At 31.4% G+C, this 144,179-nt stretch overlaps 2 pseudogenes; one reads left to right on the forward strand and one right to left on the reverse strand.

Moving 5' to 3' along the window:
• Nucleotides 1-16,116: 16,116 nt before the first annotated feature.
• On the reverse strand, nucleotides 16,117-88,792 carry LOC137241598 (MMS19 nucleotide excision repair protein-like; annotated as a pseudogene).
• A 41,704-nt stretch (nucleotides 88,793-130,496) lies between these two features.
• LOC137241599 (T-complex protein 1 subunit eta-like) lies at nucleotides 130,497-131,942 on the forward strand (annotated as a pseudogene).
• Nucleotides 131,943-144,179: the final 12,237 nt, after the last annotated feature.

The raw sequence follows: 144,179 nt of genomic DNA on the forward strand, positions 1-144,179 counted from the left end.
CAGAACTTTTTAAAAGCTACTCAGAACACCAATTTTTTTTTTTTTTGATTTGAACAGTTTTTTTTAAATTTGACTTTTGGAAATAATTGAATATTTGGCGTAAATTTACAGAACTTTTTTCTCCTTTTCAGAAACTCCAGAACTTTTTAAAAGCTACTCAGAACACCAATTTCTTTGATTGTGAACATTTTTTTAAAAATTTGACTTTCGAAAAAATGTGAATATTGGGCGTAAATTAGCAGAACTTTGTTTCTCCTTTTCAGGAACTCCAAAACTTTTTAAAAGGTACTCAGAACACCGATTTTTTTTTGATTTTGAACATTTTTTTAAATTTGACTTTTGCAAAAATGTGAATATTGGGCGTAAATTTGCAGAACTTTTTTTCTCCTTTTCAGGAACTCCAGAACTTTTTAAAAGCTCCTCAGAACACCATTTTTTTTTTTTGAAATTTTTTTTAAAAATTTGTCTTTTGGAAAAATTTGAATATTGGGCGCAAATTTGCAGAATTTTTTTTTCCTTTTCAGGAACTCCAGAAATTTTTAAAAGCTACTCATAACACAAATTTTTTTTTTATTTTGAACATTTTTTAAAAAATTTTACTTTGGGAAAAATGTGAATATTGGGCGTAAATTTGCAGAACTCTTTTCTTCTTTTCAGGAACTCCAAAACTTTTTAAAAGCTATTTAGAACACCGATTTTTTTTTTGATTTTAAAATTTTTTTTTTAATTTTAACTTTTGCAAAGATGTGAATACATATTGGGCGTAAATTTGCGAACTTTTTTTTCGTTGTCAGGAACTCCAGAACTTTTTAAAAGCTCCTCAGAACACCTTTTTTTTTTTGATTTTGAACATTTTTGAAACAATTTGACTTTAGGAAAATTTTGAATATTGGGCTTAAATTTGCAGAGCTTTTTTCCCCCTTTTCAGGAACTCCAGAACTTTTTAAAAGCTCCTCAGAACACCAATATTTTTTTGATTTTGAACATTTTTGAAAAAGTTTTACTTTTGGAAAATTTTGAATATTGGGCTTAAATTTGCAGAGCTTTTTTCCCCCTTTTCAGGAACGCCAGAACTTTTTAAAAGCTACACCATTTTTTTTTGAATTTGAACAGTTTTTTAAAAATTTGACTTTTGGGAAAATGTGATTGTTGGGCGTAAACTTGCAGAACTTTTTTCTCCTTTTCAGGAACTCCAGAACTTTTTAAAAGGTAGTCAGAACACCATTTTTTTTTTTTGTGAAAATTTTTTTAAAAATTTGTCTTTTGGAAAAATTTGAATATTGGGCGCAAATTTGCAGAATTTTTTTTTCCTTTTCAGGAACTCCAGAAATTTTTAAAAGCTACTCAGAACATCAATTTTTTTTTTTTTTATTTTGAACATTTTTTAAAATATTTGACTTTTGGGAAAATGTGAATATTGGGCGTAAATTTGCAGAACTTTTTTTCTCCTTTTCAGGTACTCCAGAACTTTTTAAAAGCTACACAGGACACCAATTTTTTTGATTTTGTACATTTTTAAAAAAATTTGCCTTTTGGAAAAATGTCAATATTGGATGTAAATTTGCAGAACTTATTTCTCCTTTTATTTTATTTTTTCTCCTTTTCAGCAACTCCAGAACTTTTTAAAAGCTACTCAGAACACCAATTTTTTTTTTTTTGATTTGAACAGTTTTTTTTAAATTTGACTTTTGGAAATAATTGAATATTTGGCGTAAATTTACAGAACTTTTTTCTCCTTTTCAGAAACTCCAGAACTTTTTAAAAGCTACTCAGAACACCAATTTCTTTGATTGTGAACATTTTTTTAAAAATTTGACTTTCGAAAAAATGTGAATATTGGGCGTAAATTAGCAAAACTTTGTTTCTCCTTTTCAGGGACTCCAAAACTTTTTAAAAGGTACTCAGAACACCGATTTTTTTTTTTGATTTTGAACATTTTTTTAAATTTGACTTTTGCAAAAATGTGAATATTGGGCGTAAATTTGCAGAACTTTTTTCTCCTTTTCAGGAACTCCAGAACTTTATAAAAGTACTCAGAACACCAATTTCTTTTGATTTTGAACATTTTTTTTAAATTTGACTTTTGGAAAAATGTGAATATTGGGCGTAAATTTGCAGAACTTTTTTCCTCCTTTTCAGGAGCTCCAGAACTTTTTAAAAGCCACTCAGAACACCAATCTCTTTTTGATTTTGAAAATTTTTTTAAAAATTTGACTTTTGGAAAAATGTGAATATTGGGCGCAAATTTGCACAACTTTTTTCTCCTTTTCAGGAACTCCAGAACTTTTTAAAAGCTACTCAGAACACCAATCTTTTTGATTTTGATAATTTAAAAAAAAAAAGTGACTTTTGGTAAAATGTGAATGTTGGGCGTAAATTTGCAGAACTTTTTTCTCCTTTTCAAGAACTCCGGAATTTTTTAAAAGCTACTCAGAACACCAATCTTTTTTATTTTGAACATTTTTAAAAAAATTTGACTTTTGGAAAAAATGTGAATATTGGGCGTAAATTTGCAGAACTTTTTTCTCCTTTTCTGGAACTCCAGAACTTTTTAAAAGCTACTCAGAACACTGATTTTTTTTTTGCTGTTTTAAAAAATTTGACTTTGGGGAAAATGTGAATATTGGGCGTAAATTTGCAGAACTTTTTTCTTCTTTTCAGGAACTCCAGAACTTTTTAAAAGCTACTAAGAACACCAATTTTTTTTTTGATTTTGAACATTTTTTTTTAAATTTGACTTTTGGAAAAATGTGAATATTGGGCGTAAATTTGCAGAACTTTTTTTCCTTTTAAGGAACTCCAGATCATTTTAAAAGCTACTCAGAACACGATTTTTTTTTGATTTTGAAAATTTTTTAAAAAATTTTACTTTTGAAAAGATGTGAATATTGGGCGTAAATTTGCAGAACTTTTTCTCCTTTTCAGAAACTCCAGAATTTTTTAAACGCTACTCAGAACACAAATTTCTTTTTGATTTTGAACATTATTTTAAAATTTTGACTTTTGGAAAAATGTAAATATTGGGCGTAAATTTGCAGAACTTTTGTTCTCCTTTTCAGGAACTCCAGAACTTTTTAAAAGCTCCTCAGAACACAATTTTTTTTTTTTTTTTAATTTTTTTTAAAATTTGTCTTTTGAAAAAATGTGAATATTAGCGCAAATTTGCAGAAAATTTTTTTTTCTTTTCAGGAACGCCAGAAATTTTTAAAAGCTACTCAGAACACCAACTTTTTTTTGATTTTGAACATTTTTTAAAAAATTTTACTTTGGGAAAAATGTGAATATTGGGCGTAAATTTGCAGAACTTTTTTTCTCCTTTTCAGGAACTCCAGAACATTTTAAAGGCTACTCAGAACACCAATTTTTTTTTTGATTTTGAACATTATTTTAAAATTTTGACTTTTGGAAAAATGTAAATATTGGGCGTAAATTTGCAGAACTTTGTTTCCCCTTTTCAGGAACTCCAAAACTTTTTAAAAGCTATTTAGAACACCGATTTTTTTTTTGATTTTAAAAATTTTTTTTTAATTTTAACTTTTGCAAAGATGTGAATACATATTGGGCGTAAATTTGCGAACTTTTTTCTCGTTGTCAGGAACTCCAGAACTTTTTAAAAGCTCCTCTGAACACCATTTTTTTTTTTTGATTTTGAACATTTTTGAAAAAATTTGACTTTAGGAAAATTTTGAATATTGGGCTTAAATTTGCAGAGCTTTTTTTCTCCTTTTCAGGTACTCCAGAACTTTTTAAAAGCTACACAGGACACCAATTTTTTTGATTTTGTACATTTTTAAAAAAATTTGCCTTTTGGAAAAATGTCAATATTGGATGTAAATTTGCAGAACTTATTTCTCCTTTTATTTTATTTTTTCTCCTTTTCAGCAACTCCAGAACTTTTTAAAAGCTACTCAGAACACCATTTTTTTTTTTTTTTTTTTTGATTTGAACAGTTTTTTTTAAATTTGACTTTTGGAAATAATTGAATATTTGGCGTAAATTTACAGAACTTTTTTCTCCTTTTCAGAAACTCCAGAACTTTTTAAAAGCTACTCAGAACACCAATTTCTTTGATTGTGAACATTTTTTTAAAAATTTGACTTTCGAAAAAATGTGAATATTGGGCATAATTAGCAGAACTTTGTTTCTCCTTTTCAGGAACTCCAAAACTTTTTAAAAGGTACTCAGAACACCGATTTTTTTTGATTTTGAACATTTTTTTTAAATTTGACTTTTGCAAAAATGTGAATATTGGGCGTAAATTTGCAGAACTTTTTTCTCCTTTTCAGGAACTCCAGAACTTTATAAAAGTACTCAGAACACCAATTTCTTTTGATTTTGAACATTTTTTTAAATTTGACTTTTGGAAAAATGTGAATATTGGGCGTAAATTTGCAGAACTTTTTTCCTCCTTTTCAGGAGCTCCAGAACTTTTTAAAAGCCACTCAGAACACCAATCTCTTTTTGATTTTGAAAATTTTTTAAAAAATTTGACTTTTGGAAAAATGTGAATATTGGGCGCAAATTTGCACAACTTTTTTCTCCTTTTCAGGAACTCCAGAACTTTTTAAAAGCTACTCAGAACACCAATCTTTTTGATTTTGATAATTTAAAAAAAAAAAGTGACTTTTGGTAAAATGTGAATGTTGGGCGTAAATTTGCAGAACTTTTTTCTCCTTTTCAGGAACTCCTGAATTTTTTAAAAGCTACTCAGAACACCAATCTTTTTTATTTTGAACATTTTTTAAAAAATTTGACTTTTGGAAAAAATGTGAATATTGGGCGTAAATTTGCAGAACTTTTTTCTCCTTTTCTGGAACTCCAGAACTTTTTAAAAGCTACTCAGAAAACTGATTTTTTTTTTTGCTGTTTTAAAAAATTTGACTTTGGGGAAAATGTGAATATTGGGCGTAAATTTGCAGAACTTTTTTCTTCTTTTCAGGAACTCCAGAACTTTTTAAAAGCTACTAAGAACACCAATTTTTTTTTTGATTTTGAACATTTTTTTTTAAATTTGACTTTTGGAAAAATGTGAATATTGGGCGTAAATTTGCAGAACTTTTTTTCCTTTTAAGGAACTCCAGATCATTTTAAAAGCTACTCAGAACACGATTTTTTTTGATTTTGAAAATTTTTTAAAAAATTTTACTTTTGAAAAGATGTGAATATTGGGCGTAAATTTGCAGAACTTTTTCTCCTTTTCAGAAACTCCAGAATTTTTTAAACGCTACTCAGAACACAAATTTCTTTTTGATTTTGAACATTATTTTAAAATTTTGACTTTTGGAAAAATGTAAATATTGGGCGTAAATTTGCAGAACTTTTTTCTCCTTTTCAGGAACTCCAGAACTTTTTAAAAGCTCCTCAGAACACCATTTTTTTTTTTTTGTGAACATTTTTTTAAAAATTTGTCTTTTGGAAAAATTTGAATATTGGGCGCAAATTTGCAGAATTTTTTTTTTTCCTTTTCAGGAACTCCAGAAATTTTTAAAAGCTACTCATAACACCAATTTTTTTTTTATTTTAAACATTTTTTAAAAAATTTTACTTTGGGAAAAATGTGAATATTGGGCGTAAATTTGCAGAACTTTTTTCTTCTTTTCAGGAACTCCAAAACTTTTTAAAAGCTATTTAGAACACCGATTTTTTTTTTTGATTTTAAAAATTTTTTTTTAATTTTAACTTTTGCAAAGATGTGAATACATATTGGGCGTAAATTTGCGAACTTTTTTCTCGTTGTCAGGAACTCCAGAACTTTTTAAAAGCTCCTCAGAACACCTTTTTTTTTTGATTTTGAACATTTTTGAAAAAATTTGACTTTAGGAAAATTTTGAATATTGGGCTTAAATTTGCAGAGCTTTTTTCCCCCTTTTCAGGAACTCCAGAACTTTTTAAAAGCTCCTCAGAACACCAATATTTTTTTGATTTTGAACATTTTTGAAAAAGTTTTACTTTTGGAAAATTTTGAATATTGGGCTTAAATTTGCAGAGCTTTTTTCCCCCTTTTCAGGAACGCCAGAACTTTTTAAAAGCTACACCAATTTTTTTTGATTTTGAACAGTTTTTTAAAAATTTGACTTTTGGGAAAATGTGATTGTTGGGCGTAAACTTGCAGAACTTTTTTCTCCTTTTCAGGAACTCCAGAACTTTTTAAAAGGTAGTCAGAACACCGATTTTTTTTGATTTTGAACATTTTGTAAAAAATTTGACTTTTGGAAAAATGTGAATATTGGGCGTAAATTTGCAGAACTTTTTTTCTCCTTTTCAGGAACTCCAGAACTTTTTAAACGATACTGAGAACACCAAAATTTTTGATTTTGATAATTTAAAAAAAAATTTGACTTTTGGAAAAGTTTGAATTTTATCTCCTTTTCAGGAACTCCATAACTTTTTAAAAGCTACTCAGAACACCATTTTTTTTATTTTGAACATTTTTTTTAAATTTGACTTTTGGAAAAATGTGAATATTCGGACACCAATTTTTTTTTTTTTTTTTTTTGATTTCGAACATTTTTTGAAAAATTTGACTTTTGGGAAAATGTGAATATTGGGCGTAAATTTGCAGAACTTTTTTCTCCTTTTCAGGAACTCCAGAACTTTTTAAAAGATACTGAGAACACCAAAATTTTTGATTTTGATAATTTTAAAAAAAATTTTACTTGGAAAAGTTTGAATTTTATCTCCTTTTCAGGAACTCCAGAACTTTTTAAAAGCTACTCAGAACACCAATTTTTTGATTTTGAACATTTTTTAAAAAATTTGACTTTTGGAAAAACGTGAATATTGGGCGTAAATTTTCAGAAATTTTTTCTCTTTCTCAGGAACTCCAGAACATTTTAAAAGCTACTCAGAACACCAATTTTTTTTTTTTGATTTTGAACATTTTTTAAAAAATTTGACTTTTGGGAAAATGTGAATATTGGGCGTAAATTTGCAGAACTTTTTTTCTCCTTTTCAGGTACTCCAGAACTTTTTAAAAGCTACACAGGACACCAATTTTTTTGATTTTGTACATTTTTAAAAAAATTTGCCTTTTGGAAAAATGTCAATATTGGATGTAAATTTGCAGAACTTATTTCTCCTTTTATTTTATTTTTTCTCCTTTTCAGCAACTCCAGAACTTTTTAAAAGCTACTCAGAACACCAATTTTTTTTTTTTTTTTTATTTGAACAGTTTTTTTTAAATTTGACTTTTGGAAATAATTGAATATTTGGCGTAAATTTACAGAACTTTTTTCTCCTTTTCAGAAACTCCAGAACTTTTTAAAAGCTACTCAGAACACCAATTTCTGTGATTGTGAACATTTTTTTAAAAATTTGACTTTCGAAAAAATGTGAATATTGGGCGTAAATTAGCAGAACTTTGTTTCTCCTTTTCAGTAACTCCAAAACTTTTTAAAAGGTACTCAGTACACCGATTTTTTTTTGATTTTGAACATTTTTTTTAAATTTGACTTTTGCAAAAATGTGAATATTGGGCGTAAATTTGCAGAACTTTTTTCTCCTTTTCTGGAACTCCAGAACTTTTTAAAAGCTACTCAGAACACTGATTTTTTTTTGCTGTTTTAAAAAATTTGACTTTTGGGGAAAATGTGAATATTGGGCATAAATTTGCAGAACTTTTTTCTTCTTTTCAGTAACTCCAAAACTTTTTAAAAGGTACTCAGAACACCGATTTTTTTTTGATTTTGAACATTTTTTTTAAATTTGACTTTTGCAAAAATGTGAATATTGGGCGTAAATTTGCAGAACTTTTTTCTCCTTTTCAGGAACTCCAGAACTTTATAAAAGTACTCAGAACACCAATTTCTTTTGATTTTGAACATTTTTTTTAAATTTGACTTTTGGAAAAATGTGAATATTGGGCGTAAATTTGCAGAACTTTTTTCCTCCTTTTCAGGAGCTCCAGAACTTTTTAAAAGCCACTCAGAACACCAATCTCTTTTTGATTTTGAAAATTTTTTTAAAAATTTGACTTTTGGAAAAATGTGAATATTGGGCGCAAATTTGCACAACTTTTTTCTCCTTTTCAGGAACTCCAGAACTTTTTAAAAGCTACTCAGAACACCAATCTTTTTGATTTTGATAATTTAAAAAAAAAAAGTGACTTTTGGTAAAATGTGAATGTTGGGCGTAAATTTGCAGAACTTTTTTCTCCTTTTCAGGAACTCCTGAATTTTTTAAAAGCTACTCAGAACACCAATCTTTTTTATTTTGAACATTTTTTAAAAAATTTGACTTTTGGAAAAAATGTGAATATTGGGCGTAAATTTGCAGAACTTTTTTCGCCTTTTCTGGAACTCCAGAACTTTTTAAAAGCTACTCAGAACACTGATTTTTTTTTTTTTGCTGTTTTAAAAAATTTGACTTTGGGGAAAATGTGAATATTGGGCGTAAATTTGCAGAACTTTTTTCTTCTTTTCAGGAACTCCAGAACTTTTTAAAAGCTACTAAGAACACCAATTTTTTTTTTGATTTTGAACATTTTTTTTTAAATTTGACTTTTGGAAAAATGTGAATATTGGGCGTAAATTTGCAGAACTTTTTTTCCTTTTAAGGAACTCCAGATCATTTTAAAAGCTACTCAGAACACGATTTTTTTTGATTTTGAAAATTTTTTAAAAAATTTTACTTTTGAAAAGATGTGAATATTGGGCGTAAATTTGCAGAACTTTTTCTCCTTTTCAGAAACTCCAGAATTTTTTAAACGCTACTCAGAACACCATTTTTTTTTTTTGTGAAAATTTTTTTAAAAATTTGTCTTTTGGAAAAATTTGAATATTGGGCGCAAAATTGCAGAATTTTTTTTTTCCTTTTCAGGAACTCCAGAAATTTTTAAAAGCTACTCATAACACCAATTTTTTTTTTTTATTTTGAACATTTTTTAAAAAATTTTACTTTGGGAAAAATGTGAATATTGGGCGTAAATTTGCAGAACTTTTTTCTTCTTTTCAGGAACTCCAAAACTTTTTAAAAGCTATTTAGAACACCGATTTTTTTTTTGATTTTAAAAATTTTTTTTAATTTTAACTTTTGCAAAGATGTGAATACATAATGGGCGTAAATTTGCGAACTTTTTTCTCGTTGTCAGGAACTCCAGAACTTTTTAAAAGCTCCTCAGAACACCTTTTTTTTTTGATTTTGAACATTTTTGAAAAAATTTGACTTTAGGAAAATTTTGAATATTGGGCTTAAATTTGCAGAGCTTTTTTCCCCCTTTTCAGGAACTCCAGAACTTTTTAAAAGCTCCTCAGAACACCAATATTTTTTTGATTTTGAACATTTTTGAAAAAGTTTTACTTTTGGAAAATTTTGAATATTGGGCTTAAATTTGCAGAGCTTTTTTCCCCCTTTTCAGGAACGCCAGAACTTTTTAAAAGCTACACCAATTTTTTTTAAACATTTTTTTTTAATTTGACTTTTGCAAAAATGTGAATATTGGGCGTAAATTTGCAGAACTTTTTTCTCCTTTTCAGGAACTCCAGAACTTTATAAAAGTACTCAGAACACCAATTTCTTTTGATTTTGAACATTTTTTTTAAATTTGACTTTTGGAAAAATGTGAATATTGGGCGTAAATTTGCAGAACTTTTTTCCTCCTTTTCAGGAGCTCCAGAACTTTTTAAAAGCCACTCAGAACACCAATCTCTTTTTGATTTTGAAAATTTTTTTAAAAATTTGACTTTTGGAAAAATGTGAATATTGGGCGCAAATTTGCACAACTATTTTCTCCTTTTCAGGAACTCCAGAACTTTTTAAAAGCTACTCAGAACACCAATCTTTTTGATTTTGATAATTTAAAAAAAAAAATGACTTTTGGTAAAATGTGAATGTTGGGCGTAAATTTGCAGAACTTTTTTCTCCTTTTCAGGAACTCCTGAATTTTTTAAAAGCTACTCAGAACACCAATCTTTTTTATTTTGAACATTTTTTAAAAAATTTGACTTTTGGAAAAAATGTGAATATTGGGCGTAAATTTGCAGAACTTTTTTCTCCTTTTCTGGAACTCCAGAACTTTTTAAAAGCTACTCAGAACACTGATTTTTTTTTGCTGTTTTAAAAAATTTGACTTTGGGGAAAATGTGAATATTGGGCATAAATTTGCAGAACTTTTTTCTTCTTTTCAGGAACTCCAGAACTTTTTAAAAGCTACTAAGAACACCAATTTTTTTTTGATTTTGAACATTTTTTTTTAAATTTGACTTTTGGAAAAATGTGAATATTGGGCGTAAATTTGCAGAACTTTTTTTCCTTTTAAGGAACTCCAGATCATTTTAAAAGCTACTCAGAACACGATTTTTTTTTGATTTTGAAAATTTTTTAAAAAATTTTACTTTTGAAAAGATGTGAATATTGGGCGTAAATTTGCAGAACTTTTTCTCCTTTTCAGAAACTCCAGAATTTTTTAAACGCTACTCATAACACAAATTTCTTTTTGATTTTGAACATTATTTTAAAATTTTGACTTTTGGAAAAATGTAAATATTGGGCGTAAATTTGCAGAACTTTTTTTCTCCTTTTCAGGAACTCCAGAACTTTTTAAAAGCTCCTCAGAACACAATTTTTTTTTTTTTTTTTTTTTTTTAAATTTGTCTTTTGGAAAAATGTGAATATTAGCGCAAATTTGCAGAAATTTTTTTTTTCTTTTCAGGAACGCCAGAAATTTTTAAAAGCTACTCAGAACACCAACTTTTTTTTTGATTTTGAACATTTTTTAAAAAATTTTACTTTGGGAAAAATGTGAATATTGTGCGTAAATTTGCAGAACTTTTTTTCTCCTTTTCAGGAACTCCAGAACATTTTAAAGGCTACTCAGAACACCAATTTTTTTTTGATTTTGAACATTATTTTAAAATTTTGACTTTTGGAAAAATGTAAATATTGGGCGTAAATTTGCAGAACTTTGTTTCCCCTTTTCAGGAACTCCAAAACTTTTTAAAAGCTATTTAGAACACCGATTTTTTTTTTGATTTTAAAAATTTTTTTTTAATTTTAACTTTTGCAAAGATGTGAATACATATTGGGCGTAAATTTGCGAACTTTTTTCTCGTTGTCAGGAACTCCAGAACTTTTTAAAAGCTCCTCAGAACACCAATATTTTTTTGATTTTGAACATTTTTGAAAAAGTTTTACTTTTGGAAAATTTTGAATATTGGGCTTAAATTTGCAGAGATTTTTTCCCCCTTTTCAGGAACGCCAGAACTTTTTAAAAGCTACACCAATTTTTTTTGATTTTGAACAGTTTTTTTAAAAATTTGACTTTTGGGAAAATGTGATTGTTGGGCGTAAACTTGCAGAACTTTTTTCTCCTTTTCAGGAACTCCAAAACTTTTTAAAAGGTAGTCAGAACACCGATTTTTTTTGATTTTGAACATTTTGTAAAAAATTTGACTTTTGGAAAAATGTGAATATTGGGCGTAAATTTGCAGAGCTTTTTTTCTCCTTTTCAGGAAACTCCAGAACTTTTTAAAAGATACTGAGAACACCAAAATTTTTGATTTTGATAATTTAAAAAAAAATTTGACTTTTGGAAAAGTTTGAATTTTATCTCCTTTTCAGGAACTCCATAACTTTTTAAAAGCTACTCAGAACACCATTTTTTTTATTTTTTTTGAACATTTTTTTTTGTAATTTGACTTTTGGAAAAATGTGAATATTCGGACACCAATTTTTTTTTTTTTTTTTTGATTTCGAACATTTTTTGAAAAATTTGACTTTTGGGAAAATGTGAATATTGGGCGTACATTTGCAGAACTTTTTTCTCCTTTTCAGGAACTCCAGAACTTTTTAAAAGATACTGAGAACACCAAAATTTTTGATTTTGATAATTTTAAAAAAAATTTGACTTTTGGAAAAGTTTGAATTTTATCTCCTTTTCAGGAACTCCAGAACTTTTTAAAAGCTACTCAGAACACCAATTTTTTGATTTTGAACATTTTTTAAAAAATTTGACTTTTGGAAAAACGTGAATATTGGGCGTAAATTTTCAGAAATTTTTTCTCTTTCTCAGGAACTCCAGAACATTTTAAAAGCTACTCAGAACACCAAGTTTTTTTTTTTTTTTTGATTTTGAACATTTTTTAAAAAATTTGACTTTTGGGAAAATGTGAATATTGGGCGTAAATTTTCAGACCTTTTTTTCTCCTTTTCAGGTACTCCAGAACTTTTTAAAAGGTACTCAGAACACCGATTTTTTTTGATTTTGAAAATTTTTTTTAAATTTGACTTTTGCAAAAATGTGAATATTGGGCGTAAATTTGCAGAACTTTTTTCTCCTTTTCAGGAACTCCAGAACTTTATAAAAGTACTCAGAACACCAATTTCTTTTGATTTTGAACATTTTTTTAAATTTGACTTTTGGAAAAATATGAATATTGGGCGTAAATTTGCAGAACTTATTTCCTCCTTTTCAGGAGCTCCAGAACTTTTTAAAAGCCACTCAGAACACCAATCTCTTTTTGATTTTGAAATTTTTTTAAAAAATTTGACTTTTGGAAAAATGTGAATATTGGGCGCAAATTTGCACAACTTTTTTCTCCTTTTCAGGAACTCCAGAACTTTTTAAAAGCTACTCAGAACACCAATCTTTTTTATTTTGAACATTTTTTAAAAAATTTGACTTTTGGAAAAAATGTGAATATTGGGCGTAAATTTGCAGAACTTTTTTTCTCCTTTTCAGGACCTCCAGAACTTTTTAAAAGCTCCTCAGAACACAATTTTTTTTTTTTTTTAATTTTTTTTTAAATTTGTCTTTTGGAAAAATGTGAATATTAGCGCAAATTTGCAGAAATTTTTTTTTTTCTTTTCAGGAACGCCAGAAATTTTTAAAAGCTACTCAGAACACCAACTTTTTTTTTGATTTTGAACATTTTTTAAAAAATTTTACTTTGGGAAAAATGTGAATATTGGGCGTAAATTTGCAGAACTTTGTTTCCCCTTTTCAGGAACTCCAAAACTTTTTAAAAGCTATTTAGAACACCGATTTTTTTTTTTGATTTTGAAAATTTTTTTTTAATTTTAACTTTTGCAAAGATGTGAATACATATTGGGCGTAAATTTGCGAACTTTCTTCTCGTTTTCAGGAACTCCAGAACTTTTTAAAAGCTCCTCAGAACACCTTTTTTTTTTATTTTGAACATTTTTGAAAAAATTTGACTTTAGGAAAATTTCGAATATTGGGCTTAAATTTGCAGAGCTTTTTTCCCCCTTTTCAGGAACTCCAGAACTTTTTAAAAGCTCCTCAGAACACCAATTTTTTTTTGATTTTGAACATTTTTGAAAAAATTTTACTTTTGGAAAATTTTGAATATTGGGCTTAAATTTGCAGAGCTTTTTTCCCCTTTTCAGGAACTCCAGAACTTTTTAAAAGCTACACCAATTTTTTTTTATTTTGAACAGTTTTTTAAAAATTTGACTTTTGGGAAAATGTGATTGTTGGGCGTAAACTTGCAGAACTTTTTTCTCCTTTTCAGGAACTCCAGAACTTTTTAAAAGGTAGTCAGAACACCGATTTTTTTTGATTTTGAACATTTTGTAAAAAATTTGGCTTTTGGAAAAATGTGAATATTGGGCGTAAATTTGCAGAACTTTTTTTCTCCTTTTCAGGAACTCCAGAACTTTTTAGAAGATACTGAGAACACCAAATTTTTTGATTTTGATAATTTAAAAAAAATTTGACTTTTGGAAAAGTTTTAATTTTATCTCCTTTTCAGGATCTCCATAACTTTTTAAAAGCTACTCAGAACACCATTTTTTTTATTTTGAACATTTTTTAAAAAATTTGTCTTTTGGGAAAATGTGAATATTGGGCGTAAATTTGCAGAACTTTTTTCTCCTTTTCAGGAACTCCAGAACTTTTTAAAAGCTACACAGGACACCAATTTTTTTGATTTTGTACATTTTTAAAAAAATTTGCCTTTTGGAAAAATGTCAATATTGGATGTAAATTTGCAGAACTTATTTCTCCTTTTATTTTATTTTTTCTCCTTTTCAGGAACTCCAGAACTTTTTAAAAGCTACGCAGAACACCAATTTTTTGATTTTGAACATTTTTTAAAAAATTTGACTTTTGGAAAAACGTGAATATTGGGCGTAAATTTTCAGAAATTTTTTCTCTTTCTCAGGAACTCCAGAACATTTTAAAAGCTACTCAAAACACCAATTTTTTTTTTGATTTTGAACATTTTTTAAAAAATTTGTCTTTTGGGAAAATGTGAATATTGGGCGTAAATTTGCAGAACTTTTTTTCTCCTTTTCAGGAACTCCAGAACTTTTTAAAAGCTACACAGGACACCAATTTTTTTGATTTTGTACATTTTTAAAAAAATTTGCCTTTTGGAAAAATGTCAATATTGGATGTAAATTTGCAGAACTTATTTCTCCTTTTATTTTATTTTTTCTCCTTTTCAGGAACTCCAGAACTTTTTAAAAGCTACTCAGAACACCAATTCTTTGATTTTGAACATTTTTTAAAAAATTTGACTTTTGGAAAAACGTGAATATTGGGCGTAAATTTTCAGAAATTTTTTCTCTTTCTCAGGAACTCCAGAACATTTTAAAAGCTACTCAAAACACTAATTTTTTTTTTTGATTTTGAACAATTTTTAAAAAATTTGTCTTTTGGGAAAATGTGAATATTGGGCGTAAATTTGCAGAACTTTTTTCTCCTTTTCAGGAACTCCAGAACTTTTTAAAAGCTACACAGGACACCAATTTTTTTGATTTTGTACATTTTTAAAAAAATTTGCCTTTTGGAAAAATGTCAATATTGGATGTAAATTTGCAGAACTTATTTCTCCTTTTATTTTATTTTTTCTCCTTTTCAGCAACTCCAGAACTTTTTAAAAGCTACTCATAACACCAATTTTTTGATTTTGAACATTTTTTAAAAAATTTGACTTTTGGAAAAACGTGAATATTGGGCGTAAATTTTCAGAAATTTTTTCTCTTTCTCAGGAACTCCAGAACATTTTAAAAGCTACTCAAAACACCAATTTTTTTTTTTTGATTTTGAACATTTTTTAAAAAATTTGTCTTTTGGGAAAATGTGAATATTGGGCGTAAATTTGCAGAACTTTTTTTCTCCTTTTCAGGAACTCCAGAACTTTTTAAAAGCTACACAGGACACCAATTTTTTTGATTTTGTACATTTTTAAAAAAATTTGCCTTTTGGAAAAATGTCAATATTGGATGTAAATTTGCAGAACTTATTTCTCCTTTTATTTTATTTTTTCTCCTTTTCAGGAACTCCAGAACTTTTTAAAAGCTACTCAGAACACCAATTTTTTGATTTTGAACATTTTTTAAAAAATTTGACTTTTGGAAAAACGTGAATATTGGGCGTAAATTTTCAGAAATTTTTTCTCTTTCTCAGGAACTCCAGAACATTTTAAAAGCTACTCAAAACACCAATTTTTTTTTTGATTTTGAACATTTTTTAAAAATTTGTCTTTTGGGAAAATGTGAATATTGGGCGTAAATTTGCAGAACTTTTTTTCTCCTTTTCAGGAACTCCAGAACTTTTTAAAAGCTACACAGGACACCAATTTTTTTGATTTTGTACATTTTTAAAAAAATTTGCCTTTTGGAAAAATGTCAATATTGGATGTAAATTTGCAGAACTTATTTCTCCTTTTATTTTATTTTTTCTCCTTTTCAGCAACTCCAGAACTTTTTAAAAGCTACTCAGAACACCAATTTTTTTTTTTTTTGATTTGAACAGTTTTTTTAAAATTTGACTTTTGGAAATAATTGAATATTTGGCGTAAATTTACAGAACTTTTTTCTCCTTTTCAGAAACTCCAGAACTTTTGAAAAGCTACTCAGAACACCAATTTCTTTGATTGTGAACATTTTTTTAAAAATTTGACTTTCGAAAAAATGTGAATATTGGGCGTAAATTAGCAGAACTTTGTTTCTCCTTTTCAGGAACTCCAAACTTTTTAAAAGGTACTCAGAACACCGATTTTTTTTGATTTTGAACATTTTTTTTAAATTTGACTTTTGCAAAAATGTGAATATTGGGCGTAAATTTGCAGAACTTTTTTCTCCTTTTCAGGAACTCCAGAATATTATAAAAGTACTCAGAACACCAATTTCTTTTGATTTTGAACATTTTTTTTAAATTTGACTTTTGGAAAAATGTGAATATTGGGCGTAAATTTGCAGAACTTTTTTCCTCCTTTTCAGGAGCTCCAGAACTTTTTAAAAGCCACTCAGAACACCAATCTCTTTTTGATTTTGAAAATTTTTTAAAAAATTTGACTTTTGGAAAAATGTGAATATTAGGCGCAAATTTGCACAACTTTTTTCTCCTTTTCAGGAACTCCAGAACTTTTTAAAAGCTACTCAGAACACCAATCTTTTTGATTTTGATAATTAAAAAAAAAAAAGTGACTTTTGGTAAAATGTGAATGTTGGGCGTAAATTTGCAGAACTTTTTTCTCCTTTTCAGGAACTCCTGAATTTTTTAAAAGCTACTCAGAACACCAATCTTTTTTATTTTGAACATTTTTTAAAATATTTGACTTTTGGAAAAAATGTGAATATTGGGCGTAAATTTGCAGAACTTTTTTCTCCTTTTCTGGAACTCCAGAACTTTTTAAAAGCTACTCAGAACACTGATTTTTTTTTTTGCTGTTTTAAAAAATTTGATTTTGGGGAAAATGTGAATATTGGGCGTAAATTTGTAGAACTTTTTTCTTCTTTTCAGGAACTCCAGAACTTTTTAAAAGCTACTAAGAACACCAATTTTTTTTTTGATTTTGAACATTTTTTTTTAAATTTGACTTTTGGAAAAATGTGAATATTGGGCGTAAATTTGCAGAACTTTTTTTCCTTTTAAGGAACTCCAGATCATTTTAAAAGCTACTCAGAACACGATTTGTTTTTTGATTTTGAACATTTTTTAAAAAATTTTACTTTTGAAAAGATGTGAATATAGGGCGTAAATTTGCAGAACTTTTTCTCCTTTTCAGAAACTCCAGAATTTTTTAACCGCTACTCAGAACACAAATTTCTTTTTGATTTTGAACATTATTTTAAAATTTTGACTTTTGGAAAAATGTAAATATTGGGCGTAAATTTGCAGAACTTTTTTTCTCCTTTTCAGGAACTCCAGAACTTTTTAAAAGCTCCTCAGAACACCATTTTTTTTTTTTTTGTGAAAATTTTTTAAAAATTTGTCTTTTGGAAAAATGTGAATATTAGCGCAAATTTGCAGAAAATTTTTTTTTCTTTTCAGGAACTCCAGAAATTTTTAAAAGCTACTCAGAACACCAATTTTTTTTTTGATTTTGAACATTTTTTAAAAAATTTTACTTTGGGAAAAATGTGAATATTGGGCGTAAATTTGCAGAACTTTTTTTCTCCTTTTCAGGAACTTCAGAACTTTTTAAAAGCTATTTAGAACACCGATTTTTTTTTTTGATTTTGAAAATTTTTTTTTAATTTAATTTTTGCAAAGATGTGAATACATATTGGGCGTAAATTTGCGAACTTTTTTCAGGTTTTCAGGAACTCCAGAACTTTTTAAAAGCTCCTCAGAACACCATTTTTTTTTTTTTGATTTTGAACATTTTGTAAAAAATTTGACTTTTGGAAAAATGTGAATATTGGGCGTAAATTTGCAGAACTTTTTTTCTCCTTTTCAGGAACTCCAGAACTTTTTAAAAGATACTGAGAACACCAAAATTTTTGATTTTGATAATTTCAAAAAAATTTGACTTTGGAAAAGTCTGAATTTTATCTCCTTTTCAGGAACTCCATAACTTTTTAAAAGCTACTCAGAACACCATTTTTTTTATTTTGAACATTTTTTTTAATTTGACTTTTGGAAAAATGTGAATATTCGGACACCAATTTTTTTTTTTTTTTTGATTTCGACCATTTTTGAAAAATTTGACTTTTGGGAAAATGTGAATATTGGGCGTAAATATGCAGAACTTTTTTTCCCTTTTCAGGAACTCCAGAACTTTTTAAAAGATACTGAGAACACCAAAATTTTTGATTTTGATAATTTTAAAAAAAATTTGACTTTTGGAAAAGTTTGAATTTTATCTCCTTTTCAGGAACTCCATAACTTTTTAAAAGCTACTCAGAACACCAATTTTTTGATTTTGAACATTTTTTAAAAAATTTGACTTTTGGAAAAACCTGAATATTGGGCGTAAATTTCAGAAATTTTTTCTCTTTTTCAGGAACTCCAGAACATTTAAAAGCTACTCAGAACACCAATTTTTTTTTTGATTTTGAACATTTTTAAAAAATTTGACTTTTGGGAAAATGTGAATATTGGTCGTAAATTTGTAGAAATTTTTTTCTCCTTTTCAGGAACTCCAGAACTTTTTAAAAGCTACTTAGAACACCAATTTTTGATTTTGAACATTTTTTAAAAATTTGACTTTTGGAAAAACCTGAATATTGGGCGTAAATTTTCAGAAATTTTTTCTCTTTTTCAGGAACTCCAGAACATTTAAAAGCTACTCAGAACACCAATTTTTTTTTTTGATTTTGAACATTTTTTAAAAAATTTGACTTTTGGGAAAATGTGAATATTGGGCGTAAATTTGCAGAACTTTTTTTCTCCTTTTCAGGAACTCCAGAACTTTTTAAAAGCTACACAGGACACCAATTTTTTTGATTTTGTACATTTTTAAAAAAATTTGCCTTTTGGAAAAATGTCAATATTGGATGTAAATTTGCAGAACTTATTTCTCCTTTTATTTTATTTTTTCTCCTTTTCAGCAACTCCAGAACTTTTAAAAGCTACTCAGAACACCAATTTTTTTTTTTGATTTGAACAGTATTTTTAAAATTTGACTTTTGGAAATAATTGAATATTTGGCGTAAATTTACAGAACTTTTTTCTCCTTTTCAGAAACTCCAGAACTTTTTAAAAGCTACTCAGAACACCAATTTCTTGATTGTGAACATTTTTTTAAAAATTTGACTTTCGAAAAATGTGAATATTGGGCGTAAATTAGCAGAACCTTTGTTTCTCCTTTTCAGGAACTCCAAAACTTTTTAAAAGGTACTCAGAACACCGATTTTTTTGATTTGAACATTTTTTTTAAATGTGACTTTGCAAAAATGTGAATATTTGGCGTAAATTTGCAGAACTTTTTTCTCCTTTTCAGGAACTCCAGAACTTTATAAAAGTACTCAGAACACCAATTTCTTTTGATTTTGAACAGTTTTTTTAAATTTGACTTTTGGAAAAATGTGAATATTGGGCGTAAATTTGCAGAACTTTTTTCCTCCTTTTCAGGAGCTCCAGAACTTTTTAAAAGCCACTCAGAACACCAATCTCTTTTTGATTTTGAAAATTTTTTAAAAAATTTGACTTTTGGAAAAATGTGAATATTGGGCACAAATTTGCACAACTTTTTTCTCCTTTTCAGGAACTCCAGAACTTTTTAGAAGCTACTCAGAACACGAATCTTTTTGATTTTGATAATTTAAAAAAAAAAAGTGACTTTTGGTAAAATGTGAATGTTGGGCGTAAATTTGCAGAACTTTTTTCTCCTTTTCAGGAACTCCTGAATTTTTTAAAAGCTACTCAGAACACCAATCCTTTTTATTTTGAACATTTTTTAAAAAAATTGACTTTTGGAAAAAATGTGAATATTGGGCGTAAATTTGCAGAACTTTTTTCTCCTTTTCTGGAACTCCAGAACTTTTTAAAAGCTACTCAGAACACTGATTTTTTTTTTTTGCTGTTTTAAAAAGTTTTACTTTGGGGAAAATGTGAATATTGGGCGTAAATTTGCTGAACTTCTTTCTTCTTTTCAGGAACTCCAGAACTTTTGAAAAGCTACTAAGAACACCAATTTTTTTTTTGATTTTGAACATTTTTTTTTAAATTTGACTTTTGGAAAAATGTGAATATTGGGCGTAAATTTGCAGAACTTTTTTCTTTTTAAGGAACTCCAGACCATTTTAAAAGCTACTCAGAACACGATTTTTTTTTTGATTTTGAACATTTTTTAAAAAATTTTACTTTTGAAAAGATGTGAATATTGGGCGTAAATTTGCAGAACTTTTTCTCCTTTTCAAAAACTCCAGAATTTTTTAAACGCTACTCAGAACACAAATTTTTTTTTGATTTCGAACATTATTTTAAAATTTTGACTTTTGGAAAAATGTAAATATTGGGCTTAAATTTGCAGAATTTTTTTTTTCTTTTCAGAAACTCCAGAAATTTTTAAAAGCTACTCAGAACACCAATTTTTTTTTTGATTTTGAACATTTTTTAAAAAATTTTACTTTGGGAAAAATTTGAATATTGGGCGTAAATTTGCAGAACTTTTTTTCTCCTTTTCAGGAACTCCAGAACATTTTAAAAGCTACTCAGAACACCAATTTTTTTTTGATTTTGAACATTATTTTAAAATTTTGACTTTTGGAAAAATGTAAATATTGGGCGTAAATTTGCAGAACTTTGTTTCCCCTTTTCAGGAACTCCAAAACTTTTTAAAAGCTATTTAGAACACCGATTTTTTTTTTTTTTGGATTTTGAAAATTTTTTTTTTAATTTTAACTTTTGCAAAGATGTGAATACATATTGGGCGTAAATTTGCGAACTTTTTTCTCATTTTCAGGAACTCCAGAACTTTTTAAAAGCTCCTCAGAACACCATTTTTTTTTTTTTTGATTTTGAACATTTTTGAAAAAATTTGACTTTAGGAAAATTTTGAATATTGGGCTTAAATTTGCAGAGCTTTTTCCCCCTTTTCAGGAACTCCAGAACTTTTTAAAAGCTCCTCAGAACACCAATTTTTTTTTTTGATTTTGAACATTTTTGAAAAAATTTTACTTTTGGAAAATTTTGAATATTGGGCTTAAATTTGCAGAGCTTTTTTCCCCTTTTCAGGAACTCCTGAATTTTTTAAAAGCTACTCAGAACACCAATCCTTTTTATTTTGAACATTTTGTAAAAAATTTGACTTTTGGAAAAATGTGAATATTGGGCGTAAATTTGCAGAACTTTTTTTCTCCTTTTCAGGAACTCCAGAACTTTTTAAAAGATACTGAGAACACCAAAATTTTTGATTTTGATAATTTAAAAAAAAATTTGACTTTTGGAAAAGTTTGAATTTTATCTCCTTTTCAGGAAATTCATAACTTTTTAAAAGCTACTCAGAACACCATTTTTTTTATTTTGAACATTTTTTTTTTTTAATTTGACTTTTGGAAAAATGTGAATATTGGGCGTAAATTAGCAGAACTTTGTTTCTCCTTTTCAGGAACTCCAAAACTTTTTAAAAGATACTGAGAACACCAAAATTTTTGATTTTGATAATTTAAAAAAAAATTTGACTTTTGGAAAAGTTTGAATTTTATCTCCTTTTCAGGAAATTCATAACTTTTTAAAAGCTACTCAGAACACCATTTTTTTTTTATTTTGAACAGTTTTTTTAAAATTTGACTTTTGGGAAAATGTGATTATTGGGCGTAAACTTGCAGAACTTTTTTTCTCCTTTTCAGGAACTCCTGAATTTTTTAAAAGCTACTCAGAACACCAATCCTTTTTATTTTGAACATTTTGTAAAAAATTTGACTTTTGGAAAAATGTGAATATTGGGCGTAAATTTGCAGAACTTTTTTTCTCCTTTTCAGGAACTCCAGAACTTTTTAAAAGATACTGAGAACACCAAAATTTTTGATTTTGATAATTTAAAAAAAAATTTGACTTTTGGAAAAGTTTGAATTTTATCTCCTTTTCAGGAAATTCATAACTTTTTAAAAGCTACTCAGAACACCATTTTTTTTTATTTTGAACTTTTTTTTTTTTTTAATTTGACTTTTGGAAAAATGTGAATATTTGGACACCAATTTTTTTTTTTTTTTGATTTCGAACATTTTTTGAAAAATTTGACTTTTGGGAAAATGCGAGTATTGGGCGTAAATTTGCAGAACTTTTTTTCTCCTTTTCAGGAACTCCAGAACTTTTTAAAAGATACTGAGAACACCAAAATTTTTGATTTTGATAATTTTAAAAAAATTAGACTTTTGGAAAAGTTTGAATTTTATCTCCTTTTCAGGAACTCCATAACTTTTTAAAAGCTACTCAGAACACCAATTTTTTTTTTGATTTTGAACATTTTATAAAAAATTTGACTTTTGGTAAAATGTGAATATTGGGCGTAAATTTTCAGAAATTTTTTCTCTTTCTCAGGAACTCCAGAACATTTTAAAAGCTACTCAGAACACCACCTTTTTTTTTTGATTTTGAACATTTTATAAAAAATTTGACTTTTGGGAAAATGTGAATATTGGGCGTAAATTTGCAGAACTTTTTTCCTCCTTTTCAGGAGCTCCAGAACTTTTTAAAGCCACTCAGAACACCAATCTCTTTTTGATTTTGAAAATTTTTTAAAAAATTTGACTTGTGAAAAAATGTTAATATTGGGCGCAAATTTGCACAACTTTTTCTCCTTTTCAGGAACTCCAGAACTTTTTAAAAGCTACTCAGAACACCAATCTTTTTGATTTTGATAATTTTTTTAAAAAAATTGACTTTTGGTAAAATGTGAATGTTGGGCGTAAATTTGCAGAACTTTTTTCTCCTTTTCAGGAACTCCAGAATTTTTTAAAAGCTACTCAGAACACCAAATTTTTTTATTTTGAACATTTTTTTAAAAAATTTGACTTTTGGAAAAAATGTGAATATTGGGCGTAAATTTGCAGAACTTTTTTCTCCTTTTCTGGAACTCCAGAACTTTTTAAAAGCTACTCAGAACACTAATTTTTTTTTTTTTTGCTTTTTTAAAAAATTTTACTTTGGGGAAAATGTGAATATTGGGCGTAAATTTGCAGAACTTTTTTCTTCTTTTCAGGAACTCCAGAACTTTTTAAAAGCTACTAAGAACACCAATTTTTTTTTTTTTGATTTTGAACATTTTTTTTTAAATTTGACTTTTGGAAAAATGTGAATATTGGGCGTAAATTTGCAGAACTTTTTTTCCTTTTAAGGAACTCCAGATCATTTTAAAAGCTACTCAGAACACGATTTTTTTTTTGATTTTGAACATTTTTTAAAAAATTTTACTTTTGAAAAGATGTGAATATTGGGCGTAAATTTGCAGAACTTTTTTCTCCTTTTCAAGAACTCCAGAACTTTTTAAAAGCTACTCAGAACACCAATCTTTTTGATTTTGATAATTTTTTTAAAAAAATTGACTTTTGGTAAAATGTGAATGTTGGGCGTAAATTTGCAGAACTTTTTTCTCCTTTTCAGGAACTCCAGAATTTTCTAAAAGCTACTCAGAACACCAATCTTTTTTATTTTGAACATTTTTTAAAAAATTTGACTTTTGGAAAAAATGTGAATATTGGGCGTAAATTTGCAGAACTTTTTTCTCCTTTTCTGGAACTCCAGAACTTTTTAAAAGCTACTCAGAACACTAATTTTTTTTTTTTTGCTCTTTTAAAAAATTTGACTTTTGGAAAAAATGTGAATATTGGGCGTAAATTTGCAGAACTTTTTTCTTCTTTTCAGGAACTCCAGAACTTTTTAAAAGCTACTAAGAACACCGATTTTTTTTTTTTTTTTGATTTTGAACATTTTTTTTTAAATTTGACTTTTGGAAAAATATGAATATTGGGCGTAAATTTGCAGAACTTTTTTTCCTTTTAAGGAACTCCAGATCAATTTAAAAGCTACTCAGAACACGATTTTTTTTTTGATTTTGAACATTTTTTAAAAAATTTTACTTTGGAAAAGATGTGAATATTGGGCGTAAATTTGCAGAACTTTTTTCTTCTTTTCAGGAACTCCAGAAATTTTTTAAAGCTACTCAGAACACCAATTTTTTTTTTGATTTTGAACATTTTTTAAAAAATTTTACTTTGGGAAAAATGTGAATATTGGGCGTAAATTTGCAGAACTTTTTTCTCCTTTTCAGGAATTCCAGAATATTTTAAAAGCTACTCAGAACACCAATTTTTTTTTGATTTTGAACATTATTTTAAAATTTTGACTTTTGGAAAAATGTAAATATTGGGCGTAAATTTGCAGAACTTTGTTTCCCCTTTTCAGGAACTCCAAAACTTTTTAAAAGCTATTTAGAACACCGACTTTTTTTTTTTTGATTTTGAACATTTTTTTTTAAATTTTAACTTTTGCAAAGATGTGAATACATATTGGGCGTAAATTTGCAAACTTTTTTCTCGTTTTCAGGAACTCCAGAACTTTTTAAAAGCTCCTCAGAACACCATTTTTTTTTTTATTTTGAACATTTTTGAAAAAATTTGACTTTAGGAAAATTTTGAATATTGGGCTTAAATTTGCAGAGCTTTTTTCCCCCTTTTCAGGAACTCCAGGACTTTTTAAAAGCTCCTCAGAACACCAATTTTTTTTTGATTTTGAACATTTTTGAAAAAATTTTACTTTTGGAAAATTTTGAATATTGAGCTTAAATTTGCAGAGCTTTTTTCCTCCTTTTCAGGAACTCCAGAACTTTTTAAAAGCTACTAAGAACACCGATTTTTTTTTTTTTTTGATTTTGAACATTTTTTTTTAAATTTGACTTTTGGAAAAATATGAATATTTGGCGTAAATTTGCAGAACTTTTTTTCCTTTTAAGGAACTCCAGATCAATTTAAAAGCTACTCAGAACACGATTTTTTTTTTGATTTTGAACATTTTTTAAAAAATTTTACTTTGGAAAAGATGTGAATATTGGGCGTAAATTTGCAGAACTTTTTTCTTCTTTTCAGGAACTCCAGAACTTTTTAAAAGCTACTAAGAACACCGATTTTTTTTTTTTTTGATTTTGAACATTTTTTTTAAATTTGACTTTTGGAAAAATATGAATATTGGGCGTAAATTTGCAGAACTTTTTTTCCTTTTAAGGAACTCCAGATCAATTTAAAAGCTACTCAGAACACGATTTTTTTTTTGATTTTGAACATTTTTTAAAAAATTTTACTTTGGAAAAGATGTGATTATTGGGCGTAAATTTGCAGAACTTTTTTCTTCTTTTCAGGAACTCCAGAAATTTTTTAAAGCTACTCAGAACACCAATTTTTTTTTTGATTTTGAACATTTTTTAAAAAATTTGACTTTGGGAAAAATGTGAATATTGGGCGTAAATTTGCAGAACTTTTTTCTCCTTTTCAGGAATTCCAGAATATTTTTAAAGCTACTCAGAACACCAATTTTTTTTTTGATTTTGAACATTTTTTAAAAAATTTTACTTTGGGAAAAATGTGAATATTGGGCGTAAATTTGCAGAACTTTTTTCTCCTTTTCAGGAATTCCAGAATATTTTAAAAGCTACTCAGAACACCAATTTTTTTTTGATTTTGAACATTATTTTAAAATTTTAACTTTTGGAAAAATATGAATATTGGGCGTAAATTTGCAGAACTTTTTTTCCTTTTAAGGAACTCCAGATCAATTTAAAAGCTACTCAGAACACGATTTTTTTTTTGATTTTGAACATTTTTTAAAAAATTTTACTTTGGAAAAGATGTGAATATTGGGCGTAAATTTGCAGAACTTTTTTCTTCTTTTCAGGAACTCCAGAAATTTTTTAAAGCTACTCAGAACACCAATTTTTTTTTTGATTTTGAACATTTTTTAAAAAATTTTACTTTGGGAAAAATGTGAATATTGGGCGTAAATTTGCAGAACTTTTTTCTCCTTTTCAGGAATTCCAGAATATTTTAAAAGCTACTCAGAACACCAATTTTTTTTTTGATTTTGAACAGTTTTTTAAAAATTTGACTTTTGGGAAAATGTGATTATTGGGCGTAAACTTGCAGAACTTTTTTTCTCCTTTTCAGGAAGTCCAGAACTTTTTAAAAGGTAGTCAGAACACCGTTTTTTTTTTTAGTTTGAACATTTTGTAAAAAATTTGACTTTTGGAAAAATGTGAATATTGGAGGTAAATTTGCAGAACTTTTTTCTCCTTTTCAGGAACTCCAGAACTTTTTAAAAGATACTGAGAACACCAAAATTTTTGATTTTGATAATTTTAAAAAAAATTTGACTTTTGGAAAAGTTTGAATTTTATCTCCTTTTCAGGAACTCCATAACTTTTTAAAAGCTACTCAGAACACCATTTTTTTTTATGTTGAACATTTTTTTTTTTTTAATTTGACTTTTGGAAAAATGTGGATATTGGGACACCAATTTTTTTTTATTTCGAACATTTTTTGAAAAATTTGACTTTTGGGAAAATGTGAATATTGGGCGTAAATTTGCAGAACTTTTTTTCTCCTTTTCAGGAACTCCAGAACTTTTTAAAAGATACTGAGAACACCAAAATTTTTGATTTTGATAATTTAAAAAAAAATTTTACTTTTGGAAAAGTTTGAATTTTATCTCCTTTTCAGGAACTCCATAACTTTTTAAAAGCTATTCAGAACACCAATTTTTTTTTGATTTTGAAAATTTTTTAAAAAATTTGACTTTTGGTAAAAGGTGAATATTGGTCGTAAATTTGTAGAAATTTTTTTCTCCTTTTTAAAGGCTACTCAGAACACCAATTTTTTGATTTTGAACATTTTTTAAAAAATTTGACTTTTGGAAAAATGTGAATATTGGGCGTAAATTTTCAGAAATTTTACTCTTTCTCAGGAACTCCAGAACATTTTAAAAGCTACTCAGAACACCAATTTTTGTTTGATTTTGTACATTTTTAAAAAAATTTGCCTTTTGGAAAAATGTCAATATTGGGCGTAAATTTTCAGAACTTTTTTTCCTTTTCAGGAACTCCAGAACTTTTTAAAAGCTACTCAGAACACCATTCTTTTGGGAAAATGTGCAGAACTTTTTTTTCCTTTTCAGGAACTCCAGAAATTTTTAAAAGCTACTCAGAACAACATTTTTTTTTGCATTTGAACATTTTTTAAAAAAATTTACTTTGGGAAAAATGTGAATATTGGTCGTAAATTTGTAGAAATTTTTTTCTCCTTTTCAGGAACTCCAGAACTTTTTAAAAGCTACTCAGAACACCAATTTTTTGATTTTGAACATTTTTTAAAAAATTTGACTTTTGGAAAAATGTGAATATTGGGCGTAAATTTTCAGAAATTTTTTCTCTTTCTCAGGAACTCCAGAACATTTTAAAAGCTACTGAGAACACCAATTTTTTTTTTTTTGATTTTGAACATTTTTTAAAAAAATTGACTTTTGGGAAAATGTGAATATTGGGCGTAAATTTGCAGAACTTTTTTTCTCCTTTTCAGGAATTCCAGAATATTTTTAAAGCTACTCAGAACACCAATTTTTTTTTTGATTTTGAACATTTTTTAAAAAATTTTACTTTGGGAAAAATGTGAATATTGGGCGTAAATTTGCAGAACTTTTTTCTCCTTTTCAGGAATTCCAGAATATTTTTAAAGCTACTCAGAACACCAATTTTTTTTTATTTCGAACATTTTTTGAAAAATTTGACTTTTGGGAAAATGTGAATATTGGGCGTAAATTTGCAGAACTTTTTTCTCCTTTTCAGGAATTCCAGAATATTTTTAAAGCTACTCAGAACACCAATTTTTTTTTTGATTTTGAACATTTTTTAAAAAATTTTACTTTGGGAAAAATGTGAATATTGGGCGTAAATTTGCAGAACTTTTTTCTCCTTTTCAGGAATTCCAGAATATTTTAAAAGCTACTCAGAACACCAATTTTTTTTTGATTTTGAACATTATTTTAAAATTTTAACTTTTGGAAAAATATGAATATTGGGCGTAAATTTGCAGAACTTTTTTTCCTTTTAAGGAACTCCAGATCAATTTAAAAGCTACTCAGAACACGATTTTTTTTTTGATTTTGAACATTTTTTAAAAAATTTTACTTTGGAAAAGATGTGAATATTGGGCGTAAATTTGCAGAACTTTTTTCTTCTTTTCAGGAACTCCAGAAATTTTTTAAAGCTACTCAGAACACCAATTTTTTTTTTGATTTTGAACATTTTTTAAAAAATTTTACTTTGGGAAAAATGTGAATATTGGGCGTAAATTTGCAGAACTTTTTTCTCCTTTTCAGGAATTCCAGAATATTTTAAAAGCTACTCAGAACACCAATTTTTTTTTTGATTTTGAACAGTTTTTTAAAAATTTGACTTTTGGGAAAATGTGATTATTGGGCGTAAACTTGCAGAACTTTTTTTCTCCTTTTCAGGAAGTCCAGAACTTTTTAAAAGGTAGTCAGAACACCGTTTTTTTTTTTAGTTTGAACATTTTGTAAAAAATTTGACTTTTGGAAAAATGTGAATATTGGAGGTAAATTTGCAGAACTTTTTTCTCCTTTTCAGGAACTCCAGAACTTTTTAAAAGATACTGAGAACACCAAAATTTTTGATTTTGATAATTTTAAAAAAAATTTGACTTTTGGAAAAGTTTGAATTTTATCTCCTTTTCAGGAACTCCATAACTTTTTAAAAGCTACTCAGAACACCATTTTTTTTTATGTTGAACATTTTTTTTTTTTTAATTTGACTTTTGGAAAAATGTGGATATTGGGACACCAATTTTTTTTTATTTCGAACATTTTTTGAAAAATTTGACTTTTGGGAAAATGTGAATATTGGGCGTAAATTTGCAGAACTTTTTTTCTCCTTTTCAGGAACTCCAGAACTTTTTAAAAGATACTGAGAACACCAAAATTTTTGATTTTGATAATTTAAAAAAAAATTTTACTTTTGGAAAAGTTTGAATTTTATCTCCTTTTCAGGAACTCCATAACTTTTTAAAAGCTATTCAGAACACCAATTTTTTTTTGATTTTGAAAATTTTTTAAAAAATTTGACTTTTGGTAAAAGGTGAATATTGGTCGTAAATTTGTAGAAATTTTTTTCTCCTTTTTAAAGGCTACTCAGAACACCAATTTTTTGATTTTGAACATTTTTTAAAAAATTTGACTTTTGGAAAAATGTGAATATTGGGCGTAAATTTTCAGAAATTTTACTCTTTCTCAGGAACTCCAGAACATTTTAAAAGCTACTCAGAACACCAATTTTTGTTTGATTTTGTACATTTTTAAAAAAATTTGCCTTTTGGAAAAATGTCAATATTGGGCGTAAATTTTCAGAACTTTTTTTCCTTTTCAGGAACTCCAGAACTTTTTAAAAGCTACTCAGAACACCATTCTTTTGGGAAAATGTGCAGAACTTTTTTTTCCTTTTCAGGAACTCCAGAAATTTTTAAAAGCTACTCAGAACAACATTTTTTTTTGCATTTGAACATTTTTTAAAAAAATTTACTTTGGGAAAAATGTGAATATTGGTCGTAAATTTGTAGAAATTTTTTTCTCCTTTTCAGGAACTCCAGAACTTTTTAAAAGCTACTCAGAACACCAATTTTTTGATTTTGAACATTTTTTAAAAAATTTGACTTTTGGAAAAATGTGAATATTGGGCGTAAATTTTCAGAAATTTTTTCTCTTTCTCAGGAACTCCAGAACATTTTAAAAGCTACTGAGAACACCAATTTTTTTTTTTTTGATTTTGAACATTTTTTAAAAAAATTGACTTTTGGGAAAATGTGAATATTGGGCGTAAATTTGCAGAACTTTTTTTCTCCTTTTCAGGAACTCCAGAACTTTTTAAAAGCTACACAGGACACCAATTTTTTTGATTTTGTACATTTTTAAAAAAATTTGCCTTTTGGAAAAATGTCAATATTGGATGTAAATTTGCAGAACTTATTTCTCCTTTTATTTTTTTTTCTCTTTTCAGCAACTCCAGAACTTTTTAAAAGCTACTCAGGACACCAATTTTTTTTTTATTTGAACAGTTTTTTTAAAATTTGACTTTTGGAAATAATTGAATATTTGGCGTAAATTTACAGAACTTTTTTCTCCTTTTCAGAAACTCCAGAACTTTTTAAAAGCTACTCAGAACACCAATTTCTTTGATTGTGAACATTTTTTTAAAAATTTGACTTTCGGAAAAATGTGAATATTGGGCGTAAATTAGCAGAACTTTGTTTCTCCTTTTCAGGAACTCCAAAACTTTTTAAAGTTACTCAGAACACCGATTTTTTTTGATTTTGAACATTTTTTTTAAATTTGACTTTTGCAAAAATGTGAATATTGGGCGTAAATTTGCAGAACTTTTTTCTCCTTTTCTAGAACTCCAGAACTTTATAAAAGTACTCAGAACACCAATATCTTTTGATTTTGAACATTTTTTTTTTTAAATTTGACTCTTGGAAAAATGTGAATATTGGGCGTAAATTTGCAGAACTTTTTTCCTCCTTTTCAGGAGCTCCAGAACTTTTTAAAGGCCACTCGAGAACACCAATCTCTTTTTGATTTTGAAAATTTTTTAAAAAATTTGACTTTTGGAAAAATGTGAATATTGGGCGCAAATTTGCACAACTTTTTTCTCCTTTTCAGGAACTCCAGAACTTTTTAAAAGCTACTCAGAACACCAATCTTTTTGATTTTGATAATTTAAAAAAAAAAAAGTGACTTTTGGTAAAATGTGAATGTTGGGCGTAAGTTTGCAGAACTTTTTTCTCCTTTTCAGGAACTCCAGAATTTTTTAAAAGCTACTCAGAACACCAATCTTTTTTATTTTAAACATTTTTTAAAAAATTTGACTTTTGGAAAAAATGTGAATATTGGGCGTAAATTTGCAGAACTTTTTTCTCCTTTTCTGGAACTCCAGAACTTTTTAAAAGCTACTCAGAGCACTGATTTTTATTTTTTTCTTTTTTAAAAAATTTGACTTTGGGGAAAATGTGAATATTGGGCGTAAATTTGCAGAACTTTTTTCTTCTTTACAGGAACTCCAGAACTTTTTAAAAGCTACTAAGAACACCAATTTTTTTTTTTTTGATTTTGAACATTTTTTTTTTAAATTTGACTTTTGGAAAAATGTGAATATTGGGCGTAAATTTGCAGAACTTTTTTCCTCCTTTTCAGGAGCTCCAGAACTTTTTAAAAGCCACTCAGAACACCATTTTTTTTTTTTGATTTTGAACATTTTTGAAAAAATTTTACTTTTGGAAAATTTTGAATATTGGGCTTAAATTTGCAGAGCTTTTTTCCCCTTTTCAGGAACTCCAGAACTTTTTAAAAGCTCCTCAGAACACCAATTTTTTTTTTGATTTTGAACATTTTTTAAAAAATTTTACTTTTGGAAAATTTTGAATATTGGGCTTAAATTTTCAGAGCTTTTTTCCCCTTTTCAGGAACTCCAGAACTTTTTAAAAGCTACACCAATTTTTTTTTTTATTTTGAACAGTTTTTTAAAAATTTGACTTTTGGGAAAATGTGATTGTTGGGCGTAAACTTGCAGAACGTTTTTCTCCTTTTCAGGAACTCCAGAACTTTTTAAAAGGTAGTCAGAACACCGATTTTTTTTGATTTTGAACATTTTGTAAAAAATTTGGCTTTTGGAAAAATGTGCATATTGGGCGTAAATTTGCAGAACTTTTTTTCTCCTTTTCAGGAACTCCAGAACTTTTTAGAAGATACTGAGAACACCAAATTTTTTGATTTTGATAATTTAAAAAAAAATTTGACTTTTGGAAACGTTTGAATTTTATCTCCTTTTCAGGAACTCCAGAACTTTTTAAAAGCTACTCAGAACACCAATTTTTTGATTTTGAACATTTTTTAAAAAATTTGACTTTTGGAAAAACGTGAATATTGGGCGTAAATTTTCAGAAATTTTTTCTCTTTCTCAGGAACTCCAGAACATTTTAAAAGCTACTCAGAACACCAATTTTTTTTTTTGATTTTGAACATTTTTTAAAAAATTTGACTTTTGGGAAAATGTGAATATTGGGCGTAAATTTGCAGAACTTTTTTTCTCCTTTTCAGGAACTCCAGAACTTTTCAAAAGCTACACAGGACACCAATTTTTTTGATTTTGTACATTTTTAAAAAAATTTGCCTTTTGGAAAAATGTCAATATTGGATGTAAATTTGCAGAACTTATTTCTCCTTTTATTTTATTTTTTCTCCTTTTCAGCAACTCCAGAACTTTTTAAAAGCTACTCAGAACACCAATTTTTTTTTTTTTTTGATTTGAACAGTTTTTTTTAAATTTGAATTTTGAAAATAATTGAATATTTGGCGTAAATTTACAGAACTTTTTTCTCCTTTTCAGAAACTCCAGAACTTTTGAAAAGCTACTCAGAACACCAATTTCTTTGATTGTGAACATTTTTTTAAAAATTTGACTTTCGAAAAAATGTGAATATTGGGCGTAAATTAGCAGAACTTTGTTTCTCCTTTTCAGGAACTCCAAAACTTTTTAAAAGGTACTCAGAACACCGATTTTTTTTGATTTTGAACATTTTTTTTAAATTTGACTTTTGCAAAAATGTGAATATTGGGCGTAAATTTGCAGAACTTTTTTCTCCTTTTCAGGAACTCCAGAATTTTATAAAAGTACTCAGAACACCAATTTCTTTTGATTTTGAAAATTTTTTTTAAATTTGACTTTTGGAAAAATGTGAATATTGGGCGTAAATTTGCAGAACTTTTTTCCTCCTTTTCAGGAGCTCCAGAACTTTTTAAACGCTACACAGGACACCAATTTTTTTGATTTTGTACATTTTTAAAAAAATTTGCCTTTTGGAAAAATGTCAATATTGGATATAAATTTGCAGAACTTATTTCTCCTTTTATTTTATTTTTTCTCCTTTTCAGCAACTCCAGAACTTTTTAAAAGCTACTCAGAACACCAATTTTTTTTTGATTTAAACAGTTTTTTTAAAATTTGACTTTTGGAAATAATTCAATATTTGGCGTAAATTTACAGAACTTTTTTCTCCTTTTCAGAAACTCCAGAACTTTTTAAAAGCTTCTCAGAACACCAATTTCTTTGATTGTGAACATTTTTTTAAAAATTTGACTTTCGAAAAAATGTGAATATTGGGCGTAAATTAGCAGAACTTTGTTTCTCCTTTTCAGGAACTCCAAAACTTTTTAAAAGGTACTCAGAACACCGATTTTTTTGATTTTGAACATTTTTTTTAAATGTGACTTTTGCAAAAATATGAATATTGGGCGTAAATTTGCAGAACTTTTTTCTCCTTTTCAGGAACTCCAGAACTTTATAAAAGTACTCAGAACACCAATTTCTTTTGATTTTGAACAGTTTTTTTAAATTTGGCTTTTGGAAAAATGTGAATATTGGGCGTAAATTTGCAGAACTTTTTTCCTCCTTTTCAGGAGCTCCAGAACTTTTTAAAAGCCACTCAGAACACCAATCTCTTTTTGATTTTGAAAATTTTTTAAAAAATTTGACTTTTGGAAAAATGTGAATATTGGGCGCAAATTTGCACAACTTTTTTCTCCTTTTCAGGAACTCCAGAACTTTTTAGAAGCTACTCAGAACACGAATCTTTTTGATTTTGATAATTTAAAAAAAAAAGTGACTTTTGGTAAAATGTGAATGTTGGGCGTAAATTTGCAGAACTTTTTTCTCCTTTTCAGGAACTCCTGAATTTTTTAAAAGCTACTCAGAACACCAATCCTTTTTATTTTGAACATTTTTTTAAAAATTTGACTTTTGGAAAAAATGTGAATATTGGGCGTAAATTTGCAGAACTTTTTTCTCCTTTTCTGGAACTCCAGAACTTTTTAAAAGCTACTCAGAACACTGATTTTTTTTTGCTGTTTTAAAAAATTTTACTTTGGGGAAAATGTGAATATTGGGCGTAAATTTGCAGAACTTCTTTCTTCTTTTCAGGAACTCCAGAACTTTTTAAAAGCTACTAAGAACACCAATTTTTTTTTTGATTTTGAACATTTTTTTTTAAATTTGACTTTTGGAAAAATGTGAATATTGGGCGTAAATTTGCAGAAATTTTTTCCTTTTAAGGAACTCCAGATCATTTTAAAAGCTACTCAGAACACGATTTTTTTTGATTTTGAACATTTTTTAAAAAATTTTACTTTTGAAAAGATGTGAATATTGGGCGTAAATTTGCAGAACTTTTTCTCCTTTTCAGAAACTCCAGAATTTTTTAAACGCTACTCAGAACACAAATTTCTTTTTGATTTTGAACATTATTTTAAAATTTTGACTTTGGGAAAAATGTAAATATTGGGCTTAAATTTGCAGAACTTTTTTTCTCCTTTTCAGGAACTCCAGAACTTTTTAAAAGCTCCTCAGAACACCATTTTTTTTTTTTTGTGAAAATTTTTTTAAAAATTTGTCTTTTGGAAAAATGTGAATATTAGCGCAAATTTGCAGAAATTTTTTTTTCTTTTCAGAAACTCCAGAAATTTTTAAAAGCTATTCAGAACACCAATTTTTTTTTTTTGATTTTGAACATTTTTTAAAAAATTTTACTTTGGGAAAAATGTGAATATTGGGCGTAAATTTGCAGAACTTTTTTTCTCCTTTTCAGGAACTCCAGAACATTTTAAAAGCTACTCAGAACACAAATTTCTTTTTGATTTTGAACATTATTTTAAAATTTTGACTTTTGGAAAAATGTAAATATTGGGCTTAAATTTGCAGAACTTTTTTTCTCCTTTTCAGGAACTCCAAAACTTTTTAAAAGCTATTTGGAACACCGATTTTTTTTTTTTTTATTTTGAAAATTTTTTTTTTAATTTTAACTTTTGCAAAGATGTGAATACATATTGGGCGTAAATTTGCGAACTTTTTTCTCGTTTTCAGGAACTCCAGAACTTTTTAAAAGCTCCTCAGAACACCATTTTTTTTTTTTTTTGATTTTGAACATTTTTGAAAAAATTTGACTTTAGGAAAATTTTGAATATTGGGCTTAAATTTGCAGAGCTTTTTCCCCCTTTTCAGGAACTCCAGAACTTTTTAAAAGCTCCTCAGAACACCAATTTTTTTTTTTGATTTTGAACATTTTTGAAAAAATTTTACTTTTGGAAAATTTTGAATATTGGGCTTAAATTTGCAGAGCTTTTTTCCCCTTTTCAGGAACTCCAGAACTTTTTAAAAGCTACACAATTTTTTTTTATTTTCAACAGTTTTTTAAAAATTTGACTTTTGGGAAAATGTGATTATTGGGCGTAAACTTGCAGAACTTTTTTTCTCCTTTTCAGGAAGTCCAGAACTTTTTAAAAGGTAGTCAAAACACCGATGTTTTTTTGATTTTGAACATTTTGTAAAAAATTTGACTTTTGGAAAAATGTGAATATTGGGCGTAAATTTGCAGAACTTTTTTTCTCCTTTTCAGGAACTCCAGAACTGTTTAAAAGATACTGAGAACACCAAAATTTTTCATTTTGATAATTTAAAAAAAAATTTGACTTTTGGAAAAGTTTGAATTTTATCTCCTTTTCAGGAAATTCATAACTTTTTAAAAGCTACTCAGAGCACCATTTTTTTTTTATTTTGAACATTTTTTTTTAATTTGGCTTTTGGAAAAATGTGAATATTGGGACACCAATTTTTTTTTTTTTTTGATTTCGAACATTTTTTGAAAAATTTGACTTTTGGGAATATGTGAGTATTGGGCGTAAATTTGCAGAACTTTTTTTCTCCTTTTCAGGAACTCCAGAACTTTTTAAAAGATACTGAGAACACCAAAATTTTTGATTTTGATAATTTTAAAAAATATTAGACTTTTGGAAAAGTTTGAATTTTATCTCCTTTTCAGGAACTCCATAACTTTTTAAAAGCTACTCAGAACACCATTTTTTTTTTGATTTTGAAAATTTTTTAAAAAATTTGACTTTTGGTAAAATGTGAATATTGGGCGTAAATTTTCAGAAATTTTTTCTCTTTCTCAGGAACTCCAGAACATTTTAAAAGCTACTCAGAACACTAATTTTTTTTTTTTGATTTTGAACATTTTATAAAAAATTTGACTTTTGGGAAAATGTGAATATTGGGCGTAAATTTGCAGAACTTTTTTCCTCCTTTTCAGGAGCTCCAGAACTTTTTAAAGCCACTCAGAACACCAATCTCTTTTTGATTTTGAAAATTTTTTAAAAAATTTGACTTTTGAAAAAATGTTAATATTGGGCGCAAATTTGCACAACTTTTTTCTCCTTTTCAGGAACTCCAGAACTTTTTAAAAGCTACTCAGAACACCAATCTTTTTGATTTTGATAATTTTTTTAAAAAATTGACTTTTGGTAAAATGTGAATGTTGGGCGTAAATTTGCAGAACTTTTTTCTCCTTTTCAGGAACTCCAGAATTTTTTAAAAGCTACTCAGAGCACCAATCTTTTTATTTTGAACATTTTTTAAAAAATTTGACTTTTGGAAAAAATGTGAATATTGGGCGTAAATTTGCAGAACTTTGTTTCCCCTTTTCATGAACTCCAAAACTTTTTAAAAGCTATTTAGAACACCGATTTTTTTTTTTTTTGGATTTTGAAAATTTTTTTTTTTAATTTTAACTTTTGCAAAGATGTGAATACATATTGGGCGTAAATTTGCGAACTTTTTTCTCATTTTCAGGAACTCCAGAACTTTTTAAAAGCTCCTCAGAACACCATTTTTTTTTTTTTTTGATTTTGAACATTTTTGAAAATATTTGACTTTCGGAAAATTTTGAATATTGGGCTTAAATTTGCAGAGCTTTTTCCCCCTTTTCAGGAACTCCAGAACTTTTTAAAAGCTCCTCAGAACACCAATTTTTTTTTTTGATTTTGAACATTTTTGAAAAAATTTTACTTTTGGAAAATTTTGAATATTGGGCTTAAATTTGCAGAGCTTTTTTCCCCTTTTCAGGAACTCCTGAATTTTTTAAAAGCTACTCAGAACACCAATCCTTTTTATTTTGAACATTTTGTAAAAAATTTGACTTTTGGAAAAATGTGAATATTGGGCGTAAATTTGCAGAACTTTTTTTCTCCTTTTCAGGAACTCCAGAACTTTTTAAAAGATACTGAGAACACCAAAATTTTTGATTTTGATAATTTAAAAAAAAATTTGACTTTTGGAAAAGTTTGAATTTTATCTCCTTTTCAGGAAATTCATAACTTTTTAAAAGCTACTCAGAACACCATTTTTTTTATTTTGAACATTTTTTTTTTTTAATTTGACTTTTGGAAAAATGTGAATATTGGGCGTAAATTAGCAGAACTTTGTTTCTCCTTTTCAGGAACTCCAAAACTTTTTAAAAGATACTGAGAACACCAAAATTTTTGATTTTGATAATTTAAAAAAAAATTTGACTTTTGGAAAAGTTTGAATTTTATCTCCTTTTCAGGAAATTCATAACTTTTTAAAAGCTACTCAGAACACCATTTTTTTTTATTTTGAACAGTTTTTTTAAAATTTGACTTTTGGGAAAATGTGATTATTGGGCGTAAACTTGCAGAACTTTTTTTCTCCTTTTCAGGAACTCCTGAATTTTTTAAAAGCTACTCAGAACACCAATCCTTTTTATTTTGAACATTTTGTAAAAAATTTGACTTTTGGAAAAATGTGAATATTGGGCGTAAATTTGCAGAACTTTTTTTCTCCTTTTCAGGAACTCCAGAACTTTTAAAAGATACTGAGAACACCAAAATTTTTGATTTTGATAATTTAAAAAAAAATTTGACTTTTGGAAAAGTTTGAATTTTATCTCCTTTTCAGGAAATTCATAACTTTTTAAAAGCTACTCAGAACACCATTTTTTTTTATTTTGAACTTTTTTTTTTTTTTAATTTGACTTTTGGAAAAATGTGAATATTTGGACACCAATTTTTTTTTTTTTTTTGATTTCGAACATTTTTTGAAAAATTTGACTTTTGGGAAAATGCGAGTATTGGGCGTAAATTTGCAGAACTTTTTTTCTCCTTTTCAGGAACTCCAGAACTTTTTAAAAGATACTGAGAACACCAAAATTTTTGATTTTGATAATTTTAAAAAAAATTAGACTTTTGGAAAAGTTTGAATTTTATCTCCTTTTCAGGAACTCCATAACTTTTTAAAAGCTACTCAGAACACCAATTTTTTTTTTGATTTTGAACATTTTATAAAAAATTTGACTTTTGGTACAATGTGAATATTGGGCGTAAATTTTCAGAAATTTTTTCTCTTTCTCAGGAACTCCAGAACATTTTAAAAGCTACTCAGAACACCACCTTTTTTTTTTGATTTTGAACATTTTATAAAAAATTTGACTTTTGGGAAAATGTGAATATTGGGCGTAAATTTGCAGAACTTTTTTCCTCCTTTTCAGGAGCTCCAGAACTTTTTAAAGCCACTCAGAACACCAATCTCTTTTTGATTTTGAAAATTTTTTAAAAAATTTGACTTGTGAAAAAATGTTAATATTGGGCGCAAATTTGCACAACTTTTTCTCCTTTTCAGGAACTCCAGAACTTTTTAAAAGCTACTCAGAACACCAATCTTTTTGATTTTGATAATTTTTTTAAAAAAATTGACTTTTGGTAAAATGTGAATGTTGGGCGTAAATTTGCAGAACTTTTTTCTCCTTTTCAGGAACTCCAGAATTTTTTAAAAGCTACTCAGAACACCAAATTTTTTTATTTTGAAAATTTTTTTAAAAAATTTGACTTTTGGAAAAAATATGAATATTGGGCGTAAATTTGCAGAACTTTTTTCTCCTTTTCTGGAACTCCAGAACTTTTTAAAAGCTACTCAGAACACTAATTTTTTTTTTTTTTGCTTTTTTAAAAAATTTTACTTTGGGGAAAATGTGAATATTGGGCGTAAATTTGCAGAACTTTTTTCTTCTTTTCAGGAACTCCAGAACTTTTTAAAAGCTACTAAGAACACCAATTTTTTTTTTTTTGATTTTGAACATTTTTTTTTTAAATTTGACTTTTGGAAAAATGTGAATATTGGGCGTAAATTTGCAGAACTTTTTTTCCTTTTAAGGAACTCCAGATCATTTTAAAAGCTACTCAGAACACGATTTTTTTTTTGATTTTGAACATTTTTTAAAAAATTTTACTTTTGAAAAGATGTGAATATTGGGCGTAAATTTGCAGAACTTTTTTCTCCTTTTCAAGAACTCCAGAACTTTTTAAAAGCTACTCAGAACACCAATCTTTTTGATTTTGATAATTTTTTTAAAAAAATTGACTTTTGGTAAAATGTGAATGTTGGGCGTAAATTTGCAGAACTTTTTTCTCCTTTTCAGGAACTCCAGAATTTTTTAAAAGCTACTCAGAACACCAATCTTTTTTATTTTGAACATTTTTTAAAAAATTTGACTTTTGGAAAAAATGTGAATATTGGGCGTAAATTTGCAGAACTTTTTTCTCCTTTTCTGGAACTCCAGAACTTTTTAAAAGCTACTCAGAACACTAATTTTTTTTTTTTTTGCTCTTTTAAAAAATTTGACTTTTGGAAAAAATGTGAATATTGGGCGTAAATTTGCAGAACTTTTTTTCTTCTTTTCAGGAACTCCAGAACTTTTTAAAAGCTACTAAGAACACCGATTTTTTTTTTTTTTTGATTTTGAACATTTTTTTTTAAATTTGACTTTTGGAAAAATATGAATATTGGGCGTAAATTTGCAGAACTTTTTTTCCTTTTAAGGAACTCCAGATCAATTTAAAAGCTACTCAGAACACGATTTTTTTTTTTTGATTTTGAACATTTTTTAAAAAATTTTACTTTGGAAAAGATGTGAATATTGGGCGTAAATTTGCAGAACTTTTTTCTTCTTTTCAGGAACTCCAGAAATTTTTTAAAGCTACTCAGAACACCAATTTTTTTTTTTGATTTTGAACATTTTTTAAAAAATTTTACTTTGGGAAAAATGTGAATATTGGGCGTAAATTTGCAGAACTTTTTTCTCCTTTTCAGGAATTCCAGAATATTTTAAAAGCTACTCAGAACACCAATTTTTTTTTGATTTTGAACATTATTTTAAAATTTTGACTTTTGGAAAAATGTAAATATTGGGCGTAAATTTGCAGAACTTTGTTTCCCCTTTTCAGGAACTCCAAAACTTTTTAAAAGCTATTTAGAACACCGACTTTTTTTTTTTTGATTTTGAAAATTTTTTTTTAAATTTTAACTTTTGCAAAGATGTGAATACATATTGGGCGTAAATTTGCAAACTTTTTTCTCGTTTTCAGGAACTCCAGAACTTTTTAAAAGCTCCTCAGAACACCATTTTTTTTTTTTATTTTGAACATTTTTGAAAAAATTTGACTTTAGGAAAATTTTGAATATTGGGCTTAAATTTGCAGAGCTTTTTTCCCCCTTTTCAGGAACTCCAGGACTTTTTAAAAGCTCCTCAGAACACCAATTTTTTTTTGATTTTGAACATTTTTGAAAAAATTTTACTTTTGGAAAATTTTGAATATTGAGCTTAAATTTGCAGAGCTTTTTTCCTCCTTTTCAGGAACTCCAGAACTTTTTAAAAGCTACTAAGAACACCGATTTTTTTTTTTTTTTGATTTTGAACATTTTTTTTTAAATTTGACTTTTGGAAAAATATGAATATTGGGCGTAAATTTGCAGAACTTTTTTTCCTTTTAAGGAACTCCAGATCAATTTAAAAGCTACTCAGAACACGATTTTTTTTTTGATTTTGAACATTTTTTAAAAAATTTTACTTTGGAAAAGATGTGAATATTGGGCGTAAATTTGCAGAACTTTTTTCTTCTTTTCAGGAACTCCAGAACTTTTTAAAAGCTACTAAGAACACCGATTTTTTTTTTTTTTTGATTTTGAACATTTTTTTTTAATTTGACTTTTGGAAAAATATGAATATTGGGCGTAAATTTGCAGAACTTTTTTTCCTTTTAAGGAACTCCAGATCAATTTAAAAGCTACTCAGAACACGATTTTTTTTTTGATTTTGAACATTTTTTAAAAAATTTTACTTTGGAAAAGATGTGATTATTGGGCGTAAATTTGCAGAACTTTTTTCTTCTTTTCAGGAACTCCAGAAATTTTTTAAAGCTACTCAGAACACCAATTTTTTTTTTGATTTTGAACATTTTTTAAAAAATTTGACTTTGGGAAAAATGTGAATATTGGGCGTAAATTTGCAGAACTTTTTTCTCCTTTTCAGGAATTCCAGAATATTTTTAAAGCTACTCAGAACACCAATTTTTTTTTTGATGTTGAACATTTTTTAAAAAATTTTACTTTGGGAAATATGTGAATATTGGGCGTAAATTTGCAGAACTTTTTTCTCCTTTTCAGGAATTCCAGAATATTTTAAAAGCTACTCAGAACACCAATTTTTTTTTGATTTTGAACATTATTTTAAAATTTTGACTTTTGGAAAAATATGAATATTGGGCGTAAATTTGCAGAACTTTTTTTCCTTTTAAGGAACTCCAGATCAATTTAAAAGCTACTCAGAACACGATTTTTTTTTTGATTTTGAACATTTTTTAAAAAATTTTACTTTGGAAAAGATGTGAATATTGGGCGTAAATTTGCAGAACTTTTTTCTTCTTTTCAGGAACTCCAGAAATTTTTTAAAGCTACTCAGAACACCAATTTTTTTTTTGATTTTGAACATTTTTTAAAAAATTTTACTTTGGGAAAAATGTGAATATTGGGCGTAAATTTGCAGAACTTTTTTCTCCTTTTCAGGAATTCCAGAATATTTTAAAAGCTACTCAGAACACCAATTTTTTTTTTGATTTTGAACAGTTTTTTAAAAATTTGACTTTTGGGAAAATGTGATTATTGGGCGTAAACTTGCAGAACTTTTTTTCTCCTTTTCAGGAAGTCCAGAACTTTTTAAAAGGTAGTCAGAACACCGTTTTTTTTTTGAGTTTGAACATTTTGTAAAAAATTTGACTTTTGGAAAAATGTGAATATTGGAGGAAAATTTGCAGAACTTTTTTCTCCTTTTCAGGAACTCCAGAACTTTTTAAAAGATACTGAGAACACCAAAATTTTTGATTTTGATAATTTTAAAAAAAATTTGACTTTTGGAAAAGTTTGAATTTTATCTCCTTTTCAGGAACTCCATAACTTTTTAAAAGCTACTCAGAACACCATTTTTTTTATGTTGAACATTTTTTTTTTTTAATTTGACTTTTGGAAAAATGTGAATATTGGGACACCAATTTTTTTTTATTTCGAACATTTTTTGAAAAATTTGACTTTTGGGAAAATGTGAATATTGGGCGTAAATTTGCAGAACTTTTTTTCTCCTTTTCAGGAACTCCAGAACTTTTTAAAAGATACTGAGAACACCAAAATTTTTGATTTTGATAATTTAAAAAAAAATTTTACTTTTGGAAAAGTTTGAATTTTATCTCCTTTTCAGGAACTCCATAACTTTTTAAAAGCTACTCAGAACACCAATTTTTTTTTGATTTTGAAAATTTTTTAAAAAATTTGACTTTTGGTAAAAGGTGAATATTGGTCGTAAATTTGTAGAAATTTTTTTCTCCTTTTTAAAGGCTACTCAGAACACCAATTTTTTGATTTTGAACATTTTTTAAAAAATTTGACTTTTGGAAAAATGTGAATATTGGGCGTAAATTTTCAGAAATTTTACTCTTTCTCAGGAACTCCAGAACATTTTAAAAGCTACTCAGAACACCAATTTTTTTTTGATTTTGTACATTTTTAAAAAAATTTGCCTTTTGGAAAAATGTCAATATTGGGCGTAAATTTTCAGAACTTTTTTTCCTTTTCAGGAACTCCAGAACTTTTTAAAAGCTACTCAGAACACCATTCTTTTGGGAAAATGTGCAGAACTTTTTTTTCCTTTTCAGGAACTCCAGAAATTTTTAAAAGCTACTCAGAACAACATTTTTTTTTGCATTTGAACATTTTTTAAAAAAATTTACTTTGGGAAAAATGTGAATATTGGTCGTAAATTTGTAGAAATTTTTTTCTCCTTTTCAGGAACTCCAGAACTTTTTAAAAGCTACTCAGAAGACCAATTTTTTGATTTTGAACATTTTTTAAAAAATTTGACTTTTGGAAAAATGTGAATATTGGGCGTAAATTTTCAGAAATTTTTTCTCTTTCTCAGGAACTCCAGAACATTTTAAAAGCTACTGAGAACACCAATTTTTTTTTTTTGATTTTGAACATTTTTTAAAAAAATTGACTTTTGGGAAAATGTGAATATTGGGCGTAAATTTGCAGAACTTTTTTTCTCCTTTTCAGGAACTCCAGAACTTTTTAAAAGCTACACAGGACACCAATTTTTTTGATTTTGTACATTTTGAAAAAAATTTGCCTTTTGGAAAAATGTCAATATTGGATGTAAATTTGCAGAACTTATTTCTCCTTTTATTTTTTTTTTCTCCTTTTCAGCAACTCCAGAACTTTTTAAAAGCTACTCAGGACACCAATTTTTTTTTTATTTGAACAGTTTTTTTAAAATTTGACTTTTGGAAATAATTGAATATTTGGCGTAAATTTACAGAACTTTTTTCTCCTTTTCAGAAACTCCAGAACTTTTTAAAAGCTACTCAGAACACCAATTTCTTTGATTGTGAACATTTTTTTAAAAATTTGACTTTCGGAAAAATGTGAATATTGGGCGTAAATTAGCAGAACTTTGTTTCTCCTTTTCAGGAACTCCAAAACTTTTTAAAGTTACTCAGAACACCGATTTTTTTTGATTTTGAACATTTTTTTTAAATTTGACTTTTGCAAAAATGTGAATATTGGGCGTAAATTTGCAGAACTTTTTTCTCCTTTTCTAGAACTCCAGAACTTTATAAAAGTACTCAGAACACCAATATCTTTTGATTTTGAACATTTTTTTTTTTAAATTTGACTCTTGGAAAAATGTGAATATTGGGCGTAAATTTGCAGAACTTTTTTCCTCCTTTTCAGGAGCTCCAGAACTTTTTAAAGGCCACTCGAGAACACCAATCTCTTTTTGATTTTGAAAATTTTTTAAAAAATTTGACTTTTGGAAAAATGTGAATATTGGGCGCAAATTTGCACAACTTTTTTCTCCTTTTCAGGAACTCCAGAACTTTTTAAAAGCTACTCAGAACACCAATCTTTTTGATTTTGATAATTTAAAAAAAAAAAAGTGACTTTTGGTAAAATGTGAATGTTGGGCGTAAGTTTGCAGAACTTTTTTCTCCTTTTCAGGAACTCCAGAATTTTTTAAAAGCTACTCAGAACACCAATCTTTTTTATTTTAAACATTTTTTAAAAAATTTGACTTTTGGAAAAAATGTGAATATTGGGCGTAAATTTGCAGAACTTTTTTCTCCTTTTCTGGAACTCCAGAACTTTTTAAAAGCTACTCAGAGCACTGATTTTAATTTTTTTCTTTTTTAAAAAATTTGACTTTGGGGAAAATGTGAATATTGGGCGTAAATTTGCAGAACTTTTTTCTTCTTTACAGGAACTCCAGAACTTTTTAAAAGCTACTAAGAACACCACTTTTTTTTTTTTGATTTTGAACATTTTTTTTTTAAATTTGACTTTTGGAAAAATGTGAATATTGGGCGTAAATTTGCAGAACTTTTTTCCTCCTTTTCAGGAGCTCCAGAACTTTTTAAAAGCCACTCAGAACACCAATTTTTTTTTTGATTTTGAACATTTTTGAAAAAATTTTACTTTTGGAAAATTTTGAATATTGGGCTTAAATTTGCAGAGCTTTTTTCCCCTTTTCAGGAACTCCAGAACTTTTTAAAAGCTCCTCAGAACACCAATTTTTTTTTTGATTTTGAACATTTTTTAAAAAATTTTACTTTTGGAAAATTTTGAATATTGGGCTTAAATTTTCAGAGCTTTTTTCCCCTTTTCAGGAACTCCAGAACTTTTTAAAAGCTACACCAATTTTTTTTTTTATTTTGAACAGTTTTTTAAAAATTTGACTTTTGGGAAAATGTGATTGTTGGGCGTAAACTTGCAGAACGTTTTTCTCCTTTTCAGGAACTCCAGAACTTTTTAAAAGGTAGTCAGAACACCGATTTTTTTTGATTTTGAACATTTTGTAAAAAATTTGGCTTTTGGAAAAATGTGCATATTGGGCGTAAATTTGCAGAACTTTTTTTCTCCTTTTCAGGAACTCCAGAACTTTTTAGAAGATACTGAGAACACCAAATTTTTTGATTTTGATAATTTAAAAAAAAATTTGACTTTTGGAAACGTTTGAATTTTATCTCCTTTTCAGGAACTCCATAACTTTTTAAAAGCTACTCAGAACACCATTTTTTTTTATTTTGAACATTTTTTTTAATTTGACTTTTGGAAAAATGTGAATATTCGGACACCAATTTTTTTTTTTTTTGATTTCGAACATTTTTTGAAAAATTTGACTTTTGGGAAAATGTGAATATTGGGCGTAAATTTGCAGAACTTTTTTTCTCCTTTTCAGGAACTCCAGAACTTTTTAAAAGATACTGAGAACACCAAAATTTTTGATTTTGATAATTTAAAAAAAAAATTAACTTTTGGAAAAGTTTGAATTTTATCTCCTTTTCAGGAACTCCATAACTTTTTAAAAGCTACTCAGAAAACCAATTTTTTTTATTTTTAAAATTTTTTAAAAAATTTGACTTTTGGTAAAAGGTGAATATTGGTCGTAAATTTGTAGAAATTTTTTTCTCCTTTTCAGGAACTCCAGAACTTTTTAAAAGCTACTCAGAACACCAATTTTTTGATTTTGAACATTTTTTAAAAAATTTGACTTTTGGAAAAACGTGAATATTGGGCGTAAATTTTCAGAAATTTTTTCTCTTTCTCAGGAACTCCAGAACATTTTAAAAGCTACTCAGAACACCAATTTTTTTTTTTGATTTTGAACATTTTTTAAAAAATTTGACTTTTGGGAAAATGTGAATATTGGGCGTAAATTTGCAGAACTTTTTTTCTCCTTTTCAGGAACTCCAGAACTTTTCAAAAGCTACACAGGACACCAATTTTTTTGATTTTGTACATTTTTAAAAAAATTTGCCTTTTGGAAAAATGTCAATATTGGATGTAAATTTGCAGAACTTATTTCTCCTTTTATTTTATTTTTTCTCCTTTTCAGCAACTCCAGAACTTTTTAAAAGCTACTCAGAACACCAATTTTTTTTTTTTTTGATTTGAACAGTTTTTTTAAAATTTGAATTTTGAAAATAATTGAATATTTGGCGTAAATTTACAGAACTTTTTTCTCCTTTTCAGAAACTCCAGAACTTTTGAAAAGCTACTCAGAACACCAATTTCTTTGATTGTGAACATTTTTTTAAAAATTTGACTTTCGAAAAAATGTGAATATTGGGCGTAAATTAGCAGAACTTTGTTTCTCCTTTTCAGGAACTCCAAAACTTTTTAAAAGGTACTCAGAACACCGATTTTTTTTGATTTTGAACATTTTTTTTAAATTTGACTTTTGCAAAAATGTGAATATTGGGCGTAAATTTGCAGAACTTTTTTCTCCTTTTCAGGAACTCCAGAATTTTATAAAAGTACTCAGAACACCAATTTCTTTTGATTTTGAAAATTTTTTTTAAATTTGACTTTTGGAAAAATGTGAATATTGGGCGTAAATTTGCAGAACTTTTTTCCTCCTTTTCAGGAGCTCCAGAACTTTTTAAAAGTCACTCAGAACACCAATCTCTCTTTGATTTTGAAATTTTTTTAAAAAATTTGACTTTTGGAAAAATGTGAATATTAGGCGCAAATTTGCACAACTTTTTTCTCCTTTTCAGGAACTCCAGAACTTTTTAAAAGCTACTCAGAACACCAATCTTTTTGATTTTGATAATTTAAAAAAAAAAAGTGACTTTTGGTAAAATGTGAATGTTGGGCGTAAATTTGCAGAACTTTTTTCTCCTTTTCAGGAACTCCTGAATTTTTTAAAAGCTACTCAGAACACCAATCTTTTTTATTTTAAACATTTTTTAAAATATTTGACTTTTGGAAAAAATGTGAATATTGGGCGTAAATTTGCAGAACTTTTTTCTCCTTTTCTGGAACTCCAGAACTTTTTAAAAGCTACTCAGAACACTGATTTTTTTTTTTGCTGTTTTAAAAAATTTGACTTTGGGGAAAATGTGAATATTGGGCGTAAATTTGCAGAACTTTTTTCTTCTTTTCAGGAACTCCAGAACTTTTTAAAAGCTACTAAGAACACCAATTTTTTTTTTGATTTTGAACATTTTTTTTTAAATTTGACTTTTGGAAAAATGTGAATATTGGGCGTAAATTTGCAGAACTTTTTTTCCTTTTAAGGAACTCCAGATCATTTTAAAAGCTACTCAGAACACGATTGTTTTTTTGATTTTGAACATTTTTTAAAAAATTTTACTTTTGAAAAGATGTGAATATTGGGCGTAAATTTGCAGAACTTTTTCTCCTTTTCAGAAACTCCAGAATTTTTTAAACGCTACTCAGAACACAAATTTCTTTTTGATTTTGAACATTATTTTAAAATTTTGACTTTTGGAAAAATGTAAATATTGGGCGTAAATTTGCAGAACTTTTTTTCTCCTTTTCAGGAACTACAGAACTTTTTAAAAGCTCCTCAGAACACCATTTTTTTTTTTGTGAAAATTTTTTTAAAATTTTGTCTTTTGGAAAAATGTGAATATTAGCGCAAATTTGCAGAAATTTTTTTTTTCTTTTCAGGAACTCCAGAAATTTTTAAAAGCTACTCAGAACACCAATTTTTTTTTTTGATTTTAAACATTTTTTAAAAAATTTTACTTTGGGAAAAATGTGAATATTGGGCGTAAATTTGCAGAACTTTTTTTCTCCTTTTCAGGAACTCCAGAACATTTTAAAAGCTACTCAGAACACCAATTTTTTTTTGATTTTGAACATTATTTTAAAATTTTGACTTTTGGAAAAATGTAAATATTGGGCGTAAATTTGCAGAACTTTGTTTCCCCTTTTCAGGAACTCCAAAACTTTTTAAAAGCTATTTAGAACACCGATTTTTTTTTTTGATTTTGAAATTTTTTTTTTTTAATTTTAATTTTTGCAAAGATGTGAATACATATTGGGCGTAAATTTGCGAACTTTTTTCTCGTTTTCAGGAACTCCAGAACTTTTTAAAAGCTCCTCAGAACACCTTTTTTTTTTTTGATTTTGAACATTTTTGAAAAAATTTGACTTTAGGAAAATTTTGAATATTGGGCTTAAATTTGCAGAGCTTTTTTCCCCCTTTTCAGGAACTCCAGAACTTTTTAAAAGCTCCTCAGAACACCATTTTTTTTTTTTTGATTTTGAACATTTTTGAAAAAATTTTACTTTTGGAAAATTTTGAATATTGGGCTTAAATTTGCAGAGCTTTTTTCCCCTTTTCAGGAACTCCAGAACTTTTTAAAAGCTACACCAATTTTTTTTTTATTTTGAACAGTTTTTTAAAAATTTGACTTTTGGGAAAATGTGATTGTTGGGCGTAAACTTGCAGAACTTTTTTCTCCTTTTCAGGAACTCCAGAACTTTTTAAAAGGTAGTCAGAACACCGATTTTTTTTGATTTTGAACTTTTTGTAAAAAATTTGACTTTTGGAAAAATGTGAATATTCGGACACCAATTTTTTTTTTTTTTTTTTTTTGATTTCGAACATTTTTTGAAAAATTTGACTTTTGGGAAAATGTGAATATTGGGCGTAAATTTGCAGAACTTTTTTTCACCTTTTCAGGAACTCCAGAACTTTTTAAAAGATACTGAGAACACCAAAATTTTTGATTTTGATAATTTAAAAAAAAATTTGACTTTTGGAAAAGTTTGAATTTTATCTCCTTTTCAGGAACTCCATAACTTTTTAAAAGCTACTCAGAAAACCAATTTTTTTTTTATTTTTAAAATTTTTAAAAAAATTTTACTTTTGGTAAAAGGTGAATATTGGTCGTAAATTTGTAGAAATGTTTTTCTCCTTTTCAGGAACTCCAGAACTTTTTAAAAGCTACTCAGAACACCAATTTTTTGATTTTGAACATTTTTTAAAAAATTTGACTTGGAAAAACGTGAATATTGGGCGTAAATTTTCAGAAATTTTTTCTCTTTCTCAGGAACTCCAGAACATTTTAAAAGCTACTCAGAACACCAATTTTTTTTTGATTTTGAACATTTTTTAAAAAATTTGACTTTTGGGAAAATGTGAATATTGGGCGTAAATTTGCAGAACTTTTTTTCTCCTTTTCAGGAACTCCAGAACTTTTTAAACGCTACACAGGACACCAATTTTTTTGATTTTGTACATTTTTAAAAAAATTTGCCTTTTGGAAAAATGTCAATATTGGATATAAATTTGCAGAACTTATTTCTCCTTTTATTTTATTTTTTCTCCTTTTCAGCAACTCCAGAACTTTTTAAAAGCTACTCAGAACACCAATTTTTTTTTTATTTAAACAGTTTTTTTAAAATTTGACTTTTGGAAATAATTCAATATTTGGCGTAAATTTACAGAACTTTTTTCTCCTTTTCAGAAACTCCAGAACTTTTTAAAAGCTTCTCAGAACACCAATTTCTTTGATTGTGAACATTTTTTTAAAAATTTGACTTTCGAAAAAATGTGAATATTGGGCGTAAATTAGCAGAACTTTGTTTCTCCTTTTCAGGAACTCCAAAACTTTTTAAAAGGTACTCAGAACACCGATTTTTTTGATTTTGAACATTTTTTTTAAATGTGACTTTTGCAAAAATATGAATATTGGGCGTAAATTTGCAGAACTTTTTTCTCCTTTTCAGGAACTCCAGAACTTTATAAAAGTACTCAGAACACCAATTTCTTTTGATTTTGAACAGTTTTTTTAAATTTGGCTTTTGGAAAAATGTGAATATTGGGCGTAAATTTGCAGAACTTTTTTCCTCCTTTTCAGGAGCTCCAGAACTTTTTAAAAGCCACTCAGAACACCAATCTCTTTTTGATTTTGAAAATTTTTTAAAAAATTTGACTTTTGGAAAAATGTGAATATTGGGCGCAAATTTGCACAACTTTTTTCTCCTTTTCAGGAACTCCAGAACTTTTTAGAAGCTACTCAGAACACGAATCTTTTTGATTTTGATAATTTAAAAAAAAAAAGTGACTTTTGGTAAAATGTGAATGTTGGGCGTAAATTTGCAGAACTTTTTTCTCCTTTTCAGGAACTCCTGAATTTTTTAAAAGCTACTCAGAACACCAATCCTTTTTATTTTGAACATTTTTTTAAAAATTTGACTTTTGGAAAAAATGTGAATATTGGGCGTAAATTTGCAGAACTTTTTTCTCCTTTTCTGGAACTCCAGAACTTTTTAAAAGCTACTCAGAACACTGATTTTTTTTTTGCTGTTTTAAAAAATTTTACTTTGGGGAAAATGTGAATATTGGGCGTAAATTTGCAGAACTTCTTTCTTCTTTTCAGGAACTCCAGAACTTTTTAAAAGCTACTAAGAACACCAATTTTTTTTTTGATTTTGAACATTTTTTTTTAAATTTGACTTTTGGAAAAATGTGAATATTGGGCGTAAATTTGCAGAAATTTTTTCCTTTTAAGGAACTCCAGATCATTTTAAAAGCTACTCAGAACACGATTTTTTTTGATTTTGAACATTTTTTAAAAAATTTTACTTTTGAAAAGATGTGAATATTGGGCGTAAATTTGCAGAACTTTTTCTCCTTTTCAGAAACTCCAGAATTTTTTAAACGCTACTCAGAACACAAATTTCTTTTTGATTTTGAACATTATTTTAAAATTTTGACTTTTGGAAAAATGTAAATATTGGGCTTAAATTTGCAGAACTTTTTTTCTCCTTTTCAGGAACTCCAGAACTTTTTAAAAGCTCCTCAGAACACCATTTTTTTTTTTTTTGTGAAAATTTTTTTAAAAATTTGTCTTTTGGAAAAATGTGAATATTAGCGCAAATTTGCAGAAATTTTTTTTTCTTTTCAGAAACTCCAGAAATTTTTAAAAGCTACTCAGAACACCAATTTTTTTTTTTGATTTTGAACATTTTTTAAAAAATTTTACTTTGGGAAAAATGTGAATATTGGGCGTAAATTTGCGAACTTTTTTCTCGTTTTCAGGAACTCCAGAACTTTTTAAAAGCTCCTCAGAACACCATTTTTTTTTTTTTTTTGATTTTGAACATTTTTGAAAAAATTTGACTTTAGGAAAATTTTGAATATTGGGCTTAAATTTGCAGAGCTTTTTCCCCCTTTTCAGGAACTCCAGAACTTTTTAAAAGCTCCTCAGAACACCAATTTTTTTTTTGATTTTGAACATTTTTGAAAAAATTTTACTTTTGGAAAATTTTGAATATTGGGCTTAAATTTGCAGAGCTTTTTTCCCCTTTTCAGGAACTCCAGAACATTTTAAAAGCTACACAATTTTTTTTTATTTTCAACAGTTTTTTAAAAATTTGACTTTTGGGAAAATGTGATTATTGGGCGTAAACTTGCAGAACTTTTTTTCTCCTTTTCAGGAAGTCCAGAACTTTTTAAAAGGTAGTCAAAACACCGATGTTTTTTTGATTTTGAACATTTTGTAAAAAATTTGACTTTTGGAAAAATGTGAATATTGGGCGTAAATTTGCAGAACTTTTTTTCTCCTTTTCAGGAACTCCAGAACTGTTTAAAAGATACTGAGAACACCAAAATTTTTCATTTTGATAATTTAAAAAAAAATTTGACTTTTGGAAAAGTTTGAATTTTATCTCCTTTTCAGGAAATTCATAACTTTTTAAAAGCTACTCAGAGCACCATTTTTTTTTATTTTGAACATTTTTTTTTAATTTGGCTTTTGGAAAAATGTGAATATTGGGACACCAATTTTTTTTTTTTTTTGATTTCGAACATTTTTTGAAAAATTTGACTTTTGGGAATATGTGAGTATTGGGCGTAAATTTGCAGAACTTTTTTTCTCCTTTTCAGGAACTCCAGAACTTTTTAAAAGATACTGAGAACACCAAAATTTTTGATTTTGATAATTTTAAAAAATATTAGACTTTTGGAAAAGTTTGAATTTTATCTCCTTTTCAGGAACTCCATAACTTTTTAAAAGCTACTCAGAACACCATTTTTTTTTTGATTTTGAAAATTTTTTAAAAAATTTGACTTTTGGTAAAATGTGAATATTGGGCGTAAATTTTCAGAAATTTTTTCTCTTTCTCAGGAACTCCAGAACATTTTAAAAGCTACTCAGAACACCAATTTTTTTTTTGATTTTGAACATTTTATAAAAAATTTGACTTTTGGGAAAATGTGAATATTGGGCGTAAATTTGCAGAACTTTTTTCCTCCTTTTCAGGAGCTCCAGAACTTTTTAAAGCCACTCAGAACACCAATCTCTTTTTGATTTTGAAAATTTTTTAAAAAATTTGACTTTTGAAAAAATGTTAATATTGGGCGCAAATTTGCACAACTTTTTTCTCCTTTTCAGGAACTCCAGAACTTTTTAAAAGCTACTCAGAACACCAATCTTTTTGATTTTGATAATTTTTTTAAAAAATTGACTTTTGGTAAAATGTGAATGTTGGGCGTAAATTTGCAGAACTTTTTTCTCCTTTTCAGGAACTCCAGAATTTTTTAAAAGCTACTCAGAGCACCAATCTTTTTATTTTGAACATTTTTTAAAAAATTTGGCTTTTGGAAAAAATGTGAATATTGGGCGTAAATTTGCAGAACTTTTTTCTCCTTTTCAGGAACTCCAGAATTTTTTAAAAGCTACTCAGAGCACCAATCTTTTTTATTTTGAACATTTTTTAAAAAATTTGACTTTTGGAAAAAATGTGAATATTGGGCGTAAATTTGCACAACTTTTTTCTCCTTTTCAGGAACTCCAGAACTTTTTAAAAGCTACTCAGAACACCAATCTTTTTGATTTTGATAATTTTTTTAAAAAATTGACTTTTGGTAAAATGTGAATGTTGGGCGTAAATTTGCAGAACTTTTTTCTCGTTTTCAGGAACTCCAGAATTTTTTAAAAGCTACTCAGAGCACCAATCTTTTTTATTTTGAACATTTTTTAAAAAATTTGACTTTTGGAAAAAATGTGAATATTGGGCGTAAATTTGCAGAACTTTTTTCTCCTTTTCAGGAACTCCAGAATTTTTTAAAAGCTACTCAGAGCACCAATCTTTTTTATTTTGAACATTTTTTAAAAAATTTGACTTTTGGAAAAAATGTGAATATTGGGTGTTAATTTGAAGAACTTTTTTCTCCTTTTCAGGAACTCCAGAATTTTTTAAAAGCTACTCAGAGCACCAATCTTTTTTATTTTGAACATTTTTTAAAAAATTTTACTTTTGAAAAGATGTGAATATTGGGCGTAAATTTGCAGAACTTTTTTCTTCTTTTCAGGAACTCCAGAACTTTTTAAAAGATACTGAGAACACCAAAATTTTTGATTTTGATAATTTAAAAAAAAATTTGACTTTTGGAAAAGTTTGAATTTTATCTCCTTTTCAGGAACTCCATAACTTTTTAAAAGCTACTCAGAAAACCAATTTTTTTTTTATTTTTAAAATTTTTAAAAAAATTTTACTTTTGGTAAAAGGTGAATATTGGTCGTAAATTTGTAGAAATGTTTTTCTCCTTTTCAGGAACTCCAGAACTTTTTAAAAGCTACTCAGAACACCAATTTTTTGATTTTGAACATTTTTTAAAAAATTTGACTTGGAAAAACGTGAATATTGGGCGTAAATTTTCAGAAATTTTTTCTCTTTCTCAGGAACTCCAGAACATTTTAAAAGCTACTCAGAACACCAATTTTTTTTTGATTTTGAACATTTTTTAAAAAATTTGACTTTTGGGAAAATGTGAATATTGGGCGTAAATTTGCAGAACTTTTTTTCTCCTTTTCAGGAACTCCAGAACTTTTTAAACGCTACACAGGACACCAATTTTTTTGATTTTGTACATTTTTAAAAAAATTTGCCTTTTGGAAAAATGTCAATATTGGATATAAATTTGCAGAACTTATTTCTCCTTTTATTTTATTTTTTCTCCTTTTCAGCAACTCCAGAACTTTTTAAAAGCTACTCAGAACACCAATTTTTTTTTTATTTAAACAGTTTTTTTAAAATTTGACTTTTGGAAATAATTCAATATTTGGCGTAAATTTACAGAACTTTTTTCTCCTTTTCAGAAACTCCAGAACTTTTTAAAAGCTTCTCAGAACACCAATTTCTTTGATTGTGAACATTTTTTTAAAAATTTGACTTTCGAAAAAATGTGAATATTGGGCGTAAATTAGCAGAACTTTGTTTCTCCTTTTCAGGAACTCCAAAACTTTTTAAAAGGTACTCAGAACACCGATTTTTTTGATTTTGAACATTTTTTTTAAATGTGACTTTTGCAAAAATATGAATATTGGGCGTAAATTTGCAGAACTTTTTTCTCCTTTTCAGGAACTCCAGAACTTTATAAAAGTACTCAGAACACCGATTTTTTTGATTTTGAACATTTTTTTTAAATGTGACTTTTGCAAAAATATGAATATTGGGCGTAAACTTGCAGAACTTTTTTTCTCCTTTTCAGGAAGTCCAGAACTTTTTAAAAGGTAGTCAAAACACCGATGTTTTTTTGATTTTGAACATTTTGTAAAAAATTTGACTTTTGGAAAAATGTGAATATTGGGCGTAAATTTGCAGAACTTTTTTTCTCCTTTTCAGGAACTCCAGAACTGTTTAAAAGATACTGAGAACACCAAAATTTTTCATTTTGATAATTTAAAAAAAAATTTGACTTTTGGAAAAGTTTGAATTTTATCTCCTTTTCAGGAAATTCATAACTTTTTAAAAGCTACTCAGAGCACCATTTTTTTTATTTTGAACATTTTTTTTTAATTTGGCTTTTGGAAAAATGTGAATATTGGGACACCAATTTTTTTTTTTTTTTGATTTCGAACATTTTTTGAAAAATTTGACTTTTGGGAATATGTGAGTATTGGGCGTAAATTTGCAGAACTTTTTTTCTCCTTTTCAGGAACTCCAGAACTTTTTAAAAGATACTGAGAACACCAAAATTTTTGATTTTGATAATTTTAAAAAATATTAGACTTTTGGAAAAGTTTGAATTTTATCTCCTTTTCAGGAACTCCATAACTTTTTAAAAGCTACTCAGAACACCATTTTTTTTTTGATTTTGAAAATTTTTTAAAAAATTTGACTTTTGGTAAAATGTGAATATTGGGCGTAAATTTTCAGAAATTTTTTCTCTTTCTCAGGAACTCCAGAACATTTTAAAAGCTACTCAGAACACCAATTTTTTTTTTTGATTTTGAACATTTTATAAAAAATTTGACTTTTGGGAAATGTGAATATTGGGCGTAAATTTGCAGAACTTTTTTCCTCCTTTTCAGGAGCTCCAGAACTTTTTAAAGCCACTCAGAACACCAATCTCTTTTTGATTTTGAAAATTTTTTAAAAAATTTGACTTTTGAAAAAATGTTAATATTGGGCGCAAATTTGCACAACTTTTTTCTCCTTTTCAGGAACTCCAGAACTTTTTAAAAGCTACTCAGAACACCAATCTTTTTGATTTTGATAATTTTTTTAAAAAATTGACTTTTGGTAAAATGTGAATGTTGGGCGTAAATTTGCAGAACTTTTTTCTCCTTTTCAGGAACTCCAGAATTTTTTAAAAGCTACTCAGAGCACCAATCTTTTTATTTTGAACATTTTTTAAAAAATTTGACTTTTGGAAAAAATGTGAATGTTGGGCGTAAATTTACAGAACTTTTTTCTCCTTTTCAGGAACTCCTGAATTTTTTAAAAGCTACTCAGAACACCAATCTTTTTTATTTTGAACATTTTTTAAAATATTTGACTTTTGGAAAAAATGTGAATATTGGGCGTAAATTTGCAGAACTTTTTTCTCCTTTTCTGGAACTCCAGAACTTTTTAAAAGCTACTCAGAACACTGATTTTTTTTTTTGCTGTTTTAAAAATTTGATTTTGGGGAAAATGTGAATATTGGGCGTAAATTTGTAGAACTTTTTTCTTCTTTTCAGGAACTCCAGAACTTTTTAAAAGCTACTAAGAACACCAATTTTTTTTTTGATTTTGAACATTTTTTTTTAAATTTGACTTTTGGAAAAATGTGAATATTGGGCGTAAATTTGCAGAACTTTTTTTCCTTTTAAGGAACTCCAGATCATTTTAAAAGCTACTCAGCACACGATTTGTTTTTTGATTTTGAACATTTTTTAAAAAATTTTACTTTTGAAAAGATGTGAATATAGGGCGTAAATTTGCAGAACTTTTTCTCCTTTTCAGAAACTCCAGAATTTTTTAAACGCTACTCAGAACACAAATTTCTTTTTGATTTTGAACATTATTTTAAAATTTTGACTTTTGGAAAATTGTAAATATTGGGCGTAAATTTGCAGAACTTTTTTTCTCCTTTTCAGGAACTCCAGAACTTTTTAAAAGCTCCTCAGAACACCATTTTTTTTTTTTTTGTGAAAATTTTTTTAAAAATTTGTCTTTTGGAAAAATGTGAATATTAGCGCAAATTTGCAGAAAATTTTTTTTTCTTTTCAGGAACTCCAGAAATTTTTAAAAGCTACTCAGAACACCAATTTTTTTTTGATTTTGAACATTTTTTAAAAAATTTTACTTTGGGAAAAATGTGAATATTGGGCGTAAATTTGCAGAACTTTTTTTCTCCTTTTCAGGAACTTCAGAACTTTTTAAAAGCTATTTAGAACACCGATTTTTTTTTTTGATTTTGAAATTTTTTTTTTTAATTTAATTTTTGCAAAGATGTGAATACATATTGGGCGTAAATTTGCGAACTTTTTTCAGGTTTTCAGGAACTCCAGAACTTTTTAAAAGCTCCTCAGAACACCATTTTTTTTTTTTTGATTTTGAACATTTTGTAAAAAATTTGACTTTTGGAAAAATGTGAATATTGGGCGTAAATTTGCAGAACTTTTTTTCTCCTTTTCAGGAACTCCAGAACTTTTTAAAAGATACTGAGAACACCAAAATTTTTGATTTTGATAATTTCAAAAAAATTTGACTTTGGAAAAGTTTGAATTTTATCTCCTTTTCAGGAACTCCATAACTTTTTAAAAGCTACTCAGAACACCATTTTTTTTATTTTGAACATTTTTTTTAATTTGACTTTTGGAAAAATGTGAATATTCGGACACCAATTTTTTTTTTTTTTTTTTGATTTCGACCATTTTTTGAAAAATTTGACTTTTGGGAAAATGTGAATATTGGGCGTAAATTTGCAGAACTTTTTTTCCCTTTTCAAGAACTCCAGAACTTTTTAAAAGATACTGAGAACACCAAAATTTTTGATTTTGATAATTTTAAAATAAATTTGACTTTTGGAAAAGTTTGAATTTTATCTCCTTTTCAGGAACTCCATAACTTTTTAAAAGCTACTCAGAACACCAATTTTTTGATTTTGAACATTTTTTAAAAAATTTGACTTTTGGAAAAACCTGAATATTGGGCGTAAATTTTCAGAAATTTTTTCTCTTTTTCAGGAACTCCAGAACATTTTAAAAGCTACTCAGAACACCAATTTTTTTTTTGATTTTGAACATTTTTTAAAAAATTTGACTTTTGGGAAAATGTGAATATTGGTCGTAAATTTGTAGAAATTTTTTTCTCCTTTTCAGGAACTCCAGAACTTTTTAAAAGCTACTCAGAACACCAATTTTTTGATTTTGAACATTTTTGAAAAAATTTGACTTTAGGAAAATTTTGAATATTGGGCTTAAATTTGCAGAGCTTTTTCCCCCTTTTCAGGAACTCCAGAACTTTTTAAAAGCTCCTCAGAACACCAATTTTTTTTTTTGATTTTGAACATTTTTGAAAAAATTTTACTTTTGGAAAATTTTGAATATTGGGCTTAAATTTGCAGAGCTTTTTTCCCCTTTTCAGGAACTCCAGAACTTTTTAAAAGCTACACAATTTTTTTTTATTTTCAACAGTTTTTTAAAAATTTGACTTTTGGGAAAATGTTATTATTGGGCGTAAACTTGCAGAACTTTTTTTCTCCTTTTCAGGAAGTCCAGAACTTTTTAAAAGGTAGTCAAAACACCGATGTTTTTTTGATTTTGAACATTTTGTAAAAAATTTGACTTTTGGAAAAATGTGAATATTGGGCGTAAATTTGCAGAACTTTTTTTCTCCTTTTTAGGAACTCCAGAACTGTTTAAAAGATACTGAGAACACCAAAATTTTTCATTTTGATAATTTAAAAAAAAATTTGACTTTTGGAAAAGTTTGAATTTTATCTCCTTTTCAGGAAATTCATAACTTTTTAAAAGCTACTCAGAGCACCATTTTTTTTTATTTTGAACATTTTTTTTTAATTTGGCTTTTGGAAAAATGTGAATATTGGGACACCAATTTTTTTTTTTTTTTGATTTCGAACATTTTTTGAAAAATTTGACTTTTGGGAATATGTGAGTATTGGGCGTAAATTTGCAGAACTTTTTTTCTCCTTTTCAGGAACTCCAGAACTTTTTAAAAGATACTGAGAACACCAAAATTTTTGATTTTGATAATTTTAAAAAATATTAGACTTTTGGAAAAGTTTGAATTTTATCTCCTTTTCAGGAACTCCATAACTTTTTAAAAGCTACTCAGAACACCATTTTTTTTTTGATTTTGAAAATTTTTTAAAAAATTTGACTTTTGGTAAAATGTGAATATTGGGCGTAAATTTTCAGAAATTTTTTCTCTTTCTCAGGAACTCCAGAACATTTTAAAAGCTACTCAGAACACCAATTTTTTTTTTTGATTTTGAACATTTTATAAAAAATTTGACTTTTGGGAAAATGTGAATATTGGGCGTAAATTTGCAGAACTTTTTTCCTCCTTTTCAGGAGCTCCAGAACTTTTTAAAGCCACTCAGAACACCAATCTCTTTTTGATTTTGAAAATTTTTTAAAAAATTTGACTTTTGAAAAAATGTTAATATTGGGCGCAAATTTGCACAACTTTTTTCTCCTTTTCAGGAACTCCAGAACTTTTTAAAAGCTACTCAGAACACCAATCTTTTTGATTTTGATAATTTTTTTAAAAAATTGACTTTTGGTAAAATGTGAATGTTGGGCGTAAATTTGCAGAACTTTTTTCTCCTTTTCAGGAACTCCAGAATTTTTTAAAAGCTACTCAGAGCACCAATCTTTTTATTTTGAACATTTTTTAAAAAATTTGACTTTTGGAAAAAATGTGAATATTGGGCGTAAATTTGCAGAACTTTTTTCTCCTTTTCAGGAACTCCAGAATTTTTTAAAAGCTACTCAGAGCACCAATCTTTTTTATTTTGAACATTTTTTAAAAAATTTGACTTTTGGAAAAAATGTGAATATTGGGCGTAAATTTGCACAACTTTTTTCTCCTTTTCAGGAACTCCAGAACTTTTTAAAAGCTACTCAGAACACCAATCTTTTTGATTTTGATAATTTTTTTAAAAAATTGACTTTTGGTAAAATGTGAATGTTGGGCGTAAATTTGCAGAACTTTTTTCTCCTTTTCAGGAACTCCAGAATTTTTTAAAAGCTACTCAGAGCACCAATCTTTTTTATTTTGAACATTTTTTAAAAAATTTGACTTTTGGAAAAAATGTGAATATTGGGCGTAAATTTGCAGAACTTTTTTCTCCTTTTCAGGAACTCCAGAATTTTTTAAAAGCTACTCAGAGCACCAATCTTTTTTATTTTGAACATTTTTTAAAAAATTTGACTTTTGGAAAAAATGTGAATATTGGGCGTAAATTTGAAGAACTTTTTTCTCCTTTTCAGGAACTCCAGAATTTTTTAAAAGCTACTCAGAGCACCAATCTTTTTTATTTTGAACATTTTTTAAAAAATTTTACTTTTGAAAAGATGTGAATATTGGGCGTAAATTTGCAGAACTTTTTTCTTCTTTTCAGGAACTCCAGAAATTTTTAAAAGCTACTCAGAACACCAATTTTTTTTTTGATTTTGAACATTTTTTAAAAAATTTTACTTTGGGAAAAATGTGAATATTGGGCGTAAATTTGCAGAACTTTTTTTCTCCTTTTCAGGAATTCCAGAATATTTTAAAAGCTACTCAGAACACCAATTTTTTTTTGATTTTGAACATTATTTTAAAATTTTGACTTTTGGAAAAATGTAAATATTGGGCGTAAATTTGCAGAACTTTGTTTCCCCTTTTCAGGAACTCCAAAACTTTTTAAAAGCTATTTAGAACACCGACTTTTTTTTTTTGATTTTGAAAATTTTTTTTTTAATTTTAACTTTTGCAAAGATGTGAATACATATTGGGCGTAAATTTGCAAACTTTTTTCTCGTTTTCAGGAACTCCAGAACTTTTTAAAAGCTCCTCAGAACACCATTTTTTTTTTTATTTTGAACATTTTTGAAAAAATTTGACTTTAGGAAAATTTTGAATATTGGGCTTAAATTTGCAGAGCTTTTTTCCCCCTTTTCAGGAACTCCAGAACTTTTTAAAAGCTCCTCAGAACACCAATTTTTTTTTGATTTTGAACATTTTTGAAAAAATTTTACTTTTGGAAAATTTTGAATATTGAGCTTAAATTTGCAGAGCTTTTTTCCTCCTTTTCAGGAACTCCAGAACTTTTTAAAAGCTACACCAATTTTTTTTGACTTTGAACAGTTTTTTAAAAATTTGACTTTTTGGAAAATTTGATTATTGGGCGTAAACTTGCAGAACTTTTTTTCTCCTTTTCAGGAAGTCCAGAACTTTTTAAAAGGTAGTCAGAACACCGATTTTTTTTGAGTTTGAACATTTTTTAAAAAATTTGACTTTTGGAAAAACGTGAATATTGGGCGTAAATTTTCAGAAATTTTTTCTCTTTCTCAGGAACTCCAGAACATTTTAAAAGCTACTCAAAACACCAATTTTTTTTTTGATTTTGAACATTTTTTAAAAATTTGTCTTTTGGAAAAATGTGAATATTGGGCGTAAATTTGCAGAACTTTTTTTCTCCTTTTCAGGAACTCCAGAACTTTTTAAAAGCTACACAGGACACCAATTTTTTTGATTTTGTACATTTTTAAAAAAATTTGCCTTTTGGAAAAATGTCAATATTGGATGTAAATTTGCAGAACTTATTTCTCCTTTTATTTTATTTTTTCTCCTTTTCAGCAACTCCAGAACTTTTTAAAAGCTACTCAGAACACCAATTTTTTTTTTTTTTTGATTTGAACAGTTTTTTTAAAATTTGACTTTTGGAAATAATTGAATATTTGGCGTAAATTTACAGAACTTTTTTCTCCTTTTCAGAAACTCCAGAACTTTTGAAAAGCTACTCAGAACACCAATTTCTTTGATTGTGAACATTTTTTTAAAAATTTGACTTTCGAAAAAATTTGAATATTGGGCGTAAATTAGCAGAACTTTGTTTTTTCCTTTTCAGGAACTCCAAACTTTTTAAAAGGTACACAGAACACCGATTTTTTTTGATTTTGAACATTTTTTTTTAATTTGACTTTTGCAAAAATGTGAATATTGGGCGTAAATTTGCAGAACTTTTTTCTCCTTTTCAGGAACTCCAGAATTTTATAAAAGTACTCAGAACACCAATTTCTTTTGATTTTGAACATTTTTTTTAAATTTGACTTTTGGAAAAATGTGAATATTGGGCGTAAATTTGCAGAACTTTTTTCCTCCTTTTCAGGAGCTCCAGAACTTTTTAAAAGCCACTCAGAACACCAATCTCTTTTTGATTTTGAAAATTTTTTAAAAAATTTGACTTTTGGAAAAATGTGAATATTAGGCGCAAATTTGCACAACTTTTTTCTCCTTTTCAGGAACTCCAGAACTTTTTAAAAGCTACTCAGAACACCAATCTTTTTGATTTTGATAATTAAAAAAAAAAAGTGACTTTTGGTAAAATGTGAATGTTGGGCGTAAATTTACAGAACTTTTTTCTCCTTTTCAGGAACTCCTGAATTTTTTAAAAGCTACTCAGAACACCAATCTTTTTTATTTTGAACATTTTTTAAAATATTTGACTTTTGGAAAAAATGTGAATATTGGGCGTAAATTTGCAGAACTTTTTTCTCCTTTTCTGGAACTCCAGAACTTTTTAAAAGCTACTCAGAACACTGATTTTTTTTTTTGCTGTTTTAAAAATTTGATTTTGGGGAAAATGTGAATATTGGGCGTAAATTTGTAGAACTTTTTTCTTCTTTTCAGGAACTCCAGAACTTTTTAAAAGCTACTAAGAACACCAATTTTTTTTTTGATTTTGAACATTTTTTTTTAAATTTGACTTTTGGAAAAATGTGAATATTGGGCGTAAATTTGCAGAACTTTTTTTCCTTTTAAGGAACTCCAGATCATTTTAAAAGCTACTCAGCACACGATTTGTTTTTTGATTTTGAACATTTTTTAAAAAATTTTACTTTTGAAAAGATGTGAATATAGGGCGTAAATTTGCAGAACTTTTTCTCCTTTTCAGAAACTCCAGAATTTTTTAAACGCTACTCAGAACACAAATTTCTTTTTGATTTTGAACATTATTTTAAAATTTTGACTTTTGGAAAATTGTAAATATTGGGCGTAAATTTGCAGAACTTTTTTTCTCCTTTTCAGGAACTCCAGAACTTTTTAAAAGCTCCTCAGAACACCATTTTTTTTTTTTTGTGAAAATTTTTTTAAAAATTTGTCTTTTGGAAAAATGTGAATATTAGCGCAAATTTGCAGAAAATTTTTTTTTCTTTTCAGGAACTCCAGAAATTTTTAAAAGCTACTCAGAACACCAATTTTTTTTTTGATTTTGAACATTTTTTAAAAAATTTTACTTTGGGAAAAATGTGAATATTGGGCGTAAATTTGCAGAACTTTTTTTCTCCTTTTCAGGAACTTCAGAACTTTTTAAAAGCTATTTAGAACACCGATTTTTTTTTTTTGATTTTGAAAATTTTTTTTTTAATTTAATTTTTGCAAAGATGTGAATACATATTGGGCGTAAATTTGCGAACTTTTTTCAGGTTTTCAGGAACTCCAGAACTTTTTAAAAGCTCCTCAGAACACCATTTTTTTTTTTTGATTTTGAACATTTTGTAAAAAATTTGACTTTTGGAAAAATGTGAATATTGGGCGTAAATTTGCAGAACTTTTTTTCTCCTTTTCAGGAACTCCAGAACTTTTTAAAAGATACTGAGAACACCAAAATTTTTGATTTTGATAATTTCAAAAAAATTTTGACTTTGGAAAAGTTTGAATTTTATCTCCTTTTCAGGAACTCCATAACTTTTTAAAAGCTACTCAGAACACCATTTTTTTTATTTTGAACATTTTTTTTAATTTGACTTTTGGAAAAAATGTGAATATTCGGACACCAATTTTTTTTTTTTTTTTTGATTTCGACCATTTTTTGAAAAATTTGACTTTTGGGAAAATGTGAATATTGGGCGTAAATTTGCAGAACTTTTTTTCCCTTTTCAGGAACTCCAGAACTTTTTAAAAGATACTGAGAACACCAAAATTTTTGATTTTGATAATTTTAAAATAAATTTGACTTTTGGAAAAGTTTGAATTTTATCTCCTTTTCAGGAACTCCATAACTTTTTAAAAGCTACTCAGAACACCAATTTTTTGATTTTGAACATTTTTTAAAAAATTTGACTTTTGGAAAAACCTGAATATTGGGCGTAAATTTTCAGAAATTTTTTCTCTTTTTCAGGAACTCCAGAACATTTTAAAAGCTACTCAGAACACCAATTTTTTTTTTGATTTTGAACATTTTTTAAAAAATTTGACTTTTGGGAAAATGTGAATATTGGTCGTAAATTTGTAGAAATTTTTTTCTCCTTTTCAGGAACTCCAGAACTTTTTAAAAGCTACTCAGAACACCAATTTTTTGATTTTGAACATTTTTTAAAAAATTTGACTTTTGGAAAAACCTGAATATTGGGCGTAAATTTTCAGAAATTTTTTCTCTTTTTCAGGAACTCCAGAACATTTTAAAAGCTACTCAGAACACCAATTTTTTTTTTGATTTTGAACATTTTTTAAAAAATTTGACTTTTGGGAAAATGTGAATATTGGGCGTAAATTTGCAGAACTTTTTTTCTCCTTTTCAGGAACTCCAGAACTTTTTAAAAGCTACACAGGACACCAATTTTTTTGATTTTGTACATTTTTAAAAAATTTGCCTTTTGGAAAAATGTCAATATTGGATGTAAATTTGCAGAACTTATTTCTCCTTTTATTTTATTTTTTCTCCTTTTCAGCAACTCCAGAACTTTTTAAAAGCTACTCAGAACACCAATTTTTTTTTTTGATTTGAACAGTATTTTTAAAATTTGACTTTTGGAAATAATTGAATATTTGGCGTAAATTTACAGAACTTTTTTCTCCTTTTCAGAAACTCCAGAACTTTTTAAAAGCTACTCAGAACACCAATTTCTTTGATTGTGAACATTTTTTTAAAAATTTGACTTTCGAAAAAATGTGAATATTGGGCGTAAATTAGCAGAACTTTGTTTCTCCTTTTCAGGAACTCCAAAACTTTTTAAAAGGTACTCAGAACACCGATTTTTTTGATTTTGAACATTTTTTTTAAATGTGACTTTTGCAAAAATGTGAATATTTGGCGTAAATTTGCAGAACTTTTTTCTCCTTTTCAGGAACTCCAGAACTTTATAAAAGTACTCAGAACACCAATTTCTTTTGATTTTGAACAGTTTTTTTAAATTTGACTTTTGGAAAAATGTGAATATTGGGCGTAAATTTGCAGAACTTTTTTCCTCCTTTTCAGGAGCTCCAGAACTTTTTAAAAGCCACTCAGAACACCAATCTCTTTTTGATTTTGAAAATTTTTTAAAAAATTTGACTTTTGGAAAAATGTGAATATTGGGCGCAAATTTGCACAACTTTTTTCTCCTTTTCAGGAACTCCAGAACTTTTTAGAAGCTACTCAGAACACGAATCTTTTTGATTTTGATAATTTAAAAAAAAAAAGTGACTTTTGGTAAAATGTGAATGTTGGGCGTAAATTTGCAGAACTTTTTTCTCCTTTTCAGGAACTCCTGAATTTTTTAAAAGCTACTCAGAACACCAATCCTTTTTATTTTGAACATTTTTTAAAAAATGTGAATATTGGGCGTAAATTTGCAGAACTTTTTTCTCCTTTTCTGGAACTCCAGAACTTTTTAAAAGCTACTCAGAACACTGATTTTTTTTTTTGCTGTTTTAAAAAATTTTACTTTGGGGAAAATGTGAATATTGGGCGTAAATTTGCAGAACTTCTTTCTTCTTTTCAGGAACTCCAGAACTTTTGAAAAGCTACTAAGAACACCAATTTTTTTTTTGATTTTGAACATTTTTTTTTAAATTTGACTTTTGGAAAAATGTGAATATTGGGCGTAAATTTGCAGAACTTTTTTCTTTTTAAGGAACTCCAGATCATTTTAAAAGCTACTCAGAACACGATTTTTTTTTTGATTTTGAACATTTTTTAAAAAATTTTACTTTTGAAAAGATGTGAATATTGGGCGTAAATTTGCAGAACTTTTTCTCCTTTTCAAAAACTCCAGAATTTTTTAAACGCTACTCAGAACACAAATTTTTTTTTGATTTCGAACATTATTTTAAAATTTTGACTTTTGGAAAAATGTAAATATTGGGCTTAAATTTGCAGAATTTTTTTTTTCTTTTCAGAAACTCCAGAAATTTTTAAAAGCTACTCAGAACACCAATTTTTTTTTTGATTTTGAACATTTTTTAAAAAATTTTACTTTGGGAAAAATTTGAATATTGGGCGTAAATTTGCAGAACTTTTTTTCTCCTTTTCAGGAACTCCAGAACATTTTAAAAGCTACTCAGAACACCAATTTTTTTTTGATTTTGAACATTATTTTAAAATTTTGACTTTTGGAAAAATGTAAATATTGGGCGTAAATTTGCAGAACTTTGTTTCCCCTTTTCAGGAACTCCAAAACTTTTTAAAAGCTATTTAGAACACCGATTTTTTTTTTTTTTTGGATTTTGAAAATTTTTTTTTTAATTTTAACTTTTGCAAAGATGTGAATACATATTGGGCGTAAATTTGCGAACTTTTTTCTCATTTTCAGGAACTTCAGAACTTTTTAAAAGCTCCTCAGAACACCATTTTTTTTTTTTTTTGATTTTGAACATTTTTGAAAAAATTTGACTTTAGGAAAATTTTGAATATTGGGCTTAAATTTGCAGAGCTTTTTCCCCCTTTTCAGGAACTCCAGAACTTTTTAAAAGCTCCTCAGAACACCAATTTTTTTTTTTGATTTTGAACATTTTTGAAAAAATTTTACTTTTGGAAAATTTTGAATATTGGGCTTAAATTTGCAGAGCTTTTTTCCCCTTTTCAGGAACTCCTGAATTTTTTAAAAGCTACTCAGAACACCAATCCTTTTTATTTTGAACATTTTGTAAAAAATTTGACTTTTGGAAAAATGTGAATATTGGGCGTAAATTTGCAGAACTTTTTTTCTCCTTTTCAGGAACTCCAGAACTTTTTAAAAGATACTGAGAACACCAAAATTTTTGATTTTGATAATTTAAAAAAAAATTTGACTTTTGGAAAAGTTTGAATTTTATCTCCTTTTCAGGAAATTCATAACTTTTTAAAAGCTACTCAGAACACCATTTTTTTTATTTTGAACATTTTTTTTTTTTTTAATTTGACTTTTGGAAAAATGTGAATATTGGGCCTAAATTAGCAGAACTTTGTTTCTCCTTTTCAGGAACTCCAAAACTTTTTAAAAGATACTGAGAACACCAAAATTTTTGATTTTGATAATTTAAAAAAAAATTTGACTTTTGGAAAAGTTTGAATTTTATCTCCTTTTCAGGAAATTCATAACTTTTTAAAAGCTACTCAGAACACCATTTTTTTTTTATTTTGAACAGTTTTTTAAAAATTTGACTTTTGGGAAAATGTGATTATTGGGCGTAAACTTGCAGAACTTTTTTTCTCCTTTTCAGGAACTCCTGAATTTTTTAAAAGCTACTCAGAACACCAATCCTTTTTATTTTGAACATTTTGTAAAAAATTTGACTTTTGGAAAAATGTGAATATTGGGCGTAAATTTGCAGAACTTTTTTTCTCCTTTTCAGGAACTCCAGAACTTTTTAAAAGATACTGAGAACACCAAAATTTTTGATTTTGATAATTTAAAAAAAAATTTGACTTTTGGAAAAGTTTGAATTTTATCTCCTTTTCAGGAAATTCATAACTTTTTAAAAGCTACTCAGAACACCATTTTTTTTTATTTTGAACTTTTTTTTTTTTTAATTTGACTTTTGGAAAAATGTGAATATTTGGACACCAATTTTTATTTTTTTTTGATTTCGAACATTTTTTGAAAAATTTGACTTTTGGGAAAATGTGAGTATTGGGCGTAAATTTGCAGAACTTTTTTTCTCCTTTTCAGGAACTCCAGAACTTTTTAAAAGATACTGAGAACACCAAAATTTTTGATTTTGATAATTTTAAAAAAAACTAGACTTTTGGAAAAGTTTGAATTTTATCTCCTTTTCAGGAACTCCATAACTTTTTAAAAGCTACTCAGAACACCAATTTTTTTTTTGATTTTGAACATTTTATAAAAAATTTGACTTTTGGTAAAATGTGAATATTGGGCGTAAATTTTCAGAAATTTTTTCTCTTTATCAGGAACTCCAGAACATTTTAAAAGCTACTCAGAACACCACCTTTTTTTTTTGATTTTGAACATTTTATAAAAAATTTGACTTTTGGGAAAATGTGAATATTGGGCGTAAATTTGCAGAACTTTTTTCCTCCTTTTCAGGAGCTCCAGAACTTTTTAAAGCCACTCAGAACACCAATCTCTTTTTGATTTTGAAAATTTTTTAAAAAATTTGACTTGTGAAAAAATGTTAATATTGGGCGCAAATTTGCACAACTTTTTCTCCTTTTCAGGAACTCCAGAACTTTTTAAAAGCTACTCAGAACACCAATCTTTTTGATTTTGATAATTTTTTTAAAAAAATTGACTTTTGGTAAAATGTGAATATTGGGCGTAAATTTGCAGAACTTTTTTCTCCTTTTCAGGAACTCCAGAATTTTTTAAAAGCTACTCAGAACACCAAATTTTTTTATTTTGAACATTTTTTTAAAAAATTTGACTTTTGGAAAAAATGTGAATATTGGGCGTAAATTTGCAGAACTTTTTTCTCCTTTTCTGGAACTCCAGAACTTTTTAAAAGCTACTCAGAACACTAATTTTTTTTTTTTTTGCTTTTTTAAAAAATTTTACTTTGGGGAAAATGTGAATATTGGGCGTAAATTTGCAGAACTTTTTTCTTCTTTTCAGGAACTCCAGAACTTTTTAAAAGCTACTAAGAACACCAATTTTTTTTTTTTTGATTTTGAACATTTTTTTTTAAATTTGACTTTTGGAAAAATGTGAATATTGGGCGTAAATTTGCAGAACTTTTTTTCCTTTTAAGGAACTCCAGATCATTTTAAAAGCTACTCAGAACACGATTTTTTTTTTGATTTTGAACATTTTTTAAAAAATTTTACTTTTGAAAAGATGTGAATATTGGGCGTAAATTTGCAGAACTTTTTTCTCCTTTTCAAGAACTCCAGAACTTTTTAAAAGCTACTCAGAACACCAATCTTTTTGATTTTGATAATTTTTTTAAAAAAATTGACTTTTGGTAAAATGTGAATGTTGGGCGTAAATTTGCAGAACTTTTTTCTCCTTTTCAGGAACTCCAGAATTTTTTAAAAGCTACTCAGAACACCAATCTTTTTTATTTTGAACATTTTTTAAAAAATTTGACTTTTGGAAAAAATGTGAATATTGGGCGTAAATTTGCAGAACTTTTTTCTTCTTTTCAGGAACTCCAGAACTTTTTAAAAGCTACTAAGAACACCGATTTTTTTTTTTTTTTGATTTTGAACATTTTTTTTTAAATTTGACTTTTGGAAAAATATGAATATTGGGCGTAAATTTGCAGAACTTTTTTTCCTTTTAAGGAACTCCAGATCAATTTAAAAGCTACTCAGAACACGATTTTTTTTTTGATTTTGAACATTTTTTAAAAAATTTTACTTTGGAAAAGATGTGAATATTGGGCGTAAATTTGCAGAACTTTTTTCTTCTTTTCAGGAACTCCAGAAATTTTTTAAAGCTACTCAGAACACCAATTTTTTTTTTGATTTTGAACATTTTTTAAAAAATTTTACTTTGGGAAAAATGTGAATATTGGGCGTAAATTTGCAGAACTTTTTTCTCCTTTTCAGGAATTCCAGAATATTTTAAAAGCTACTCAGAACACCAATTTTTTTTTGATTTTGAACATTATTTTAAAATTTTGACTTTTGGAAAAATGTAAATATTGGGCGTAAATTTGCAGAACTTTGTTTCCCCTTTTCAGGAACTCCAAAACTTTTTAAAAGCTATTTAGAACACCGACTTTTTTTTTTTTGATTTTGAAAATTTTTTTTTTAATTTTAACTTTTACAAAGATGTGAATACATATTGGGCGTAAATTTGCAAACTTTTTTCTCGTTTTCAGGAACTCCAGAACTTTTTAAAAGCTCCTCAGAACACCATTTTTTTTTTTTATTTTGAACATTTTTGAAAAAATTTGACTTTAGGAAAATTTTGAATATTGGGCTTAAATTTGCAGAGCTTTTTTCCCCCTTTTCAGGAACTCCAGGACTTTTTAAAAGCTCCTCAGAACACCAATTTTTTTTTGATTTTGAACATTTTTGAAAAAATTTTACTTTTGGAAAATTTTGAATATTGAGCTTAAATTTGCAGAGCTTTTTTCCTCCTTTTCAGGAACTCCAGAACTTTTTAAAAGCTACTCCAATTTTTTTTGATTTTGAACAGTTTTTTAAAAATTTGACTTTTGGGAAAATGTGATTATTGGGCGTAAACTTGCAGAACTTTTTTTCTCCTTTTCAGGAAGTCCAGAACTTTTTAAAAGGTAGTCAGAACACCGTTTTTTTTTGAGTTTGAACATTTTGTAAAAAATTTGACTTTTGGAAAAATGTGAATATTGGAGGTAAATTTGCAGAACTTTTTTCTCCTTTTCAGGAACTCCAGAACTTTTTAAAAGATACTGAGAACACAAAAATTTTTGATTTTGATAATTTTAAAAAAAATTTGACTTTTGGAAAAGTTTGAATTTTATCTCCTTTTCAGGAACTCCATAACTTTTTAAAAGCTACTCAGAACACCATTTTTTTTTATTTTGAAAATTTTTTTTTTTTTAATTTGACTTTTGGAAAAATGTGAATATTGGGACACCAATTTTTTTTTATTTCGAACATTTTTTGAAAAATTTGACTTTTGGGAAAATGTGAATATTGGGCGTAAATTTGCAGAACTTTTTTTCTCCTTTTCAGGAACTCCAGAACTTTTTAAAAGATACTGAGAACACCAAAATTTTTGATTTTGATAATTTAAAAAAAAATTTTACTTTTGGAAAAGTTTGAATTTTATCTCCTTTTCAGGAACTCCATAACTTTTTAAAAGCTACTCAGAACACCAATTTTTTTTTGATTTAGAAAATTTTTTAAAAAATTTGACTTTTGGTAAAAGGTGAATATTGGTCGTAAATTTGTAGAAATTTTTTTCTCCTTTTTAAAGGCTACTCAGAACACCAATTTTTTGATTTTGAACATTTTTTAAAAAATTTGACTTTTGGAAAAATGTGAATATTGGGCGTAAATTTTCAGAAATTTTACTCTTTCTCAGGAACTCCAGAATATTTTAAAAGCTACTCAGAACACCAATTTTTTTTTGATTTTGTACATTTTTAAAAAAATTTGCCTTTTGGAAAAATGTCAATATTGGGCGTAAATTTTCAGAACTTTTTTTCCTTTTCAGGAACTCCAGAACTTTTTAAAAGCTACTCAGAACACCATTCTTTTGGGAAAATGTGCAGAACTTTTTTTTCCTTTTCGGGAACTCCAGAAATTTTTAAAAGCTACTCAGAACAACATTTTTTTTTGCATTTGAACATTTTTTAAAAAAATTTACTTTGGGAAAAATGTGAATATTGGTCGTAAATTTGTAGAAATTTTTTTCTCCTTTTCAGGAACTCCAGAACTTTTTAAAAGCTACACAGGACACCAATTTTTTTGATTTTGTACATTTTTAAAAAAATTTGCCTTTTGGAAAAATGTCAATATTGGATGTAAATTTGCAGAACTTATTTCTCCTTTTATTTTTTTTTCTCCTTTTCAGCAACTCCAGAACTTTTTAAAAGCTACTCAGGACACCAATTTTTTTTTTATTTGAACAGTTTTTTTAAAATTTGACTTTTGGAAATAATTGAATATTTGGCGTAAATTTACAGAACTTTTTTCTCCTTTTCAGAAACTCCAGAACTTTTTAAAAGCTACTCAGAACACCAATTTCTTTGATTGTGAACATTTTTTTAAAAATTTGACTTTCGGAAAAATGTGAATATTGGGCGTAAATTAGCAGAACTTTGTTTCTCCTTTTCAGGAACTCCAAAACTTTTTAAAGTTACTCAGAACACCGATTTTTTTTGATTTTGAACATTTTTTTTTAAATTTGACTTTTGCAAAAATGTGAATATTGGGCGTAAATTTGCAGAACTTTTTTCTCCTTTTCTAGAACTCCAGAACTTTATAAAAGTACTCAGAACACCAATATCTTTTGATTTTGAACATTTTTTTTTTAAATTTGACTCTTGGAAAAATGTGAATATTGGGCGTAAATTTGCAGAACTTTTTTCCTCCTTTTCAGGAGCTCCAGAACTTTTTAAAGGCCACTCGAGAACACCAATCTCTTTTTGATTTTGAAAATTTTTTAAAAAATTTGACTTTTGGAAAAATGTGAATATTGGGCGCAAATTTGCACAACTTTTTTCTCCTTTTCAGGAACTCCAGAACTTTTTAAAAGCTACTCAGAACACCAATCTTTTTGATTTTGATAATTTAAAAAAAAAAAAGTGACTTTTGGTAAAATGTGAATGTTGGGCGTAAGTTTGCAGAACTTTTTTCTCCTTTTCAGGAACTCCAGAATTTTTTAAAAGCTACTCAGAACACCAATCTTTTTTATTTTAAACATTTTTTAAAAAATTTGACTTTTGGAAAAAATGTGAATATTGGGCGTAAATTTGCAGAACTTTTTTCTCCTTTTCTGGAACTCCAGAACTTTTTAAAAGCTACTCAGAGCACTGATTTTTATTTTTTTCTTTTTTAAAAAATTTGACTTTGGGGAAAATGTGAATATTGGGCGTAAATTTGCAGAACTTTTTTCTTCTTTACAGGAACTCCAGAACTTTTTAAAAGCTACTAAGAACACCAATTTTTTTTTTTTGAATTTGAACATTTTTTTTTTAAATTTGACTTTTGGAAAAATGTGAATATTGGGCGTAAATTTGCAGAACTTTTTTCCTCCTTTTCAGGAGCTCCAGAACTTTTTAAAAGCCACTCAGAACACCAATTTTTTTTTTGATTTTGAACATTTTTGAAAAAATTTTACTTTTGGAAAATTTTGAATATTGGGCTTAAATTTGCAGAGCTTTTTTCCCCTTTTCAGGAACTCCAGAACTTTTTAAAAGCTCCTCAGAACACCAATTTTTTTTTTTGATTTTGAACATTTTTTAAAAAATTTTACTTTTGGAAAATTTTGAATATTGGGCTTAAATTTTCAGAGCTTTTTTCCCCTTTTCAGGAACTCCAGAACTTTTTAAAAGCTACACCAATTTTTTTTTTTTATTTTGAACAGTTTTTTAAAAATTTGACTTTTGGGAAAATGTGATTGTTGGGCGTAAACTTGCAGAACGTTTTTCTCCTTTTCAGGAACTCCAGAACTTTTTAAAAGGTAGTCAGAACACCGATTTTTTTTGATTTTGAACATTTTGTAAAAAATTTGGCTTTTGGAAAAATGTGCATATTGGGCGTAAATTTGCAGAACTTTTTTTCTCCTTTTCAGGAACTCCAGAACTTTTTAGAAGATACTGAGAACACCAAATTTTTTGATTTTGATAATTTAAAAAAAAATTTGACTTTTGGAAACGGTTGAATTTTATCTCCTTTTCAGGAACTCCATAACTTTTTAAAAGCTACTCAGAACACCATTTTTTTTTTATTTTGAACATTTTTTTTAATTTGACTTTTGGAAAAATGTGAATATTCGGACACCAATTTTTTTTTTTTTTGATTTCGAACATTTTTTGAAAAATTTGACTTTTGGGAAAATGTGAATATTGGGCGTAAATTTGCAGAACTTTTTTTCTCCTTTTCAGGAACTCCAGAACTTTTTAAAAGATACTGAGAACACCAAAATTTTTGATTTTGATAATTTAAAAAAAAAATTTACTTTTGGAAAAGTTTGAATTTTATCTCCTTTTCAGGAACTCCATAACTTTTTAAAAGCTACTCAGAAAACCAATTTTTTTTTATTTTTAAAATTTTTTAAAAAATTTGACTTTTGGTAAAAGGTGAATATTGGTCGTAAATTTGTAGAAATTTTTTTCTCCATTTCAGGAACTCCAGAACTTTTTAAAAGCTACTCAGAACACCAATTTTTTGATTTTGAACATTTTTTAAAAAATTTGACTTTTGGAAAAACGTGAATATTGGGCGTAAATTTTCAGAAATTTTTTCTCTTTCTCAGGAACTCCAGAACATTTTAAAAGCTACTCAGAACACCAATTTTTTTTTTTGATTTTGAACATTTTTTAAAAAATTTGACTTTTGGGAAAATGTGAATATTGGGCGTAAATTTGCAGAACTTTTTTTCTCCTTTTCAGGTACTCCAGAACTTTTCAAAAGCTACACAGGACACCAATTTTTTTGATTTTGTACATTTTTAAAAAAATTTGCCTTTTGGAAAAATGTCAATATTGGATGTAAATTTGCAGAACTTATTTCTCCTTTTATTTTATTTTTTCTCCTTTTCAGCAACTCCAGAACTTTTTAAAAGCTACTCAGAACACCAATTTTTTTTTTTTTGATTTGAACAGTTTTTTTAAAATTTGAATTTTGAAAATAATTGAATATTTGGCGTAAATTTACAGAACTTTTTTCTCCTTTTCAGAAACTCCAGAACTTTTGAAAAGCTACTCAGAACACCAATTTCTTTGATTGTGAACATTTTTTTAAAAATTTGACTTTCGAAAAAATGTGAATATTGGGCGTAAATTAGCAGAACTTTGTTTCTCCTTTTCAGGAACTCCAAAACTTTTTAAAAGGTACTCAGAACACCGATTTTTTTTGATTTTGAACATTTTTTTTAAATTTGACTTTTGCAAAAATGTGAATATTGGGCGTAAATTTGCAGAACTTTTTTCTCCTTTTCAGGAACTCCAGAATTTTATAAAAGTACTCAGAACACCAATTTCTTTTGATTTTGAAAATTTTTTTTAAATTTGACTTTTGGAAAAATGTGAATATTGGGCGTAAATTTGCAGAACTTTTTTCCTCCTTTTCAGGAGCTCCAGAACTTTTTAAAAGTCACTCAGAACACCAATCTCTCTTTGATTTTGAAATTTTTTTTAAAAAATTTGACTTTTGGAAAAATGTGAATATTAGGCGCAAATTTGCACAACTTTTTTCTCCTTTTCAGGAACTCCAGAACTTTTTAAAAGCTACTCAGAACACCAATCTTTTTGATTTTGATAATTTAAAAAAAAAAAAGTGACTTTTGGTAAAATGTGAATGTTGGGCGTAAATTTGCAGAACTTTTTTCTCCTTTTCAGGAACTCCTGAATTTTTTAAAAGCTACTCAGAACACCAATCTTTTTTATTTTAAACATTTTTTAAAATATTTGACTTTTGGAAAAAATGTGAATATTGGGCGTAAATTTGCAGAACTTTTTTCTCCTTTTCTGGAACTCCAGAACTTTTTAAAAGCTACTCAGAACACTGATTTTTTTTTTTTGCTGTTTTAAAAAATTTGACTTTGGGGAAAATGTGAATATTGGGCGTAAATTTGCAGAACTTTTTTCTTCTTTTCAGGAACTCCAGAACTTTTTAAAAGCTACTAAGAACACCAATTTTTTTTTTGATTTTGAACATTTTTTTTAAATTTGACTTTTGGAAAAATGTGAATATTGGGCGTAAATTTGCAGAACTTTTTTTCCTTTTAAGGAACTCCAGATCATTTTAAAAGCTACTCAGAACACGATTGTTTTTTTGATTTTGCACATTTTTTAAAAAATTTTACTTTTGAAAAGATGTGAATATTGGGCGTAAATTTGCAGAACTTTTTCTCCTTTTCAGAAACTCCAGAATTTTTTAAACGCTACTCAGAACTCAAATTTCTTTTTGATTTTGAACATTATTTTAAAATTTTGACTTTTGGAAAAATGTAAATATTGGGCGTAAATTTGCAGAACTTTTTTTCTCCTTTTCAGGAACTACAGAACTTTTTAAAAGCTCCTCAGAACACCATTTTTTTTTTTTGTGAAAATTTTTTAAAATTTTGTCTTTTGGAAAAATGTGAATATTAGCGCAAATTTGCAGAAATTTTTTTTTTCTTTTCAGGAACTCCAGAAATTTTTAAAAGCTACTCAGAACACCAATTTTTTTTTTTGATTTTAAACATTTTTTAAAAAATTTTACTTTGGGAAAAATGTGAATATTGGGCGTAAATTTGCAGAACTTTTTTTCTCCTTTTCAGGAACTCCAGAACATTTTAAAAGCTACTCAGAACACCAATTTTTTTTTGATTTTGAACATTATTTTAAAATTTTGACTTTTGGAAAAATGTAAATATTGGGCGTAAATTTGCAGAACTTTGTTTCCCCTTTTCAGGAACTCCAAAACTTTTTAAAAGCTATTTAGAACACCGATTTTTTTTTTTGATTTTGAAATTTTTTTTTTTTAATTTTAATTTTTGCAAAGATGTGAATACATATTGGGCGTAAATTTGCGAACTTTTTTCTCGTTTTCAGGAACTCCAGAACTTTTTAAAAGCTCCTCAGAACACCTTTTTTTTTTTTGATTTTGAACATTTTTGAAAAAATTTGACTTTAGGAAAATTTTGAATATTGGGCTTAAATTTGCAGAGCTTTTTTCCCCCTTTTCAGGAACTCCAGAACTTTTTAAAAGCTCCTCAGAACACCATTTTTTTTTTTTGATTTTGAACATTTTTGAAAAAATTTTACTTTTGGAAAATTTTGAATATTGGGCTTAAATTTGCAGAGCTTTTTTCCCCTTTTCAGGAACTCCAGAACTTTTTAAAAGCTACACCAATTTTTTTTTTATTTTGAACAGTTTTTTAAAAATTTGACTTTTGGGAAAATGTGATTGTTGGGCGTAAACTTGCAGAACTTTTTTCTCCTTTTCAGGAACTCCAGAACTTTTTAAAAGGTAGTCAGAACACCGATTTTTTTTGATTTTGAACTTTTTGTAAAAAATTTGACTTTTGGAAAAATGTGAATATTGGGCGTAAATTTGCAGAACTTTTTTTCTCCTTTTCAGGAACTCCAGAACTTTTTAAAAGATACTGAGAACACCAAAATTTTTGATTTTGATAATTTCAAAAAAATTTGACTTTTGGAAAAGTTTGAATTTTATCTCCTTTTCAGGAACTCCATAACTTTTTAAAAGCTACTCAGAACACCATTTTTTTTAGTTTGAACATTTTTTTTTTAATTTGACTTTTGGAAAAATGTGAATATTCGGACACCAATTTTTTTTTTTTTTTTTTTTTTGATTTCGAACATTTTTTGAAAAATTTGACTTTTGGGAAAATGTGAATATTGGGCGTAAATTTGCAGAACTTTTTTTCACCTTTTCAGGAACTCCAGAACTTTTTAAAAGATACTGAGAACACCAAAATTTTTGATTTTGATAATTTTAAAAAAAATTTGACTTTTGGAAAAGTTTGAATTTTATCTCCTTTTCAGGAACTCCATAACTTTTTAAAAGCTACTCAGAAAACCAATTTTTTTTTTATTTTTAAAATTTTTTAAAAAATTTTACTTTTGGTAAAAGGTGAATATTGGTCGTAAATTTGTAGAAATGTTTTTCTCCTTTTCAGGAACTCCAGAACTTTTTAAAAGCTACTCAGAACACCAATTTTTTGATTTTGAACATTTTTTAAAAAATTTGACTTGGAAAAACGTGAATATTGGGCGTAAATTTTCAGAAATTTTTTCTCTTTCTCAGGAACTCCAGAACATTTTAAAAGCTACTCAGAACACCAATTTTTTTTTTGATTTTGAACATTTTTTAAAAAATTTGACTTTTGGGAAAATGTGAATATTGGGCGTAAATTTGCAGAACTTTTTTTCTCCTTTTCAGGAACTCCAGAACTTTTTAAACGCTACACAGGACACCAATTTTTTTGATTTTGTACATTTTTAAAAAAATTTGCCTTTTGGAAAAATGTCAATATTGGATATAAATTTGCAGAACTTATTTCTCCTTTTATTTTATTTTTTCTCCTTTTCAGCAACTCCAGAACTTTTTAAAAGCTACTCAGAACACCAATTTTTTTTTGATTTAAACAGTTTTTTTAAAATTTGACTTTTGGAAATAATTCAATATTTGGCGTAAATTTACAGAACTTTTTTCTCCTTTTCAGAAACTCCAGAACTTTTTAAAAGCTTCTCAGAACACCAATTTCTTTGATTGTGAACATTTTTTTAAAAATTTGACTTTCGAAAAAATGTGAATATTGGGCGTAAATTAGCAGAACTTTGTTTCTCCTTTTCAGGAACTCCAAAACTTTTTAAAAGGTACTCAGAACACCGATTTTTTTGATTTTGAACATTTTTTTTAAATGTGACTTTTGCAAAAATATGAATATTGGGCGTAAATTTGCAGAACTTTTTTCTCCTTTTCAGGAACTCCAGAACTTTATAAAAGTACTCAGAACACCAATTTCTTTTGATTTTGAACAGTTTTTTTAAATTTGGCTTTTGGAAAAATGTGAATATTGGGCGTAAATTTGCAGAACTTTTTTCCTCCTTTTCAGGAGCTCCAGAACTTTTTAAAAGCCACTCAGAACACCAATCTCTTTTTGATTTTGAAAATTTTTTAAAAAATTTGACTTTTGGAAAAATGTGAATATTGGGCGCAAATTTGCACAACTTTTTTCTCCTTTTCAGGAACTCCAGAACTTTTTAGAAGCTACTCAGAACACGAATCTTTTTGATTTTGATAATTTAAAAAAAAAAAGTGACTTTTGGTAAAATGTGAATGTTGGGCGTAAATTTGCAGAACTTTTTTCTCCTTTTCAGGAACTCCTGAATTTTTTAAAAGCTACTCAGAACACCAATCCTTTTTATTTTGAACATTTTTTAAAAAATGTGAATATTGGGCGTAAATTTGCAGAACTTTTTTCTCGTTTTCTGGAACTCCAGAACTTTTTAAAAGCTACTCAGAACACTGTTTTTTTTTTTGCTGTTTTAAAAAATTTTACTTTGGGGAAAATGTGAATATTGGGCGTAAATTTGCAGAACTTCTTTCTTCTTTTCAGGAACTCCAGAACTTTTTAAAAGCTACTAAGAACACCAATTTTTTTTTTGATTTTGAACATTTTTGTTTAAATTTGACTTTTGGAAAAATGTGAATATTGGGCGTAAATTTGCAGAACTTTTTTCCTTTTAAGGAACTCCAGATCATTTTAAAAGCTACTCAGAACACGATTTTTTTTGATTTTGAACATTTTTTAAAAAATTTTACTTTTGAAAAGATGTGAATATTGGGCGTAAATTTGCAGAACTTTTTCTCCTTTTCAGAAACACCAGAATTTTTTAAACGCTACTCAGAACACAAATTTCTTTTTGATTTTGAACATTATTTTAAAATTTTGACTTTTGGAAAAATGTAAATATTGGGCTTAAATTTGCAGAACTTTTTTTCTCCTTTTCAGGAACTCCAGAACTTTTTAAAAGCTCCTCAGAACACCATTTTTTTTTTTTTTTGTGAAAATTTTTTTAAAAATTTGTCTTCTGGAAAAATGTGAATATTAGCGCAAATTTGCAGAAATTTTTTTTTCTTTTCAGAAACTCCAGAAATTTTTAAAAGCTACTCAGAACACCAATTTTTTTTTTTTGATTTTGAACATTTTTTAAAAAATTTTACTTTGGGAAAAATGTGAATATTGGGCGTAAATTTGCAGAACTTTTTTTCTCCTTTTCAGGAACTCCAGAACATTTTAAAAGCTACTCAGAACACCAATTTTTTTTTTGATTTTGAACATTATTTTAAAATTTTGACTTTTGGAAAAATGTAAATATTGGGCGTAAATTTGCAGAACTTTGTTTCCCCTTTTCAGGAACTCCAAAACTTTTTAAAAGCTATTTAGAACACCGATTTTTTTTTTTTTATTTTGAAAATTTTTTTTTTAATTTTAACTTTTGCAAAGATGTGAATACATATTGGGCGTAAATTTGCGAACTTTTTTCTCGTTTTCAGGAACTCCAGAACTTTTTAAAAGCTCCTCAGAACACCATTTTTTTTTTTTTTTGATTTTGAACATTTTTGAAAAAATTTGACTTTAGGAAAATTTTGAATATTGGGCTTAAATTTGCAGAGCTTTTTCCCCCTTTTCAGGAACTCCAGAACTTTTTAAAAGCTCCTCAGAACACCAATTTTTTTTTTTGATTTTGAACATTTTTGAAAAAATTTTACTTTTGGAAAATTTTGAATATTGGGCTTAAATTTGCAGAGCTTTTTTCCCCTTTTCAGGAACTCCAGAACTTTTTAAAAGCTACACAATTTTTTTTTATTTTCAACAGTTTTTTAAAAATTTGACTTTTGGGAAAATGTGATTATTGGGCGTAAACTTGCAGAACTTTTTTTCTCCTTTTCAGGAAGTCCAGAACTTTTTAAAAGGTAGTCAAAACACCGATGTTTTTTTGATTTTGAACATTTTGTAAAAAATTTGACTTTTGGAAAAATGTGAATATTGGGCGTAAATTTGCAGAACTTTTTTTCTCCTTTTCAGGAACTCCAGAACTGTTTAAAAGATACTGAGAACACCAAAATTTTTCATTTTGATAATTTTAAAAAAAATTTGACTTTTGGAAAAGTTTGAATTTTATCTCCTTTTCAGGAAATTCATAACTTTTTAAAAGCTACTCAGAGCACCATTTTTTTTTATTTTGAACATTTTTTTTTAATTTGGCTTTTGGAAAAATGTGAATATTGGGACACCAATTTTTTTTTTTTTTTGATTTCGAACATTTTTTGAAAAATTTGACTTTTGGGAATATGTGAGTATTGGGCGTAAATTTGCAGAACTTTTTTTCTCCTTTTCAGGAACTCCAGAACTTTTTAAAAGATACTGAGAACACCAAAATTTTTGATTTTGATAATTTTAAAAAATATTAGACTTTTGGAAAAGTTTGAATTTTATCTCCTTTTCAGGAACTCCATAACTTTTTAAAAGCTACTCAGAACACCATTTTTTTTTTGATTTTGAAAATTTTTTAAAAAATTTGACTTTTGGTAAAATGTGAATATTGGGCGTAAATTTTCAGAAATTTTTTCTCTTTCTCAGGAACTCCAGAACATTTTAAAAGCTACTCAGAACACCAATTTTTTTTTTTTTGATTTTGAACATTTTATAAAAAATTTGACTTTTGGGAAAATGTGAATATTGGGCGTAAATTTGCAGAACTTTTTTCCTCCTTTTCAGGAACTCCAGAACTTTTTAAAGCCACTCAGAACACCAATCTCTTTTTGATTTTGAAAATTTTTTAAAAAATTTGACTTTTGAAAAAATGTTAATATTGGGCGCAAATTTGCACAACTTTTTTCTCCTTTTCAGGAACTCCAGAACTTTTTAAAAGCTACTCAGAACACCAATCTTTTTGATTTTGATAATTTTTTTAAAAAATTGACTTTTGGTAAAATGTGAATGTTGGGCGTAAATTTGCAGAACTTTTTTCTCCTTTTCAGGAACTCCAGAATTTTTTAAAAGCTACTCAGAGCACCAATCTTTTTATTTTGAACATTTTTTAAAAAATTTGACTTTTGGAAAAAATGTGAATATTGGGCGTAAATTTGCAGAACTTTTTTCTCCTTTTCAGGAACTCCAGAATTTTTTAAAAGCTACTCAGAGCACCAATCTTTTTTATTTTGAACATTTTTTAAAAAATTTGACTTTTGGAAAAAATGTGAATATTGGGCGTAAATTTGCACAACTTTTTTCTCCTTTTCAGGAACTCCAGAACTTTTTAAAAGCTACTCAGAACACCAATCTTTTTGATTTTGATAATTTTTTTAAAAAATTGACTTTTGGTAAAATGTGAATATTGGGCGTAAATTTGCAGAACTTTTTTCTCCTTTTAAGGAACTCCAGAATTTTTTAAAAGCTACTCAGAGCACCAATCTTTTTTATTTTGAACATTTTTTAAAAAATTTGACTTTTGGAAAAAATGTGAATATTGGGCGTAAATTTGCAGAACTTTTTTCTCCTTTTCAGGAACTCCAGAATTTTTTAAAAGCTACTCAGAGCACCAATCTTGTTTATTTTGAACATTTTTTAAAAAATTTGACTTTTGGAAAAAATGTGAATATTGGGCGTAAATTTGAAGAACTTTTTTCTCCTTTTCAGGAACTCCAGAATTTTTTAAAAGCTACTCAGAGCACCAATCTTTTTTATTTTGAACATTTTTTAAAAAATTTTACTTTTGAAAAGATGTGAATATTGGGCGTAAATTTGCAGAACTTTTTTCTTCTTTTCAGGAACTCCAGAAATTTTTAAAAGCTACTCAGAACACCAATTTTTTTTTTTGATTTTGAACATTTTTTAAAAAATTTTACTTTGGGAAAAATGTGAATATTGGGCGTAAATTTGCAGAACTTTTTTTCTCCTTTTCAGGAATTCCAGAATATTTTAAAAGCTACTCAGAACACCATTTTTTTTTTGATTTTGAACATTATTTTAAAATTTTGACTTTTGGAAAAATGTAAATATTGGGCGTAAATTTGCAGAACTTTGTTTCCCCTTTTCAGGAACTCCAAAACTTTTTAAAAGCTATTTAGAACACCGACTTTTTTTTTTGATTTTGAAAATTTTTTTTTTTAATTTTAACTTTTGCAAAGATGTGAATACATATTGGGCGTAAATTTGCAAACTTTTTTCTCGTTTTCAGGAACTCCAGAACTTTTTAAAAGCTCCTCAGAACACCATTTTTTTTTTTTTATTTTGAACATTTTTGAAAAAATTTGACTTTAGGAAAATTTTGAATATTGGGCTTAAATTTGCAGAGCTTTTTTCCCCCTTTTCAGGAACTCCAGAACTTTTTAAAAGCTCCTCAGAACACCAATTTTTTTTTGATTTTGAACATTTTTGAAAAAATTTTACTTTTGGAAAATTTTGAATATTGAGCTAAAATTTGCAGAGCTTTTTTCCTCCTTTTCAGGAACTCCAGAACTTTTTAAAAGCTACACCAATTTTTTTTGATTTTGAACAGTTTTTTAAAAATTTGACTATTGGGAAAATGTGATTATTGGGCGTAAACTTGCAGAACTTTTTTTCTCCTTTTCAGGAAGTCCAGAACTTTTTAAAAGGTAGTCAGAACACCGATTTTTTTTGAGTTTGAACATTTTGTAAAAAATTTGACTTTTGGAAAAATGTGAATATTGGAGGTAAATTTGCAGAACTTTTTTCTCCTTTTCAGGAACTCCAGAACTTTTTAAAAGATACTGAGAACACCAAAATTTTTGATTTTGATAATTTTAAAAAAAATTTGACTTTTGGAAAAGTTTGAATTTTATCTCCTTTTCAGGAACTCCATAACTTTTTAAAAGCTACTCAGAACACCATTTTTTTTTATTTTGAACATTTTTTTTTTTAATTTGACTTTTGGAAAAATGTGAATATTGGGACACCAATTTTTTTTTTATTTCGAACATTTTTTGAAAAATTTGACTTTTGGGAAAATGTGAATATTGGGCGTAAATTTGCAGAACTTTTTTCTCCTTTTCAGGAACTCCAGAACTTTTTAAAAGATACTGAGAAGACCAAAATGTTTGATTTTGATAATTTTAAAAAAAATTTTACTTTTGGAAAAGTTTGAATTTTATCTCCTTTTCAGGAACTCCATAACTTTTTAAAAGCTACTCAGAACACCAATTTTTTTTTGATTTTGAAAATTTTTTAAAAAATTTGACTTTTGGTAAAAGGTGAATATTGGTCGTAAATTTGTAGAAATTTTTTTCTCCTTTTCAGGAACTCCAGAACTTTTTAAAAGCTACTCAGAACACCAATTTTTTGATTTTGAACATTTTTTAAAAAATTTGACTTTTGGAAAAATGTGAATATTGGGCGTAAATTTTCAGAAATTTTTTCTCTTTCTCAGGAACTCCAGAACATTTTAAAAGCTACTCAGAACACCAATTTTTTTTTTATTTTGAACATTTTTTTAAAAAATTTGACTTTTGGGAAAATATGAATATTGGGCGTAAATTTGCAGAACTTTTTTTCTCCTTTTCAGGAACTCCAGAACTTTTTAAAAGCTACTCAGAACACCAATTTTTTTGATTTTGTACATTTTTAAAAAAATTTGCCTTTTGGAAAAATGTCAATATTGGGCGTAAATTTGCAGAACTTTTTTTCCTTTTCAGGAACTCCAGAACTTTTTAAAAGCTACTCAGAACACCATTCTTTTAGGAAAATGTGAATATTAGGGGCAAATTTGCAGAACTTTTTTTTCCTTTTCAGGAACTCCAGAAATTTTTAAAAGCTACTCAGAACAACATTTTTTTTTGCATTTGAACATTTTTTAAAAAAATTTACTTTGGGAAAAATGTGAATATTGGTCGTAAATTTGTAGAAATTTTTTTCTCCTTTTCAGGAACCCCAGAACTTTTTAAAAGCTACTCAGAACACCAATTTTTTGATTTTGAACATTTTTTAAAAAATTTGACTTTTGGAAAAATGTGAATATTGGGCGTAAATTTTCAGAAATTTTTTCTCTTTCTCCGGAACTCCAGAACATTTTAAAAGCTACTGAGAACACCAATTTTTTTTTTTTTGATTTTGAACATTTTTTAAAAAATTTGACTTTTGGGAAAATGTGAATATTGGGCGTAAATTTGCAGAACTTTTTTTCTCCTTTTCAGGAACTCCAGAACTTTTTAAAAGCTACACAGGACACCAATTTTTTTGATTTTGAAAATTTTTTTAAAAATTTGACTTTGGGAAAAATGTGAATATTGGGCGTAAATTAGCAGAACTTTGTTTCTCCTTTTCAGGAACTCCAAAACTTTTTAAAGGTACTCAGAACACCGATTTTTTTTGATTTTGAACATTTTTTTTAAATTTGACTTTTGCAAAAATGTGAATATTGGGCGTAAATTTGCAGAACTTTTTTCTCCTTTTCAGGAACTCCAGAACTTTATAGAAGTACTGAGAACACCAATATCTTTTGATTTTGAACATTTTTTTTTAAATTTGACTTTTGGAAAAATGTGAATATTGGGCGTAAATTTGCAGAACTTTTTCCCTCCTTTTCAGGAGCTCCAGAACTTTTTAAAAGCCACTCAGAACACCAATCTCTTTTTGATTTTGAAAATTTTTTAAAAAATTTGACTTTGGAAAAATGTGAATATTGGGCGCAAATTTGCACAACTTTTTTCTCCTTTTCAGGAACTCCAGAACTTTTTAAAAGCTACTTAGAACACCAATCTTTTTGATTTTGATAATTTAAAAAAAAAAAGTGACTTTTGGTAAAATGTGAATGTTGGGCGTAAGTTTGCAGAACTTTTTTCTCCTTTTCAGGAACTCCAGAATTTTTTAAAAGCTACTCAGAACACCAATCTTTTTTATTTTAAACATTTTTTAAAAATTTGACTTTTGGAAAAAAAGTGAATATTGGGCGTAAATTTGCAGAACTTTTTTCTCCTTTTCTGGAACTCCAGAACTTTTTAAAAGCTACTCAGAACACTGATTTTTATTTTTTTCTTTTTTAAAAAATTTGACTTTGGGGAAAATGTGAATATTGGGCGTAAATTTGCAGAACTTTTTTCTTCTTTTCAGGAACTCCAGAACTTTTTCAAAGCTCTAAGAACACCAATTTTTTTTTGATTTTGAACATTTTTTTTTAAATTTGACTTTTGGAAAAATGTGAATATTGGGCGTAAATTTGCAGAACTTTTTTTCCTTTTAAGGAACTCCAGATCATTTTAAAAGCTACTCAGAACACGATTTTTTTTTTTTGATTTTGAACATTTTTTAAAAAATTTTACTTTTGAAAAGATGTGAATATTGGGCGTAAATTTGCAGAACTTTTTCTCCTTTTCAGAAACTCCAGAATTTTTTAAACGCTACTCAGAACACAAATTTCTTTTTGATTTTGAACATTATTTTAAAATTTTGACTTTTGGAAAAATGTAAATATTGGGCGTAAATTTGCAGAACTTTTTTTCTCCTTTTCAGGAACTCCAGAACTTTTTAAAAGCTCCTCAGAACACCATTTTTTTTTTGTGAAAATTTTTTTAAAAATTTGTCTTTTGGAAAAATGTGAATATTGGCGCAAATTTGCAGAAATTTTTTTTTTCTTTTCAGGAACTCCAGAAATTTTTAAAAGCTACTCAGAACACCAATTTTTTTTTTGATTTTGAACATTTTTTAAAAAATTTTACTTTGGGAAAAATGTGAATATTGGGCGTAAATTTGCAGAACTTTTTTTCTCCTTTTCAGGAACTCCAGAACATTTTAAAAGCTACTCAGAACACCAATTTTTTTTTGATTTTGAACATTATTTTAAAATTTTGACTTTTGGAAAAATGTAAATATTGGGCGTAAATTTGCAGAACTTTGTTTCCCCTTTTCAGGAACTCCTTTTAAAAGCTATTTAGAACACCAATTTTTTTTTTTGATTTTGAAAATTTTTTTTTTAATTTTAACTTTTGCAAAGATGTAAATATTGCGCGTAAATTTGCGAACTTTTTGCTCGTTTTCAGGAACCCCAGAACTTTTCAAAAGCTCCTCAGAACACCATTTTTTTTTTGATTTTGAACATTTTTGAAAAAATTTCACTTTAGGAAAATTTTGAATATTGGGCTTAAATTTGCATAGCTTTTTTCCCCCTTTTCAGGAACTCCAGAACTTTTTAAAAGCTCCTCAGAACACCAATTTTTTTTTTGATTTTGAACATTTTTGAAAAAATTTTACTTTTGGAAAATTTTTAATATTGGGCTTAAATTTGCAGAGCTTTTTTCCCCTTTTCAGGAACTCCAGAACTTTTTAAAAGCTACACCAATTTTTTTTTTATTTTGAACAGTTTTTTAAAAATTTGACTTTTGGGAAAATGTGATTATTGGGCGTAAACTTGCAGAACTTTTTTTCTCCTTTTCAGGAAGTCCAGAACTTTTTAAAAGGTAGTCAAAACACCGATTTTTTTTGATTTTGAACATTTTGTAAAAAATTTGACTTTTGGAAAAATGTGAATATTTGGCGTAAATTTTCAGAACTTTTTTCTCCTTTTCAGGAACTCCAGAACTTTTTAAAAGATACTGAGAACACCAAAATTTTTGATTTTGATAATTTTAAAAAAAATTTGACTTTTGGAAAAGTTTGAATTTTATCTCCTTTTCAGGAACTTCATAACTTTTTAAAAGCTACTCAGAACACCATTTTTTTTATTTTGAACATTTTTTTTTAATTTGACTTTTGGAAAAATGTGAATATTGGGACACCAATTTTTTTTTTTTTTTACTTCGAACATTTTTTGAAAAATTTGACTTTTGGGAAAATGTGAATATTGGGCGTAAATTTGCAGAACTTTTTTTCTCCTTTTCAGGAACTCCAGAACTTTTTAAAAGCTACTGAGAACACCAAAATTTTTGATTTTGATAATTTTAAAAAAAATTTGACTTTTGGAAAAGTTTGAATTTTATCTCCTTTTCAGGAACTCCATAACTTTTTAAAAGCTACTCAGAACACCAATTTTTTTTTGATTTTGAAAATTTTTTAAAAAATTTGACTTTTGGTAAAAGGTGAATATTGGTCGTAAATTTGTAGAAATTTTTTTCTCCTTTTCAGGAACTCCAGAACTTTTTAAAAGCTACTCAGAATACCAATTTTTTGATTTTGAACATTTTTTAAAAAATTTGACTTTTGGAAAAATGTGAATATTGGGCGTAAATTTTCAGAAATTTTTTCTCTTTCTCAGGAACTCCAGAACATTTTAAAAGCTACTCAGAACACCAATTTTTTTTTTTGATTTTGAACATTTTATAAAAAATTCGACTTTTGGGAAAATCTGAATATTGGGCGTAAATTTGCAGAACTTTTTTCCTCCTTTTCAGGAGCTCCAGAACTTTTTAAAAGCCACTCAGAACACCAATCTCTTTTTGATTTTGAAAATTTTTTAAAAAATTTGACTTTTGGAAAAATGTGAATATTGGGCGCAAATTTGCACAACTTTTTTTTTTTTTCAGGAACTCCAGAACTTTTTAAAAGCTACTCAGAACACTGATTTTTTTTTGCTTTTTTAAAAAATTTGACTTCTGGAAAAATGTGAATATTGGGCGTGAATTTGCAGAACTTTTTTCTCCTTTTCAGGAACTCCAGAACTTTTTAAAAGGTACTCAGAACACCATTTTTTTTTTATTTTAAACATCTGTTTGTTATCTTCCTTAACTTTATTTTTCAACAGTGACACAATTTTCGTTAAATTATAAAGACTTTGTTCATTATGTTCTATACGGTTAACCATACTGCAAAGCAAGTGACGTGCTACCGTGCGCTGTTTCTCTTTACATTCACCCAATTGGTTACAACTTAGCGATTGTTCTGTTAAATCACCCAAGAGCCATTCGAGGAAATCATCCAAAATTATATCCTGATGCAGGCGACCTAACAGACATTTAGCGAGGTACAAATGTGTAACAGATTCTAATTTCAGCTGTGATAGATACTCAGTTGGTATAATATATTGTTCAGATATTGATAAATGTTGGTCAATGCGACCAATTGCCTCTGCGATTTCCTCTAGCGATGATATACTGAGTGATGGTGTACTTAAAGCTAAATCTGCCAATTTCGCAAGAAGGCTGTTATTGGTTTGCAGCTCGATAATAACAAATGAAAGCATAATGCCACACCAAATCGAGTAGACGCGCTGTAAATGCTGCTTGCACTACTAAACGCAATAAATGACGTAAAACTTTGCGTTTTACAAAATTTTCATATAAAATAAAGTTACGTGTAAGAACATCGATGCAATTTGATTGTACTTCGATTGGATGTAAAGCGCCTAATAATTTTAATAAATCTGTACACTGCATATCTAGCGAATCGTGCGTAATCAATTGCAAGAGCACTTTGTAAAGAAGCGTGCGATTTGCTTCGCTTATTACTGGCACACTTTCTGTGAGTACACTTAGAGCATGCTTTAAATCGATATTTTGTACATTTGCATCTGTATCTAATTTATTACGTAATATTGTAATTATATCTTCATGAATTTGATTGCAAGTAGTTTTATTGAACGTATCCAACCTATCTTGTAATGCTCCAATTTTGAATAGCTGAGCGATAATCATATACTCGTATAAGTTGCTTATCATTGTAAGTTTCTTTTGTTGCTGTGAGAGCGTTACCTGCATTTTGTACACTTGTTGCAGCTTTAGTGTTCAATTTCAGAAGAAAAGGATTAAGTATTTTTTCGCCAACGAATAGAGGATCACCTGCGACACAAACTAATGCAATAGCTGCCGAAGGATTATAAAATCGTTGATTAACATCCCCTAAATGGGGCAAAATAGTGCCCAGCACAGTTGTTTGATAACTATTACTTATTTCTGGAAGGGACTTAGCTTGTTCAAGTATTGTAAGTAACAGAAAAAGACCAGCTGAAACGATATATGTATTATCACCGCCCGGAAAGATTTCATTTTTTAAAGCTGTCCAAATCACATGTTGTGATAATGACTTAACAGATAACTTGAGCGTTGACTTACCTAGTAGTTCCAACGAATTTAGTTTGGCTAAGTCGCTCCTCAATTTTTCCAACGCCAATGGCACAATCCATTCAAGAAATTCTGGTGATGCTACCAAGCAATCAGCCAATTTGGCAGCTAAGTTGTCACATGAAATATTGCTAGGATCATCGAGACTTGGCGTAAAATCAATTGGAAAGTAGCAAGCAAAAATTTCAAACATTTCTTCACCCAAATGCAAGAGCGATAAATAGACAAGCATTGAGTCAAGTTTAGTATTTCTGCCGTAGTCGCATTCATTGTGCCAGCAAACCACCCAAGTTGTAGCTGTCTACCTGAAATGAAACAAAGGAATAAGAAATTAGAATATTTATAAAATTATCAAAAGGGAACGATATTGGTATACTTACCCAGCCCAAGTTTTTCTTCATAATGAATATTCATTCAAAAATGTCTCTGTACTCATTGCCATGATTGAATAACATTTATGAATGAACGAAACAAGGTTGCCACTCGTCTGACATTGCCTTTTTTGTTTCTTAAGCGGTGAACACATTGTTGGCGATACCATGGGACCACAATTCGGATCCGTGAGATCCGACAAGCACGGCAAGTCATACGCGAGCTAGGTAGGTGCCCGACGCACCCTACCAACAGCTATGGTAGGGAACACACAAAAAAAAACAAACAACAAAATTAGGGGTGGGGGAAACAAATATAGGACGAGAAGAAATTACGCGTCGGAACATTTAATAAGACATATTTATCATTTATTGGTAAATATATATTTACAAAACAAAATCAAAATGGGAAAAACAAAACGTTAAAGCGAAGCATTCGCTTCCGATGTAGGGCGACGTTCGGAAGAGGTCCTGAAACGGAAAAGAAAGAAAGTGGTAATCGCACATTAGGAAAGAGGATCCAAAATAAAGAAAGGAAACCACAATCCGCATACTTACATGCTTGCTTGGTAAAACCTGATATATAAACCCTATACAACAAACCCATACCCCCTCTCAGCATCAACCCCGTCCAAAAGTCCCCGCATGTGACACCGAAACCTTCTATGGTGGATATGATACTGGCCGCGCTACCGGGATATGTTTACTGCGGTCTACATAAATCACCCTAAATTGTCTCAGGCCAAGAAACTCTATCACCTGAGGGCAAAAACCCGGGGAAAAGCAGCCCTTATTATTAAAAAATACCTCCTTAACGACCAAAACTTTGACTTGGCCTGGGGAGCACTGAAGTCCCGCTACGAAAATCGTAGAATTCTCGTGGATAATCAATTAAAAACCCCGTTTAATATGCCCACAGTTTATTCTGAAAATGGTGAAAGAATTCAAGAAATGCAAACCACCATAAATAACTGTATCTCGATCAGGCACAGCCAAGAGTTCCTGAGGATGATCTCAGATTGAGGTCGAAATATCGATTAAACATTAAACAAGTATATTTATTGAAAGATATAAAATATTTGATTCTTATATATGTGTGGCCTTGAGCTCGAAAAATTTAATAATTTAAATATTGAAGGCCGAAAAACAACAAATAAAAAAAAAGAAAAAATGTATTTCGACCCTAAATGCGAGCGATGTCTCAACTGATAACTGGGACCCCATCCTCGCATTCTTATACTCATCAAAACTACCTGATGAAACCATAGCACTTTGGGAGCAATCACTCGACTCTAGAAAGGAGCTACCACTTTGGTCGGAGATGGACAAATTTCTCACGACTAGGTACGAAGTGGTAGACGACTCGGCACATATAGACCCAATAAACCCCGAAACTCTAACTCTAGTTTCAACCACAGATTTTCCACGCCGCAAAACCAGTCGAATTTCAGGAATAAGACCCAAACATTCCATGTGGATTCAAAGAGGCAACCCTCATGCAAACTCTGCAATCTGAATCACTCATTAATGAGCTGTATAAAATTCAGAGATCTCTCAACCCAAGAGCGAAGCAAATTCGTAAAAGAAAACAATTATTGCACAAATTGTTTAGCTTGCTCTCACTTGGAAAGAGATTGTGGTAGCAATTTCACATGCGTGTATTGCCAAAAACGGCATCACTCGCTACTCCACTTCCAAGGAAAATCCCATCAAAACAGCGGACCCAGGCAGCAGAGGAACAGGGCGCAAACAACCCTCAAGCGCTGCCACCTCCAGCTGAAGGCCAGAACAGGGCGTCAACCTCAAAAGAGGCCAGCCAAACCCAAGCCACTCAAAACCCTTTTAAGAAAAACTCAACCTCAACTCACTTCGCGAGTAGTAGCGAAACTACTCTTTTACCCACAGCTTTAGTGACGGTGAAAGCAAATGGCGAGCACCACAAGATCCGTGCAACAGTAGATCAGGGTTCGGAAAAGATATTTGTAGCGTTTCGAATCCAGAAGCTCTTGCAACTACCAACCAAGGAAACCCATTATAAGATCTCGGGAATGGGCGGATCGGTTCAAAATTCCAACAAGACCTGCACACTCTGCTCGTCGGATCTTAAAACAAAAATAAATACCCAAGCTATATTATTGCCTAAGCTGACCCACTTCTTACCCAGCATTAAGGTGTCGAAAATAGATTTACAGGAGATTGCCACATAGCCGCTCACGGACCCTAACTGCTTTACCCCGTCGAAAATCGACATGGTTATAGGCAGCGATCTCACACCGCAAATAATACTCCAAGGACTACACGCTAACATAATCGGTTCATTGTTAGCCCAAAATACAATATTTGGGTAGATTCTCAGCGGACCCATTAAAGAGACTGTAAATACATTCTCAAATCAAGTACTCGAGAGTCCGGATGATACTCTCAGTAAATACTCCAGCAGTTCTGGCAACAGGAAGAGCTACCCATGACCTAAGCTCTTTCGGAAGATGACAAATTTTGCGAGGAACTCTACCGCAAAACCACCCATCGCCAAGAAGATGGTAGATATGTTGTGAAACTACCATTTAAGAGGGAATTTCCAAACACACTTGCCCTGGGACACTCACGTATTGCTGCACAACAACAATATCCGCGTTGAGAGATCCCTCGAAAAAAGTCCAGATCTAAGAGAAAAATACTCGGAAGTTTTGGAAGAATATATCACCCTTAACCATATGGAGGCAACCTCATCCTGCGAGGTCATCGATAAAGGAAAGTATCTTTCCTTCTATATCCCCCATCATGCGGTATTAAAACCTGACAGCAAAACAACGAAGGTGCGCGTTATCTTCAACGCATCTAGGGCTACCCTCTCTGGAAACTCGTTAAATGACGCTCTACACGCAGGCCCCATACTCCAAAACGACTTAATGCTCCTACTCAAATGGAGATTTTTTAAGTACGTATTTAACGGCGACATCGAAAAGATGTGCCGCCAAATACTCGTTCATAAAGAAGATCAGGGTTTTCAAAGAATTCTCTTCCGAAGATCTCCACAGCTGCCGATGGAGGACTTCAAATTAAAGACAGTGACGTTTGGCGTCAACTGTGCCCCATATTTCACGATACGGACTCTGCACCAAATCGCGAAAGACACAAAACCCACCCACCCACTCGCCTATGATATATTGCTATACAAAACCTACGTAGACGATGTACTTTCGGGCGAACACAGTATACAGTCCGCTCACGACTCTCTACACCAGGTTATAGAAGCGTTGAAATCAGCCGGTTTTCCACTCAAGAAAATAACGGAAAATCACCCAAAATTATTGGAATTCATCCCAGAATCTGATCTCCTAGATGCAGATTTTCTCAAATTTCACGATGCCAGCTCAACAAAGACCCTCGGCATAAAATGGAATGCTATAAACGACTCTTTCTCATACTCTTACGACCCTATACCCGCAGAAAACTCGAACACAAAGAGGCAAATTTTATCGGCGGTTGCGAAATTGTTTGACCCAGCAGGATGGCTATCGCCAATAATGATACTAGCCAAGACTCTCCTCCAGCAACTCTGGTTAGCAGGAACTGACTGGGATGAACAAGTCAAACCCAGCGCTTTCCACAAATGGAAAACATTTCGCGAAAATCTCTCCGCGATAAATGAAATTAAAATCCCTCGATGGGTTGAATTTTCACCCAATAAACCCTTCCAGATGCATGGATTCTCAGATGCATCTGAAAAAGCATTCTGCGCTTGTGTGTACCTGCGAGTGCAGAATAGCAAGGACAAGTTTTCTACTCACCTACTCGTGGCGAAGAGCAAAGTGGCTCCCGTGAAAATCGTGAGCCTGCCTCGTCTAGAACTCTGTGGAGCAGTACTACTCACAAAATTTATAAAACAAATTCGATCACAGCTAACTCTGACCCCACATGACCTGTTTCTCTGGTCGGACTCCGCCATCGTACTAGCATGGCTGGAAAAACCCCCACACACCTGGAAGACCTACGTGGCAAATGGAACCTCACGAATTCTGGAAAACGTGAGTAACGCTCCTTGGAAACACGTACCCAGTGGAGACAATCCAGCAGATCTTGGTACCCGTGGATGTACACCCAAGGACCTAGCCGAATGCTCCGTTTGGTGGAAGGGTCCAGAGTGGTTGGCCAAATCCCCAACGTCCTGGCCGAAACCAGTGACACAAAACCCTACTCCACCGGAACAAAAGCGCACTCAAGCATATCATGCTGTACATATGTCTGATCTACTCGAACGCTTTTCTTCCTCCTCAAGAGCTCTACGAGTCGTTGCTTATATGTACCGATTTATACACAGGGCAAAAGGTCTTGATACTCTGAAAACGATCGCGCTAACCCAAGAGGAAGTTCATCAGGCAAAAGTTCGTTTGATCCTGTTGACGCAACATAAATACTTATCTGCCGAAATTGCAGATCTACAGTCCAACAAACCACTCCACAAAAATAGTTCATTGTTAACTCTAAACCCTATATTCGACGAATCAGGCATAATGCGAGTGAATGGGCGGATCGCGAAAGCCAATCTTAGTTACAACGAGCGTTATCCTATTATAATTCCCGATAACTGTCGGTTTTGCTATTTACTCTTAGAATTTATACACTCTACCTTGTTGCATGCCGAAAAAAAACTGATGATCCGCATGATATAACAAGAATACTACATCCCTCGACTCAAACAAAAGGTGAAGAAGTGCATATTCCATTGTAAGATATGCACGATCTACAAACAACAGGCTAAATCCCAAATAATGGCCGCACTCCCTCCGGAAAGGTCCACATACTCCCTCCCATTTCACACGACCGGTATCGTCTTTGCTGGACCTTTTCTTGTTAAACATCAATCTTACGGAAGGCATCTTACTCAAAGGCATACGTTTGTGTATTCGTATGTTTCTCAACAAAAGCAGTCCATCTTGAAGTCTGCTCAGATCTGACGACCGCTGCTTTTAAAGCAGCATTTGCTCGTTTTGTTAGTCGTCGTGGACTCCCACACAAAATAATGTCAGACAATGGCAAAACCTTTATTGAAGCAAGTCGTGCCATTCAAAAGGAGCTTTCTTCTTTTCTCAAGGAAGCCGCAACTGACATAGCTCAAAAATATGCTACTCATGGACTGTCCCGGCAATTCATCCCACCATATACTCCTCACATAGGCGGCTTATGGGAAGCGGCATCTAAAATCTTTAAAACCCATTCCCTTATAGTTGCAGGCAGTCAAAAATTCACATTTAAAGAATATACTACCCTACTCACTCGAATCGAAGCAGTTCTCAACTCTAGACCGCTAGCTCTGATGTCGCAAGGTCCAAATGGTTTACTTGCTCTAACTCCCGGACATTTCCTCCGTGGTGCTCCACTACTTGCGTTACCCGAACCTAACTCCGAGAACCTTTCGCTCATCAACAAATGGCAAAAACTACAAGTTCTACACCATCAGTTTAGTACGTGCTGGAAAAATGAAAATCTCAAAGAACTTCATAAGCGTACTAAATGGAAAACTCAGCAGACAAACATCAAAGAAGGTGATCTAGTCGTCGTGAAAGATGACCTTTTGCCTCCGAATGAATGGCGACTTTGGCGCATCATTCGACTTCAACCTGGCTCGGACGAAAACGTTCGAGTAATAGATGTCCGGACTCAAGACGGAATATACAAACACAGCAAAAGTGTGTGTACTTCCCCTAGCAGAATAAATTCTTCACCCTCACCCTATATATCTCTCCAAACCATGCCAACTCTAGGGATTCATATCACAGCCCACTCTCTACACCCATACTCACTTGACCCCCTTTACTTTGACTTCTCTTTTCAGGCCACGTTATGAAACTTCAGCACCTGCCGGCTGTGTTGCCAAAGGCATTCGTTGCGCTACTGCCATGCGTTTATGGTTATGAACCCGGAAGAACGCTATGAGTCGGTGCGGGCTCACAAATATTGCATAAATTGTTTGGCAACATCCCATGTTACGGGCGCATGCAGCTCCCCTGATAGCTGCCGCCGATGTGGCCTCGCTCACCACACGCTGCTTCACCGTGAGAGGCCAAAGGAAGAACGCCGGAAACGATTCAACAATAAACACCTGACTCCAGCCCCGAAAACGAAGACAACAAAAAGGACTGTAATTTTAAGACCAAAGATGAAACGGGCAGACAATAATACCACTCAGAAGCGCTTGAGGAATTTTTTTTCAACAGCGGTCAACACTTTGGAGGAGATGCAGAAGTTGCTGCTTGCCTCATCGGAGCAGGCCGGCCGCCATGTTGGAGACATGAGCCCAAATTTAATTGACCTATAAATTGTAGTATACAATGATTTTACAAAATTTATTTGTAACTGAAGTATTGAAATATTAACTATTTTTAAGATACTTACCTTTTGCCAAAAATACTTACCTAATGAAATATTAACTATTTTTAAGATACTTACGTATGCTAATATACTTATATTTTGCAAAAGTACTTACCTAATGAAATGTATTAAAATACCTACCTTAATGAACCACCCTCTAAACAAAGAATTTATAAATTTTTGCGTATTGTAATTACCGTGCACTCAACTTTGTAGATTCCTTTTACATGCATACTTACATATAAATAGTTACCGTTTCCTAGCTGCGCAGGAGGCTGAAAATTTTATAGCTTAATATGTATGTTTTTATTCTGCTAATTACCGTCCTGCTATCGCTACCATTGTCGTGAAATATTCCATTGTGAAGTTTGAGTGATTTTAACATATAAATTAAAAGTCTATTTATAGATATAGAGATATCAAAGTGATTAGTTTTATTTTAGCTATATGAGTTACATCATTAAATAAAAGCTATTTGTGAATTTTTAAAGGAAGTGTAGAGTGTTTGATTTTTATGGTGAAGAGGGAAATCCACCCCATATACCCAAAGCGTATCCACCCGGTAAATTGGGCACAATCTCACTCCGTGCGGTTTGGTGCACAGACGGCAGGCGATGGTGAACGCATTGGGGCGTGCCTCAGTTTTGGAGCGTTTGAGTGAAAATCCAGGCATATTTGGATGTAGTAGCGTTTAGTAATATCGCTGCATAGGTTGGTTGGGTGACTAATGGACGGAGACCAGGGGTCGATTCTAGCTGACATATTGGTTGGCGTACTCGGGATAAGGGGTTTATGTGGAATGCATAATCTTATTGTGTTATGCGGCAGAGGTAATTATACTTTATAGAACCCTTTATTTAGTCACGCCTGAATGTAAATTTTATTTGGGTAAATATTTCCAACCTTAAACAAAACAATGTAAATTTTATATATTGGTTTCCGATCGGTTTGATTGATTTTCATATATTTTTGTTAAGCTTTTCCGATCTATTCTGAACTAGTGCAAATAAAACAATTTATTTCACCTTACAGCTCGACGTTTCGCCAAATTTCCTTGGCTTCTTCTGGAGCAATTATTTGAATTACGGCATTAAATTAAAGAAATAAAACATAATTACAAGAAAAAAGATTAAAAAATATGGAAGATTAAAAATATAAAATAAAAAATAAAACGATACCATCTACTGTGGTACACTTGTAGTATTTTTTAATCTTTTTTCTTGTAATTATGTTTTATTTCTTTAATTTAATGCCGTAATTCAAATAATTGCTCCAGAAGAAGCCAAGGAAATTTGGCGAAACGTCGAGCTGTAAGGTGAAATAAATTGTTTTATTTGCACTAGTTCAGAATAGATCGGAAAAGCTTAACAAAAATATATGAAAATGTAAATTTTATTTGGGTAAGTGTTTGCAACCTTAAATAAAAATATTGAGCATAAACGAAAGACAAACTGTAGTTGTTGTTTATATACCAGTTACTATTAATTGTGTAGAATAGGGTGTCACGGTAAACACGTGTATCGTCAACATTGGTAATTCAGAGTTGGTGAATCATATTGTCGTTTAAGCGAAGTCGTGCAAATAAATGCGCGACAGATGTAAATTGCCCCTTATTCGCTGCCCTGGAACACTCTTTGTGTTGATTTGGGCCATGTTGTGTGAGAATCACAAATTGTGTGTCTATTTCAACACAACGCTGGCGGGAATAGCCTACACTATCGAGTGTGGTAATTTGTAGAGCTGTCAGCTGATAACTCTTCCACTCATTGGAGTGAGACAGCTGTGCGGTGCTGCCAATGGCAGTAGCGCAACGAATGCCTTTGGCAACACAGCCGGCAGGTGCTGAAGTTTCCATAACGTGGCCTGAAAAGAGAAGTCAAAGTAAAGTGGGTCAAGTGAGTATGGGTGTAGAGAGTGGACTGTGATATGAATCCCTAGAGTTGACACGGTTTGGAGAGATATATAGGGTGAGGGTGAAGAATTTATTCTGCTAGGGGAAGTACACACACTTTTGCTATGGGAGGTTTGTAAATTCCGTCTTGAGTCCGGACATCTACTACTCGAACGTTTTCGTCCGAGCCAGGGTGAAGTTGATTGATGCGTCCAAGTCGCCATTCATTCGGAGGCAAAACGTCATCTTTCACGATGACTAGATCACCTTCTTTGATGTTTGTCTGCTGAGTTTTCCATTTAGTACGCTTATGAAGTTCTTTGAGATTTTCATTTTTCCAGCGCGTACTAAACTGATGGTGTAGAACTTTTAGTTTTTGCCATTTGTTGATGAGCGAAAGGTTCTCGGAGTTGGGTTCGGGTAACGCGAGTAGCGGAGCACCACGGAGGAAATGTCCGGGAGTTAGAGCAAGTAAATCATTTTGATCTTGCGACATCGGAGCTAGCGGTCTAGAGTTGAGCACCGCTTCGATTCGAGTGAGTAGGGTAGTATATTCTTCAAATGTGAATTTTTGACTGCCTGCAACTATAAGGAAATGACTTTTAAAGCTTTTAACTGCCGCTTCCCATAATCCGCATATGTGAGGAGAATATTGTGGGATGAATTGCCAGGACAGTCCATGAGTGGCATATCTTTGAGCTATGTCAGTTGCGGCTTCCTTGAGAAAAGAAGAAAGCTCCTTTTGAATAGCACGACTTGCTCCAATAAAGGTTTTGCCATTGTCTGACATTATTTTGTGTGGGAGTCCGCGACGACTAACAAAACGAGCAAATGCTGCTTTAAAAGCAGCGGCCGTCAGATCTGAGCAGACTTCAAGATGGACTGGTTTTATTGAGAAACTTACGAATACACAAACGTATGCCTTAGAGTAAGATGCCTTCCGTAAGATTGATGTTTTAACGAGAAAAGGTCCAGCAAAGTCGATACCGGTCGTGTGAAATGGGAGACAGTATGTGGACCTTTTCGGTGGGAGTGCGGCTAATATTTGGGATTTAGCCTGTTGTTTGTAGATCGTGCATATCTTTCGATGGAATATGCACTTCTTCACCTTTTGTTTGAGTAGATGGATGTAGTATTCCTGTTATATCATGAGGATCATCAGTTGTTTTTCGGCATGCAACAAGGTAGAATGTATAAATTCTAAGAGTAAATAGCAAAACCGAGAGTTATCGGGAATTATAATAGGATAACGCTCATTGTAACTAAGATTGGCTTTTGCGAGCCGAACATTCACTCGCATTATGCCTGATTCGTCGAGCATAGGGTTTAGAGTTAAAAATGAACTCTTTTTGTAGACTGGGTTGTTGGACTGTAGATCTGCAATTTCGGCAGAGAAGTATTTATATTGCGTCAACAGGATCAAACGAACTTTTGCCTGATCAACTTCCTCTTGGGTTAGCGTGATCGTTTTCAGAGTATCAAGACCTTGTGCCCTGTGTATAAATCGATACATATAAGCAACGACTCTTAGAGCTCTTGAGTAGGAAGAAAATCGTTCGAGTAGATCAGGCATATGTACAGCATGAAATGCTTGAGTGCGCTTTTGTTCCGGTGGAGTAGGGGTTTGTGTCACTGGTTTCGGCCAGGACGTTGGGGATTTGGCCAACCACTCTGGGCCCTTCCACCAAAGGGAGCATTCGGCTAGGTCCTTGGGTGTACATCCACGGGTACCAAGATCTGCTGGATTGTCTCCACTGGGTCCGTGTTTCCAAGGGGCGTTACTCACGTTTTCCAGAACTTGTGAGGTTCCATTTGCCACGTAGGTCTTCCAGGTGTGTGGGGGTTTTTCCAGCCATGCTAGTACGATGGCGGAGTTCGACCAGAGAAACAGGTCATGTGCAGTCAGAGTTAGGTGTGAGCGAATTTGTTTTATTAATTTTGTGAATAGTACTGCTCCACAGAGTTCTAGACGAGGCAGGCTCACGATTTTCACGGGAGCCACTTTGCTCTTCGCCACGAGTAGGTGAGTAGAAAACTTGTCCTTGCTATTCTGCACTCGCAGGTACACACAAGCGCAGAATGCTTTTTCAGATGCATCTGAGAATCCATGCATCTGAAAGGGTTTATTGGGTGAAAATTCAACCCATGGAGGGATTTTAATTTCATTTATCGCGGAGAGATTTTCGCGAAATGTGTTCCATTTGTGGAAAGCGCTGGGTTTGACTTGTTCATCCCAGCCAGTTCCTTCTAACCAGAGTTGCTGGAGGAGAGTCTTGGCTAGTATCATTATTGACGTAGCCATCCTGCCGGGTCAAACAATTTCGCAACCGCCGATAAAAGTTGCCTCTTTGTGTTCGAGTTTTCTGCGGGTATAGGGTCGTAAGAGTATGAGAAAGAGTCGTTTATGGCATTCCATTTGTTGAGCTGGAATCGTGAAATTTGAGAAAATCTGCATCTAGGAGATCAGATTCTGGGATGGATTCCAATAATTTTGGGTGATTTGCCGTTATTTTCTTGAGTGGAAAACCGGCTGATTTCAACGCTTCGATAACCTGGTGTAGAGAGTCGTGAGTGGACTGTATACTGTGTTCGCCCGAAAGTATATCGTCTACGTAGGTTTCGTGTAGCAATATATCATAGGCGTGTGGGTGGGTGGGTTTTGTGTCTTCTGCGAGTTGGTGCAGACTCCGTATCGCGCGATATGGGGCACAGTTGACGCCAAATGTCACTGTCTTTAATTTGAAATCCTCCATCGGCAGCTGTGGAGATCTTCGGAAGAGAATTCTTTGAAAATCCTGATCTTCTTTATGAACGAGTATTTGGCGGTACATCTTTTCGATGTCGCCGTTAAATACGTACTTGAAAAATCTCCATTTGAGCAGGACGAACATTAAGTCGTTTTAGAGTATGGGACCTGCGTGTAGAGCGTCATTTAACGAGTTTCCAGAATGGGTAGTCCTTGATGCGTTGAAGACAACGCGCACCTTCGTTGTTTTACTGTCGGGTTTTAATACCGCATGATGGGGGAGATAGAAGGAAAGATACTTTCCTTTATCGATGACCTCGCAGGATGAGGTTGCCTCCATATGGTTAAGGGTGATATATTCTTCCAAAACTTCCGAGTATTTTTCTCTTTGATCTGGACTTTTTCGAGGGATCTCTCAACGCGGGGATATTTTTGTTGTGCAGCAATACGTAAGTGTCCCAGGGCCAGCGTGTTTGGAAATTCCCTCTTAAATGGTAGTTTCACAATATATCTACCATCTTTTTGGCGGTGGGTGGTTTTGCGGTAGAGTTCCTCGCAAAATTTGTCATCTTCCGAAAGAGCTTGGGTCATGGGTAGCTCTATTTGTATTACTGAGAGTATCATCCGGACTCTCGAGTACTTGAGTTGATAATGTATTTACAGTCTCTTTAATGGGTCCGCTGAGTATCCACCCAAATATTGTATTTTGGGCTAACAATGAACCGCTTATGTTAGCGTGTAGTCCTTGGAGTATTTTGCGGTGTGAGATCGCTGCCTATAACCATGTCGATTTTCGACGGGGTAAAGCAGTTAGGGTCCGCGAGCGGTAATGTGGCAATTTCCTGTAAATCTATTTTCGACACCTTAATGCTGGGTAAGAAGTGGGTCAGCTTAGGCAATAATATAACTTGGGTATTTATTTTTGTTTTAAGATCCGACGAGCAGAGTGTGCAGGTCTTGTTGGAATTTTGAACTACCGATCCGCCCATTCCCGAGATCTTATAATGGGTTTCCTTGGTTGGTAGTTGCAAGAGCTTCTGGATTCGAAACGCTACAAATGTCTTTTCAGAACCCTGTTCTATTAGTGCACGGATCTTGTGGTGCTCGCCATTTGCCTTCGCCGTCACTAAAGCTGCGGGTAAAAGAGTAGTTTCGCTACTAGTCGCGAAGTGAGTTGAGGTTGAGTTTTTCTTAAAAGGGTTTTGAGTGGCTTGGGTTTGGCTGGCCTCTTTTGAGGCTGACGCCCTGTTCTGGTCTTCAGCTGGAGGTGGCAGCCCTTGAGGGTTGTGTGCGCCCTGTTCCTCTGCTGCCTGGGTCCGCTGTCTTGATGGGATTTTCCTTGGAAGTGGAGTAGCGAGTGATGCCGTTTTTGGCAATACACGCATGTGAAATTGCTACCACAATCTCTTTCCAAGTGAGAGCAAGCTAAACAATTTGTGCAATAATTGTTTTCTTTTACGAATTTGCTTCGCTCTTGGGTTGACAGATCTCTGAATTTTATACAGCTCATTAATGAGTGATTCAGATTGCAGAGTTTGCATGAGGGTTGCCTCTTTGAATCCACATGGAATCTTTGGGTCTTATTCCTGAAATTCGACTGGTTTTGCGGCATCGAAGATCTGTGGTTGAAACTAGAGTTAGAGTTTCGGGTTTTACTGGGTCTATATATGCCGAGTCGTTCTACCACTTCGTACCTAGTCGTGAGAAGTTTGTCCATCTCCGACCAAAGTGGTAGATCCTTTCTAGAGTGGAGTGATTGCTCCCAAAGTGCTATGGTTTCATCAGGTAGATTTGATGAGCATTGGATTACGAGGATGGGGTCCCAGTTATCAGTTGAGATATCGCTCGCATTTAGGGTCGAGATACAGTTATTTATGGTGGTTTGCATTTCTTGAATTCTTTCACCATTTTCAGAATAAACTGTGGGCATATTAAATAGGGTTTTTAATTGATTGTCCACGAGAATTCTAGGATTTTCGTAGAGGGACTTGAGTGCTCTCCAGGCCAAGTCAAAGTTTTGGTCGTTAAGGGGGTATTTTTTAATAATAAGAGCTGCTTTTCCCCGGGTGTTTGCCCTCAGGTGAAAGAGTTTCTGGGCCTGAGACAATTTAGGGTGATTTATGTAGACCGCAGTAAACATATTCCGGAAGGACGGCCAGTCTTCATATACACCATAGAAGATTTCGGTGTCACATGCGGGGACTTTTAGACAGGGTTGATGCTGAGAGGGGGTATGGGTTTGTTGTATGGGGTTTACTATTTGTTGATTAATCTGGTGGGTGCTAATCAACTCTTTGATCCTGAGCTTTGTGTGCATCGCTGTGTCGAGAGTGCCGTCGTATGTCTCCTCGCATGCCGTCCTGGGGTTTTCCTCAGTTCTGCTCAGGTGTACCGCTTCGTATGCAGCTTCTACCGCATCTAGAAGTTTGTTGAGTTCCTTAGGTCGCTGGTTCAGATCCGGCTCGAAGCACCATGGATACGCTTTGGGTATATGGGGTGGATTTCCCTCTTCACCATAAAAATCAAACACTCTACACTTCCTTTAAAAATTCACAAATGGCTTTTATTTAATGATGTAACTCATATAGCTTATATAAAACTAATCACTTTGATATCTCTATATCTATAAATAGAATTTTAATTTATATGTTAAAATTACTCAAACTTCAAAACGGAATATTTCACGACAATGGTAGCGATAGCAGGACAGTAATTAGCGAACTAAAAACATACATATTAAGCTATAGAATTTTCAGCCTCCTGCGCAGCTAGGAAACGGTAACTATTTATATGTAAGTATGTATGTAAAAGGAATGTACAAAGTTGAGTGCACGGTAATTACAATAAGCAAAAATTTATAAATTTTTTGTTTAGAGGGTGGTTCATTACTTACTTACTTACTTAATTGGCGCTTAACCGTCTAAACGGTTGTGGCCGTCCAACAAGCCGCGCCCGTCGCTCCTTCGCTCCGCCAACCGGCGCCAATTGGTCACACCAAGGGAGTTTAAATCGTTTTCCACCTGGTACTTCCAACGGAGTGGGGACCGCCCTCTACCTCTGCTTCCATAGGCGGGTTCCGATAGAAACACTTTCTTGGCCGGAGTATCATCTTTCATTCGCATAACATGGCCTAGCCAGCGCAGCCGCTGCGTTTTAATTCGCTGGACTATGTTGATGTCTGCATATAGCTCGTACAGCTCATCATTAAATCTTCTTCGGTACTCGCCATCACCAACGCGTAGAGGTCCATAAATCTTTCGAAGAACTTTTATCTCGAACACTCCCAAAGCCGCTTCATCTGTTGTTGTCATGGTCCATGCTTCTGCCCCATATAGCAGGACAGGTACGATAAGTAACTTGTAGAGTATGATTTTCGTTCGCCGAGAGAGGACTTTACTTTTCAATTGCCTACCTAGTCCAAAGTAGCATTTATTGGCAAGATTGATTCTTCGCTGGATTTCAGTGCTGATGTTGTTACTAGTGTTGATGCTGGTTCCCAAATAAACGAAGTCGTTTACTATTTCGAAATTATGGCTGCCAACAGTAGCGTGGTTGCCAAGGCGCACATGCGCTGACACTTTGCTCGATGACAGCAGGTACTTCGTTTTGTCCTCATTCACCATCAAACCCATCTTTACCGCTTCTTTTTCCAGTTTGGAGTAAGCAGAACTAACAGCGCGGGTGTTTAGGCCGATGATATCAATGGGTGATTCATTAAGGTAGGTATTTTAACACATTTCATTAGGTAAGTATTTTTGCAAAAGGTAAGTATTTTAGCAAACGTAAGTATCTTAAAAATAGTTAATATTTCATTAGGTAAGTATTTTTGGCAAAGGGTAAGTATCTTAAAAATAGTTAATATTTCAATACTTCATGTTATAAATAAATTTTGTAAAATCATTGTATACTACAATTTATAGGTCAATTAAATTTGGGCTCATGTCTCCAACACCGGGGTTTGTCGACTGAGGAGCGACTACGCGCAATACTCATTCGCGGTTATTGTCCCAACTGCCTATCCCCGTTCCACCGCCTGGAAATATGCCCAGCCAATACCGATGCCGACGTTGTAGTGAACCACATCACACGACGCTACATATGGACGAGGATCAGCCGTCGCCACCTCAAAGCAAGCACAAAGACGACGATGCGAACTCGGATGGGGTACTCTCCATCCACGTCACAGAGCAAACGAAATCATGGGCCCAGCAAGCAGAGGAAGAAGAGAGGCTGTCCAATGCAGCAGAGGTAGCCCAATCAGGCAGCTTAGAGACGCCACGATTCCGGCCACCACGATAGTTCGCTGGGAGGGCAGCCCCTAATAAGATGCGCAACAATCATAGAGCTCTCATGAGGCAACAACAAACCCCTACTGGCTTCAGGAGTGGTCGACTCCGGGACAATTTAGCGGCACCTACTATAACTCGAGCACTGATCGCCATCGCGCTTACAGCAATAGTCCGAATTGGGGCAGGAGGCCGTTTACACCTGGTACGCGCCCTATTAGATGCCTGCGCTCCCACCAGCATTATCGGTGCCAATCTATGCAAGGATCTACTCCTGGAGCGCAACAATACCGCACGTCTTTCGAGGTGCACCGTCGTTCTTAGAGGGAAGTATGGGGTAGCGGGAAAGATCACAGTCCAAGCCACCGAAATAGCAAACTATGCCACGGCAAATATGGACCCGCAGGTAGCGGCCCCATTCCAGTTCATGAAGCTGGCCGATCCGACGTTTTACCGATCGTCGCCAGTGTTGCTCACTTTGGGCGCCGACGTATACGTCAGTATTATGGTCGGCGGCACACCCGCATCGACTGTCGCGGGCTCCTCACCCAAGCCACAATTTTCGGCCTCGTTGTTTCTGGAGCCCACCCACTATAAAAACTTTAAGTATACCACACGGTGCAATTTAAACCAAGCAACCCCACGTACTTGAACACTAATGCTTTTCTCTTTCATCCACAGTTCAGCGAGGCTGCATTATTGAAAGCGCGGATGATCGCACTTACCATACAACCATACATACATATCATATTTTTAATTTACTTAGTTTATCCCACCTTGGGCAGGTTGATGGCACACTCACCGAGTTTCAAGTTGCTCGCCGCAAGGGGCCGGCATGTTTAAGCCACCAGCCTAAATATTTCGGACTACCCCAACGCGCGCATTAGTTATTTTATTATTAATACCGGTATCGGCTAACACCAGTCGAGAGCTAACTTTGAAGGGGAAAATCTCAACGAAAGTTGACTATCGGCAGGTGCCGCGGACTTGTTCGCAGTTTTGGCTGTTTCTTTTATTTTTGAACGTTCACGAGCCAGCATCTAGCCCCAGGTGAGTAATCGAAACCAACCATTTTTTCCGCCTTAACAATTTGTATTTGAAATGACATTGCAAATAATTATTTTCATCTTTCTGCCTTCAATTAATTATCTTTTTGAATTCCTTGTATTAATATTGCAAGTAATTATTTTGATAAATTTGAATTACCCAGTGCATAGTGAAGAGTGCATTTTAATTAATTCTTTCCTTTTACCAGTATATCTTTTTGGTTAAATTATAATTTATGCCGTGCACGAATGTGTAATTAAACATTTTTTAGAACATTGCATTTCGAATTGGTTTGTGAAGTAATTCCTCTATTTATAGTAAATAGAGCTAAGAATTTATATTGTTTATAAAGTTAATAAATTTGTCATTACTCGCTGGTAATTCTTTTCTTTGTTTTCTTTTATTTGCGACGCACATGCCCGACTTCCCCGGGTCTACACTGCCCCCGCAAAACAGAGTATTTAATTGTATTAGATATATCGTTTATGAACAACAAGAACAGAATCGGACCAAGGTGGTTGCCCTGAGAAACACCAGAAGACACAATGATGACCCCAGAAAGTGTATTTTTAAAGATTACTTTTTGCGTACGATTACCAAGATACGAAGAAATCCAACATATAAGACGGGGTTGAAAACCAAGTTGACCGAGCTTATGAATAAGTAATGGCTGTGATACTTTGTCGAAAGCTTTACTGAAATCGGTGTAAATTACATCAGTGTGAAGGCCTTTTCTAAATCCATTAGAAACGTGAGTGGTAAATTCTAGCATAGGTGATTTGCCCTTACAGAACCCATGTTACGAGCTTGCCATTATGGGGGAAATAGAGAATGTTAAGTGGTGGGTAACAATAGCCTCAAACAACTTTGGGATAGCGGATAACTTTGCTATGCCCCGGTAGTATTGAAGGCCTGCTTCCTTGAAGGTCTGCTTCCATTTTCATGAAGCGGGATAAGAAAAGATTCCTTCCACATTGTTGGGAAAACGCCAGAAATTAAAGATAAATTAAATAAATCTGTCAGCGGCTGATAGATGTTTGCAGCACATTTTTTAAGAAAGTGTGTCGGGATCCTGCCAGGGCCGCATGTATATGATACTTTTAAAGTTTAAAGTAAGTAAGATAAGATAATACATCTTCTGAAGATATAAAGGGAGATCTGATTGAATAACATGAATCAATATGGTTTGGGTATTCATTAGGCGAAACGTTGGTCTCAATAGAGTAAATTGATTTGAAAAATTCCACAAAGAAGCCGGCGATCTCTTGATCATCGCTGGAAATATTATCTTGGAATTTCATGGATAATGGAAACCCTTTCACCCTGCGTTTTGAGTTTACGAATCCGTAAAATGCCTTCGGGTTGCAATTTATATTTCCTTTCACTTTACAAAGATAAGCTTTGTAACACTTTTTGTTCAATTGAAAATACTTGCAGCGTAGAATCGATTACTGTAATTAATGGTTATGTAAACCCGTCTGCCTTTTTGAACAACTTGAAAGATCGAGACATTTTATTCTTTAAGATTTTCAGCTCTTTAGTGAACCATACTTGGCTTGTATTTTTCAAAAAGACAGTAATGGTATTGTAAAAGTGAGAAACGCTTTGCTCGACATCAGCATTAAATATTGGCCACACTATTCGAGATAGATTACGATTTAATTTTTTGAAATTGGCCTTCGCAAAGTCAAACCGATAACTGGAGTTGTATCGTTTATTGCCGCTGTTACAAGCATTACTTACAACTTCGTAAACTATTTTGAGGGAAGGGTGGTAAGAATATTCAGGTTCAATAATGGGTTCGCATCGACTAATGGAATATTTAGAGTCATCATCCACAAAGGCTAAACCTAATACTCTTCCGAATTTATTCGATGGGATGTTGATTTGTTGAAGGCACAGCTCAGACATTCCGCCTAGAAATTCATTGTTGGAAGACTTTGACAAAACAGGTACGATATTAAAATCAGAGATACACCATGAAATGTGCGGCATATTGAAGTCACCCAAGACAATAACGGAATCGGAAGGCTTTAGCATCGAATTACTATTTTTTAGCAAGGAAATGTGATGCATATAAATAGACAGTTCAGAAGATGGCGGGATATAACAGATGGCCAAATAAATGTGGATATTTGCTAGTTGTGTGCGTATGCACAAGAACTCAGTTCTATCGGTGGCGGGTATGCTAATCTCTTCAGATGGTATTGAAGAGTGTACAGCAAGCAGAAATCCACCTCCAACTCTGTTCAGGCGGTCATTTCGATATATTTGGTAGTCATTACAGAGGATCTCTGAATTAAAAACGTGAGGTTTCAGCCAGGTTTCGGTTAAAGCAATTATATCGTAACTTAAGTTAAACGATTTTAAAAACAGTTCTGTTAACTTGGTGTTTAAGCCTCTAACATTTTTGTAAAATATATCTAAAGCCGATTTTACGTTCAGTTTTTTGACTCAGTGTTATTAAGAGGGATCATTGCTAAGTTTGGAACACTCTTATTCCGCCTATATTCAAATTCCCGCACAAGTGCCCCAGGTGGCCAAAAATCGTTACTCAAGATAGTATCAAAATGTTCAACAGGTACATCTAATCTAAAGGAAGATACATTTCTTTCATAACTAAAATTAAATTTCCGAATTTTTACGTGATCGGTTTTCCCTTTTCATATTTCATATCTTTATTAAGTCAAATGGTAACAACCTTACTGACTAGATTACAGGATAACTAAGTACTAGTTTAACAATTTTAAAGTAAGATTTACTGAGATAAGTAATAGGACTCAATGCGTGCCTTAAGCAGAGACCTTGGCATGGCAAAGTCCAGGTCAAGGCTTCTGGATAGGCGATTAAATTCTACAAGACCTCTTATAAGAGGTGCGAAACTGAAGTAATTCGAACGCAGCACTTCAACGCGGAATGTACTGTGAAAGCGGAGAGCTCTGTTAGGGACATTGAAATTCAACTGCCCAAGTAGTTCTGAGCAGTCAATGGCACGGGATATTATGTCAAAAATAAACATTATGTTTTGAACAAGACGTCTAACTTCAAGTGGCAAGACATTGATAAGCATGCATCTTGCATTGTAGGTTGGAAGGGATTAACAAAGTGCAGAGGTTGAAGAGCAAATCGTATGAACTTGCGCTGAATTCTTTCAATTCTTAAAGAGTGTGAGGAGTATATGGGATTCCAGATGACTGATGCATACTCTAACTTGGAACGCACTAAGGCATTGTATAAGATTTTCCTGGTATATGGGTCCTTGAAATCCTTGGCATATCGTCGCTAGAAAGCTAAGTTGGCATAAGCCTTTGGTATGAGAAAGTTTACATAATTACAAAAAGTAAAAGATCAGTCAAAAATTACGCCAAGATCGCGAAACTCATTAATTGACGCAAGAGTTACATTTGAAATCGATTACGCGAATGAAACCACATTCGTAGACTTAGTATACGTCATGTGGCAGCATTTACTAATATTGAGTCGCAGATTATTTTGACGGGCCCAATTATTTATAGCATTCAGATCTTCTTGCAGACGCAATGCATCAGAAGTACAGAAGATTCTCCGAAAGAGTTTTAAGTCGTCAGCATAAAGCAAATAATTCGAATAGTTTATGCATGAGCCAACATCATTAATAAACATTAAGAACAAAATAGGACCAAGGTACAAAATAGGACCTTGTGGTACACCCGAAGTTGCTGAGAATTCATAAGACTTAGTTCTCTCGATTTCAACAAAAGATATTCTATTTTCCAAATAGGACTTCAGCCACGACAGAAAGCTTGAGTGAAAGCCCATGTTTTCAAGTTTCCACAGAAGTAATTTGTGCGAAACTGTGTCAAAAGCCTTGGAAAAATCCGTATATATGGTGTCCACTTGACATCCATCCTTAAACGCAGAGACACAAAACTGAGAGAAAACAGCCAGATTTGTAGCAGTCGAACGTCCCGCAATGAAACCATCCTGACATGGATCGACTATTTTATTTATAGCGAATGATACTTTGTTTTTAACTACCTTTTCAAAAAGTTTTGAGCATGTTGACAGTTTGGATATTGGCCTATAATTCTTTACTTCATTTTTATTGCCTGACTTGAAGATAGGAGTGATAGACACCAGCTTCCAGCGATCAACAAAAACTCCAGACGATAGGGAAATATTGAAAATGTGGCACAGTGGCGCACAAAGAGAAATACTACACTTCCTAAATAAAAAAGAGGACAATCCATCAATATCATTTTTGATTGAGGTCTGTAAGGAGGATATACCCAAGATAATATCGGTCTCAGACATGGACAGAGACGCAAAGTCTAAAGGTTTGGGGCTATCAGTAAGATACCTGTTATCAAAGTTATCGGCCTCAACAACAAACATAGATTTGAAAAAATCAGCAAAAAGGTTTGCCGAATCGACCAAACTGTTGGAGCAAATGTCATTAAATTTGACACAGGTAGGTATATTAGAACAACCTTTCTTTGAACGAACATAGTTCCAAAAAGATTTAGGATTAACTTTCAACTCATCTTCAACTCTAGAAACGTATTTGTTGTACAAAAACTTATCAAGAACATTGAACTGCGTCATGTAGGAAGTATACTGATCTTTAAAAACAGTATCGCTGGTATCCTTGTATAATTTAAAGTACTTAATTCTTTGATTTTTCAACTTTCTCAACCTAGTATTGTACCAGGGTAGTTTGTGAACTTTAACTGGTAGGAGAGAAAGATTCCTACTGAATATGTCAGCCATCTTTAGCAGAAAAATGTCGAAACATTCAGTTGCATTTTTAGCAAAGAAAATAGATGTCCAGTCTATTTCAGATATGAGAGAGTTTAAGGATTCGTAATTTGCATCCTTAAAGTTATAGGCGGGCTCAATTATTATTTATATTGTTTTTCGGCACTAGGTCGAAGAATTCAATAGATAAATATAGGGCTACGTGATGCATATCTGATTTATATATAGGAAACACACATTCAGTCAAGTGAGTTATGAGGTTCTCATCGACAAAAATTAGGTCCAAAATATTGTTTAACTGGTTCACGAAACTGTTAATCTGAATTAAATTGGCACTAAAAAGGGTGTCTAAGAAATTAATCTCATGGGGATGATGAACATTAGTAGGTGTTAAGATATCATCTTCTAGTAATTTCGACCAAACAACCTTGCTGAGATTAAAATCTCCGAGGACGCAAAAATTACTATCAACATTATATTCATATAGGTCAAATATATTATTAACAAGAGCAAAGTACAGCAAATCTGTGCTGCAAGGCGGACTGTAAGAAACGCAGATAAATAAATTGCCAGAAGGCCCAGTAATACAGACACAAAGCTGGTCCAAGAGAGAGTCATCGTTAGAAAGCGGCACAAAAGAAGAGAGAAGAGAACGCCTTACAGCAATTAACACCCCACCGGCTCTGAGATGCCCTGTTTTGATAGGGTCTCTATCCTTTCGATAAGTTTGAAACAGACTTTGATCAAAAAATTCTGAGTCAGAGAAGTCATTATTAAGCCAAGTCTCAACAATGACGTAGACATCATAGTCGCACCGTGAAGTGGCTAAAAATATATCTTTAGATTTCGTTCTCAACCCAGATATATTCTGATAATAGATATTTATACTTTTTTTAATATTACCGCATATAGCTAAGGTTTTGCAGTTGAGCCCTGTGCTGTTTGAAAAAAACGGAATGGTTTAATTTTGACGTCCGATGGTCATAGCGAAGACTCAAGAAGCTTATTATATATTGAAGGCGAGACTCCAAGTTTAAAATTACATCTTGATAACAAACTCGAGTCTGCATCTTTCTTTATTAATTTAAAACAATGAATTAAATATACGATCTCAGATCCTCCTCAGTAGTATCCCCCTCAAATCTTGACACGAATATCGATTTTTTTGGAGGGACTATAACCAACTTCCTAGTTCCAGGCTCAGTCGCCTGCGAACGGTTAGCAGGTTCAATATTTTTTCTAGCTGCTGGTTTTGTTGGAGGTGTCTTTGATGTTGAAGGCTCCACTGTAAGTGGACTTGTAGATGCTAAGTTTATTAATTCTATTGTGCTGGGTGAGGGAACCATTGGGTTCTGGATGTTTTGAACGGGGTCTAGGGTCAGTACGCCAGCAGAGACATCAGTTCGTTTTCGTTTGCTGTCACGACTGTCGCTATTAGCATTAGCAGCTGAATCGGTAATACATTTAAAAGTTTTAAACAAGTTTTCATAATACTTGAATTTATCCCCCAATGTAGAAAGTTCCTTGCCGATTTCGGAGAATGCGTTCCGGGTATGTTTGAAAAGCTTAAAAATATCCACTTCCGTCGATCTGCATTTCAAGCACGACCAACGCACGCCCTTGTTATCGTTGATCGCATCACACACCCTTGCTGTCAAACTAGCGCACTTCATATGAGCAAGCTCATCACAAAGCCAGCACGACACGAAACGCTCGGTATCACCTTTCACTTGGCAGTTAACAAAGTTGCAAGACATTTTAGGTTAAAGTAAAAATGTATTAAGTAGACGGAGGCAGTGAAAATAGTTTGGAGACCACAGTAAGAAAATCGCTGTTTGAGCAGTTTGAAGATCACTGTATGAGCAGTTTAAGATCGGATTAACTGACGCTTAACAACACACATTGCATACAGCTGTGACAGTGAAAAGAAAATGAAATAAATGTGCACGAGCAAATAACAATTGAAAACTGAAAAAAAATAAATGCCAATCAAATGCAACAACAAATATGCAAAGTGACTCGGCAAATATGTATGTATGTATATATACAATTGATCAATTATTTTTAAGATACAATTTTTTTTAGTAAAGAAAAGCAGAACTTTAAATTGCTGAATGCAGTACACAACGTGTTTACACTTATTTTTAGCACAATAATTATTTAAACAAACAAATTTATTGATTTAAAACAAAATAAGGCACAGTAGAAATCAAAACACAACTTCACAGCTTGACGTTTTACAAATATAATTATTGTAGAGAGATCTATTCAAATTATTAAAAGTCCTTGAATAGTGCCTATATTTAGCAAAGAATGTGTGATTCTTGGTACATTTAAATTTTTAAGATATTTGTTCTTCAGGTTCATCAGTTCTCTTAAGTCCTTACAGTACCACGGCAATTTGTAAGGTCTTTTCTTTCGTACCGGAATCTTATCCAAGCAGTGGTTGAACAAAATATTTTTAAAACCGAAAAACTTTCTGAGGTGTCAAGACTCCCAAGCAACTCCTCCAAATTTATTTCAAACAAGAAATTGTTAAAAGAGTCGAAATCACACAAGGAAAAGTTAAAAATTAGTCTGTACTCAGAAATAAAAATAAAATTTTATAATCAGAGGTAGGTGATGCCTGTCCTTATGAGTAATTGGATTCACACACTCACTAACTTCGCAAAAAATGTTATCACTTACGAATATAAGATCTAGAAGCCTATTAAGAGCATTGGAATATTCATTAATTTGACATAAATTAAGACTAAATACATTATCGATAAAGTACAATTCATGATTTGAAACATGATTATTAGGAGTGAGACCATAGTTAGAAGAGTTATTCGACCAATTAATATTACAAAGGTTAAAGTTACCTAGCACGCAGAGATGATTATCGTTCAAGTTGTTTAGAGCCAAAGATACAATATTATCAACATGTGCCTTGTAAAGCTCAAATGTACTGCCGGGTGGCGCGTACGACGCCAAAAGATATAGAGAGCCTTGCGTAGTAGACCCATTTATACAGATGCAAATCTGATCAAGCAAAGAGTCCCCATTATTAAGTGGGACTACACTGAAAGAAAAAGACTGGTAAAATCAACCGAAATATGGGTCAATTCAATCGAAATTTCTGTTAATTTTTATCCATCGCAACAAGATGTTGAATCAACTGCGCACAAATCGTTGATTCGTAATTAACCGTTTTAGTAGTCAAATGAAACAAAAAAGTTGTAGCGACAGCTTTGTACGAAAGTAACTATGTTGCCATATACATAAATAAATAAATGTAAGGCGCGATAACCTCCGAAGAGATCTAAGGCCGAGCTTCTCATCCAATTTGCGTCGTGTTCCTCTTGATTTTCCCTACAAATTGGCCGGAACGGACCTACATGTTTTATGCCGACTCCGAACGGCATCTGCAAGGCAGATGAGTTTTCACTGAGAGCTTTTCATGGCAGAATTACACTCGGAGCGCTTGCCAAACACTGCCGAGGGGCGACCCCGCTTAGAGACCCCGCTTAGAGAAATTTTCTTCTAATTGAAAAACCTTATTTCTAAAATTTTGATGTCGCTTTGCCCGAGGTGCGAACCCAGGACATATGGTGTGGTAGGCGGAGCACGCTACCATCACACCACATTTGCCATATACATGCATACGTAAATATGTGAATACATAAATACGCATGCTTTCTACATATCCATAAATATGTACACACTTACTAAGCGAACTTCAATTGGGCTTACATCAAATATGCTGGTACACATTAAACATTATACACTTTATTATTTTGTTTTATTAAACGCACTTTCACCAAATTTTAAATTTTATAATTTATTTAATTTATAGTTTTGAACTTCGCTTTTCAAATAGAAATGAAAATAGTAGTCACAAAACTGATTCTCAATTCTTTCAGTTGCAACTCGGCTCATTCTCAATTTCATCTCTCGCATGTAGTTGCCACAGTTGATTGCTTCGAACAAAACTTGTAGTATAAATGTTTGACATAACAATTTAAATAAAGAACTTGTAAGTTATAGAAAAGTAAAGAATCAAATCGCTAGAAGGTAATTCACCACTGGAATAAGTTTACATGTAATTCGGCAAGTTTAACTTTCGTGACACTTTAAGTTGAAACGATTCCAAAACAACTCAAACTTTTATGTTGTCGGAAACATCAACATTAAAAAAGGATGTTTTTTATTATCTTATTAAATTCGTTCGCGTGAGTCAAAATTCGTAAAAACTTGAACAAAATATTACTAATTTTGGAAAAATCCTGTTCGTTCAAACAAAACTTTTGCAACAAGAGGGCAAATTTTGCATTTCGCTTGGAGGAGAAGTTGCAAAATTGTACCTGATAAATAGGTGTCCCGGTAACTCATAACTTTTTGCACATTAAATTCAAAAAAGGGTTTTCCGTTTTGTTTTGATAACTGAAAAACTAGTTTTTTTGTTGTTTTCCCATTTTATGTGTTTTTTCGATTTGGTGGTTTTCTTATTTTGGTATTTTTTTTAAGAAGGGGCACCATCGTCATAAGTACAAAGTAGAGAGCGCAGTGTGCATAAAATTCCTTTTGAAATTTGCTCATGTATTGACTGTTGATCGCTGTTGAAATGACCAGTGAGATCAGTTGTGTTAACAGAAAAATCAATTAGATTGATTAGGGATCTGTCAATTTTACAGAATTTTGATAAATTAAGAGCGGCAATTTCTCTTCTGTTGAAATGACTAAACTAATTTGTTCGCTTGACAAATGGCAATTTTGAGAAATTTAAGTTATATTTTAATGAGGATTGGTTTATGAATAAAACTAAAATAGAAATTCCACTCGAGTGCCGGTGGCTACTCTCCCTCTGGAACAAATTTGCTCTTCCAATTTCTGGGAAAAGCTTTTCCCCTATACAATTAATAGCAGATATCGAACAAGGTATACAGACAATAACAGAAGATAAAGATAAAGATATGGCCAGGTGCAAATTTGCCAACAGGGTTCATACCTACAAAAATAAACTAAAGAACAGTCCCAAAGAAAAGTTCATCTTACAAATATACGAAGAAACTAAACGATTTATAACGAAGCAGAAGGATTCCATTGTAACCACAAATGCGGATAAAGGGAATAGGACAGTAATGATGTACAAATCCGACTATAAAAAAAAATGAAAGACCTCTTGGACGATAAACACACATACAAAACAATTAGAACGAACCCTACCCAAACTTTGTTGAGGAAGAACAACAAAATCGTGAGTGACCTTTACCAAGCCCAAACCATAAATATAAAGCAAAAGCTATCCTTAGTATGCCCAGAGGCTACAGCTTCGAAACTTTATGGATTACCGAAGGTCCACAAAGAGAACATTCCGCTGCGGCCTATTTCGTCTTCGATAAATGCACCTTGCTCGAAACTATCAAAATACGTAGGAAGTATTCTTAAAAACGTTATCTCTGAAGAAGTTAATATAAAAAGTTCAATGCAACTTAAAGAAAGTATTAACAAGTAAGGAAGGCTAAGTTCGGGTTTAACCGAACATTACATACTCAGTTGAGAGCTGTGGAGACAAAGTAAGGGAAAATCACCATGTTGTAAAAAGAACCTAGGGTAGCACTGGAATTTGTTTGTATGACATGTGTATCAAATGGAAGGTATTAAAGAGTATTTTAAGAGGAAGTGGGCCATAGTTCTATAGATGGACGCCATTTAGGGATATCGCCATAAAGGTGGACCAGGCTTGACTCTAGAATTTGTTTGTACGATATGGGTATCAAATGAAAAGTGTTAATGATAATTTTAAAAGGGAGTGGGCCTAAGTTCCATAGGTGGACGCCTTTTCGAGATATCGCCATAAAGGTGGACCAGGGGTGACTCTAGAATTTATTTTGTACGATATGGGTATCAAATGAAAGGTATTAATGAGTATTTTAAAAGGGCGTGGGCCTAAGTTCTATAAACGGACGCCGTTTCGAGATATCGCAATAAAGATGGACCAGGGGTGACTCTAGAATTTGTTTGTACGATATGAGTATCAAATGAAAGGTGTTAATGAGTATTTTAAGAGGGATTGGGCCTTAGTTCTATATGTGGACGCCTTTTCGAGATATCGCCATAAAGGTGGACCAGGGGTGACTCTAGAATTTGTTTGTACTATATGGGTATCAAATTAAAGGTGTTAATGAGTATTTTGAAAGGGAGTGGGCCCTAGTTCTATAGGTGGACGCCTTTTCGGAATATCGTTATAAAAGTGGACCAGGGTTGACTCTAGAAGGCGTTTGTACAATATGGTTATCAAACGAAAGGTGTTAATAAGTGTTTTAAAAGGGAGTGGGCCTTAGTTCTATAGGTGGACGCCTTTTCGGAATATCGTTATAAAAGTGGACCAGGGGTGACTCTAGAATGCGTTTGTACAATATGGGTATCAAATGAAAGGTGCTAATGAGTATTTAAGAGGGCGTGGGACTTAGTTCTATAGGTGGACGCCTTTTCGAGATATCGCCATAAAGGTGGACTAGGGGTGACTCTAGATTATGTTTGTACGATATGGGTATCACATGAAAGGTGTTAATGAGTATTATAAAAGGGCGTGGGCCTTAGTTCTATAGGTGGACGCCTTTTCGAAATATCGCCATAAAGGTGGACCAGGGGTGACTCTAGAATTTGTTTGTACGATATGGGTATCAAATGAAAGGTGTTAATGAGTTAGTTCTAGTTCTATAGGTGGACGCCTTTTCGAAAGGTGTTAATGAGTATTTTAAAAAGGTGTGGGCCTTAGTTCTATATGTGGACGCCTTTTCGAGATAGAGCCATAAACGTGGACCAGGGGTGACTCTAGAATGTGTTTGTACGATATGGGTATCAAATTAAAGGTATTAATGAGGGTTTTAAAAGGGAGTGGCCCTTAGTTGTATATGTGAAGGCGTTTTCGAGATATCGACCAAAATGTGGACCAGGGTGATCCAGAACATCATCTCTCGGGTACCGCTAATTTATTTATATGTGTAATACCACGAACAGTATTCCTTCCAAGATTCCAAGGGCTTTTGATTTCGCCCTGCAAAACTTTTCATTTTCTTCTACTTAATATGGTAGGTGTCACACCCATTTTACCAAGTTTTTTTCTAAAGTTATATTTTGCGTCAATATACCAATACAATTACCATGTTTCATCCCCTTTTTCGTATTTGGTACATAATTATGGCATTTTTTTCATTTTTCGTAATTTTCGATATCGAAAAAGTGGGCGTGGTCATAGTCGGATTTCGGCCATTTTTTACACCAATACAAAGTGAGTTCAGATAAGTACGTGAACTGAGTTTAGTAAAGATATATCGATTTTTGCTCAAGTTATCATGTTAACGGCCGAGCGGAAGGACAGACGGTCGACTGTGTATAAAAACTGGGCGTGGCTTCAACCGATTTCGCCCTTTTTCACAGAAAGCAGTTATCGTCCTAGAATCTAAGCCTCTACCAAATTTCACAAGGATTGGTAAATTTTGGTTCGACTTATGGCATTAAAAGTATCCTAGACAAATTAAATGAAAAAGGGCGGAGCCTCGCCCATTTTGAAATTTTCTTTTATTTTTGTATTTTGTTGCACCATATCATTACTGGAGTTGAATGTTGACATAATTTACTTATATAATGTAAAGATATTAACTCTTCTTTTAAAATTTGAATTTAAAAAAAAATTTGTTTAAAAAGTGGGCGTGGTCGTTCTCCGATTTTGCTAATTTTTATTAACCAGACATATAGTAATAAGAGTAACGTTTCTGCCAAATTTCATCATGATATCTGCAACGACTACCAAATTACAGCTTGCAAACTTCTAAATTACCTTCTTTTAAAAGTGGGCGGTGCCACGCCCATTGTCCAAAATTTTACTAGTTTTCTATTCTGCGTCATAAGTTCAACTCACCTACCAAGTTTTATCGCTTAATACATATTTGGTAATGAATTATCGCACTTTTTCGATTTTTCGAAATTTTTGATATCAAAAAAGTGGGCGTGGTTATTGTCCGATATCGTTCATTTTAAATAGCGATCTGAGTGCCCAGGAACCTACATACCAAATTTCATCAAGATATCTCAAAATTTACTAAAGTTATCGTGTTAACGGACAGACGGATAGACGAACGGATGGGCGGACGGACGGACATGGCTCAATCGAATTTTTTTTCGATACTGATGATTTTGATATATGGAAGTCTATATCTATCTCGATTCCTTTATACCTGTACAACCAACCGTTATCCAATCAAAGTTAATATACTCTGTGAGCTCTGCTCAACTGAGTATAAAAATATAACCATTGACGACGATGAAATCCGAATATCTCTAGACGTTGTATACTTGTTCTAGAGTTCTGTTTGAGAGAGAACAATTACTTTGTATACGATCGAACTTATTACCAACAAGCATGGGCAATCCTTTATCGAAAACTAAAGCTGACATTGTCTTAGAAAAGATTATTGACGACAGCATCTCCGAGCTGAGACTTAAAGATATTAATATCAAATACATAACCAAATATGTAGATGATATGTTCGCCATAGGCTAAAGACGTGGAAGAAATCCTCAAGACATTCAATGGACAACATACAAAAATACAATTCACCCTTGAAAAAGAAAAAGCGAACAAATTAGCATTCCTCGATGTAGAGATTCACAATATTGACAATAAGGTAAAAACTAATTGGTACAAGAAAGCCGCGGCATCATCCAGGATGATACATTGGATGGTATCCAAATAACATAATAGATACACTAACAACGACAGCAAGAAGTAAAACCAACCGAAAAAATGACAATGCACAAATAAACGAAAACAACAAGAAAACATATATTGGCTTTGCCTATATTCCAAAACTTACGGACAACAACACATTAACTAAAATTATAAAAAAACAGCAACTTTAGCTATGCACACAAACCACATCACACAATACACGGCATATATATAAGAACAAAAAACAAAATACCAAAAGAAGAACTATACAACGTAATGTATGAAATCCAGTGCAATGGCAAAGAAAGTGCAACAAAGTTTACATCGGCACAACAAAAAGATCATTAGGCATGCGAATATACGAACATAAACATGATGCAAAGAAGAACAAAAGCTCGAAGGCTCTCGCGCAGCACTTAACAGAAAACAAACACACAGCAGACTTTGGCAATACTAAAGTATTAGATGTGGAGAATAAAACGAGAAGAAGGATGACTTTAGAAGGCCTGCGAATACAACAACAAATACATAAAGCTATCAACTTTAAAGAGGACGTCGATAATATAAACTGCGCGTATTCGGCTTCGATCACATACAATGCGTGATGGTGACGGTAGAGGACGTGCAATATGCTCAATGTTTGAAAATGTATCTGTGTATTTATGTTTGCTATGTACATACTTATATGTTGTGGTAAAAATATTATTATTCGAATTTTAAATGTTAAATGTCGTAAGTGTTACATGTCTCAAGTCAATGAATATTGGTTGTAATTTATTGTTTTCATATTTAGAAATAAATTCCTGATGAAGATGCGAATAAGCGTCGAAACGCGTAGGACCGTTATAGAACACAAATTGAAAAATCAAACCGGATATAACAAAAATTCACAACCAATATCTGTCAAGTTGCTTGACAAGGTCTTGCTTGAAAAAGAACCCCGCGACAAGCATGGTAATATCTATCATGATCCCTATTCCTTAATAGATATTGACGGCGTTAACGTCACGATAATTGATGACAAAACGAAAAAGGAAAAAATAGTTCATAAAAATAGAATACGGAAAATGAATTAAACCAAATTTAAATTAATAAAATTTAATTTCTATAGTTAATTTAGAAATAAAGTTTTTCTTCAATTTTTATACAAAACATGTCAAATTTTTTCAAACAAATTTAAGTCCTAATGGTACCTAAGAACTTTATTCTTACATTAGATTTAAAACATATCAACTTTAAGAAAAAAATGAAAATTATGTTAAATAAATTTATGTCCTACTGTAGAATTAGACTTTAGAATTCAATTCTTGAATTAGATTTAAAACATTCAAAAAAAACTTTAAAAAGACTGTTAATTTTTATAATAAAAATTACATCACTTTTGGTGAAGAAGAATTTGGCCAATTCTTCTTTTCCAAAGGGGGATGACTTAAGGTAACCCTTATGTTAAAGTGTTGCTTGATTGTAAAAGTCAATCAGGGCTTATGAAACACAGCTTGAAATCACAGTGAGGGTGAGCTTAACAACTGTCAGAAGAAATGACACCAGAGTATTTTCGCACATTGAAGAGACCGGTCGTAAATCATCATATCGTGTACAAATTAAATTAATATAGTATAATTTTGTCTGCTCCTCTTTTTTTGTAATATATTAAAAGTTTAATAAATAAATACACAGTGTGTATATTTTAACTAAACGGTCTATAAACAATTTATTTCCACGATAGAATAACGTGCGTGGGTGTAAGCTAGTGCAAGTAATTGCACAATTTTCAACAGAAGACATCATCCAGCAAACACATGGCGACCACCTTGGGCAAACCAACAATGGTTATCTTACAGCGCAATTAATTAATTTTTCACAGTAAATGCAAGCAATTAAACAAACAGAATCGGTTGCGGGAATTTATCGGCATTAAAAACGACGACGGCCGATAACAATTCGGCGATCGGATGAAATGTGCACATGCTCATCTAAATACATGTGTTTATTTTTATCGTAGGATTGCGACCGGCTGTGTCAGCGTACCGTTAGGGCTGCAAGCAAGTTATAAAAATTGTGCAATTTTCACATTACACTGAAATATTTATCAAATATTGCATTTGTTCCAGAAAAAATATTAATTGATGTATTCAGATTGATATACGAAATGAAATTTTATTGGGATATCGAAGAAAAGGAATATAATTTCGAAATAAACTTATTGAGTTATTTCAAAGTAACATATATTCAATTGGCTCTTCCTTAAACACAGCAACGTCGAATAAGGAATATGTATAATATCACCAATTTCGGTGAAGCTGGAACAAATAATTCCATCAACGGGTGGCACAACTCCATTTGAAGTGCGTGTCTTAACATATTTAATTTCATAAATAAAATAAAAAAGAAACAGGTAATAACAAATACAGAACTGCATCAATTTTCAGCTGGAGGCGAACCATATCGAAAACGCAAGAAAAAATATAAGTATTTCGATTAGATCTTTGTTTAATATTGCAAATCCATTCGAAAAAGATAAGCGCGAAAACGACTTAATTAATTACATGCTCGACATTGCACACAATTTAAAATTCTCTACAAATAAATAAACGTTTCTGAGTTTTGAGAAAAATTAATTTTTTTTCCGCCGTCTGATTACTCTCTGAATTTTGGCTAAATTCTGAAATTTGACTTCTGAATTTTGACCTCTGAATTTTGCCTTTCTGAAAAGAGGCTTCTGAATATTGTTGCCTGACAAAATGGGTTTCTGGATTTTTTTCTTCTGAATTTATGGGGGCATCTCATAACAGACCTCTGATTTAAGAGGCCGCGCCTCCCAGGGGCATAAGGAGTAAACTCCGAAAGCGCTATGAAAAAATGCGTCATCTAAGAAATCGGGGTTTTGAACACAATGAGCATAAACAAGCCGCCAGCCTCATCTACAATAATAATTGAATAAATATAAAACGCTATAACCTCCGAAGAGATTGTACGATCTTCTATCCCAATTTTCATAGTGCTGCTTTTATTTTTTTCCTAAAAAATTACACGACGGGACCTTCATGTTTTATGCCGACACCGAACGGCATCTCCAAGGCAGATGAGTCTTCACTGAGAAGCTTTTCATGGCAGAAATACATTCGGTGTGCTGGCAGAATCACTGCCGAAGGGGAATCGGCTTAGATTTGAAAAATCTTGTTTCTAAATTTTTGATGTTGCGTTGCTTGGGCTTAGACCCCAGATCTTCGGTGTGGTAGGTTCAACTGGCCGGTCAAGAGGTCAGTAGGAGGAGCACGCTACCACCACACCATGGTGGCCTCATCCACAGAGAGTCGCCCAATTCCAATTCCGGTAATTGCCTGGCAAACCCCGTTCTCAGAGATCAGTACCCAAAACTCGCAGTTGGGGAAAACAGACTGCCCAGGGACTCTCACTATTAAAATAAATCTGTCTGGTGAAGTCGGTATTTTATATTCCACATGTGAGGAAATTGAGATGACAGAGGTTGAGGAAGTGGGAGTTGAAGGGGGTGGGATTGGAGGTGGGAGAAAGATATAAGGGATGGACCAGAATGAAACGAATAAAAAGGAGATGCAAAATTTTTAAGTACTTTCTTTTTATATATGGACCAAAAGAACAAAGACGTAATATTGTTGAACTATGATATTAAAATTTTAACATAACCACTGGAAACATTTTTATGACGAATATAAAGTATGTATATATAGTTTTTGAATCTTTTTTTAAATTTTCACAATTCCTGGACCACCTAGCAGAATTTTTTCACTCATGTGGCTTCGTCATCGTCTAGCTATGCAGGAAGTTACTCTAATAGCGGTAGCAAGGGTCCACATGTTGTAAATGGACTACACTGAACCAAAAAAGTGCATGGTTACTAAGAAAAAGGGTGTATATTTTAAGAAATGCTCATTGAAAACCTCTCCAAAAACAGTATTCATAGAATTTAAGGATATAAATACATTAAGATATTCATGAAATTTATTTTTAAGAATATTTCTTAAATTTCAAGGAAAAGTTCTTATTTTCTAAGAAATTGCATTTCATAAAAATTATGTAATTCTTCCCTAAATTTAAAGAAAATAAATTTTAAATTTTAAGAAAATATTCATGCAATAAAAGAACTCATTCTTAGAATGCATTAATTCGTTCTTAAATTGTGTGATATTATTATTATGATTTAAGAAACATTCCTTAAATTTTAAGAAAATATTCATACAATATAAGAACTCATTCTTAGAATGCAAGAATTCGTTCTTAAATTGTATGATGTTATTCTTATGATTAAGAAACATTACTTAAATTTTAAGAAAATATTCATACAATATAAGAACTCATTCTTAGAATGCGTGAATTCGTTAAATTGTATGATCTTATTCTTATGATTTAAAAAACATTCCTTAAATTTAAGAAAATATTCATACAATATAGGAAATCATTCTTAGAATGCATGAATTCGTTCCTAAATTGTATGATGTTATTCTTATGATCTAAGAAACATTCCTTAAATTTTAAGAAAATATTCATAGATTATAAGAATCCATTCTTTAAATGTATGTAACTACTTTTACCTTATATGAACACGTTCAAATTAAGTATTAAAACATTATTTGAATTAAATAAATATATGGCATATTGTTTAAAATTCATGAAAGTTTTAATGCATTAACAAAAATCAATATTTGTATGTAGTTTTTGAAATAGTTAATATATAACTCATTTAACAAAGGATAATGTTTATATGTAATTAGGAACATTTCGTATTGAAAATACTTTTAGTTTGAAATTCAAATACTTTGATTAAATTGATACATATACTTTCATTAACAAAAGGTAATATTTATATGTAATTAGGTACAAATGTATTCCATCAGTTACGAGCACCAATATTTGGTCAATTAATGTTTTTAGGCATAAACTGTTTCCGTGTTTTTTTAAATCTTCAGCTCTTACAACTACCGCTAGAAATATGCTACCTAAATTAGTTTCGTCAAGAGGAGAGCACGGAAATGAATAGTAAAGGTTTGAAACAGAATGTTTTGAAGCATGGGATCCTAAAGGGTTATTTACTTCTATGTCATCAATGTACAAAAAGTATGGTATTAAAATTTTATTTGGGTATAGGTAAATTTTTTTCTGCCATAAAGGCAATGTTAGCCAAAATTTTCGATATAAGGCATCGCAACCATTTTGGATTGTTTTTCCAAATTTCAATTCTCCTTTATTTAAGGTGAAAATGTTTGTTTCATGTATAAAACTCTTCTGCAAATCATCAACAATAACTTTTCCCTTCAAATTTTGAAATAGCTTGTATTCGGATTTGAATGGCTCTAATAAGTTTGTACATTTTTACACAAAAGCCAAAAACTCTCTTTTAGCTTCTAAATTAGCTTTCAGTTTTTCATTTATAATTTGTTTAAGTACTTCTAAAATGGGATTGAATAATGGAGTTTGCAACGAATTTTTAATGTCACACACATCTTTTCTGGAAAAATTGGCTTTCGAATGAAGATAAAGTATAAACTTTAAAGCGTTTTCGTCTAAATTAATAGATTCTCTTGGTTCTTGGGGAGCACCAGAAGCGTTTTCGTCTAAATTAATAGATTATGTTGGTTCTTGGGGAGCACCAGGAGCGAAAGTAAATTTATTTATAGAATTAGACGAGAAAAAATTAGTCCCATGGCGTTCTGAAGCTGTTTCAGGTTATAGTGGTGGCTCCTTTATTGAATATGGCATATTTGTCGCATGTCCTTCTGGTATTGATGTAGATGAAGTTGCCTCCGTATGACTTTTTGTTGGTTCCGATAAAGTTGAAGTCTTTATTCGTTTTCCAATGTATCTTTTGATGTGACGTTTGTAGGAATAAGAACGCCTAAAGGGGTGACGACAATAAGCACAACGATATTCAACGAATTCTTAGAGTTTATGCATTTTTTTCAAGTGAAACATCAAAGTTTCAGTAACGAAAAGTTTTCTGCACATAAAAAACACTTAACCATTGTACGGAGCTCTCACAAATTAATTTTTCAAAAGTAAATTCAGTGTTTCTTAGGAGATATTCTCGCGTCACTTGCATAAGTGCAAATAAATTATGTATTGTCAACCGATCTGGCATCGCCCTCTGACCGGCAATGCGAAGAAGAAGAAGATATGCATGAAATATGAAAATGGTTTTCTATGTAATAGAACAGTCTATAACATGTGCTTGAAACGTGCGATTGTCCGTAAATTAAACGGTATTGAAACTAACATTTTTTTATATTTTATTTATTTGGAATATATTTCTTTTGACTCGGTAGGTCCTGACAATAGTCAGAAGCGGTATGAATACCAACGCCAATGTTAAATTCAGTGATTGGAAAATGGACAAATTACGCGAAAAACTACGTGAATTGGATTTGCCATGCAACGGCAAAAAAGCGCAACTCGTAGAAAGATTGCTCGAACATTTCGCGGAAGAACCCTACGCTAGCGCCGTGAACGAAAGCCTGCAAAACGTTGCAGCACAATTCGGTACAGCAGCCGCGAATGCTACTGTGTGTAGTGAAGCAAGTGTTCCTCTTTGCCAATCTTCGCCATTTGCTCCAACGACGATGCATGGTGCTGCCGTCATGGCACCAGTGCAGTGGGAGGCAGAGCGACGTGTACATTGGGGCGCAAATATTGACGATATGCTACCGACGCATAATGGTACTTCGATAGTGCGCCCAGAAATACCGATGCAAAGTGACATGCTAAGACGCGCTCAATCGGCTGACACAATTGGTCGTCAGTATTGGGGTGCTCCTTCCACGAATTTGAAAACGACGCAATTTAGCAGCACAGTCAGCAGCGCATACGTTTCTCTGCCTGACGATTGCTGGCAGAGCAACATGCAGCCGAGAGCTACTGTTGCTAGCCATTATTTCAATTTCAACGAACGCACACATAAATATGCTGTGTCCAGCAAGCAGTGTGAGTGTACATCAGCAGTGGCTGATGGAACAAGTAATTGTAGTTACATACATGGGCATGCTAAAAATTCAATAAGGGTTGGTGGTACAACAAACAGCGAGTATATAGTGCCACCGGCAAGTGAAGGAAGTGCTTTTCATAATATACATACACATACGGGCAACGCGGCGCCGTATATGTCGCATTTTGAAACAAATAATTATAATCGTGGTAATGCTAAGCCGAATATGTATGCTAATAACGAGCAGAGGTTTAATGAAAGACCATATTATATATTATTATTATATATATAGAAAACAATAACGTCGCTTTAGTTTGTGAAACGTATCGAACAATTGCGAAGTGCCTACGGTTGGGACGATAAGATTTTATTATATGCAGTGCAAACAAAATTAGAAGGTGTGGCAAAATTATGGATTGATTCGGGTCGCGAAATATTTATAAATTGGCAACACTTTGTTAACGAATTTTTCAAAAAATTTCCGTCAATAATTCCAGCTGATGTTCATATGGAGCTGATGAACATGCGTAGGGCGTACAACGAAAGTGCAGAAACATTCTACTACAAATGTATTGCGGTCGGACGTCGTGGTAATATTGACGACAAATCGTTGGTTAAATATATAATAAACGGTGTTAATGACACAGATATGAAAAAAGGTATTTCGAGTAAGAGATATACTACGTGTAACGAATTATTAACCGCGATTGTAAACTATAGCGCGTATAAAAAAACGAAAGTTGTTGCGAACACAAAAAACTCCCCGTCGGTGTAGTCGAAGGCGAAGAAAAGTGAAAAACAAAACAAAACAATAATTTGCTACAATTGTCTTAAGCCTGGACATTTGTAGCGTGAATTTCCAGAGCCGCAGAAACGAAAATCTGAGGATAATGATAAAAACAAAAGTCATGTAAAAGTTACTTGCAATGCAAACGAAAGCATTGAAGACGGTTTTACGATTAAGAAAATAAAAGTGAACAGGTACAATGCAAGTGCATTTGTTGATACTGGAAGCAAGCGTACACTGATAAAAAATCATTGGCAAACAAAATCGGAAATAATAAAGAGTGCTGTGTGATACTCAAAGGTTTTGCTGGTGGTCAGTATCAATGTACTGCGAAGTTAGAAGCAGTTTTGAAAATAGACGGAAGCGATTGCACAAGTGAAATGCTAATCGTTGACGATAATATGATCATTGATATATTTGTGTTGAGTTCTAACGAAAACAAATTTGTGATCGAAGGTACAAATATGTGGTTGATTAAAAAGAACAAGAACAGTGTTATGAAAATAACAGACGGTGAATTCGGTAACTTAAACGAACTGTTGAAAAAATTCGAAAACTGTTTTGCGGAAAAGAAAACTGTGGGGAAAACCAATTTGGCGAAAATCTAGATTGCACTATCGTCGGATGTGCCGATATGAAACCATATCGAATTCCATTAGCGCGAAGACCGGTTGTGAAAGAAATAATAAATGATTTATTACGGTGCGAAATTATTAGACCGTCCAATTCTTCGTGCGCGTCACCTATCGACAATTGAATCATATTACAGTGAAGCAACCGTTCCCAATGCCTGTAATTGATGAATTATTTGCTCAACTATCGGGTAATAAGTACTTTACGAATTTAGATTTTAATATGGGATATCACCAAATAGAGGTGGATGAAGACTGGCGACGGTATACTGCATTCGTGACGACAGAAGGGATTATGAATACAACCGTATTCCATTTGGGCTAGTGAATGCCCCGGCTGTATTCCAAGAGGCCATGAATAAATTGATTAAACAGTGCGCGGAAAGCAACATAATCGCGTATTTGGATGACGTTATCATCCCGAGCCACTCTGTCGATGAGGCTGTTCGAAAACCAGAAGACTTTTTACGTGTCGTGAAATCGAACGGGCTAACATTGCGATTAGATAAATGTAATTTTCTTAGTGAAGAAATAAATTTCCTGGGACGATTTCTCGGTTTGACAGGGTTCTTCCGGAAATTTGTTGAAAATTATTCGTTGATCGCGCGGCCGTTAACTAAACTTACGACAAAAGCTGCTGCTTTGGGGTGATTGCCTACAGTCAGAATTCACTACGTTGATAGATAAGCTTTGTGCTGAACCAGTATTAGTGCTATATGACTTTAAAGCACAGCATCAAGTCCACACCGACGCTAGTAGGGTGGGCATTGCGGCAGTCCTTCTGCAGGCGGAAGCTGAAGGTGGCGAATGGAAAGCGGTAATGTATTATAGCCGACATTGCACCCCGTCTGAATCAAACTACCACAGCTGCGAACTGGAAGTGCTGGCGGTAGTCGAGGCCCTACAACGTTTTCGTATTTACTTAGTAGGTAAGTTGTTTAAAATTATAACAGATTGTTCTGCTGTTTCTGCGTTGAAGGCAAAAACACCAGTCATACCACGTATTGCTAGGTGGCTGGTACGATCAATAGAGTATAACTACGAAATAATTCATCGAGCTGGGTCACGTATGGCTCATGTTGACGCGCTAAGTCGAGCGCCGACTGAATCTGAACCGATAATGCAGGTTGAAGTTTTAGATGATGACTGGCTGTTGACCATGCAGGTCACGGTTTTGAGAGGTGTGACAGAGTCACCACAGTCAAAACAACTACAGAAAGAATCTAAGTTGCATAAAAATCGATTGTACCGACGATGTGGCGATAAATTACAAAAGGCGTACGCTGGCGAGTAGTTCGACATTGTCACGACGAGTTAGGTCATTTTGGGGTGGAAAAGACGATGGAAAGGGTTCTCCAGAATTTTTGGTTCCCTCGTATAAGAAAATATGTCAAAGACTACATATCTTCATGTATTGATTGCCGCTACAACAAAGTAAAAGTGGGCAAACCTGAGGGGGTGCTCTACATTGAACCAACCGAACCGGTTCCGTTTCGACTTTTGAATTTGGATCATTTGGGTCCGTTTATTAAAAGTAAGAAAAGGTATATGAATATCCTCGCCGTCATGGATGGGTTCAAGAAATACTCGATCGTGAAACCTGTTCGAAATACAAAGACTCTGCCTGTATCGCAGACGTTAAACGAAGTATCCAGTTTTTTCTGGTTGCATGCACGACTTGTCACTGACCGTGGAACCGCACTTACCTCTAAGCAATTCAGTCAATATTGCGAAGATAATGGTATACAGCATATAAAAACTGCCGTACGTACCCACGCTCTAATGGTCAGGTGGAGCGTGCAAACCAGCTCATACTAAACTATTTACGAACTTCGACATCGAATCCCAAGGATTGGGGTGAGCAACTACGTAAGCTACAGTGGTGTGTTAAGACACAGAAAAGCGCGGCGACGAACTTCACACCCAACGAATTGGTATTTGACTTGAAACTGAATGATATCACGCGTAATAAACTAACTGCCGGTATGTCGAGGCCGACAACGAGATATCCATCAGTGAGAAAGGAAATATGGCGCTGATGTCTATACAAGCACATCGAACTAAGTAGAAAGAGCGTTTCGACAGTAAACATAAAGCGCCAACCAATTACAGAGTCGATGACCTGGTTCTAGTACGCAACGAACCTGCTGCAACTGGGGAATCCCAAAAACTTGAACCGAAGTTCCGAGGACCATACGTTATTTCAAAAGTCTTTGGAAACATCGATATCTACTTCGTGATCTTGATGGTATACAGGTGAGTCAGAAAAAGTTCACCTCCGAATATTCGTCTGACAAACTTAAACCTTGGTGTACCCTCCCTCCTGAACTTGATGGGTACGAAGACGACGACGAAGATGAATCTACGAACATCGAGACGATGTCATTGTCAGGAGGAGCCGAGCTGTCAACCGATCTGGCATCGCTCTCTGACCGGCAATGCGAAGAAGAAGAAGATATGCAATCATCGGTTGAAATATGAAAATGCTTTTCTATGTAATAGAACAGTTTGTAACATATACTTGAAACGTGCGGTTGTCCGTAAATTAAACGGTATTGAAACTAATATTTTTTTATAATTTATTTATTTGGAATATATTTCTTTTGACTTAAGTCCCGACAGTATACTAAACACGTTAACACAAAAACAGTTGTATCAGCGCTTTGTAAGAAAATGTTCTTTTAATCTATGAAATTTTCCTTAAAACCGGTACGCAGATCACAAGTAATTGCTCAAGAAAAATTTAGACTTTTGTCTTGCGTGAAAAATAGTAGTATGGAAGTAATTTTGACGTTTAAAAATCCACGGTGAATAGTGAAACAATCAAGAAGAAGAGCACATATACAAAAGAAATGTAAAGAATATCACTTCTCTTATTGGGGAAAGTATACGCAAACATATATTTTTAAATAATTTTCTGTCTAATAAATGTTATTTTTCTAGACTGGTCCTCAAATTGGTCAGCTACACCACCAACATCAATTGCAGGCTGCGTTAAATCTCCATACCATACCAGCAAACAGGTGAACAGCAAATGCCACCGCAACTGGGTCCAATGCCACGACAGTCTGGTCTAATAGAGTCACAATCCGGTCAAATACTACCTCAACACCCTACGCACCAGCCATTTGGTGGCCATGAGCAACATGGTCCTCCAGGTATGCCGCCCCATCTACTGGACCAGGTGGGGCAATGACACCACATCCAGTTATGCCAAGGTATATACCACAACAGAAACCGGGTTATGCAATGCCACGACAGCAGCAGCAACAACCTCCCCAGCCTGGCTATCTGTCAATGCCACAACAGCCGGACTATCCACCATAACCTGGTTATCCTCAACAGCCAGGTTATCCTCTACAACAACCAGGTGCACCAGGTGGTTGCATGGGTCAAATGATGCCACCAACACAACCTGGACAGGCGCCAATGCTTAGTCAGCCACCCATGCCGGGTCAGCCCTCAATACCCGGACGTCCTGTTTATAATGTATGCTAATACAACTAATATATTTCAAATATTGCTGATGATTATTTTTGTATTATTTTCTTTAGCAATTACCTGCACCTGGTACTGATATATATCAACAGCCGCAACAGTATGATCAAGCCCAACGCCGTTTAGATCTCGATCAGATGCCAAATCCGATAAGCGTTATCACTGAAAATCAAAATAGCGCTGGTGGTGCTTTTATTACTAATGAACAGGGTTTATTGCCAACATTGGTGACCACAAAATGTATGGTACAAGATCAGGGTAACTCCTCGCCACATTACGTTAGGTATTGATATTCGAAATTAATGTTTTGTTTGGCAATTACATTGATTTTTCTCCTTTGCAGGTTTTCTTTTTATTGCATACCTGCAACAGCTGATTTATTAAAAACAACAGCTTTGTCCATTACACTTACCGTCTCACCAATGGCACGCACGGTTGAGGGTGAATATGAGCCACCCATTGTAAATTTTGGTGAATTGGGTCCAATTAGATGTAATCGTTGCAAGGCTCATATATGCAATTTGTAGATGCTGGTCGTCGTCTCCAATGTCTTATGTGTAAAGTAACAACAGATTGTAAAAAAAATCTTTCACTTTTACTTGTGTTCATTGATCCATATTTTTTCTCAACAGTGCCAACTGAATATTTCCTACATTTGGGCCACACCGGACAGCGTGTCGAAAATATGAATGTCATGAACTTGTATTGGGTACATATGAGTTTTTGTGTAAAAAATGTTTGGGTACCGATAGCTCTCAAGGTAAACCTCAACTCATCTCCAACATCAATGCCTCGCAATCAATTGTGGACGCTATACGCACTACATTGGGTCCACGCAGTATGGACAGGCATATTGTTGATTCCAGTGGTAAGGCCACAATTTCAAATGATGGTGCAACCAGTATGAAACTATTGCATATTGTGCCAGCCGTAAAACTCTAGTCGACATCGCCACATCTCAAGACGCTGAGGTAAGTTTTTTGTTATATTAGAATGTGTAGAATAAAAATGTTTCTCTTATCAAGGCAGCGATGGCACCACTTCAGTAGTACTTTAAGCAGGTGAAATCTTAAAACAAGTTAAGCCATATGTTGAGGAAGGCGTGCATGCACGTATCATCATTAAAGCTATATGTAAAGCATTACAATTATGCATGACCAAAATATGACATGGCTGTACATGTAGAAGCGCCAATCAAAGGAACAACAACGTGCTTTATTGGAAAAATGCGCTGCCACAGCAATGTCCTCCAAACTTAGTCATCAACAAAAAGATTTATTTTCTAAAATGGTTTTGGACGCTGTACTTTCCTTTGATGAACCCAAAGTCATACAAAAAATATAAAATCGCATTATTAAATATAGAATTGGAGTTGAAGGCTTTTATTCAGTCTATAATTTTCTCTTTCAGACTATGTATGTATATACAAAGAAACACTAAAAACTAAAAATAAATATACATACAAACAGTGGCTCCGAAAACTATAATAGAAGCCACCTAAACAAAAGTTGCAAAAGTTACAAAGAATTAATCAGACTTTGAAAAACGGACATCAAAATTTGCACATTTTTTGGCAGAGGGTCTAGCAAATTTTTGAGTACGCAGTTTTGTAGCCCAATCAATTTCAGAATAATGGTGTAAATGCTAGAACGACTAAAAAGTTTATCTGAATTTTCAGAAATTTGTTGTAGAGGCTGTTCAACATTTTCTTCCATACAAAAGAAAAATTTTTCTCATGCGTTGTAGAAAGAAATTTCTCAACAGCCTCTATTCAGAGAAACTTTTTAGTCGTTCTAGCATTTACACCATTATTCTGAAATTGATTGGGCTACAAAACTGCGTACTCAAAAATTTGCTAGACCCTCTGCCAAAAAAGGTGCAAATTTTGATGTCCGTTTTTCAAAGTTTGATTAATTCTTTGTAACTTTTGCAACTTTTGTTTAGGTGGCTTCTATTCTAGATTTAGCTATATTTTTCAAATTAGAGTGCCTTTCTGTTATGCAAATTATACAGCCTTCCTGTTATGCATTTTAATCGAGATTTTGATACAATATAGAATACTGAATGGTTCATCTAATGGCCTGATTAGATCAAAATTTAAAAAATGGCACACTCACGCTTCTGACAAGCAAGTGACTATATGTACAGTGTGCGCCAAAACTAAAGCACCGAAAAGTCTCTGTTGTTTTTGGTTAAATAAAATCTTAAGTGCAAGTTCTTAATTCAATGGGGCGTATACTTTAAATTAGTTGCAACTTTTTTGACAGATAGCCCATTGGAAGTTTTGTCAAAAAGCTACAACTAACTTTAAGTACCCACTTAATTCTGACTATGAATATGCCCCAATATTTTTCTTTTTTTATGAAGACCACATCGAATATCACCGTATTTCAAAACATTTTTAGAAAATGCCCTTTCTCAGAAATTGTTTCATGGACGCCTTAAATTAGAACTTGATTCAAAAATGCCCTATTTCAAAACTTAGTTCAAGAACGTCCTATCTCAGAACGAGTTTCAAAAACGCCCTATCTCAGCTGGAAATGTATTTAGTGTTCGTTCAAATATGACATTTTGTAAACTCATTCTAAGACACGGCGTTTTGGAACTAAGTTATAAATAGGGCGTTTTTGGAAAAAATTCTAAGTTAAGGCGTTCTTGAAACAATTTCTGAGAAAGGGCATTTTTTTTAAATGTTTTGAAATAGGGTGATCTTCCACTCAGCCGTCGATATACTCAACAGTTATATATTATATTAAGTATATGTTCTTCCCTAATAAAAGATACTTAGTTGTAGGAAACTTATAATTTGACTTTTGTTAAGCTACGCAGATTTTCTGAAAGGAATTTCGGTGCTTTATTTATGTCGCACACTATATATCATAAATTTCACCAACAGACTTCAATATTTACTCTTTGAGAGCTCATTAATAATACAATACTATAAATAATAATAAAGGCATGCTTTCAATAAGTGCCTATAAACTTCCCCTCTTATCCATAAAAAATAAAATAGGTTTATTAAGCTCTTATAATTGGAAATTTGTATGGAAATGTCTTTTTAAAATGTTTTATAAACCTTCAATATTTCGTATGAATAATGGGATTAAATTAATATACCCCCTTATGCATAAAAAATATTGAGGGTTTATAAAGATTTTTAAAATGAATTTTCCATACAAATTTCCAATTACAAGAGCTTAATAAACCTATTTCAGTTTTTATGAATAAGGGGGATGATTTATAACAAACATAAAATAACATTTCTTTTTATCTAATAATATATTGGGTAATATGAACAAAAGAGTTTACTAATAGACTTCAATATTTGGACGCTTTAAGAGCTTATTAAATTCATTAAATGTACACTTTCAATAAGGGCCTGTATTAGGCTGATGCGATTTGGCAACTTATACCGCGTCGTCTAAATTATAGTTCCTCATGTTCGTACGAACCAAAAATTTAATGTTGTTACAGAAAAAAAATTAAAAACTTAGAAGAAATCATTCGCAAATCTACACCTTTTCCATTTTGAATTCAGAAAACGTCAATTGAATTTCAGAATAGGTAATTCGATTTCAGTATTTGTCATTTGGATTTAAGAATAGTTATTTGGATTTCAGAGAATTATAATTGGATTTCAGAATAGGCAATTGCAATTCAGAATGTGTGAAGTGGATTTCAAAAATAGACAATTCAAATTCGGAAGACATCAATTGGATTTCAGATATCATACAATTTATTGCGCAACGTTAGAAAATTATTTGTAAGTTGAAGGCATTTCATAAATTCATTTAAATGTAAAACAGTTCGAAAGGTATTTTCTGAAATCCAATTCACACATTCTGAATTCCAATTAACTATTCTGAAATCAAATTAACATATTCTGAAATCCAGATAACTATTCTTAATCCAAATGACAAATTCTGAAATTCAATTAACTATTCTGAAGGTGTAGTTCACCGATCAATTATGTACCTATTAATTTGGCAATGAGTGTATGTCGTAGACCCATTTTTTGTTCGTACCAATATAAGAAATTATAATTTCGACGGAGCGGTCTAGCCTGCTTACTTAAATATAATTTATAACAATTTTTCATGAGGACGATATGTGATATGTGATCTGTGCACTGACGTACTGACCAATTTATTCTGTGATCTGGCTGGATTTGTGTTCCTCGACTTTCTGTAGAAGGACACTGTTTATGTGAAGACACATGCCATCTCCGACAGAACGTGGCAGCTTATTTAGCAGCCAGTCAAAAGTCGATAATGCCTGGGCGTATGGGGATTTCTTACGATCCTCTAAAAACTCCTCTTGCTTTCTTAAAATTCTATTGAAGCGCCCCACTTCTCATCTGGGCTTTGATATAACGTAGACCGCTTCGAACGCTTTGGATTCTGTAAATACAAAATGATAGGTCTGTTTATATATTTTATTTATTTATTATTTATATTTATAGAACGTCATGCTGTTGCGCCTATTGCCAGACATCAACGCAGAATGTGATGCTGTGGCAAATGCGCAATACTGCTGTCGATATTACCATCTGCACCCATACTCACATAGTCGTATTGGAAATCGTTGTCACTAATTTGCGTGCTGTTCAAGTCCTCTGAGGGATCTAAGGGAGATTGGCTTTATTCTTCACTGAAATTCGATGAAGATGTAAATGTCCTGCAAGAGAGTACATGTACAATGTTAACATTTTTTGAAGTATACACACAGAATTCAAGACAATAGATTAAACTTCGAAAAAATGTTTATCAAAATTTGAATTGTTTTTATCCGAATATCAAAAAATTTTTCGAATATGAAGTTTTGGAATGTGCAAGTTAGAAGTTTCTCAGAAGTTTCCCCGAATTTTTAGAAATTTTTTTGTCGAGAGCGTTGGTTATTTTCATCCAGTCCTGCATAATAACGTTATTTTCATAAAAAAAAATAAAAATATTTCGTTTTTTATTCGATATTCAAAAGTTTCATTTCGTTGATATCAAAGTAAAAAAAATAGATTTTTAGAGTTTGAGTATGTTTTTCCATACAAAAATTGCTCAAAAAATTACTCAAAAATTCTAATTTTTTGATTTTGTTTCTGATGCCAACGAAACGAATTAAATGTTTTCTTTTTTGGATTTTGTTGTCGAAAAAAAAATATTTGTTTATTTCGTTGTGCAGCCTTATTTTCTTCCATACAACTCATGCACAAAAAGTGATTTTTCAATCAAAACATATGGCAAAAATACTCAACACTCTCGACAAAAAAAAATTCTGAAATTTGGGGGAAACTTTTGAGGTACTTCTAACTTGCACATCTACCTATATATATAAAAATCAAATTATGTATGTATGTATGGAGGTATAGATCGAGTTGCGTCCTAACGTATCGACCGATTACAACCAAATTTGCACAACCCACTAGAAACCTTCCAAGGTTGGTCATAGGCTAAAAATAATATCGATATATAAAAGGGGCGTGGCACCTCCCATGCAAAATGAATATTTAGTACTACATAACTCTGAATGTATTCATTCTAGAACATTGAAATTCAGTAAGGAGTTATATGAGGTCAATCCCCAACACAAAGAAAATGTGGGGAGGGGGAGAAGGGGGCGTGGCACCTCCCATATAAATGGCTTATGAAAATTGGTATGGCGCTATAGGACGTTAAGTCCTAACAGCACCAGTAATATATAGAATTGAAAAAAAAAATAAGACAAATGGGACTTTCAGAACTATGGCTGCCTTGAAAACTTAGGTTATTTCAACACGTAAAATTTGATTGCAGAGTTGGTTTTGGCTGTTATTCCTTTAGTATTCTTTAATGTTATCCTTAGGGTTGGTATTTTTGGGCACGCATAGAGGAACCAGAAAAACACATTTCCTGTTTAATTTGATATAATTTAAGATGTAATGATCATCCCAAAGGTGGTGCTTTCCTGTTACTTGCAGGAACAGCTGCAGTTGAAGTAAATGCGTGCTTTTTCGGCTATAGAAAGCTTTACGTACACAAATTCACTTTCTTTAGAAATATGAAAGGGCATTTTGGCGAAAACACTTCAGCATCAGTTTTTGCTAAACAACTTCTTGAAATTAATCATGGCAAAATTCCTATTTCTTTACTAACAGATTTGATTTCTTTTATTACAAGTATTTGAAAAATTATTACATCACCTGAACTTTAATATCTAATATTGCTTCCAAATATTGAATCTATCTTTAAAAACCATAAATTGCTGTGAGAAAAGGTAATTATAGGCACCTTAAACTGAGGATGTTAATATCATTAGAACCAACACAACTTATCACTCTATTAACACAGTCGTGGAAGAGTCCTAAGCTGATTGTCCAATTAAGTTTATTAGGCCTTTTGAGCCATCAGAAATGTCTCCTCATCGATTGATCCTTAAAAAAGGGTCCATAATATCATAATATTTATGCTTCTTTATTTCGATTATCCACGCTTATGTAGTGGGACAAGTCTTTTCATCACAAAACTTTTACGGATGTCATTTAAGCAATTCATTTTATCGGAAAATTTCGAAAATAATAAAGTTTAAAACCAAGGATTCCATTGATACCGATATATTTGTCTTTTCAATTTTAAATGCCCCAAATTCCCTATCCCTATCAATGAAGCTCAACGACAATCATTAGATGCGAATCATGGGATTGATGAGCGCAATAAAAACCTTTATAGCTTCAAAGCGTCCGCAACTCAATTGTCAACCTCACCTACGCCAGGGGAATACTGTTACAAATATGATTATATCATACAACAACAGTCATTAGCTGTAGCAGAAGTCAATCTTACCATCTCATGTTTTACCCATGGCCAGTTACGCGTAGCTTGCATATCTTTATAGAAACGTGGGGTAAAACCCACGGGCATGAGCTAGTAATTATGTATACTAAAATTTAATGAGCTACAAAACTGCATACTCAAAAAATAGTCTAAAATTCGGATAAAAAAGTTTCAAATTTTGATAAAAAATTTTCGAAGTTTGATCCATTGTAATGAAAACTGCGCAAATTTATAATACCGTTCAATTCAGTGGTTTATTAAGAAGTAAGAAAATAGTTTCATTTTACATATTATGAATGACATTTAAAACAGGGTTCACGATGTTCAAAGATTCAAAGTACAGAGTTTCAATGTTCAACACTCCTTCTCAACGTGAATGCTGTTTTACATTAAAAAATAATTACAAAATATTCATATCATTTGTAAATTTCATATGTTTGACTTTCGGAAGGCTTTTCGTGAATACATCAGCTGTCATCTGGTCCATTGGACAATACGATAAAACGATCTTTTTAGCATTTACCAGTTCGCGTATATGGTGATATCGAACGTCGATGTGCTTGGTTCTATTATGGTACACAGGATTACTTGCCAGCTTTTGTGCACCTTGATTATCGATGTTTAGAGTGATCGGATCACCATTCCAGAAACCTATCTCTGTTAGTAAACGTTGTAAGTAAACTGCTTCTTTGGCGGCATTTGATGCTGACATATATTCAGCTTCTGTGCTGCTTAACGCTATGGTGGCTTGCTTCTTGGACTCCCAAGATATAGCGCTGTTTCCGTAAAAGAATACGAATCCCGTATATGATTTTCGGTCATGGGAATCACTTCCCCAATCAGCATCGACAAAACCTTCAACATGTTTACTACCCGCAAGTCAATGGTAGCTTTCAAATACCTCAAAATATGTTTCGCAGCAGTCATATGCTCAACATGTGGATCATTGTTTCTCTGCGATAATTTTGAAACAGAGTGTAAAATATCTAGTCGGGTTGTTATGCCCAAATGCATAAGAGCCCCTATCAACGATTGATATTGCTTAATATCTGCTTTGTTACAGTTTTCGTTACATGCAACTTGATATCCAGCTTCTAATGGAACAGCCGTTGGTTTACATTCATTCATGCCATACTCATTTAACAAATCTTTAATATATTGTTCGTGACTCAAAGTAATATGACCCACCTCGTCTCTTCGATGGATTTTTATTCCAAGAAAATGTTGGAGTTCACCTTTATCTACTACTTCGAATTTTTTAGATATCAGTGCTTTAATTGTTAGCAATTTCGATTTACATTTGCATGCTATGATCATGTCATCTACATATACTGCGATAAGAACAAACTCGTTCTCGAACTTCATTTTATATAAACATGGCTCATTCTCACAAGCGTCAAACCCAATTTGCTTAAGTACTTCATCTAACTTAACATTCCATTGCCTGCCAGATTGTTTCAACCCATAAAGTGATTTCTTCAACTTAAGAACTTTTTTGGGTTCTTTCTTGCAAATAAAATATTCAGGTTGCTGCATGTATATTTCGTCTATCAAATCGCCATTTAAGTATGCAGTACTAACGTCTAACTGATGTAAATGCATTTTGTTTTCTACAGCTATTGCCAATAACATGCGAATGGTAGCGTAGCGAACAACAGGAGAAAACGTTTCACTGTAATCTATACCAAAACGCTGCTCACATCCTTTAACTACAAGCCTTGCCTTGTATTGCTCAATTTCACCACTGCTATTACGTTTCAATGTAAAAACCCATTTATTTTTAATAGCCCTTTTACCCGGTGGTAAATCTACATAAATCCAAGTTTCATTTTTCATCAATGCATCGAATTCATCTTGCATTGCTTTCTTCCAGTATTCGTGACTCTCACTCGATAGCGCTTCAGTGACAGTAAGTGGAATGCTCACACTTGTTACATTATTGATAACATGGTACTGCTTTTTAGGACGTCCACGCAATCCTGTTCGCACCAACCTGGGTCTACCCCTACCAATTTTATTAACGTTCTCACTAATCTCCTCCTGGTTGCTATTTTCCTCAGAATAGCTTGAACTTGAACTCGGCTCATCCGCACTATCATACACTGAACTATCGCTATGAATTTCCTCTGTGTCAGCTGTTGGCAAAACAATATTTCTATTACTCTCCTCCTCGACAATGAATTGTAAATCTACTGTATCTACATTTGTTATGCTGTCACTATACGCAAAGTTGTCACCAACATTTGCCTCATTGAAAACAACATCTCTTTTTATAATAATCTGATTACATTCTTTGTCGTACAAACGATATGCTTTGCTTTCAAGTGAGTATCCAACCATTATAAATTGTTTTCCCTTAGCTTCGAATTTGCCGTGCTGTGTTTTATCTAGCCCTACTGCTATGGCGCCAAACGTTTTTAAGTGTGCGACTATTGGTTTTTTATTAAACCACATTTCATACGGGGTTTTGTTAACAAGACATTTTGTTGGACACTTATTTCTCAAATAAGCTGCCGTTGATAGAGCTTCAGCCCATAAATTTTTCTGAACCTTAGCATGTAAAAGCATACATCGTGCCATTTCCACAAGTGTGCGATTCGCCCTTTCTGCTACACCATTCTGTTGTGGTGTATAAGGCACAGTTAATTCGTGACGTATACCATGTTTTTTCAAAAACGAATCGAACTCACTATTGACATATTCTTTGCCATTGTCGCTTCTTAATGCTTTTATTTTGCAGTTTGTTTCACGTTCTACATACGCCTTGTATGTTTTAAATTTATCTAAAACTTCGTTCTTCGTTTTTAGAAAATAAATACTAATAAACCTTGATTTATCATCAATTAGTGTCAAAAAATAACGCGAACCCCCTACTGATTGTATATTTATCGGGCCACATACATCTGAATGTATTAGTTCTAATAACATTTCTGATTTTCTCTCAGATTGCTTAGGGAATGGTAACGTATGTATTTTACTTATCATACAAGTATTACAACATATTTTATCATCTTTCTGCTGTAAATTCATGCCTCGCACCATATCATTTTTATTTAAATCACGTAGGCTTTGATAATTAAGATGGTCATACCTGTTGTGCCAAACTTCATTACTAATCATAGTAAACAAGCCTTCTCGATTCAATTCTACTACATACAGGTTGTGCTGTTTGATCGCTCTCAATACAACTTCACCATACTTGTCGTTTATATATGCATACTCGTCTTTAAACTTGACTGTCATACCGCGCTCTACTGCTTTGCTTATAGAAATGAAATTCGCCTTCAAATTCGGCGAGTACAATACATTGTGCAACCGAACATTTCGTTGTTTTGTTTTCAACAATACATCACCTTTTCCAAATGCTACTATTGATGTGTTTGATGCTAGCCAAATATTCTCTCTTACCTCTTCATAATTCACGAACATTGCCTTGTTGTTACACATGTGAGATGTTGCCCCGCTGTCTATATACCAACATGTTTCGTCGAATGTTCTGGGCGTTTTTGTCATTGCAATAACATTCATAGCAGCTTCGCTAACATTTTTCTTTTCTTTGTTGTTGCACTTACTTGCATAATGACCTTTCTTACCGCATACAAAACATTTACCATTAAACTTCTGCTGCGTTCTCTTATTGACATTTTCACGAGCTACGAATGCTTGCTGTCCACCAATTTCCGATGCTATGACCTGCCTTTTACGCCGTTCTCCCTCTTCTAAAAACTTTAACTTTAATGCATTAAAATTTGGTAGATCATCGCGCGTCTCCATCGCTATTACAAAATTCTCGTACGATTTAGGTAAGCTGGATAACAGAATTATACTTAACAATTCATCTTGTATTGAAATACCAGTCTCCGCCAACTTATCAGCCACTTCAGTAAAAGAATTCAGAAATATTTGTACATTCTCCTCCTCGCCCATTTGCTTGCTTAACAGCTGCTTGTACAATGAAACTTTTTGTACTGGACCCTGAGGCTTATGCACCTCCTTTAATTTCTGCCATGCTTCTGCTGATGACTTGCAGTTCTTGATATAAATAAGTTGATTTGACTTCACACTGAGTAGAATCGTTGCCAACGCTTTTTCGTCATTTACTGTCCATAATGCCAATTCGTCTGCATTTGTAGGTTTCGCTTCATTTACCACTTTCCACAAACCACCATGGATTAGCACAATTCTCATCTGTACAATCCATGTTTCATAGCTGGACACATCCAGTTTTTCAATAGCATAAAGTGATGATGATGCTATTTTATATTACACAATTTTTTATATGGAAACTTCTGGGCACATAACCTAATGAAAACTGCGCAAATTTATAATACCGTTCAATTCAGTGGTTTATTAAGAAGTAAGAAAATAGTTTCATTTTACATATTATGAATGACATTTAAGACAGGGTTCACGATGTTCAAAGATTCAAAGTACAGAGTTTCAATGTTCAACACATTGTAAAATGGCCGAAATCGAGTTTTTTACGTAGTTAAAAATGGATTGCAAGATTCCTATTTGGAAATTAATTTTTTTAACGCTACCATCCATGGGCCAACTAGCGAAATTTTTTGTATCAAACATTGCATTGTCACCAGGTTCTGAATTATGGCAAACCTTTCAAGTCTGTAGTTTTTCGGGAAGTTACTAAAAAATCTATCGCAATATTCACCATGTTTGTCAGAGATTTTCAGTTATCTCGATCCCTACACCACCCAAAGGAATTTGGCTTTCCATGAGTTGCCCAGTCTCGAACTACGTGCTGAATTTCAGAACTCTAAGTCATCGGGAAGTTAGTTAAAAGTGGATTGCAAAATTACCTTCGTTTTTGTGAAACGTTTTGCAAGAATGCCATTTCCCCGGCAAACTCCCAATCAATTTCCTCTGAAAATTTAGGCTTATCCAACGCAGCGCCGCCGCTACTGCCACTCTTTTGCCGCTTGGATGCTCTGATGTGGTAGCGTTAGCTTTCCCGAAGGCTGGTCCACGCGTCTTTGCTTTCAATCACTAATGTAAATAACACATACAATTAAATGTAATACTTTGCATTTGCTCACAATTGTTAAAACATGTCCAAAAATGTCGCGAGAGGTATATAAAGATGCGTTTTGACTTCCGTACCAATAACACACTTGCAGTTTTCGGAACACCCAATATTTGTGCGCACACGAACCAAATGGAAATTACAGAAAATTTCCAACTTTGCTTGCAAATACCTGTTTATAAAAGACAAAACGCGTCTTTTCACACTCCTCCATATATTTTTGGACGTGGTTTAACAGTTTTGAGCTAAAGTAAACAATGACCAATTAAAATACACAAATATGGGAATTGTGTACTTTAGCTCACAACTGCAAAAACCCGACCAAAAATATCGGGAGGGGTGTCAAAAGACGCGTTTTGATCCCAAAGGGGGGGACATCAGAATTCGTTTTAGAGGTATGGTTCCTTCGGCAAAGTTTCTTATTTTGATCCCTAGAATATGATTTTCACAGAGCAATGGGCGATTTTTTTGCCTCCCCACAAATCGACCCGGCCTAATATACATACAAAAAGTTGTATTAACATACCTTCTTTCCCAAGGGAGCTACTTAAGTGGACCCAGGCCTGATCCATTGCATTTTTGTTGCAATGCAATGGATCAGAAGTATCCCATATCCTGGGCAACTTTTTCACTTCCCTTATCAGAGCTCCTTTCTCCACCGCCGTGAAATTTAATATCCGCTTTTTGCGTGTTGGTGCTGCAGCAATATTTATATCCATTTCTGAAATAAAATAATAACTATTAAATTAAAAAAAAAACCACGTGTTTACCTAATTTTTCCAGTTATTTACTTTTTTTTCTTCAAGAAATATATGGAAAAATAGTAGTAAAGTATCGTACTAAATTTCTTGTAAACTGCGTACTACCTCAAGAAAATTTACAACAAGGAATTTTCTTGAGCATTTCTTGAGAGTTTTTTATATGGAATTTTTACTTTCTTGTGATCTGCGTACCACTCTTTAGAATACAAGAAATTGTTCCTAGATTTGACGAAACTTTTTTTTAATATATACTTAAATAAGAACAGTTCTTGTATACCTCGAAAACTTTCTTAAAATCTATGAACGTTTTCTTACTCTTTCATTAACTGAGACACAAACTCATGTATCAATTCTTATATTCTAAGAAAAATGTTTTAGATTGTAAGAATGCTGTCATACGCAAGTTAAATGTATGTAAAAGTTTTTAAATACTCAGAAACAGTTCTTATTTGGTAAGAACCCTTCATTAGTAAAAAGGTTTGTGTACGTAATTTCTTAAATTTTAAGAACAAATTCTTATTATCTAAGAACAAATTTAGCCAAGCAGCTTAATGAATATGGTTTCTTATATTATAAGAACGAAGTTTTGTCATAAATATAATTTTGCGAATTTTTTCTTACGCAAAACTTTCTTAAATTATATGCAATTTTTCTTAACTTTTAAGAAAAAGCCGGAGTGAATTTCTATGAAAATTTTTCTTAAGAAAACATGTACGTTTTTTGTTCAGTGTATCTGAATACCTCTAAATATTTTGATCCCTGTACCGAGCCCGCCTCTGCTTGGCTAAAACTTACTTACTGTAAAGGAGCCTTAATTTTATTATATTACATTTCCATTAATATTATATTACATACAACAACAAACGAATCTCGTTGTACTATGTACTAGACTAAGCAATCGATAAATAAAGACACTTCACTATTACATTTTGAGCAACCTAAGGAAAAGTCGTTTTCAAACCTTTTTTCTGTAAGA

This window comes from Eurosta solidaginis, chromosome 2, assembly GCF_040869045.1.
Source record: "Eurosta solidaginis isolate ZX-2024a chromosome 2, ASM4086904v1, whole genome shotgun sequence".
In the NCBI taxonomy this organism is placed as follows: Eukaryota; Metazoa; Arthropoda; class Insecta; order Diptera; family Tephritidae; genus Eurosta; species Eurosta solidaginis.